Source organism: Paramormyrops kingsleyae, chromosome 7 (assembly GCF_048594095.1).
Source record: "Paramormyrops kingsleyae isolate MSU_618 chromosome 7, PKINGS_0.4, whole genome shotgun sequence".
NCBI classification, from domain to species: domain Eukaryota; kingdom Metazoa; phylum Chordata; class Actinopteri; order Osteoglossiformes; family Mormyridae; genus Paramormyrops; species Paramormyrops kingsleyae.
In genome coordinates, this window is record NC_132803.1 from 34509327 (window position 1) to 34647420 (window position 138094).

The following is a 138094-nucleotide window of genomic DNA, read 5'->3' on the forward strand; positions in this document are numbered from 1 at the left end:
GATACCCAGCCCTACTCACAACAGACATCAAACATGGCTAGCTGGTTATGGGGAACAGTTTAATTTATTACTTTTTTATATTGATCAGCATTATTTTGGCAAAAAAAAATCTGTGAATAATACAATTACTTAAAATTGTGCACTTGGAATAGGGGAGGAAACTGGAATGAACACATTTAATGAAAGGAAACAAAAATTACACACCACACAGGAAGACCTGGATCTGGCCTTGAATATACAGCCAGCTGTACCTCCTTAATCATAATTTCACAGAGTGTATGGTAATCAAACTTAATTATCCAGAACCGTGTGGTTTTCCAAGTTGAACTGATCCAAAACCCAAGAAGTTCAGCTTTCCAGAAAAGCAACGCAGACAACCCAGCCAAACAAACATCCGTTGATTAAAAAGGCAACAAGAAAAACGTGCTACACATGTACGTCGATATCATGAAAATGACATTTCCTTTTGTAAAGCAATATGAAGGAAATCAGCTGCAACACTGACCAGGGATCCTTTGGCTGTGGGAAGCAGGCAGGAGTGGCCAGACAGAATGGACCTGATCCATCATTACTTACACCGCCATTTTGTGAATGTTTTACAAATGTAGTTATTGGGGGCACTAATTAGGCTACAGATATAAATTATGATGTCTATCATTTTAGGAGTGTCTCAAGATTTGGTTGTGTGTGGAAATGTATCTGTATAACTACTGTACTGTACATGAATAATAATAACTGATACTTTATTGATCACTCCCGGGAAATTCTCTTTTTGCCTCCCCCATCTTGCTATCTGTAGGTGAGAGTAAGCTGGCCATGAAGAGCAGCCGCCTGTAGTGACACCCAGGGAGCTGGGGGTTAAGGGCCTTACTCGAGGACCTGCAGACATGCTGAGGCTCAAACCAGCGACCTACTCACAGGCATAGAGGTTTAGCCCACTGAGCCACATGCTGTATATAGACATACACGTGGTCTGTGTATTTATATATACCTACAGTATATAGTACATATTTATAGAAACAGGTATAATATCAGAACAAAAGAAGAACATGAATAAACCAAACAACTGAAAAGAAATTAAAAGAACAGAATCCCCCCCCCCCCCCTTTTGTTTTTTCTTTTGGACAATTCTTCCCTCCAAGCTCATCAGGGCAATTTTCAGTTCAATTTCACCCCCATACTTTCAGTACAAGCTGTATAAAATGTATAAGGGTGGGTTTGGGATTCTGGTTTATAACCCTTAATAACTGAGAGGAATTTAAAAATGGATTAAAAAGGGGGACAAAGTGATTTAATGGCAGGCCCCAATGAAATGAGTTAGATCCTGAGACACAAGCAGTTCCCGTTGCCTTGCTGTTGCTAAGCAGTGAAGTCACACTTTCCCAGCTTTTTAAAAGTGGATTTAATGTAGATTTACCACCAGTTCAGACCCTGGAGAACTATGTCCATTCTGAATGGTGGGTAAAACAAACTATGTTTTACTGTGGCTGGTTTACAGCGGGTAAGCCAAACTCCATTAAAGGCACACAAGAGGCTGGATCCACCTTCTTCCTTTAATTACTTAATCGCCGCTACCGTTTTCATGAGTTTGTCTCAAGTTTCAAAATTATGAAGTATAAAAGCTCAATACAGAATGCAGGCATTTTGCAAAGAAATTGTTGCTTTTGTAAAATGTACAGGTATAAATAGTGGATAAATTAATTAATAACAAAAATTATAACATGACAGAGAAACTCAATTTTCCTTCTCAGAAAAGCAGTTTAATGGCACGCAAATGATGGCCCACAGGCCCTCCTCTGGCCTAATGACAACGCCATGAAAGGTAAAGCAGCAAAATTTCTTCCGTCAAGGCACGCTTTATCAAAACACTGAAAAGGTGTGGAGTAGGACTGTTTCTCAGTCAAGGTCCTGGAAGGCTTCTGCTGATGCAAGGTCCTGGAAGGCTCCATTGCTAGCTACTATGATAATTACCATTCCAGACTGGTATTTCTGCTACAGAACACAAATACACGTGACATTGCCTTCAGTCACACTCTGGGCACTGAATGTGGGCTGGGTTTTAACGGAAATGAGCCCCGTGGAGACCAAAGCAGGGCCTAGCCGTGATCCCACAGGAAATGGCCCATTTCAGCAAAGGGAGGAGCCCAGACAAGATGGTAAAGAAGACTGACGCCCTGTTAGTAGTCTCAAACAAGGCTAAAACTGCATCTATAATAAGGACCTTTAATTTGAAAGTAATGCCATTGGACCACTTCACCACTATAAGACTCTCTTATTAACTGTTATTGGTATCAACCTTCCATATTTTCTTCTGTTGGTATATTTTTTTAATATTTTAATGTTTAATCTGAATTATACTGCTTCTGGCCCTGGAAGCGGTTTTCCAACTTGCAGGGAAGAATTTGAGGGTTGGTGGCGGGATTGGCACTCCAGCCACCTTAAAAACTTCACACAGCTCTGACAAAGCAGACAGGATTCTTTTCTGCTCTCCACAGGAGTAGCTGTGCTGCAGCCGCCCAGAGGAAGACTGCACACACGATGAAGAGGATGGGGGAAAGCCCTCGGGAACCTCATCCCTGGAAGAGACTAAACTGCCAGAGAGCCAACGAGGTCAGGCCTGTTGGGGATCGGGATTGTTGTGGTGCTGAGTCGTCTCCCACTGCACAGACAGCACTCGGTTTGTAATCTGAGGCAGCCTATCTGGGTAGGAACATGGAACGTCTTGTCTCTTCAGCATGATGACATATCCCCTGCAGTCGGATGAGCTTCGTAAACTTCGCATTTCAGTGGCAGCACTCTCTGAGGTAGGCAGTCCGGGGAATGGCCAGATCTCTGTAGGTGGATACACCTGTCATTGGTCTGCTCACCCTGATGGCTGCCATACTCAGGCAGTAGCTGTTGCTGTGGTGGGTCAGCTTCTCCTGATGGTGTCTGATGTCGCTTCTTTCAACAAGCATATTATGAGGCTCAGGCTAAAGCACTCTCTGGGTGTCTTGTCTGTTGTCCATGTTCCTTGGCGTTGCAAAAGGTCAGAGGCTATGGATCGCTGGATCCTGGTTCCAGCACCCTGAGCCGCATCGTTGGACTTGGTGCTGGAACCAGGATCCAGCGATCCATAGCCTCTGACCTTTTGGGTAGGAACGCAAATGATGGCAATTCTAATGTGATGTGAAAGACCTTCCTTCTCAAGAACTTGAAGGCTGCTAAAGGTTGTGTTGGGTTTGCCAGAAGGATTTGGTGTTGCCCTGGATATTATCAAAAGGATTCACAGTGCACAGCTTAATGGCAACTCTGGTCTGTACCAGGAACTGAGAGGAATGGCAGATGAGGAGATGTTTGTTGAGGAATCTGTGAGCAAGTGACACACCATCTAGTCTAGAGACCCAAGTCTTGCTTACAGAGGAATTGAAGCATTACACACATCTGAATCTGTTCCTTGGAGAGTTGCAGTCAGGGTGGGTGATGGAGCGGTTGTGATCTGCTGGGCTGGCTACATTGAGCAACAGTCTCAAGCTGATCCTCCAGCTAGGACGTTGGACATCTCTGAGTCCAAAATTCTTGAGGCCGATCCCCCGATTTCCTGTGAAGCACACAATCTCACTGACATTGTGCAGGTGGTGAACCAGCTGAGTGTAGGGAAGGCTGCAGGAATCTGTGGTATCCAGGGTGAACTTCTCTAGGTTGGTGGTAAGGTTGTCCTCCTGCCATTACAAGTAATCTTTGCTTCCTTTTGGGAGACAGGTGTCATCCCAACTGACTGGAAAACGGGACTTGTTGTCCCTATATGGAAAAGGAAGGGTGATCGCCTGGATTGCAGCAACTACAGGGGAATAACATTACTCTCAGTGCTGGGTAAGGTCCTTTCAAGGGTCATTCTCAACAGGATCCATGATCACTTGCTCGCCTACCAGTGACCAGAGCAGAGTGGATTTAAGTCTACCATTGACCGCATCCTGATACTGAGGAGAACACAAACAGGAGTTTCTTTGCAGCTTTTGTCGATTTTCATAAAGCGTTCAACTCAGTTGATCGAGCTGTCCTGTTGGACATCCTGAAACTATGTTGGATCCCCAAAGTTGCTGGACGTCATGGCCGAACTGTACACTGGTACTGTGAGTGCTGTGCAGAGTAGAGGCCGGACCTCTGCGTTCTTCCTAGTCGATTCCAGAGTTTGTCAGGGTTTGTTCTTGCTTCTACTCTGTTCAGTGCTTGCATGGACTGAGTATTGGGCAGGTCTGTGCGGCCCAGTGGCTGTGGGCCATCTGCTGGTGAAGAAAGATTCACTGATCTTGACTTTGTCCATGAAGCTGTGATCTTCATGGAGTCAATGAAGGCTCTGATTGAGGGTCTCCAGAGACTGAGCAAGGAGTCTGAGTGTCTGAAATTGTGAGTATCCTCTCAGGGTTGGTGCTCATCTGTCCCTGTCCCATGTGTTTTGTCCCTGTGTGGCCAGCAGGTGTCACTGGCCATCCTGGTCCATTCTCTGTCTTGTAAGCCCTAAGCCCCTAGTGTGTTTCCCAGGTCCCTGTGCTGCCATGTAGCTCAATAGGTTAAGGGCATAGCTTAGACATTAACTCCCCACCAATCATGGGTTCAAGGCTGGGTTGAAGCCTGTTCCAACCTATGTTGAATTCAGTGGGTTTTATTTTATGCTTAGCTTTTGGTATTGTTTACCTTTGTCTTTGCTTTGTGTTCCTGTTTATAGTCTGTCCTGCCTGTGCCTTGTTGAATTATGTTCTGCTTATGTTCCTTGTCTCTCCTTCTTTAGTTAGTCTTTAGTGTTTGTTCATATTTTCTAGTTTCTTGTGCTTCTAAATTGTAACTTATTCCACCTGTTCCTTGTTGTCCTGTGCCTGTCCTGATTGGTTGATTTGGTTATGGTACACACCTTCCCCTTGTTTGCCTTGTTGTCTATGTATCTGTTGTCTATGCAAGTGCCTGGCCTCATCCAGTTCTTCAGTTAGTCATTATGCTTAAGATGTGTACTTGTTACTGTGTGTTTGTGGCTTTGGTTGTTCCTGATATCAGTTTGCATGTTTATTTTGTGGTTCATTTTAGTTCTTATTTCTCCATCTTAGTCCTTGACCCCTTGTGGCCCTTTTGTTTTGCAGTTCATCCTTTTGTGTTCAGTTTTTGTTAATAAATCCCCTTTTCTTGGAGCCACTTCTTGGATATTCCTGTCCCGGGAGGTCACCAACTGGGATCCCAAAGTGTTTTGTCGTGTAGTGGGTGTGGCAAAGTGCTGTACCAGCGCATGCTCCCCAACCTGACATGACTTGATCAGTTTGGTGTTAAACTGCTGTTAACCTTCACAGCACATTTACATCCCTCTATTAATATTAGGTACTGAAATGTTTGTGGATGGCTGGTTTGCGCATGGTCCATTCGTATTCATATATATTGTTCATATTCATCTTTCCCTTTTTCATTTTCACAAGATATTTATGTGCTTCTAGAAAGTGGTAGGAAGAACAAATTTGTCTAAAGGCCTTTAATGCTTTGATTTAGCAGTCATGACAACTGTACTTACTGTACAAACTGAAATATCTTGGAAATTCCAGTACTGATAAGGACACCCTGACTCTTAAGCATCTCCATAATTCCAGTATGTATGGAATGCTGCTCTATACACAACACACCACATGGCAAAAAGAGTAAGAATGGGAGTTAAGAAGGACAAACTTTGTATATCAACATGCTTCATACCCTAATTGTTTCACTAACACAAGCAAGACAATCTTACAAAGTTTCAAGCAATTGCACTGCCAAGTTTCCCATACAGCTACAGCATTGCTCTGTGTGATTATTGGCAGTCTCTCTGTCTGTCGTAATGTTAGACAACCACCTCTTAAGATCTTACAGCTATTTCTCAAGATCCTCCAATTTATTCTGTTATTGGTTCGGGCTTTCACAATGTGTCAATACTGAAGAGCACCACATTTACGCCATAGGGATACCTATGGACAGCTTAAACCGACTGTGTTCATATACTCCATTTAATTTAACTGTTTAAGAATGAATATATCAAGGTCTTACAAGAAATGGTCCATGAGATAGAAAGAAACATCAGGAGAGAAGGAAAAAGACCTTTAACACCAAATGGTATTTACAGGATTTAATTCAGTGCAATAGTTATCTTGTCTAAGATGACCTGGTCAGAATTTCTTTTTATTTCAGGTCCAGGATTTTGGATGCAATGGATTTTATAGTAATAAAGTACATAAATAATTATTTTGGATTTTGTTGTTGTTGTTGGAACATGCATGACAGCAAGAAACTTAAAAAAAAAAAGTTCTTCATTTTACGGTTACTAATTGTATAGTTAAAATACCTAAAACACTGCAAATTTATATATGGTCCTAGGGAAATTATAGATAAACACCTACTTTTTCTTTTCAACAAAGTTCACAGCCTACTATGTTTACCATTTTGTAAAGGGTAAGTATCAGGTTTCCAGTGAAGAAGAATTTATAGGTCAGGGAACTGTAGAAGAACGTTTCAAGGTTCTTGGGGGGGGGGGGGGAGGGTTAGATTTATGCAATGTTCAAACCATGTAAAATAGAAAAAAAATATTTTAGTTAATTGTAGTTAATTTTAAGTTTAAAATACATTTCATGTTCTTCATGCTATGTAAAGTAAATGTAAAGTATAGGCAGTTGTGGGGTATATGAACGTTAAAGCTGATCGATCACAGACAGCATATATACCTTCGAAGCTTTTGCTACCTATTTGCCTATATTCACTAGACACTTGATGGAAAGCGACGTGCAGTATTGCTCTCGCTAGACTGACGTGTTTGCCGGAGCCGTACTTTTACGATACAATGAGTGACGCCCAGAGCTGCCCTCTAGCCTGAAACACAACACCTGCTCTTCGTTTATGGGATGTTGATGAATAACTGCAGAATCAGGTTCCCACACCAGACAAAAAAAGGCTTTTATTTATGCAGCTGTGTGGCGAGCTCGCGGCCTGGGTGAATGTTAAAACAGCAAAACAATATGCATATTCATATTTTTATGCCATTCGATTTCAGAAAGCAAATGGGTTGGTTGAGGCTGTGGTGAGAAGTCGAGTTTTTTTGTTATGCGATTTTTAATTTACTGCGAAGGTTCAGCAGCATTTGTCAACACAGGATGAGGGGGAGTGCTGTGACATTTGGAGTGAGCTAACATGTTTTTACACATTCTGTTTAGTCCAAATCATTTTCTTAAGGATCGGGAGCAGCATAATGTACAGTAGCCAAGGGCATCACTTTGGGTTGAGCATTGAGGGGGGTTGGGGTTTCCCCCCCATTTATGGGGGTGCAGGGGGTTGTATTGGTTGCTTCTGATTATTAGGGGGTTACAACCCCCACCTCCCATAGTACGCCCATGGCAGTAGCATATCATCATACATATACAAATTATTCCCTGATTCATTGTTCTCCACTCATTAGCTTCTCTCCTACATCTCCAGGAAAGGGCTTACCCAAAATACGTAGTGCAATTCCTAAAACAACAATAATAAAAGTGGTTGGAAATAAGATTTAGAGAAATCAGCAATCTGAGCTAATCTGGCCCTTTTTCTTGGTACTGTAAATAAGTTCTCATCATTTTCCTGTAGTTCTTCAGTGGTGAGACAATACAGTTTAGATAAGGCAGTGCCAGACTCCTTAATGATGAAACTGCACTCCCAAGATAACTTTATACTGTATGTTTATGATAGTGAGCTTAATTTACAGTCAAGGACAGCTTTGAAGGGGGAGAATTGGGGGATATAGTATTAAAACTTTTTTGTTACATAGTTCACACAACCAAATAGCCAAACACGAATGTTACACTTTACATAGCTATATTTTACTGGCAAGCCTCTCAGCCAAACAGTGCTAAAAGTGCTACTTTCAATGACATTATAATAATTTATATTACGTGCTAAAATGGGTGCATGTAAACATGCAGTTAAAACTCAGAAGGACAGTTTAGAGTCATAGCTATCCAATATCCCATTTCGACATCTTTTCTGTGCACATCTGTTTACTTTGGCTATATATTTTTATTTTCGCAACCCTTTTCCCAAACACTGTGCTTTCATTGTGACGAGTATGGAAATTTAAGGTCGATCTTGTTTCCTCCTGTACTGTTAATCTGCTGATGCACGTGCCCTGCTACCAAATAAATCAGAAAGAAATAACAGGCAGAATGATAGCAAACGTGGAAACTTCACTAAGGGGTCTTAGCCTGTCGATGCTGTAGTTACAGTTGCTGATTGTGGTGGGTCTGCATTGATGTCAGTAGTGGGATATAGACTGTCATTAGTTAACCCTGATATAATATAGTGCCGTTGATATGAGGGTATGAAGAAATTCCATCCTAAGACTCACTAAGGGGTGTTGGACTGTGTTGTTGTGTCTCTGCCTTCATTGTGGGAGACTCACTGGGGTTGGACTGGAGGACATATAGCAAGTAATAAGATACAGAGTATAGATAGTAATAGATAGGTACTGCAACATAACAGAAAGCATTACATTTTATTTATTTAGCAAATGCTTTCATCCAAAGCAGATTTTTTTTTTTGAGAAAGCAGGTCAGGTAGCCCCTGGAGCGAATGGGCATTAATGGACTTGCTCAAGAGCTGAACAGTGAACTCTCTCTGCTGTAGAGTGGTGTGTGACTCAGTAAGTTAACACACTACGCTGCCGATCGAAAGGTCCCCACTTCAAAATCTGTGATCGGCAAGGTAATTTAACCATTGGGCCCTTGAGCGAGGCCTTTATCGTCAGTTACTCCAGCGACTGTCAGCCTACTTTCAAAAGAGCACTTTGATACAGCCTGTAGTTCACAACTATAAATAGAATTTGCAAGGCAGTACTGTAATGCTCCGGAAGACAAAACTTCAGGAGAATGTATAATACAAGCTGCTAAAAACAGAAATATGTGATATATCTGAGAATTTATGTGGCATCATGTAACAGTGAGGTGCTGCCCCACATATGTTTTTATGTAAATACAGCTTCTGGAACTTTAAATAGGATAAAGAATAAAAGATGTGAATCCAAAAATGTAAAAATATACACTTTAAGAGAACATACAACAAAACACAGTATAAAGTTAGGTCAGTGGGATAGAACACTGTTCCTGTGATTGGAAGGTCATCGGTTCAAAATCTAGTGGTGAAAACTCTGATTCTACCTTCGTAAATCACATGCAAATGAGGTGGTTTTTCACCTGCTGGTCCCTTGAGCAAGGCCCTGAACCACCGATTGTTCTAGGTACTATCCGATCATACTTTCTCAAAAACAAAAAAAAAAACTTTGAATAAAAGCATCTGCTAAATAAATAGAATGTGTTGCTTCTTCTCACGTTGCAGTGTCTGTTTATTAAGTTGCACATATACTACCACATCGTGGCAAGACCGCAGTGTTCACAGGAAATTAGCCACGCATGAGACTCACTTGTCCTTCAGGTCTGCTTGCTTCCTGGTCTGTAGACATTGTAGACTGGGTCACGCCCAGTAGGTCTTATTGTGATCATTATGTCTGACTTGACGCCTTCCCATGCATGTCTGTCCACAGGGTCCCGAGTATAAATTTGTCATGCTTGTAGTTAGCTGTAAAGAGATGGATAGCTAGACAGCTGCCCGAAGTTTATTGCAATATTGCTAATTTTTTCTGACTTATTTACAGTTAAGCCTTTTGTAACAATAACAAAAAAAAACAAAAAAACAAAATTCCACAATAACAATGTTCACAAGAGCCTGCGTAAACACCAGATGTGTTTCACCCTATCAATTCAATTTATTTTTATATAGCGCCTTTCACAACAGAGCTGTCCCAAAGCACTTTACAAAGTTGTGTTGTGATACATGAAACAGAAGTAGAGGGAGATACAGAACGGGGAAAAATAGGAAGGAAAGAAATTGAATAAAGAAAGCCAGAAGACAACAGAAGACTATCGGTATATAAATTCAGGAAATGGACTCTAGTCATTTTAGCACAGAGGCATTAACCAGCTGCTAATATGGAGTCAAGCTCCAGCTTTGGGTGGAGGGATTACCCAGTCAGGACACATGTTCACTCCAAGTAACTGGTCTGGGTGTCCCCAGAGAGAGAGAGGGCCTGCTGTCAAACCTGCATACGCTGTCTTCCTTCCAGGCTATTTCAAGACGTTGGTGGGTGATCAGGAAACAATCAACACACCCTAGAGAGGGTTGGTTAAGTTCACAAAGAAAGTATGGACCTTTCTGAGGGCATCTGGCTTAGAGACCCCAAACTACTGTACGGGCACCTCACAGAAGCACCAATGCAGATTCTGTTTTAGTCCCTTTTGAAATACCAGCCTCCCGTGTTCCACGAAAGGAGCACTGTTTATGGAATTTAAGTATTAATTCTGGCTCTTTCCCCCAACACGAGTCTTATCATTGGTGTGAGGGCAGTGCTTTGGTCTGAAGCGTGGATTACATTCGGGTCACCTTCAGAAAGGCAGCCTTTGCATCCTCCCGCCCGCGTAGCGCCCCCATGCCCTTCGGCACTGCACCCACCCCGCTCGCTGCCCGCTTTGTTCTCTCCCGGTTGCCTTTGTCTGGCCCTCCGCTGACTGCGAATCATCCCACAGCCGGCAAACTTTACAGCGGGTGGGGAGGGGGCCTCCTTTCAAAGCCTCCTTTTGTATTTTCCTTTCTTCCTTCTCCTCCACGCCTACCCCACACTCCCTCCTCTTTTTTTTCCCTCCTCCCATTTTTTTCTTACTGGCTTGCTCTGGCACACAAATCCAAAAAAAAAAAACATGTAAAATGAGCGTACATCAGTTTTCTCTTTGTTTTCTGCAGGGAATACGCAAAGGCTGGGGTACGGCTGCATTCGGGAGACAGTTATCCCTCAAATTGCCAGGGGGTGTTGGCTCTAAACACGGTGACTAGCACTGTCAACCTTTACTGACCTGCTGGCTGAAGTGAACTGAAGGAATTGAGGATATTTCATATTTGTTTTGGGCTGCATCTTTCCTCTCCTCTACAAGATCATTATCCCCTCCCACCCTAGTTTTCATTACTCCATGATAAAGCTCAAGATTTAGATTTATTTAGTGACCCCCCCCCCCCCCCCATTCACAGGGAATGTACTAAACAGAGTTTTACCAAACTTGGAGAGAGTGCTGTTTATTTGTCGCTCACGGCTCCCCAAAATGCCCAGGCCTGTTCGCCGCTTCTAGAACACAGATGCCCTTGTCTTCACAGGTATCGCTTTCAAAACACTCCTCAGCTTTGCTTACAGTAAACTCAGTAAGTCAACCCTTAGTTCTTGGTCTGTTTTTTTTCTCAGCCAGTAATCAAAACCTGTTCGATCATTTCTCTGGCATTTTGAAGTGGTTTTCCGACACAATTGCATTGTCAAGTTGAGCGCAGCCAGTGGTGATTCTGGCATTACATGAATCTATAACGCAGCCTAACCTTGTTATAATTATTATTTTTTGCTATTGTAGTATTATCTGATAAAGCGCCAGCTTGACAGCTCGTCTCCCAGGACCATGTACTCACTTGGGTTTTCTTTTCTCTGATCCTGCCCTGCCCCCCACATCCAACAGTCTGCTCAGGTCATATGTTGTCCTTTCCAGAATGGAGTCAAGGTCACCACAACCCTGATTGCAATTCTACGTATTATAAATAATTACCAAGCCGATATTCAATTTGAGCCGATCACACAAGAGTAGTGAACATGAACATACTGCAGATCTTCATGATCAGGTGAAATATACTCTGTGACTGTGAATCGGAGTGTTTGAGAACATGCCTGATGTATCAAATGGACAGCAGGACACATTCACCGAAATAATCTAATAACCCTAAAAATTTATATAATAAGGTACAAAGCTGACCATGTTACTGACTCCATTGAGAACCATTAACGGTATAAAGAGCTGTGATAATCCATCAGTCTGCTAATTACCCGGGAGCGAGTGTACAGGTAAAGAGGTCACTGACACAGCATGGAAGGGTTCAGGGAATGAAAAAAGGAGAAAGAGAGAGAGGGAGAAAAAAAACAAACACTCCTTTAATTTGTTTGCCAGCGGGTTCAGCCAAAACCTTAGTAATTCCATTAACTTGAGTCTTGGCTTGTCTCTGCCTCAAAATACACAGTTAGGGGGTGAATCTGAAGGACAGGCAGAAGTATATGGGCTCCTGAGTGGGGGGGCTGGGGGGGGATGTCTATGAGGTTTAATGACCCCCCACTCCCCAGCACTACCAAAATCCCATAGACCTAGCCCCCCGCCTCTCCTGAACACTGAGGACAATTCTGCCCTTGCCGAAAGCCACAGGTCCGGCGGTCTGTGACATTGGGGGGGGGGGGGGGGGGGGCAGCCTGTTTAATTCTGGAGGGAGAGTTAACATAAAACCACAGTCTGGGTCACAGCAGGTTTATGGTCCGAAAACTTCATGGCTTTGTTGAGTTTGACCTAAATTCACTTAAAAAGCACATGGTGTTGTAGAAGTTCCCAGGACTAACACTTTTGGATCAGAGGCAAAGACAGTTTTGCTGTAAGCAGGATCAATAAAAATAAACAATATAAACTGATTAAGCTCCTAAGCAGATACACTATTGCAGAAAAATGTTAGAATGTACATTTAAAGAGTTAACACAGTTTGGCTTTCCCGGGAATTTTGCTTCTAGAGGGCGTAGTGGTACGACCATGCATAGCTCAGAAATGGACAGAGATTCTTTGTAAAGCAGAATAGCCAAATTAACCATTGAAATCAGCATTTGTGTCCACCCAGTCATCGATGGGGACCAGCCTTTTTAGAAATGGATGGTTTAACCCCTAGCTAAACCTAACCTTAACCATAAGTAACCAAACAAAATACAAGATTTTTGGCATTTGTGGTTCCATTCACAGATTTTTATAAAATAAATTGAGTTTCCCCTTGTGGAGACTATAAAAATATCCCCACAAGGTCAAAATATCAGGTTGTTATTAACATTGTGGAGGACATTTGGTCCCCACAATGTAATATATACATATACAACTCCAATTAACCTTAGCATGTTTTTGGACTATGGAAGGAAACCGGCGAACCTGGAGGAAACCCCATAATGACACGGGGAGACGATGCAAACTCCACACACGGAGCCGTGGAGACTCAAACCTTGGTGTTAACCACTGTGCCACCGCAAAAAGCATCATATTCATTATTGTATTTTTTTTGTGTGTATGTGAGTTTGCACCTGAATTTAAACCCCAAAACAAAATGCATGTGTGCGCTTTTTGGGTGGAGAATATTGAATTCCTGTATTTTAAGGTTGTTATTGCTGGGATATGGGTTATATAATGCCCATATTCAAAAAAGGGGATAGAAGTAATCCAGCAAACTCTAGGCCAATCAGTTTAACTAGCATTACTGGAAAAATAATGGAAGCTATAATCCAAAAATGGAAAATGGTAGATTACCTGGATGCAAATAACATTCTGAGGAATAGCCAGCATGGATTTAGGAGAGGTAGATCCTATTTAACAAATTTACTTGAGTTCTTTGAGGAAGCTACAAGAGAAATTGATCACAAAAAGGCCTACGATGTGATCTACAGTAGTTAGATTCCCAGAAGGCCTTTGATGTTGTCCCCCACAAACGACTCTTGCTAAAGCTCAAAGCTGCAGGGATTTTAGGAACTGTGGCAGCTTGGATCAAAAACTGGTTAACTGACAGGAAGCAGCGAGTAGTTATTAGAGGCACAATGTCACAGTGGGCCTGCGTTCATAGTGGGGTACCGCAGGGTTCAATTTTAGGACCACTATTGTTCCTAATTTACATTAATGATATTGACACCAATACATACAGTTAACTGGTTAAATTTGCAGACGACACCAAGGTGGATGGTGTAGCAGATACTGATCTAGCAGCAGAGAGGCTACAACGGGATCTGGATTTAATTAGCGACTGGGCTGATACCTGGCAGATGAAATTAAACATAGATAAATGTAAGGTACTCCATGCAGGGAGCAGAAATATAAAGTACAGATATTTTATGAGTTCCACTGAAATAAAGGTAGCTGATTATGAGAAAGATCTCGGTGTGTATGTTGATGCTTCCATGTCCCACTCTCGCCAGTGTGGGGAAGCAATAAATAAGGCCAATAGAATGTTCGGTTATATCTCTAGGTGTGTGGAGTTTAAGACAAGGGAGGTGATGTTACATTTATATAATTCCTTGGTAAGACCCCACCTAGAATATTGTGTGCAGGTTTGGTCACCATACCTTAAGAAGGACATTGCTGCCTTAGAAAAGGTGCAGCGTAGGGCTACGAGAATGATTCCTGGTCTTGGAGGAATGTCTTATGAGGAGAGGTTAGCTGAGCTGAATCTGTTTAGCCTCGAGCAAAGGAGACTAAGGGGGGACATGATCCAGGTATATAAGATTCTAACAGGTCTGGATGCTGTTCAGCCAAATGGCTATTTCAATATTAGTTTAAATTAGGGCTGTCAAAATTAACGGGTTAACGCGGATTAATCCATCATCATGATTAATCTGATTAAAATTTTTAACGCAATTAACCCATCTGCAGCGCAGAATGACTCAAAATCCCTGAAATGTCTCTGTCAACCCTTTTCGAGCAGTTTTGGTGCTTTCCATTTGCCCTGGGAACTCGTATTTCGAGTCGGATTCCGAGTTTTGAAGCCGGAAATGATGACATGCATGCTCCCATTTCTCAGAGATCCGACAAATATCTCGGAGCAGCACAGAGGATCCCGAGTTCAGAATCCAAGATGGCTGCGCCTTTTATCAACAGAAGTGAAAGTTGTTGTTTTATACTGTTTAAGAACTACTTCTCATTTGTGGCTCATTAAATCGATTGCACACACTATACCGTCCAACTTATCTGTGGACATGCTGCTACGGAGTTTTATACGTAAAGCACTGCGTGTAATATGTTATCAACTGATATTGCTAACAATGGCAATTAACCGGGATAGAGTTGGATTTCATGATTATTCTGATTATTTGTCGGATTTACGGTAGTTCGAGCTAATTGTAAATGAACGAAGATAAAGACCATTTAAACTGAGGTACTTTAAATCCGACAAGTTGTCCGGCTAAGCAAAAAATCTTGCTTTTTGATATGGGTCCATGGTATTGCACTTCTGTGGCAAATGGAATGCATCCAACTCGTGTTCAAGATGTTCAATAAACATGTTAAGTGCATATATATTCCCTTTTTTCTTGAGTCTGTTTTCTCATGCAAAATAAAATTGTAAATTTCTTATGTTCTTGTACCCATAGAAATGAATGGATGGTTCCCACAAAGATATGAATGCAATCCTGTGAGTTGGCACCCAGTCCTGGGTTATTCCCTACATTGTGCCTGTAGCTTCCAGGATAGTCTCCAGATCCCTGCAACCCTGCATAGGGCAAGTGGTATGGAAAATACTCAACAATGCTACTTCAGTGGGTTATTGTGGCTGGGCATTTTGGGTGACATAAAAACTGAAGCTGAAAACATTTATATTCCTCTTTTCAAAGGCCGAGCTCTAGAAAGTTCTGCAGCTGTAGTAGATAAAGCTTCTGTAGCTACTGCGCCATAGCTACTCAAATTCACCTTCATCACATAATATGAAAAGATCTATGTGAACTGCAGCACAATAAATCTCCCTGCGGATAATTTCATGTGGGCCTGTACTCGTTTTAAACTCTCAGTCAGAAGACTGATTGAACCACAGTGGAGACATGGATCCCTTCAAGTTCAAATGTGCTTGGTTAGGAAAATAACCATGAAGCAATATATGTTATTGTAACACTTAACCTTGGGATGTTTCTACTTTCAACTAGTTCATGATGAAGACGGGTCTTGTCTTCAAAATTTCAGCAGTAATTTGGACAGCCAGTCTTTCTTTGGTCGTTATCTCTTCGCTCCGTCACACTCATAACTTTCTCCATTAGATCAGCTTTTCCCAGGCTTCAGATTCCCAAACGTTAAGCCTTATCACATCTAGCTGAGGCTCCAGAGCCCTTCTGGATGCGTCAGCTTCCCTGACAGATAGCACATTAGAGACTTTAGGGAGTACGGCTGTAGTTGGGCCAGGAACACTGTGAACCAATAGCACTCCCTCCATTGTGGTGAACTTGAGGGGGGGGGGGCTTTACAGGGGTGAGGAAAGCCAAGGTGGTACACGGAGGTCTCAGGTCCAATCCGCAGCACACCCATCTGGTGCCACTAAGACCTTCCCCTCTCCACCCCGAAACGAGGCAGGAATCTCCCATACGACTGACTTTCCAATTCAGAATTCCTCGGCACAAAGGAGGCTGCCCACGGGGTACAGCAGACAAACAAGCAGCCTACAGTGTTTCGGCGGGCTGGAGGTCCTTGGCAGAAATCCACGCACTGTTAAAAAAAAAAAGAGAGAGAAAAGAAACGGCTCCATTTTAGTGAAGTCCTGGGCGGCTCCCACCCACACCTCTTGAATGGAATGTGTTAATAATTCACTTCATGGAGATGAAAGGTCCTTTGATACGGGCAGAAAAAAAAAATTGCATAAACACAGCGAGCTGGCTAAGAGGTCTCCCCCCTCAATACAAGCTCCATTCCCCCGAGCAGGAGTGGAAACGGTGGAGCTGGAGCTGTTGGGTCCACGTCTATCCCCATCCCTCTTCAAAGGTGGGGGGCCCATTTTGCCTTCCACAAAAACAGACACTCGAGGACAAAGTCACAGAACCAGGCCGCATCCTGCACAAATCCTGTGCCGCCAAACAACTCAAGGCATTGCTGTATTTTTATAACACGAAACTGAGATGAATGACACCATGCATCATGGGTGACGGACATCCAAGTGTCACAGCTGATTGTATGCTCAGGGACTCGACCCCAGCCCCAGGTCAGCATTGTGGGACATCTATTTGCAGCCAGGCACTAAAGCCCCGGACACTTGGTCTTTCCTTCAGCTCTAGTTTTTAAATAGTTCCCTTTGTCTGAGAGTCCTGCCAAAATTGCGCTAGGCCGCTATTTTAGGGACAATTCTCACCGGCCTTCATTTATACAGCAGCACCTGCTTAGCTCTTTCTGAGGAGCTGGGAGACTCTGCCTACTTGGCAGCTTTTAGGGGACAAGACCTGAACATTACATGTAGGAATGAATGCAAGATTATAGGGTAACATCAATGAAGTCAGCTGATGGAGGTTACAGCTGATGGGGGTTACAGCTGATGGGGGCTACAGCTGATGGGGGTTACAGCTGATGGGGGCTGCAGCTGATGGGGGCTACAGCTGATGGGGGCTGCAGCTGATGGGGGCTGCAGCTGATGGGGGCTACAGCTGATGGGGGCTGCAGCTGATGGGGGCTGCAGCTGATGGGGGCTACAGCTGATGGAGGTTACAGCTGATGGGGGCTACAGCTGGTGGGGGTTACAGCTGATGGGGGCTACAGCTGATGGGGGCTGCAGCTGATGGGGGCTACAGCTGATGGGGGCTGCAGCTGATGGAGGTTACAGCTGATGGGGGCTGCAGCTGATGGGGGCTACAGCTGATGGAGGTTACAGCTGATGGGGGCTGCAGCTGATGGGGGCTACAGCTGATGGGGGCTGCAGCTGATGGAGGTTACAGCTGATGGGGGCTGCAGCTGATGGGGGCTACAGCTGATGGAGGTTACAGCTGATGGGGGCTACAGCTGGTGGGGGCTACAGTGATTAATGATAGAAGGTATTCATGAATGTGTCAGTAAATTATGTGCCTTTCCTGCACTGTCACAATTATTTTTACTGCACCATTAGCATATTTGGTCCCCCAGAATCAGTAAAGTTTTTATGTAGACTGCAAATGCACAGATTTAAATGTACAAAATTTCTAAAGATTTTTTATTTTAAAAGATCCACGTCTTGGGGTTGGGTTTTGCATTATTAGTTCACTATAATCCGTCTGGGAAAAAATAAATTTGGTGAAGATTTTGCACAAAGGGTGATATCAGTAGTGGAAGGCATTCATTGTACATATGATGCTTTGAGGCTCAGGTTAAACACTGATCCATTTACCAATCATCAACCCATGATATGAGGTGGGAGGCCTAGGACACCAGCTTCTGAGGGGTGCTGACTTAGCAAGTCAATTCCAGTTAGTCCATGTTCCTTAAGGCCCTAGAAATACTCACGGTGTTGGGGGGCACTGGCATCGATGCTTGCTGTGGGGGGGGCTGAGGTTGCTGATGGTATCTAGGGATCCACACGGCCCCTCCCCTACCGCGTGTGAGCAAGACACCCACAATAGTTGAACATATCCGGTGTCACTCTCTCATCGAGACCGCAGCGGCATTACAGCAAGGACTGTCCTAAACGCCACGTGACTGTCCTGAGGTGGATTAGTGTGACGCTCAGTGTGACAACATGACTCACCATGAAAACCCTCGACTGGCTGCCGCCAAGAATTCCTGCTCGTCCATATTCCTCATCTGAAGGCGATGGCAAACTATATAGAAAATGTGTTTTTTAGGAATCCCCGGCAGGATCCCATTATGGAATGAAAACACATGCAAGCAAATTAATAAAGGAAAAGAAACAATCTGTCCTGCTGTGAGTGTCCTTTCAATATCAGGCCATTTCATCTATGTTTATTCTCGTATATGGGGTAATTTCTCTGAGGAATTACATACATTGTCATTTGCAGTGATGTCCAGTATCAGTGATTAGGTATCAGTAATGGAATCACAGCACATCAGCTGCTTCCCTGAACTGCAGGGCTGGGCATCAGTTCTGAACGAAATTAAGGATTTTGGACGGCTGAATTTACAATTAAGGGTATGATGAAGAGCTATAACAATATTAAAGAAAAGGCTTTTGAGTGGAAGAGAAATTACATTATAAAACATTTTGCTTTAGCATTTTGGTGTCCCCCCTTTACTGTAGAGAGGTACAGTAATTGGAATTCAGTTGACTGAAAAATTAAGGTAGCACTATTCACCAAATAAAACGGTGGGTGTCGCTAAGGAGCAAATATGAGGTAGGGTTCATCTGTTTCAAAAACAGGGCGAAGCGGATAACCAGCCATTTGTTGCATGAGCCGAATCGAACCCAGCTCCACACTGATAGTTGCCGTTTCCTTTTGTTAAGTATCCTATTAAATCGAACTTCTACATTATATTACTCGAGTTGGTCAGTCGTATTTGTATGACGAAATTTTATTTTAGTAAAAAAATAATAATTTAAGAATAATTATACAAAACAATTTAATAATGATATAAATTGTTTGAGATCTTTTTTGTTCGGTCGTTTTACTCCGCGTCATTCGAAGAGATAATGACAACAATTTGGTAAGGAGTGATATAGCCCGTCTCAAGTTGTGGAACAGTGCCACCCAATGGACAAAAACAGCGGTGCATCAAAATAAAAATAAAATGGGCCGTAGATTATTCTTGGACTGATAGTGTTAGTGAGCCCTTGCGGTGACATGGAAGCAGCGAGGAAGGGAACCGTACGCTGTGATATTCACCATGACTGAGTCTATGGAATGGTAATTAACTATAAAGTAATACATAATTCAGACCACTCTTTGGAATATAACACCTTTTTAAACTGCCGCCTGGTATTCCTTTTTACTTTTAGGATGTATTTTTCACGTCTAATTTACAGTGGGTATTTCCGTCTAAGAGCACCACATTGGATATGTGATTTCTGCTTTCACATTAAACTCTGGTTTGATGCCATTCCACAGTGAATCTCTGATTGTTATTTTTCATAATGAAATAATGTCCTACAGAGTTACCATGGCAACAAGGCACATCATAATAGAAAACACTATTGGGTAGTCTTTTCCGTTTTTTCAACACAGCTACGATTCCTTCTTGCAAATCAATGTGTGCTGAGCAGTCCACACACCCCAAATAAACACACATTCCCCTTGGAAATTATTAAAAACGTGTCTATGAAAATAATAATAATAAAGTCATAATCAACCGGTTGCTTATTCATGTTATTGGGTCTCTGGGCATAATATTATGTCATCAGAATCACAAAATGGTCTGGTATTAAAATGGCCACATTAAGACCATCTTCAACTTGTGGGTAAGCACTGCTTTTCTGGATTTGCCTCCTGTACCCAGACTGGGACAGAAGCATGAATGAACCTTTCTAGGGGCTTGACGTTTAGCAGGCTGACAGTGGAAAAAGCATGATTAACAGCACTGGCTCCAGCATGAACAGCGACCTTAAAATAGCCACTTCAAAAGAGCATGAAGTGACTAAGGCGCATACTAATTCGCTTGACTCCTCCCCCCGCCCGTGCAGCAGGCTGCGTCGTAGTGCCGCGCATGCTCAGTGGAGTCGCAGACAGTCCATTCATACAGCACATCAGCCAGGCAGACCGAGTCGCACTGGTCCCTGCGGCTTCCCTGTGCTGGCCCCGCGAGCAGATGCTGACAGCTGGAGGGGCACACCGCGCCGTCGATGCCATCCCTCCCATTCTCTGCTGAGCTTTGCTCAAGCCTGCTGGTCGCCTGTTTATTTCAAGAGCGGATGCCTTTTCCCCATCCTTTCCTCTCCTTGCCTTCAACTAGATGCATTGAATGTAAGCCTCGGAACGGCGGACAGGAGTGATCGGTGCACGTATGTGTGTTCGGGATGAAGGCTGCTCTCCGTCTTTGAGGCTGCGCTTATCTATGGCTAGAAGTGCACAGTCTCACCATGGAATTCAGCTCGTCGTCCGTTTTCGATCAGCACAAAGGTAAGGCGCCCTGCTAAGCAGAAATCACAGACGCAGGGGAGGCACCGCGGAGGAGTGTCAGTGGCGACCGTCGCCATGGAAACGCTGACTGTTATTCCGTGATGCAGCACGCAATTGCTCAAAACTGATGCACTGGAAATAGACTGAATACATATTTTTCTTAAATAATTGTGTGCTGCTTTTACAGTTAAGTATGTCAGCCCACTGAGTACTAACAGACTGTAACATTTAAACACAATCTATGACAGGCCTGTTTGTGAGCAGCCTGTCCATACATAGGGCTGGATGTGGCCAGAGGCATATTAACATCAGGGTTAGCCAACTCAGATGCATCTGGCCGGACACCCACACTTTTACACTCTCATGCTCATGTAAGTAATCTTATGGCAAATGCATATTATTCCATTGTAAACCTAAAATTAGCTACACCAAAAGCATTGGGGCAGTTTGCAAACCCTACGGACCATTTACACAGTAATAAAACTGTTACATACAGTATGTACATTTGTGGGCAGACTCCAGGTGAAAATCTAACACAACCAGCTGACCAAAGTAGAGGTGGAAAGTTCAGGTCCAGAAAGTACAAATCCTGACCAAGGTTTTGTTTCAGCCAGCAGGTAGAGCATAAAGAGTCACACTCACAGAGTATTCAGCTGGTTGGTTGAAACAAAACCCCGGTCTGGCTGTTTACTTTCTGCACCTGAACTTTCCACCTCTGGACCAAAGTTGGCAGCCCTGTAACATGGTCAGAGGACCCTGGGCCAGGAAATCCGTTAGTGCTGTAAATCTGCCCCCTCACGACAGACATTACAGCCCATGTAAGAGAAAGCTGGCGTCGCACGCAGATTTATCAGCTCAGTGACTGATCCTGTCCGACAATTTCATTATAACAGCTGCTGCTGAGATTGTAGGAGTCCTACTTGACTCTTACAACCAGATTCATTTAAAACTGTGTAACTAAGACAGGCAAACCTACAATTACCTGTTAAGACCACAGACAATTACTTTCCTCACTTGTATCCCCAGGTAAATCCCTAGATCAACCCCACAATCATCTTCAGATTAACTTCGCACCATGGGAAATTTTAAAACGTATAATTTTGTCCCCATATATGGATTAGAGTGAGCTAAATAAACTTTTACTCCTCTAGCTATAATCTTCTTGACTAGGAAAGATCATGTAGGATGCCAAATCCAAATTTAAAATATCTGCCCCCTCCAAAAATTGAAATACGCTTTGATCCTTGTTCATTTATATTTACATGCAAGCAGGGGATGTCGTAAACTGGTAATTTTTTCGCTTACAGGTTTTAAAAGTTTATTTCAAAGCTACACTCTGTGGGTGTATGGAAGCATATGTGCTATGACTCGTAATTAGATCGTGTAAGTAGACCTGTGACTCTATGCGTCTGTGCCCAAGACGCGGCGGAGGAGGTTGACCTCAACGTGGTCTATCAGGCGGCCGCCAACGGAGACGTCAACACTTTGACGGCTGTCATCCGCGAGGACCCCTCCATTTTGGAATGCTGTGATGGCGAAGGTAAATTGGCAGCAGCTTGGATGTAGGTGGATGTTAGAAGCGTGAATCAGAAGCAAAGTCAGGGCCAGACTGCTGGAGATCTAGGCCTCACGCTAAGAATAATTCCCCAAGACGTACCTGAGCATGACAGCAAGGGACTTTCGACATACAGTCAGATAGATACCTAGCCAAGTACTATACCAGCTTAAGACCGTATCCATAAGGGGTTAAAGTACACCTAGCAGGGGACTGCAAATTTACACTACACAAACAAAATCAACTCTTATGTGCAGGTCTGTAAACAGATATCACAACTGATTTTAGAAAACACAGCAGTGGAAATCTAACTAGCTAGAATCGAGTGCATTTAACCAGTTGAAGTGATTTTTTAATGGCAGAACTTGTTTCCACAAATTAGTAATAAATTCAATGTCTTAATGTGTATCATTGCATAAGCGTTGGTTACATAGTGTTTATCATAGCTGCCTAGCAAGTAGCTGACCTGGGATTGATTGCTAGCCAGCACAACCCAGCTTATACAGAATCCCAGAATTAATCAATAATGTATATTTGTCTAACATTCATCTGTGACCACTATTCAAACAATAATAACGGCCAGAGGTGTATCTAGGAATTATGAGGCCAATGACAGGCAGTGGTTCCTAAGCCACAACCCAAAATGGTAAACATCTGCTTTCCTAGAATTTGTACTTTTGCTAACTACATTTTTTTGGGAATGGACTTTGTTCACATAGCTACAGTATATAACTAGATGACAACCACTGATTTATATAGCTAACTGCTTAATGGCTGATTTGCGGTGGTACATTCAGGGCAAAAGCTTGTTGAACTTGTTGCTTTTTTGTCATTCTTAGGAATTACTTCAAATACAAAGTGTACCATCTGGGATGGTCACACAGAGATCGATAACGGAGTAATTAATGCCGATTGCTATTTCAATTATTAGCGTCAACTAAGCCAAAACAAGCCCTATAAATTCAATTTAGAACAATAATAACTTGCAATAACTCAACGTTCAGAGGTTGTCCTCATTCTCGGCCCTGGTTCATCATTCCTCTTTGCACCCGCTAAAGACTGACCACTAATTAATTCTGCCATCTCGTCCATGGTATCTCCTGCTTTCTGCCTTGTGTATCCAGAGACCAGTCGCAGACTAACAGTGACCCTGTACTGGATAAGCGGAAGTTGGGGGAAGGGATGGACCATTACCCAGTATTCTTGGCTAGTTGAACCTTACTAAATAACTAACATTTTAGACCTATTTCCTGCACCATGTCCCCCATGTCTGAATTTGCTTTTGATCCGCAGGCTCCACGCCACTGATGCACGCAGTCTCAGGCCGGCAGGTGGACACGGTGAAACTCTTACTGAAGATGGGAGCATCCATTAACACTCAGGACGCGTGCGGAAGGACCTCCCTCTCTCTGGCAACATACTTGGTACAGCCTGAGTACACTCTGTCTAGAGACTCTAGACCCATCCTGTCCATTACTAAAAAACGTGTATAAATTACAGCAGGGCCAGTTGTTGTGTTTTTGAATCCCATGAGTAGATCTGTGTGTGTGTGTGTGTGTGTGTGTGTGTTGGAGGGGAAGGGGGGAGGTCTTCACACTTCCCAGTGAAATCATTGCATGCTGACTGTGATAGGGGGTGGGGGCTTGGGGGGTGACATACTGTATAACAAATGTGTTTAATGGCAGTAATGATTCAGTATGTCTGCCAAAAGCATTAAAGGCTTCCATCATCAGTAAATCAATATTAGTTTAGTTTAATAATTTAGTTTTATTATGCAACAGCTGCCACATTATGCTTTGTTCGGCAATGCAAATAATGTTGCTTAATGAAACTGGACATATTTTTAGAATATGTGAAACTAAATGTAGTGTATTACCTAATACTGGAAAATATGTGCAAAACTCAATTGTATGCAGCATCATTTTGACAGTATTTTTGCATTTATACCGTGACACTGACCAGGATAATTGGTTATAAGATGGGTGGATGATTAGAAAAGGAGATGTGAGTGACTGATTCCATGAGGTGGATGTGCACCCTTCTGGGAACACCTTCCCATGTCGATTAAATAAGCGCAGATATGCCCCTGTGTTATCCTCCGTTAACAGGGGTGGCTTGAGGGCTGTGTTTGCCTTCTCCGGAACGGTGCGAAGCAAAACATCCCCGACAAAAACGGACGGCTTCCCCTCCATGCTGCCACCGCTGAGACCGACCTCAGGTACGCAGCCTATCCTACCTGTCCTACAGTGACCTCTGACCCTTATTTTGAGACTAGGGAGCAAGTGTGTCAAATCAGTTATTGTTGTCAGGAATGACTTTGTTATGAAGACCAGGAGTAAAGCAGAAAAGGTGGAGCATTATTTAAAAAAAGATGAAAGCAGTTGAAAATATATAGGCAGGGTAAACTGGCACTGGCCGGGAAGCACTTATCTCCTGAGAATATGTTGGGGAGTAATTTTCCGGCAACTGACCTGGCCATTATAGGGGTGTTTCTGTTCTGGATCTGCCTTGGGAATGAACACACATTTGATAGCTGCTGCCCATGTTGCAGAGCTCTGCTGGCTGTGTGGATTCTAATGATCCAGATCACTAGGAGAAGTGTGCGATCCCCATGACAACCAGAGACCTTTGCTCTAATCTGAACCCTGGCAGCTGTTACTGGGCATTTCCTCTTCTTTTCGTGGAAAGTGCAAGGCGGCATCATCGCATTCTGATTAAAATGCAGAATAGTACTTTGTGAAACTTGCTGTTGAACGTTTCTGTGGAAGAATAAGACTGCAAGTATGCAAGCAGTTACTGAACTGTTAACTTTCTGTTTCAGGCTCATGGCTGTTCTACTACAGCAATCAACACTGTGCGAAATAAACCACCAGGACAATGAGGTAATAAAAAATAATAAATGCTATGAACTGGTAACAGGAAATCTGTTTTTGGATAATGCTGTCAAGACACGGAATAATAAACCTCATTGAGAGCACAGTGACAGAATTATTGTGAATAATCATCATATATGCTAATCACACTATGATTCACAAACCTGTCTATGAAATTATAATTAGTGCTAAAGTGAATTCAAATGTGAGAAAAGCAGAATCCTTTCGATCTGATGCCCATGAACTTGATCTAGTATAGAACTTTAGAAATTTCCAAGATTTGGCTAATTAAGCATGCTAGCTAGCTAAGTCCCTTAATTATGTACACACAGCTAGCTTTCTGTTTTTAAGCTAAAATGTTTTTGTCCCAAGTAAATGACTTAATTATTATGAGACAGCTATTATGCTACAGCTAGCTATTTCAAATAAAAAAAACAAGTATCCATAAAAAAACAAGTTGGCCTGTATATGAAATGAAACTACTGGGATTAGTTATTTTGCTTTTTGGGGTAGAATGAAATGGTGAATGAACCTCAATATTTACACTTTTGTTCATTGCATTTAGCTGATAGATTGATGTTGTATTTGCTTCCACTATTTGGTCAAGACAAATATGGCTAAAGATAACTATATGCATCCATCTGTCCACCTCCCTTAACTGCTTGTCCATTGGCGCAGGGGCGTAGGTTTCATATCATATCGGTTTCATATCGGGGGGGATGGGTATTTCGGAGGTGTGATGTCGCATCACCTTATAAGGCGATACTGTAGTCGCGCTGTATACAAGTTCATTTTTTTCCCCCGTAAACTATTGCTGTTATAGTTACAATATATAAAGTGAAAATTTTCTTTCCATTTTACTGTTATTCATCTTCACTAATATGGTAGTTTAAGTGTGTAAAGTCCTGCGTTACATATGCTGAATTTTCGGCAATTAATAAAATTAAGCACAATTTGTGAGATTTCGCTACGAATGTCAGGCCATTCATTGTGGATTAATGACCTCACCCCAGGGTCCACTATCATGCCCCTGTCACTCTCCTGCACCCTATCTCTCTCACAAACACAGCACTATTTGTGAACTAAATGATTCTGAGTTTCTGGTAACTGAGTTACTGACTTTATGGCATTTTCTAAATAAATGGCAGATCTGGCCCCGTTTTTTGACAGACTTCTTGCTCATTGTTTTGCCCTCACAGCAGACAGAGTGGGATGAGAATTATGACTGACACTGCTATTTGTGCTGTGCTGTCAACTAACCAAGCTAGTTGCAGTTTGCACGATCAAATAAGATAATCTTTGTGAAACTGAATCAACATGAGACAATTAAATTCCACCATTTCACATAGCCTTTTATTGAGTAACTGTTGGTTATGATACTTACGAGGTCTTCAATGAGTTAAGTTTACAGACATAGCCATACTGCGCTTCTGTACTCACCGCGTCTCTTTACTCGTGGGTCTGGAAGTGAGTGTCTGCCTGCCGGAGCTGGCATTGAGGATAAACCGTTTTAACGGAGGGTAAGGCTTCTCCAAATAAAAACTGTAAGAAAAATATTTTAAATTATGTAATGGGATATGTCAATCATATGTGTTTTTTGTAAACAAGGCATTACATGTGATATTATTATATTATATCTCCCCCCCAAATCTTTGCCTATGCATTGGAGGGTACAGAGATCCTAAACCTGGAGAGATCCTGGACAGGACATGGAGATACACTGGATGGGATTCCATCTGACATGAATACAGTATATTATATTGCATATGAGAAGTTGATTATCATAGCTAGAAATGTTTGTGGCTTTTGTGTGGCCACAATCAGATGAGGAAATTGTGTCATAAGTCATAAGAGTTGCTGAAGTTTAGCAGGTCTGAGATTCCCACGCATAATGAAATGCACTGTTGACGTGGTTTGGTAATTATCATTGGGAATGCAGGGAATGACGGCTCTGCACTGGGCGTCCTTCCACAATCGGCCCCAACATGTACAGGCCCTCTTACAGAAGGGTGCAGACCCCACGCTTGTGGACAAAGACTTCAAGACTGCCCTGCACTGGGCTGTCCAGGTAAGAGACTGCCTTATACCGAAGACTGCCAGTTCTTTGTACTCAACTGTGTATGGTTAAAAATGACATTAAAGACCTAACTGACTTGACTCGATTTTCCTTGTCTGTGCTGCCAGTTAATCTTTTAGAAAACAGTCGAGTAACAGGTCACTGGTCCTGCTGTAGGCCCATACAGCATCCATCTATTACTTACTGGTTATCAAAACTGACCAAAATGGCAAATCAAGCACTGAGAAGCGATACCTTGGCCCTGAGTGTTTGAGGTTGTTGATTCTCCCCCCATCTGCAGAGTGGGAGCAGGTACATGTGCTCGTTGATCCTGGATCTCCACCTGGGGGCATCAGTCATCAACTACGACGACGAGAACGGCAAGACCTGCATGCATATCGCCGCCGCTGCCGGCTTCAGTGACATCATCTATGAGCTGGCCGCCGTCCCCGACACCAACCTGCAGGCTCTCGACGTCGATGAGAGGTTAACCACTAGCTTTCCATGTTTGGTTACTCTGCTTACCAGCAGGGGATCTGAAAGGGCAGGGATACCCTGGTGGGTGCAGGGGGCAGGTGGATGAGTGTGTATAATTTGCCTATAGTATGTAACTGTGCCCTGTGATTGATTGGCATCCCATGCAGGGGTATCCCCTACCCTGTACCATGTGCTGCTTGGGATAGAGTCCAGGTCATCATGAACCTGTACTGGATAAGCAGTTATGTGATATGGATGAAAAATTGTGGAATTACGGTGATTATTTACAATATGTATGTCATTGACAGAGGCTGCTACCAAAATGAGTTGTATTTTCATTACCCATTTACACAATGACATAAAAAACCTGAAATCATTGATCTGTGACAATGTTCCCATGGGGGTGATAATGGAACCCAAAATAGTTTGCCATTCATTATGTCGATTTCAGATCCCATTTTTGCACCTTCACTTTCAGTTATTTGAATGTGGGCGGAGTGATTTTAGTTTTCCCATTATCTGTTAACGGGAATAGGAAGTAAATATTACAGGATGTCGGACAAAATAATATGCTTTAAAACAAAGTCCCTCAAAGGAACCACAGAAACCTATACTGGTATCACTTTAATACTTATAATACTATAATGCATTATAAGTATTATTATAAGTATTATAAACATGGCTATAACTGTTTATAAAAAGGCATAACACATTATAGCCATTTGTATAATCCATTATGAATGCTCTGTGAAGCTCTCATCTATAATGCACTATAAATACGTACATAAATATGTATTATACATTCATAGATTCATACCTTCAATGTATTATAATGGTTAGTATAAGCATTAACGATGCTTTGTACTGCATTATGAAAGTATTTGTAGTGCATTATAGATGAGAGCTTCATAAGGCAGTAATAATGCATAATAAACATGGCTATAATGTTATGCCTTTTTAAAAATATAGCCGTGTTTATAACACTTTATGAATCATTATAATGCATTATGAGGGTATCTATAATGCATTTATATGACTGCTTTCAGTAAAGTGTTACCCCTTAATCTAACTGGTCTAGATTATGTGTAGCCTGGTACACCCCCTGCCCCCCTCCCGCACCCAATGCTTCCTGCCTCTTGCCCTTCCTCCAGAACCCCCCTGCACTGGGCCGCTGCAGCAGGGAAGGCTGACTGTGTCCAGGCTCTGCTACAGCTGGGCGTGGAGCCTGACCCCCGGGACATAAACGAGAACACCCCCCTTACGTACGCTATGTACTGTGGACACACGGCATGCATCAAGCTCCTCACAGCTGACAGCAGGTTTGAAGCGCTTCATGCTGATGTTTTCCCTAATAAACAAAGAAAATGCAGTGAATTGTGTCATTCCTCCTTGCAATTTGCTTTATTAGTAAAGTTTTGTGGCGCAGCGCAAGTCCAACATTCTTATTTTAAGCATAAACATGACGCGATGAAAAGTACAGAATGCGTAGTCGTTTACTGCAACTGGCATCCAAAGTATCATATTAGAAATGGCTGTTTGTGTCTGAAGAGATATTTGGAAAAGACATAATTTTCACGTATTATGAAAATGCTGTTTGTGCGCAGATCTGAGGCAGCCAGAAAGTTGCACCCCCTGAAGAGCGACCAGTGTCAGAAGAAGGAAGGGAAATTCAGCATGTTCAACCAGATTTTCTCCTGCAAGAAGCGGAAGGAGCCTCAACTAGGGAGGCAGAGGGAGAAGAACAGAGATCACTGCATGAAAGAGGAAACCTCGGAGGTGGATGACATCATCACCATGTTCGACTCCATCATGGACTCATCTGCGAAGGAGCAGCCAGAGACAAGCTCAGATGCCAGAAAAAGATCCAGTGACACTCACAAGCTTCATCTTTTGGAGGATCGAATGGGGAAGGAGTACAAGGGCCTTCCTCCAATAAGAACTCAAAGTCTTCCACCCATCACTCTGGGAAACTCTTTGTTGGCCGGCTCCAAGAGCGCTGTAGAAGGCAGCCGAGCAGGGCAGATGGCTCACCACTTTGCCCACAGGTCTCAAAAAAGCAGAAGTGAGCATGACCTCTTTGACAACAGGCCAAAAGGACAGGCACGGCCCAGTGATTCATGGAAATCGGAGTCCAGTCAGATACTGTCACACAAAGCATGGACTGCCCCGCCTTCAGATAAGCTGCTGGCTGGATTACTACAGGAGAAGCCCAGTGGCCTGGATGTGCACAAATGCTGCAACCAAATGCCATATGTGCAGAAAAATGAACAAGGTGAGATGGGTTTGCTCCTAGTTGCTCTATTATTTTACTTTCCTTCTGTGCCTTCACTTTCAACTGCATATGTCAAATAAATCTATTTTATGTAATGAAATAAATCCATCCATCCATCCTCCAACCACTGATCCTGGAAAGGGTTTTGAGTGGGGCTGGAGCCTAGCCCAGGCAGCAGGGGCGCAAGGCTGGGGTCACCCTGGGCGGGACTCACACACACACAGTCACACACAGTCATAAATTGCAGGCGTCTTTGGACTGCGGGAGGAAACCTAGGTAACCAGAGGAAATCCACATGACACGTGGAGATCACAAAACCCCCAGCCACACAGAGCAGTGGTATACAAGAGACATTATACTTTAGGAATCTGGGTAAGAAACCCATCGGAGCAAGAACATTTAGGACAACAATAAAACATAAACAGCAAAGTCATACTTCAGAGTAGACTTGGCGTCCTGTTAGCGGTAACCATTGTTTTTTAGCGGGTGGCTGGAAAGTATGTTACTGTGTGTTTTCCCTTCACTCTCTGCTTCCTGTTATAAGTGGCGGTATGAAAACCACAGTTAAGCAGATGGCAGGGTGGACCCCTTTGCTGACAAATATGGTTCCTTTCCATTGAAAAAAAAAAAAACATCGGCTAATGGCACTGAGAATCCGTCAGAGATTGACAAGGGGACATATCATTAACATAGCAGACCAGATATTTATCCATAATACGCAATAAGCTGTAATGTTAAGTTTAATTGTACATCGACAGCTGGTGATTTAATTTAATTCGATTGGCAAATTTACAAATGTATAAAATATTAAAACTGCTACAATTGTATGTCTATACAACCGAAATCCAGATCAAATGCACACTGCTGTTTGTGTTCTAGATGCATTTTGTTTAAACCTTAAAACCTTAAGAGAACTTGAAAGGTGTTCTCAGGAAACCAGTTGGTGATATCTGAAAGTGTTATGCATCACTACAGGAAGTTTAATAACAGAAGAATAAAGAACCACACCACAGCTCTGTATGTCAGTACATAAAATAAATCTCGAGTCTGAGGTGGTAGACTTTGATCCCACACTGAGCCTCAATCCACTAAGCTTCAGATGCTGCCTTTGACAAATATTTGTGCCAATTAGACAAACAAACTGTGGACTGAAGCGATGATGGTATCCAAGGTTTTGCAGAATGGTATAAACGTGCTGCTTGTCTAGTAGCTGTGAGCGTGAACGGAATATGCTCTGCCAGCGTACCGGCCTTCCTCGAACTTCCTCACAAATGTCGAGAGGTTCTGCGCACCTGTGAATTTCCCTCCAAAAGGTCGCGCACAAAAATCAACTTAACACCTCGGCCCACAATTGACAGTCGCTTGTGTCTGGGGCTCTCACGTATGTCATTTGACGGGAGCTTTCGGCTTCTGAGAAGCTATAGTGCACAGGGTGACAATTACACAGAAGCGTAGGATCTCGTGCAGCGTGCAAAGGCCTGCAGCATGATGGAGCCCACATGTGGTTGTCGTGAAGCAGCAGAAACTGCACGTATGTGTGTATCTGCTAACTCTGCTGCAGCCACATTGGCTTTGGGTTTTTTTTTTTAACACCTGTGATGCAAGCATCTCTTCACAGTGAGTTTTCATCTAGCATGCTCTGTTTCTTCCATGGTGGGGATGGCGGGGGTGGGTTATTTGAACCATGAACCTCTTCTTCTCACCCTTCTGCAGACCCTCAGTGGTCCTGCATGGTTGACTTGGTAGTATGTGGAAGCAGCACATGTCTTACGCAGCGATGAAGAACGTGGGGACAGTGTTGTCATGCTAGCACTTAGAATTAGCATCACGCTTATTGGTTTCTCAGCCTCGAATAACTACAAAAGCAAATATTTACAGTGACAGTGTTCATTGTTTATTACTGCTCAATTCCACGACTGTGACACATCATTCCAAGATGTGTCACATAGAGTATCCTCATTTAAATGTCAAATAAATCTGCAAAATGTTCATTAATGAACAAGATCAGACAGGTAGTCATTTTCACTTATAGGATGTGTCTCTGTACTTCTTTCTGTCTATGATAAGAAGGGCTTATGTTTGTCTTAAGGTTGAGAAACCTGTATTTTGCTTCCTTTATTTATTTATATTTCAGACAGTCCCCAGGTTAAAAAAAATGTCCAATTTTTGGGCTCGTACTTACGGATGGACTGCCATAAAGCCTATTATTTAAAAATTTCAGGCTCCATACAGCAGTTTGTGATAATGAACACACATACTACTTTGTGATGCTCGTGCAAACATTGTGTGCCTTCAGTGATTTGTTGATTAGTGGTACAGTACCGTATGTAGGCCTAATTACTTTTATTATTGCTGTATCATTATTATAATTATTATTACTATGTTATTTTTCCAACTTGCCTACAGACCAACTTAAAGGCACATTTAGGGAATGGATGTTGTTTGTAACCTAGGGATGTATGAATACACTACTGGACAAAAAAATGGGCCAAAGCCTAATGTTGTGCAATTTGCGTTTGGCCCATTTGGGTCAGAGTTGCTCTAGGTTGTGGTTTAGAGTCCCACCTTGGTTCTATAATGTGTGGGGTAACATATTCTCCCCAAGTTCATGTTGTTTCCTCCCTCAGTACAAAGACATGCAGTTCAGGTTAGGGTATGTGTGAATCTTGTGAGAGACATTGAAGCAGTGTCTGGTTCTGTGGAATAGGGTCCTGTACTTGTGATTGCAAGGTCAAATCTTAGAGGCAGCAGAGTGATTTCACTCTTGAGCAACTTGAGGCCCATATCCCCCACTTGCTCCAGGGACTGTCTGACCCTGCTTTCTCAAAAATGTATGTTGCTTCAGATAAAACCATCCATTTTCTGAAACCACTTGTCCTAATGAGGGTTGCAGGGGGTCCAGAACCTATAGGCACAAGGCAGGATGGGACACCAACCCATTGCTGGGCATACTCAAAGACCAATCACACTGATGAACAATTTGGTAACTCCAATCAACTCTAGTATGTTTTAGGTCTGTAGGGGGAAACTTAAGTACTCAAAGTACAACATAGGCAGAATATGCAAACTCTACACACATGGAGTCACAGCAGAGACTTGAACACAGATCCCAGAAGTGTGAGGCAACCATGCTAACCACTGCACCACCATACAACCACATAAAAAAAAAAACTACTTAAATAAGTAAATCATTCTGTCGTGGGTGAACTTGCTTTAATCACTGTGCGCAACATCCCCCAGCCCTAGAGAGACATATAATAGATGAACACAGTGTACTGTATGGATACATTCCGAGTGTTTCTTTATGTTCCTCTTTCTTAGCTCCGAATATGCACTTACTTCCCCTGGATAGGCTGAAGCTGAGGGACACAGCTGTCACACGGAACAGCCTGGCTCCCATACGCGACCACTGCACGCACAGGTGTAAGTCTGCCTCCGTCCCGGCCGGGTTTCCCATTATGTCTGCTGCTAAAGTAAGACGGTCGCCCCATTCATGCCTGCAGTTTCCCTGCCTCCTGACCAAGTGTCCCAGGGTGTGAAGAAATCCAGATCCATGCCTCTGAATTCCCTGAGCCGGAGCACAGCTGCCCCCCCCGTCCCCGCGGCTGGAAGGTCCCTCCGGATCGGCATGCCTCAGAGCCAGTCACTCTGCTCCTTCTTGCCCATCCAGACAGGAGACCTCCTACGCAGCGTCCACGTCTTGCCTGCCATCCCGTCCCGGAGGAAACGCACCTCATCCCCTTCTGAACCCCAAAGAGTGGACAAAACCTGAAGCCTCTCCGCCGCCTCGGGCTGGCGGTGGTGTGAGGGCTGATGGGTAATTAATCAGACCCACGGCTGTGTCTCCTATCAATGCAATGCAGGATTTAAAGATATGCTGCACACAAGCCATGAGCATCATAGTAAGAAGCTGTTCCCCTGCACACCCACGTTCCTTCACTGTCATTTATATATTAACTAGATTTTATTGACTCAGAAAGGGTTTCTGTCTTTGAATATTCCAGTCTTTACTAATTATGCCAAATTTCCCGCTGCAAAACTTATCTTAGTTTATTTAAATATCCTATTTTTGCAGATTTTTAACATGGTGATATTCCATGTCCAAAGGCACGTACTGTTTACAGTTTAATTTCTTTCACTTCCTGTATTTAAGTTTCTTTAAGGTGTTTTGTGGATTTTATGTAAGAATCAATAAAATGTAAAACATTTTAGAATCTGAATTTTCACACCTCAAAAAAAAAATCACTTTTTTAGCACAAAAATGTGAAATTTGACTACAAAGACACTGGACTATAAAAGTCCCACTGGCAGTCAAATTCAGTAGATGATCAAAGTTAAACTTGAATTAGATGTTTCTTGTTAAATAAACCAAGTGAAAAGGTTCTTTAAAAAACTTAAAAGCTATATGTAAGTTTTTCTATGTTAAACACAAAAAGTTCATTCATTAAAGAAAAAATTAAATGATTTTTTTTAAAAATGCATCTCTGTTGGTTGTTATAAATGCCCCAAATATTTACATTATACTAAAAAACGTCCATCCCCTGATGCAGGAAAATAATTTGCTACAAATAATCTCCCTCGTGCGTTATGCTGCCAGATCCAAGCTCCCGGCGACACTCGTGGTTCAGGAGTTGGACGTTGGGCGGATGGTTGTTTTAGTTTGAAGAGATTAATGGCACTGCGCACATTCTCATCCCAGCATTTTTAGGCTTAACGGGTATCCTCTCCTTTGTAGCTGGCTAAAGGAACTGGGTATTACCGCAAGCTTCTAAACAGCAGTAATAAATATTAGTATTAAAGCTGTAAAAATGGCTGAAAGACTTCCAAAGATGACCATAATATGTTGTTTTTCCCTTCCCAGGATTAAGAGTAAGTCAAAAATCCACTTATAGTCCTCAGTCTTTCGTTCCGAACACTGATGTATTTTATATAAAACCTTACTGGTTTCTACTGAAAATAAATTGAAACAAATGTTAGTTTGTGATGTGATTTTTTTTACTACTTTAAAGTTAATATGAATTCATTAAGATCTCCTATAAAACGGAAATATTTAAAACAACATTAGAAAATAGAATAATTATATTTCCTTACGACCATACAAAAATCAAGTGTTATCCACAGAATTCAAATTTCCAGGACGACTTCCATTTATTTCGCGTTTAAAGGAAAGCGGTGACCGGAATGCCAGGAAATTGATTTTGTGCCAAGACGCAGTATTCCAGTAACTCATCGTCAGTTTCGTTTCAGGATTTCAAGTGGGATTTTCCTTCTTTGCTATATAGCCTACCGGGATTTATTTCTGTGACATGAAATAAAGAACGATGTTTTCAGCGTCAAAAATCTATATCAGTTAACCAAGTGCATGGGACAACCGCTTGCTTGCTACGAGCAAACTGCAACCTCCAATCTTATTATTGGCAAATAAAGCTTTGCTATTAGTTTTCACCATGTATGTTAACTGTACACTGTACCGAAAATGTCTTCAGATTACGTACGTCTTTGTGTTTAACGCGAGACGGCACTGCTGTGTAAAACAAGTGGCAAAACTTCACTGAAATGCATATGGAGTATATTTGCGCATGTTATGAAAATATATAACTTTTCTGCTTTAATCCGGCTTTACAATACGACTACGACCTGTGCTCCAAATTACTCACGCATTGAACGCAGATTTTTTTTCTTTACATTTTTTATGAACGGGGCGGAGACTTACGGGAACAATCGCGTGCAGCCTCTGCAACGTCACCGGATGTCTTGACTAACAGCCGAAGCAACCAATCGCTCACCGCCGGGTCCCATGACTCACACACAACCCACTGGGCCGAAGGCGCTCGAACATGTTAGCGAAGTGTCTACGATAAGAAATAATAGAAACAAAAATGGAATAATGTAATCGGCCAGTATAAGCGTCGGATTTATGTGTAAAGCTACGTCATATTCGTGCAAGTAACGCGGAAAGGTGAGCCTTTACCTTTTCATGACTTGTTAGGCGTCCGCGGGGACGGGCTGCGTGCGCCTTGTTACTGTTAGCGATGTGTATGGATGTTATAAATTGCTAGTTAAAGTGTTTAACTATCACCAGTAGTGTCATGTCAACCTGACTAAATGATAGGCCTTCTTGAGGATCTAGGCGTGTAAAACCCTCTGGCAGCTGCTGATGTAGTTGCGTAGCACTGGTCGCTGGCTTCAGATCTAGTAACGATAATCAGCAAAGAGTAACTAATAACTAGTCTCACCACTTAACTCAATCGTGGTCTGTTCTCTCTGCATTAGAAAAAGTAAGGAAAAAATATATTTTGTTTGTTGTGGTTAGTAAGTTACATCAAAGTAGCTGGCTAGCTTACCTGGCTTTACCTACCTAGCCTATTGTTTTTTTAAAAAAAGTCATTTTGGTTAATAATTAGTGGCACAAGTCTGAGCTGGGATACACACGAATGTGTCTAAAATAAAATTAATGCTTTACAGTAAACAAATGTACTGTAAATTGTTTTGCGCTACCTGGGGATTTATTTATCATAATGGAGGTTAGTTATAAATAAATAAAATGTCTGTCTGGCTGGGACAATAACTGGGGGTAGTTACTTAACATGTTACCTTTCTTTTCAATTCGGATAATACGATGATCAAGGCCGGGAGGTCTGTGATTTCACCGTTCATCTGGGCTTAGTGCCTCAGACCGTCTAGATTATGTGTTATGCTTCACACGGGCGACAGCGACCAGTCCTGAATCTTACAGCAAACTAATATTGCTGTACCTTGACAATCACATGTGCTAATCGAGCGCTGTGGTTTTATCTTTATCTGGAAATTTGATTTAGCACTTTTCACTATGTGTGTGAGAGAGAGAGCGCGCGCGCGCGCGCGTGTGTGCGCTGAAATAGATTTAAATAATTGCAAACAACTTAAAGTTTCCCTTTCATCTTCTACATCAAGTAACAGAAGATGAACCTGCCTTGAAGTTGTGCTTACGAGATTATTAAAATCTGAACACTTTCACCTTTAATTCTGTTCTGCTTTGTATTGTCAGGAAAACACTGCTTCGATTTTTTTGCTTGACTGATAAATTTGTTGTATTGCTTGTCCCGGAAGTGGGTCTTGCTGGCTTAGTTCAAGGACTGCAGACCAATTGTGTATGTGTATGCATGTGTGTGCATGTATCTTCCAGAAAGACGACACCCCATAACATCCTATTCTCTGGATTTCCTGCCACCCGCCCGCCTGCTGTTTTTCGGCTACAGCATTGCATAAAAATGTCTATCTGAACAGTTTTTTTAAATGTACTTTTTCAGAATCATGCGGCACAACTCCAAAATATCCATGTGTCAATGGGAATCTGGATTTAAAAATAGCAGACCTGACGCTGACAGATATCTCTCAGTGGGTTTCCATTGCCCTGGGCAGCCAGTCATACATTTCTGTTTCCTTTAGATATACTGTTGCAGTGCAGTGACTCCAGCCCCTAAAACCTGTGTGAAAATGCACCAGCCATATATTGCTAGGAAGTGAGCATGAAACTGTACTGGGCAAGTGGCAAGAGCTTTTTCAGTTTGTGCCACGCCGAGAACAGCGAAACAGATACTTGTAAACTGCAGACTGTGTGTGTGGATTATGTTTATATTACTTTGTGGGGACCAAGTGTTCTCCACAATGTCATAAAAACCTGTTATTTTGACATTATGGGGACCATTTTTCAGGTCCCTACAAATATCTGTGAATGCAATCAAAAAACAAAAAAAAAAGCCAAAAGTCTTGTATTTGGTTACTTATTGGTATGGTTACTTATTGGTAAGGTTAGGTCTGGGTATGGATTAAGGTCATCGTGTTGGGATTACTGTTTTCCCCATAGAAATTAATGGAGAGTCCCCACAAAGATATAATTACAAACATGTGTGTGTATGAGAATGTGTGTGTGGATTATGTTTATAGTACATTGTGGAGACCAAGTGTTGCCCACAGTGTGATAACCTGTTACCTGATGTTGTGGGGACTATTTTTCAGGTCCCCGCAAAGTTCTGTGAATGCAATCAAAAAACTAAAAAAGCCAAAAGTCTCTTATTTTGTTTGGTTACTTATTGGTAAGGTTAGGGCTGGGTAGGGGTTAAGGTCGTCATGTTGGGATTAGTGTTTTCCCCATAGAAATGAATGGAGAGAGAATTACAAACCTGTGTGCGTGTGTGTGCGTGTGTGTGCGTGTGTGTGCGTGTGTGTGCGTATGTGTGTGTGTGTGTGTGTGTGTGTGTGTGTGCGCGTGTTGTGAATATGGGGGCTGGGTGTGAATAGTGACCGTTTTGTCACATTGTCATGCATTATTTCAGAACAATCACATGATGCAATGCCATCTTTGATAAAAAGCTCACCCACATTAGCAGAAGCCTGTGTTTTGTTGTTGATTTTATGCTTTTGCCTTTGCAAGGAGGGTCTTACTCCTCCATGTAAGTAATGCTGATAATTGTTTTATTGCAGCATGCTGTTAGTTTCACACAGACACCTGGAAGTTTCTGCAAGAATCATGTCATGTAGTATTATAATTGGTTATTGACAGGCTTGTAACATCTTAAAGTGATTTGGTCCAGATTCAAACAAAAGTGTCAAAACAAGAACTTATCCAATTTAACCATATTTAAAAACTTTTTAAAAATGAGTATTGGGAGCAACCACAGACAGATTTTAAAAGAAATAAAAATGAGAAAGCTGTAAGTAATTTTCAGTTAAGTATCTTTAAAAATATGCTGTGACATTTATATTGCTTATGCTATACAGGTTATATGTTGTGATGATATTTTTAGGTGACCTGTATAGTATATGAATGTAAACTGAGCTTCCTCTCTTGCTAAAATAATATAATATTTCTGCAGGCTATGCATGCTTTGCTCCACATATGTGTTGGAATGTGAGGTTTGCATTAGTATAAAAAAATGGTTTGTTGTGCTGGTGCAGAAGACACGGCATGATGGTGATAAAACATTAGGAAATGCGATACGATGGTGTTTAAAGATGCATAGCTTGCAGATCAACTGAGTCGCGTTAAATTATGGCAGCTTTCAGTGTATATTAAACATCTCATTTACCCAAGCTGGGTATCACTTGATCAATATCATATTTAACATATTTAAGTTTCATTTTAGTTTAATTTCCATTTCATAAGTTTCATCTTAAGGAGTGACTCACTGGAAAATAATTTGAGCACAGCTCCCTGTGGATCTGTTCTGATATTTTTCTTCATTATAATATCATTAAGACACTTGATTTAATGCTAATATGTAACTGAGTAGTATGGAGTCATCAGCACTGTGTTTGGTTCAGTGTAACCAGTTTAATTAATGTAGTGTGTATATTTGGAATCTTGTTTACCATATTCTGTGCGTTTCTAAGGGTGTTTTCACATGAACCAAACTCATCGAACAGAAAGTGGACCAAGAGAAAAAGACCTCTGTTCTCTTTGGATTCACATTGCCTGTTTGCTTTTTGAGGGTCTGAGTTCTTTTGGAGCGTTCACATATGGCTCATTTTGCATAGGAAACGCATCAAGTCAGCTTCTATCAGCTTTAAAGTGTGAAAACACCCTAAGATGTTGCTTCAGACAGTTGGAGATTCCTTTTCTTTTCTTTTTTTTCTATCTGTTAGAAGTAGCAGTGATTCAGTTTTGGCATGACAAGCTTACTATGTGTGTTGAGTTTTATGATTTATTCTTTTCTTCTTGTGGAGCAAAGAATAACTTAAGAGTCATAGTTTCTGGCTTAAATGTATAAAACATTTTTCCCATGGCTTATTATGGAATAATTCTGTTATTTAATAAATGCCATTGTGAAGTGAAAGTCTGATTTGGGAAGTGGTAAGACTAGATTTTGAAATCAAGTACATGTATTGAAAGACTGAGTCAGACAGGAAAACGAGCTCATTTACTAAAAGCAAGCACAGATTCTTTTAATAATTGTAATACTCAGGTTGTGATTTTGTACTTAGTCATTTTTTTGTACATAGAATGTTAAAAAACAACAACAGATTTAAAGGAACATGCTTATTGTTTGATTGTTTGGCAGTTTTTGTGTTGTCCTGTTTGTCTAGAGAGGCTTGACAGAGCAGTGGGCTTTCAGCCAACTTGAATGATAGCCAGCACTTGATTAACACAGTGGGGATCTCAAACTGAAGGTGCTCCACATTTCTTTAGTAGTTTTTCCAGGGAAGCCCTTAGTCACAGTAATGGCGGCTGCCTGCCATCTCTGATCTCTGCTTTATTTGTCTAGGGAAAGCAGCTGAGAGCTTGTCAGGGCTGAGGTTGGGAGCTAGAGTGGTCTGTGTGTTTTGACTTGATTCAATGTTTGATGTCTTGTAGATGGTGATCCCAAGCAGGATGGACCGCCATTATGCAGTATTGCTGCTTTTCTCCATTTTTTGTGCAGCCTGTTGTCATGCATGTAAGTTATTTAAAAGTAATTTACTGTGAACTGCTGTAATCTTATTGTAAACCAGGGACTTACTCATTCTCGTATGCATGTTTGGATTTAATATGAATTTTCTCGATTTTTGGATTTTTTATTTTTTTTATATTATTGAAAGTGTCACAAACCGCTCCTGTCAGATTGTGTATGAATATTTCTCTTCCCTTCAATCCAATAAACATTTTTAGCTTCCTCTGACTTCCACCTTGGCACAATTGTACCTGAGTCCCCCGGGCTAGAAATCGGCAAAGAATTCACTGCCACCTGTGTCCTGTATGAATCTGGCCTTGCCCAAGCTACTGCCGATGACATCTACTGGCAGTTCGGGAACGAGACTGTGGACAAAAAGTATTACACCAAAATTAACAATTCGGCCGTCAGCCTCATGGTGACCGTCACCAAGGACCTGAAGCAGCCATTGAAATGCAACATCTATACTCAACTGCTGTCATACAAACATCCCAAAAATGTGCATGGAATATTCTTCAAAGTGGGTTGTAAGTTTGTGTCCCAAGTTCTCACTTTCACTTGAGTTTTTATTTATTTTTTGGCTGTCACTGGGGGAAAAAAACAGTAGTACAAGGATAGTGTGTATCAGAATAGTGTGTTCAGTTTCTCGTCATTTACCTGGAGGGGCAGAATGATGCAAACACGTGTCTGTATTAGCAGTTTTCAGACTGTCTGTTTAGGATAGGGGTGCAACATCCCGCTTCTGTGTGATCAGGGTATGTTTCATTAATTTTATTTCAGTCTATTCCTATTAGCTGTGAACCATTTTGCATTAACAGTGTCATTTTGCTTTAGATCCCCCCAAGAAACCTGAAAATCTATCATGTATCTTGAGCCAAGATGTCAACAAAGAGTTGTCTGTTATGACTTGCACGTGGGACCCCGGTGCAGCCAGTTATCTTCTACAAACAACTTATCAATTATGCTACATAAAGTAAGTTCTCGGTCTATGTAGAGTCATTAGTAACTCTAAAGCTAATCTTCATTCTGTACTGACTATGTTCATACTTCTGCTTTGCTTTTCTCTACCGTGTATAATCTTATTCTCCTTTTATTTGCTGCAAGTTGTTATCCATTCATATATCATACTGCACTTATCTACTGCACATTTACTAACTGGATCCTATTGTACATCTGCTTTTGTTTTAATCTTGTTTAATCATATTATCTTTTATATCTTTTTTGTACTACTATTTTATTCTCTGATTATTCATTTACTTTTTGATGTAGGTATTCCTCTTGTTACATTTCATTTCTTTTGTCTCGTTATCTTAAACCAATTTTATCATTTCTATAAAGCACTTTGGGCTACATGTATGTGTGAAAGCTGCTGTACAAATATGTTATTATTATTATTATTATTATTATTATAATTAATAATAATAATATACCAGTACTGTGGAACTGTGACAATTTACAATTATTCTAAAAACATGCAAATGGAGTATATTTTAGCATTTCTTCCACTTCCACAGAGATTTTTTTTATTACTTTCTTCAAAGTCAAAAGTTTACATACACTAAGGTTACTATGCCTTTTGGGAAAGCCCAGATGATGATGTCATGGCTTTGGAAGCGTCTGATAGGTTAACTGACACCACTTGAGTTGATTGGAGGCACACCTGTGGATGTATTTAAAGGCACACCTCAACACACTGCTTCCTTTTGTGACAACATGGGAAAGTCTAAAGAAATCAGCCAAGACATCAGGAAGAGAATTGTGGACCTCCACAAGACTGGTTCATCCTTGGGAGCAATTTCCAGATGCCTGAAGGTGCCACGTTCATCTGTTCAAACAATTATACGCAAGTATAAACAACATGGGAATGTCCAACCATCATACCGCTCAGGAAGGAGACGGCTCCTGAATTCAAGAGATGAACGTGTTTTGGTGTGGAATGTGCGTATCAATCCCAGAACAAAAGCAAAAGACCTTGTGACGATGCTGGCTGAAGCTGGTAAGAGTGTATCACTATCCACAGTGAAGCGAGTCCTGTACCGACATGCGCTGAAAGGCTACTCCATTACTCCAAAAGCGACATAAAAAAGCCAGATTACACTTTGCAAATACACACAGGGACAAAGACCCTAATTTCTGGAGACATGTCCTGTGGTCTGACGAAACAAAAATTGAACTGTTTGGCCATAATGACTATCGTCATATTTGGAGGAAAAAGGGGGAAGCCTTCAAGCCTGAGAACACCATCCCAACTGTGAAGTACGGAGGTGGCAGCATCATGTTGTGGGGGTGTTTTGCTGCAGGAGGGACTGGTGCACTTCACAAAATAGATGGCATCATGAAGAAAGAACAGTATGTTGAAATATTGAAGCAGCATCTCAAGACATCAGCCAGGAAGTTAAAGCTTGGGCGCAAATGGGTCTTCCAAATGGACAATGACCCTAAGCATACTGCAAAATTGGTTATAGAGTGGCTTAAGGACAACAAAGTCAATGTTTTGGAGTGGCCATCACAAAGCCCTGATCTTAATTCCATAGAAAATTTGTGGTCAGAGCTGAAAAGACGTGTGAGAGCAAGGCGGCCTACAAACCTGACTCAATTACACCAGTTCTGTCAGGAGGAATTGGCCAAAATTCCATTAAACTGTTGTGAGAAGCTTGTGGAAGGGTACCCATAGCGTTTGCGTCAAGTCATTCAGTTTAAAGGCAATTCTACCTAATACTAAGCAAATGCATGCAAACTTTTGACTTTGAAGAAAGTAATAAAAAAATCTCTAAAAAATTCTCTCACACATTATTTTGACATTTAGCAAATAGAAATTATTTTGGGAATCCGAACGGACCTAAAACTGAAAGGGTTTTGTATGATTTAATATGAGACAGTAAGGAAAAAAAAAAAGTTATATGTCTTTTTATACAGTGTATGTAAACTTTTCGTTTCAACTGTACATGTCGATCCAGAATGGTTAACCTGAGAAACGTGCTCCAAGGTTGCCCTTAAAAAATGTGCCTAAGGCTGTTCAGTTTGCCAGGGAAATGTACTGTATATTCTTAATAGAGAAGGTGATACTCAAAATCAGTTTTCAAAGTCTCTAACCATGTAACCATAAGCTCATCGGTGCCATAGGAAAAAATGTTGTTTTAGCTGAGATCCAAGAATTTCTTAGTACATCGTAGTTCATCTGACACATTTGACTTAATAACAAGCTTCTTGCCAACCATTATTCTGACGTGTGGTGGTTTTGCAGGAGAATGGTGAAGTTGAAATTTCTCCCATTTCTGATTTCAGACTTGATAATCCTGAGCGTTGTGCCACAGCTGGTGAAAGGAACGGAACTATACGTTTCGAAAGCACCCCATTTTATCTGACGGTTACTATATGGGTCAGAGTAAATAATCTCCTGAGAACAGTCAACTCAGACACGTTGAAGCTGGATGTGGTAGATATCAGTAAGTAGTTAAGATTATGATACAACTTTGAGCTGCGCTGTGTGTGAAAGTTGTGCTGAGTGTGTTTGTTCTGTTTTACAGTCAAACCGAGCCCCCCGGAAAATATCAGATTGACACCAGAGAAGAATCTTCCAAATACGATGATGGTTCAATGGAAATCCCCCATACGTCAGTCTTTTGGCCACGATTACTTCGCAGCCTTGCACTACATCATTCGTTATTGTGTTAATGGATCCACTAGATGGAACGAGGTAACAAGTTCAGCATATATGAAAGATGTGTATATTTGTCATTTTAGGCTAACTTGAATCAAAATTGTTACAGTATATAGTCATACTTTAATCATTTTTTCTTAATACTTTGAATGTCCGATATGTATTTTAGGTCCCATCGAGCGAAATTGCTGGAAATGCAAACTCTTTTAGGCTTCAGGGTCTCATGCCCTTCACTGACTACGTTGTTCAGATGTACTGCAAGAAATCTGAGGACAACAGACTTTGGAGTGAATGGAGTGGCAATGTTACAGCCAAGACCCCCGAAGCTAGTCAGTAACCTCTGTGAAAGTCCTATTATATCACGTCACACTATACTAACCCTAACCCTGTGGACAGTCAGTAACATCTCTGAAAGCCTAAATTATATTGAGCCTCATAATATACCAGCAAAGCAAGGCTGTTTTTAATTATTGTAAAATGTATCCATTCCTCTGTATGTGTTTTGCTTCTGAATGTAATATGCCTGCTTTTCGTACAGTATATATACTTCTTTCAAATCTCCAAATCTATTTATTACTTAGCACCCTCAAATGAACCAAATTTGTGGAAAGTGTTAACTCCATCTGAAGGCGATGCCCCGGCGCTTGTGAAACTGCTATGGAAGGTAAGGCAACAGGAAACACACAAACACTCATACCTGGTTAGTTACTTTTATGACCTTTTTGCTGTTTAAACTGGAATTTGCTATTAAGTGTGATTTCCCCCTGTTTCACAACCCCAGGAACCCAGCCAGTCAAATGGAGTGATACTGACATATAACGTCACAATTGAAAAAGCTGACTTCAGACAAGAAACATTTGAAACAGTGGGACACGAGTACTTGTTGCCAAAAGACGCCATCAGAGTAACCATGACTGCTTATAACTCAGTGGGAGTCTCTCCTAAGGCAACGTTAACAGTGAACAAGGGTGTGTAGTACCACATATTTCATGTTTAAAAAAGTAATTCATGATAATATATAACTTGAGTGACTTGTAGCAGATCAGTATCTTCTTTGTATACAGTTTGGGTGAATGGGTGGATTTGGGCCAGTGACATGCTCATGAACGGTTTGATCTGAGGATTATCACTCTTTGGTGTCTTAGAGTATAAACAACCCGTCGAGAGTGTGGACTGCGTGCCTGTGGATGGTAAGCTGATGGTAAAATGGAAGATTAGCAAAAACGTGAAACGGAGACCTAGCAGGTTCATGATCGAGTGGGTGTCCATCAGCGATGGAAAGGGCGACTGGCAGCAAGAACCAAGGGAAGCAAGAAATACGACCCTCAAAGGTGGGGGTGGGTGCTTTGCCCTTTTGTGGATGGAATGTCTGCTTGTTGGGCTTGTTTAGATGTAATACCTGGCTATGATTATTTAAAAATGTAATGCCAATACATTTGAAAGCAAATTTAAGCATTTTTAAACTTACTACTTTATTTATTATAACTATATATTGTGTTGTAGCCAAAATGTAACTTTTAGCTTTCTTTCCTTTTCAAGGAGACATTCAGCCATTCAAACGTTACAGTGTCTCTGTTTATCCAATATATGATTCAGTTCCTGGGACACCCCGCACTATACAAGCATACCTCAAGCAGAAAGGTACGAGTGACCTGCTTTCCTTCTTCAGCGCCCCCAGGATTACTGCCTTAATGGTTTCAAATGACACCTGTGCTTATTGCTGTGTACACTCTGTTTTAGATGCACGAGAAAGCAATTGGGTTAGCGTTTAATGTAGAAATTGAAATCACTCCATGTATCTGATATTCAGATGTTGAAAGGACCACATGGAATCCACCTATAAGATATGGATCTTAGTTACATCACATTTTTGAAATTGCATTGTCAGTTTCTTCTTTCCTGACATAAATGGTTAGGGCTGCCATGGGCTGGTAAAGCTTCCCTTAGTGATGGCCAATTGAAGCTTCATGAACCACTTGCTGTATTTTCTGACCCCACTAGATGGTGCTCTTTGTTCAAAAAAAGGCTCAAAGCATGCCCCGAAGCGTGCCCTGAAGCAATCCAAGATCACCATCTACTGGGGTCAAAAAATAGCTCATGAAGCTTCATTTAGCCATCACTAACTTCTACTGGTGCAGAGAGCACATCCACACAGGGTTAGTCATGAGTTTTCCTCACCCTGATTTCTCTCACTCAGCTCCATCACATGGCCCTGTGATCAAAGTGAAAAGCACAGGGAAACATGAAGTTCAGCTCGAGTGGCCAGAAATCCCACTGGACCACCAGAATGGGTTTATCACAGGCTACACGGTATTTTACAAAGAGCTGAATGACGACGGTGTTGAAAAGTGTAAGTCAACATTTCTTGGATATTGTTAGTTTTCAAGTTTTTGTTTTGCCAAATGCCCTGACTAAATTGCCCTGACTAAATTCTGAAATGGTCTTGTTGGCCCACATGGCTTCCATAATATACTTGTCTACTTTTAAGTAACTCATGTAAAGGATTAATACAGGATTAATACAGGACATAGGAATGGAAATGCCTGTAATATTAGATGTTTGATATTTATACTAAGGAGCAGGGCCAACCATGGAATGGAAGCCTTGACCTTTGTGTTAGAGATATTGGACCATTCTCCAAGAAAAGCCTCAAGTTCTTTTGAGGGATGGAGGAGATGAAAATTTACTTCACACTCTGTGCTCCAGAACTTCCAATTAAAGTCCAGTGATTGTTTAGAGCTGATTAATAGCGAGGTCACGGAAAGCGTTTGAGCTCCTCCTGGTGTTCATGAAACCTGTCGAAGTTTTTTGTAATGTGAATGGAGACATTATTATCTTGGAATATGGGGGAGTCATTAGGGACCTGTGTTTGCAGTGTAGGGTAGCCATGGTCCTGTAGATGGTCCCATATTTCTTGGCCATTATGTGACCTTGCAGAGCAATCATCAGACCTAATGACAGATAAAGTCATTGTGGGATTTCTTCAAACATAAACCCATCCTGCTGTCACCCCATGTTACCCTTCCTTTTGTTCAGAAGTCCAGATTTTGGCCTTGGATACGAGTACTTTCTGAATGAAACCTTGCCATAAATTCCAGCTTTGTGAAGCTCACAGTGTATGGTTTTTTGTCAAGAATGGGTCATCTCTGTTCAGTTTTCCAGTTATGACCAGTGTAATATAAGCACCGACTTGAAACATTGTTAAACTTTGAACCTATATTTGTAATTGTGATTTAGTTACACCACGTAAAAGACTAAAATGTTAAAATATGTTAAAGTCCATCCCCTCTGTCCTTGTAATGTAATATACTTCTAACTTTCATCGATTTTTAAATGTCTGGTTTTCAACCTTAAAAATAGTAAGTGTAATAAGATGCATTTATTTTCCAGCTGTATCCCTTGGGCCTGAAATACATTCATACGAACTGGGCTCTCTCAAGAAAAACAGCAAATATGTTCTGTGTATCATGGCATCGACGGTCATGGGGTCTACAAATGGCTCTGACTTTACATTTGGCACTTCATTGTATGGTGAGTGCCGTTATAAAAACACCATTTCTCCAGCAGTGTTGACGTTACCAAGTATCAAGGTCTTTTGGTCATTGGCCTGTCCAGTTTCTGTTCCTCTCCTCTAAGGAGGTGCTGTAGTCGCCACGTGAACTAACGCATGTCCTGTCGTTTCAGGGCGAGGGGAAGTGGAAGCCATTGTTGTGAGTGTTTGCATTGGCTTTCTGTTTTTGACCGTGATTATCGTGGCCATCTGCATCAACAAGCATACAGTGTGAGTCCACGCTACTTAGTGACCTCTGTGCACGACATCGAGTTCGAGTGAATTTTCACTGAGGATCATATTTTGCTTTCACAGTACATGTATTCAGATAATTAAGCAAATCCTTCTGTTATCTGATGTGCCATGTATGCAGTTCATTCATGCTTATTACATAACTTCTTATTCAGTAGAGGGTTGCAATGATGTACAGATTTACTAAGGCTAGAGCAGATGCGGTCTGTCAATTAGCTTCTTATCTAGAGCTCACAGCTGCAGGATTTGCGTTAGAGGGCTAGAGTCTTCCTTGGTTGGACAGGTAGCATAATGTTTGTCACTGTCACCCTTTGTGTAAAGGATCAAGAAGCGTATCTGGCCCCAGGTTCCTGACCCTTCCAACAGCACCATTGCCAACTGGACACCTGATTTTCCAACTAAAGTAAGTGATTGAAATCTATTATACTTGCGGCCTGTACAGTGACAATAAAGGCATTCTGTTATATATTCTGTTCTGTTCTGATATTTGTTATCTGATTATTATTGTTATCCAATTATGCTATTGATATCTGATGTTTTGTTGAGGATGCTGGTGTGCCGGTGTACCATGGAGATGACATTCCATATCCCATCATAAATCAAATATCTCTCATTTAAAGTTAGTGGGGTACTAGGGGTGCTTTCGTGTAAGTAGCTGATGCTTGAGAAGTTGGAAGTGTCTGTGAATTGACACCCCCGCCCCCTACCCCACTTGGGTTCTTACCTCAGCCGGATACTCCGAAGGAAGGCAGCATGACAGATGTGAGCGTGGTCGAGGTTGACGTGTTCGACAAGCCGGTGGCCGAGGAGGACAAGGCCTCACTGCACCTGAAGAAGGACAAGTACATGTCGGACGAGCACAGCAGCGGCATCGGTGGCTCCTCCTGCATGTCGTCCCCCAGGCAGAGCGTGTCAGACTGCGACGAGGGTGACTCTGGCCAGACAACCGCCAGCACCGTGCAGTACTCCTCCGTGTTGGTCAGCGGCTACAAGGGCCAGACCCCCTCTGCCCCACCCCCAGCCTTCGCCCGCTCCGAGTCCACCCAGCCACTCCTGGAGAGTGAGGAGCGGCCGGATGACCCCTCCGGGCAGGATGGCTGCGGGCATCTGTTTGGCCACAGGCGTTCCAGCAACCTTTACTTCAGGCGGCCGTGGGCAGTGGATGAGGACAGCCCAACAGAGACTGTGGAGGGGGGCTCCCTGGACTTCTGCTCTGTGGAGGACACGTCCCAGTCCAATGGGCCAGTCACGGAGAATCTGCTCCCCAATGAGACTATGATCCCTACCAGATCCTATATGGCGCAGGTCAGTGGCTACAGGCCTCAGTGAGAGGCGAGAGGCGCCCCCTGCAGTAAAATCTAAGCATCTTCAGCAAAAATTCACAATCCCTACAGTGCCTTTGCTGGATGCAATGTAGCCCCTCTTTGATCTGGAAGAATCAGAAGGTGTTTCTCTACCACCCCTGTGCTGTTACACTTCACAGTATTTTTGGACTGGTATCTAAAGTGCCCTCTTGCTAATAGAGGGGACATTGTGCAGTATCAGTTAAATGCCCTTATTCTCCCTGTCTGTTACATAGTTTTTTTTTTTTTTTGGCTAAAACTTAGTGTTTCACTAAATTTCTGCCTAGAGTCTGCACTTTTGTTTTGCTTATACTGCAATGAACATTTCAGTTCCGGGATATCTTACTAGCATAAAGCTATTCACACTGACCTGTTGGAGATAATGCAAGATATGCACCATTAAAGACGTGTAGACACATGTTAGCAAGGTGTATCGCTGCAAATCCCAGTTTTTGTCACACACAGTTGCTTTGTAGCAAGCATATACTCGTTCACACTAAAAATGTATGTCTTTTAAATATCACTTTTGTAACTCAGAAAGCATTGACTTGTATTTTTAATTTTGGGTTTAAATAAAGAGTTCATTTATCCATCAACTAACAATTAACATTTCTTTATACAGTGTTAGACAATTAAAAAACACAAAAAAACCTGCTCTTCCTGTTAGTGATCCAATGCTAGTATGCTTTGATAATGAACATGTATGGACAGGCATTCATATTTCCTTGTAAAATGTGAACGTCAATATTGCAGTGTAAATGATTACTGATGCCCTGACTTCATGCTGACAGCTGCTACTCTTAGGGTTGCCGCTCCAGCTTCAATCAACACTACCTTTCAACTCAAACCAAAGTACTTGCATGTCTGCTGCCTTTTCCCCAGAATGCCCTCTCATAACGCTTATGAATTACTAATGCATGATTGTAAATATTTTTACTGTTTTTTATTAATTGATTTGTATAAAAGTGTGTATATAAATAAATCATTTAATTAGCATCTGAAGCTGTGGATCAGCGCTCGCACGCCTGTGTTCATAATCTCTTAATAGCAAGCAGACTCAGTAGATGTTCCCATAACTCTCACGCAAAGCATTTCTGGCAAAATACCAGTGAATTACACTCACTGTTGTGGAATTCTGGGTTTACTCTGAAAGCGTGATCCTCTTTCCTGCTTAGGGTCCCTTTACTTCATTTGCCATGTGCTTCCTAGGGCATCTTAATCAAATCTGTGAGCTATAGTGATTTAGGTTTTTAGTACCCCTCAATGCTTTCAGTGACTTAACCTATACTTTCCCCTTTTACTTTACCACAGTTTCTCAAGAAAAAAATAAGGAAGTGGTTATTAGATAGATGGAAAATAGGGATGAATATGTGAGAAATAATCAGGCCTACAATACTTCGATCTCTTTTAATCTGCATACAGGTCATCACCTGCTGGACAGGTTGAACAACTGCGCTGGCTGCCTTTCACAATGGCTGTGGAAAACCTACTTGCTGTAGCACCTTTTTTCAGTCTTTAATAAGCTTCACTCTCAGCGCTGCAGGACTATGCTGGCTGTTTAAGATGACCCAGATGTCATTCCTCAGATCTCAAGACCCAACACAGTATTTTTGAAATTAAACTTCTTGATCTCCAATGTTTTTGATAGTGATCCAGTTCAGTTATAGTTGTAATCCCTGTGTTTGTAGGACTACACAATTTGTTTTTGTCCCATTGCTCATAAAATAGCCAGGAACTCTCTTGGATAAATAGTATTTGAGCTGCTATTAAGACGTGGCAGTTTCTAGTCAGACTACAGCGCATCTGTAAAGCCCCAAGACTGCTGTCACAGTGGTCAGTGCAGCTGTAGCATGTGACACAGCTATTGAAAATGCCAGCAGTGTCACCGAGTGTCACAGTCGCACCCATCTACATCTGTGCTGCAGAAACATGCTCTCAAAAAGTCAAAACCCCAGATGGAGAATCTCTCTGCAGCCCTGATGAGGCCACACAAGATTAAAATCACATGCAGAATCTCGTTGGGTTGGAAGTAATAAGAATTTGTATCTTTTAAGCTTTGTTTGAAGGTTCGACAATGGTACACTCATAGTATGATGGCTTTATAAATGAAATTGTGGGGATATCTGAGAAAATGAAAGAAAACAGCTGTCGAAGTGGAATGGAGGGATTCATTGCATATTTTTATGTCGCTATCATTATTGGTATTATTAATTGTAAATATACATATATGAGTGCATAAGTGTACTTGATTTATTATGTATTAATGCCTGTAGATTTTGTCATTTTTTGGCACTACTTTACAATAAGGTTCTCTTTCGTCACATAAATTATAGTAATTTATTAATGAAAAAATTGCATTATAATTCTATTATAATTGTCTATTGATTTACAAAGCGTTACAAATTAATAATGTGATTTTAAACTATTCATAACCCTTTTAAGTGTAGTTATTGTAAACTGGTACCAATATTATTATGGTTAGTAAAACCAGTGGGGGCAGTCTATGCCTTAGCAAGTTAGGTGTGCCTGAGAAGGTAAGAAGGTCACTGGTCAGAAGTTGTGATCAGAAGGTTGGCGGTTCAGATCCCAGGAGTGGCAGAATGATTTCTCTGGTGGGCCCTTGAGCAAGGCCCTTAACCTTCAATTGCTCCAGGGACTGTCTGACCATAAAAAATATACTTCACTTAGAATAAATATCCAATAATGTAATGAAAGGCAACTTTTCAATGCGCTACAAAATGGGTCTTCACTTACTAAACACTGACGTATGATGAGATCAGATCTTAAGCAACAGCTTCGTTTCGGCAACAAAATCATCACCAAGTTCTGTCATCATGCAACGGAAATCGTAAGGAGTGAGTTTACCGTGCCTTGGGAAGAGGAAGCAGGAGCAGGGTCACTGTACGGTGAGGTGAGAGGGAGTTAGGACAATTCCAATGGCCCCTGATTCATAGAGGACCTAAATATTTTCAAATATAATTGGATTGTTCTGGGTTGAGGGCCCAAAAAGATACACTTTCATGGGGCCCAAAATCTATAGTAGCACCCCTGAGCAGGAGTATGTGGACAGCAGGGCAAGAAATCGAAGGGTGGGTGGGCCGTCAGAAAATCAGGTGGGCCAGTCCCATGACAATTAACTTGACTATAAAATCGCACTACAGATTCAGCTAAGTACTTATCAGTTTTTAAATGGCATTACTAAGCCCGAATGAACCAAGAGAAAGAAAAATCTATTTGCATCATAACACATTTCCTCCCATTGATATGACCACATACACATACCTGTTGGAAACAATCATTGGATCATACTGTATCGCTTGCTGTGAACGCTGAATGGGCCGGCTGAATGGGCCGGCCCTGGAGCACGCGGGCCCAGCACGCTCCCACGGCAGAGGAAGGTGGTTGTCAACGCTTTGTGGGAAAATCTACTCAGTCTATTGAAGGATCTTAGACTGTCAGGATGCTGTAGAAGCCTCTGAAGGAGCTGACCAAGAAGGCAGAGAAGGGCAGCTTCTGGCAAAGAAGGAGGCAAAAAAGCTGGGAGCGTGAAACATCAAGTAGGGAGCAGAAGAATGGTGGGGGGGGGTTCATTTGAGGAGGTAAGGAAGAGGCTTTGAAGAGCTGCTGATGGTTTGGTAGGAAATTGATGCTGTGGGTTTGAATGGATCCTGTGTCCAGCTGCAAGGCATGGCAGGAAGGCGTCTCTGACCTCTGCCCCAGCTGCAGGGCGTGGCAGGAAGGCGTCTCTGACCTCTGCCCCAGCTGCAGGGCGTGGCAGGAAGGAGTCTCTGACCTCTGCCCCAGCTGCAGGGCGTGGCAGGAAGGCGTCTCTGACCTCTGCCCCAGCTGCAGGGCGTGGCAGGAAGGAGTCTCTGACCTCTGCCCCAGCTGCAGGGCGTGGCAGGAAGGCGTCTCTGACCTCTGCCCCAGCTGCAGGGCGTGGCAGGAAGGCGTCTCTGACCTCTGCCCCAGCTTCAGGGCGTGGCAGGAAGGCGTCTCTGACCTCTGCCTCAGCTTCAGGGCGTGGCAGGAAGGCGTCTCTGACCTCTGCCTCAGCTGCAGGGCGTGGCAGGAAGGCGTCTCTGACCTCTGCCTCAGGGCGTGGCAGGAAGGCGTCTCTGACCTCTGCCCCAGCTTCAGGGCGTGGCAGGAAGGCGTCTCTGACCTCTGCCTCAGCTTCAGGGCGTGGCAGGAAGGCGTCTCTGACCTCTGCCTCAGCTGCAGGGCGTGGCAGGAAGGCGTCTCTGACCTCTGCCCCAGCTTCAGGGCGTGGCAGGAAGGCGTCTCTGACCTCTGCCCCAGCTTCAGGGCGTGGCAGGAAGGCGTCTCTGACCTCTGCCCCAGCTTCAGGGCGTGGCAGGAAGGCGTCTCTGACCTCTGCCCCAGCTGCAGGGCGTGGCAGGAAGGCATCTCTGACCTCTGCCCCAGCTTCAGGGCGTGGCAGGAAGGCGTCTCTGACCTCTGCCCCAGCTGCAGGAGATATTCTGGGAACCAAGGTTTGAAATATAAAGAGGGGGAGGCTACGGACTGCTGGGGGAGTGACAAGCAGACGTGGAAAGACCATCAACATTTAATACGACAGAATAAAGGTCACAAACATGGACAGATGAGAATCACTCCAACTTACAGGGTGGCCATTTTTATACCAGACGTAGCATGTCTTCAAACTGACTCCTACAAGGACTACATTCCTGTATACATGCGTACAATAATAGCATTTTTTTCCCACAGAACACAGCATAGTCCAATGCAAGTTCTCAAAGCAGAAAGTCATAGCTGGAGTTCCTGTTTCACTTTCACAAAATGTCAGTAAGGCAGGGAACCTTGGTCAAAGTCATGAAAAAAGACACACACACACACAAAAAAAAAAGACAGGATGGATATTTACTGGTAGATTAAGGCTTAAATGTGAATTTCACTTTCTAAACCTGTCTCAGCTTGAGCAGGGACAAACGGAACTTGTGAAACACTAATCTGCACTGAATGTATCGTTTGAAAATGTACTGCAGAGTGCTTTTATACGTTTATATGCTAAAATGGGTAATTGTATAACAGTATAGCTGCTTGATCTCCTGAATAAAGCTTAATGAAAAGTTGAAAATAAAACTTGCACCGTGAACATGTATCCAGAAAATGGATAGATCATGACATTTTAATATTACATGTTCACACTGAAGCTACTGAAATAAGCACAATAAATATGTTTAAAATGAGCCATATATCATATAGGTAGCTAATACAATATTTTATCTAATCTGTATTCCACCTTACGATTAACACAGACACCTATGGAAGAAACAAAACAAGCACCAAGGCTGCACCAAGACGATGCTGCAGTATTTTCCCAGACAAATCTACATATTTGCCCATTTGTCTTCTGTTCTGAACTGCAAGGCTTCTGCACATTTTCAGGGCTTTTTGACAGATTATGAACACAGATATAGATACAGTGTTTTTATTTAATATATTTTATTTATTCCTCCCCTGAGTTTGCGTTTTCCCTCTCTCTTTCACCAAGATCCTTTGAGTTCCCACAGGTTCCTCCCATGGCCCACAGGAGTCAGAGAATCTACCTCCAAACTCCCCATGGTGCAAGACCACGTGCCCAGCTGTGGAGGAGCGTGTCCCCTACCTTCTCTCCCAACCCTAACCAGGATCCTGCACTAGAAAAGCAGTTATGAAAGATGGATGGATTTCTCCTCCATACTTGAAGGTAGATCATGCAAATTCTGCCCAAGGGGTCACTTATTCAACCCCAAGACGAGCTGCTGCTTTACTCCTGAACAGACTCATAAACCACTGTGATTGACCCATCTAACAGTACAGTAATACTGTCCTACACTAAGCAACTATATTAACAGTGTATTTACCATATATGACAAAATTACATGGAACGTATACTAGTTGTCAAAGCAATGTGCACCTGCGTATGCACTTGCTGTCTGTGTCTTTACGTGTTAATAATAATTATATTCATCCATTGGCCGACTGCCCAAATAAATCCAATGTGACATAGGCCTGTGGTGTATTTTTAGGTGGTTCCAGAAATGGTTGTGTCTCCTTAGTAGGCAGTGATTCTTCTCCAACATATCCATTTTTCCCTAAAAAGTTTCCCCAACAGGGTCTAGTGGAATTACAGTCCCTTGGTTCCTGGCTGGCTGGTGTGTTGCCGGCAGTCTTTCGGTCGTCACTCTCAGCAGAGGCCGCACAGGCCTGGGATGGACCGACAAACATGGAGGGCACCATGCTGGCTCTCACTGGGGCGACGAGGCCGGCTTTCATGTGTTCAAAGACAGGGTGCGGCTGCTCATTCTGGCCAGCAGGGGTCTCCGGAGGTGAGGGACTGATGTCCATAATCGTGGAATCAAAGCTGTATGGATGGATCTCCAGTTTGTGGAAGTAGCTCTCAGCAGAGGGTGTACAGATGCTGCGCTGCATCTCGTCCTGTGAGCGACCACAAAGATGAGGAATCAACTAAATGGACGCACAGAGGACATTTCTGTCATTACGGCAGAACCCTGTGGTTTACAGAGAGGGTCTAGAGCAGGGGTCTCAAACTGAAATAACTGGGGGACACTGATTAGGTGGTCTTCAGCTGATATGGGGGCGGTGAGAAAATCAGTCAACCAGGGTGGGGGGCAGCAGTAACATTAATTGAGCTCGGATCTTTATTTTCTGTGGAGACCGATCAATCCAATGGCAAGCCCGATTTAAAAATTAATAAACACATCACGAGCTGGACAGAACTGGATGTGACCCATGGTACCCCAGGTCTAGAGAGAAACGTGTACAGATGCTCACAAACCTTGAGAGGCTCATTGAACCACAGAATCAGAGTGCTGAACTTTGGACTGGGCACATTCGTGAAGTACTTATTCATCCTGTGAATTAAAGATAATGTCTTTAGGTACAAATGTGTAAGCCAAATATGTAGTAACTGCAGTATAAGCAGGTTAATGCACTGCAAGCTGATTATTATACATTGTATTCTTTTATTCTTTTATGCTTGCATAAAAGAATACAAATCTCTTAAGTACTAACTGCTATGCTCACTGACCTTAAAAATTACATTATTGTAAGGTATACATAATAAGCCACAGGGTTTTGTACAGGTTGGTTAACTAACACCAGTAATTAAAAATACATAAGTGATAATTCAGACAGTAATGTAATCAAAAATGGGGAGCTTACAGGACAACGCAACACAGACAAACTGCTATGACCAATATCAGTCCAAATCCTCCTAAAACACCAAGCATCTTGAGGAAGGTGGTTCCTGAAAGGACAGGCAGGTGGAGACTGTGTGAGAATCTGCAGGGCGACGCAACAAACACACGCGGTACATGTGCTCCGTGCGCAAGTCAGGTAGCACAATGAGAACAACATCTCACATGCAACAACTCAATGTCAAAGCAAGGATAGGGGCTATTCTGTTTTTTTTGTGGAGGGCATAATTGAAAGAAGGGCCAATCTTATTATTACCAATCGTATGTTTTGAATCAATGAGTGACAGGGAAGGGGGCACTCTGGGCACCAATCAGCTTTCAGCTGGGACCAGTGACCCTGTGGCTCCGCCCCCTGTTTAAAACCCATTAGGAGGACATGCCAACCTTGTGAGTAAAACAAGGACGTTTAGCGTATCTGTAAGGACGTTTACCGTATCTGTGCGTGGTGAAGATGTTGAGGGTGCTGTTGGTGGTGCCACCAGCTGAGCTGGCCATGACATGAACTTTGTAGTTCTTGCTTGGGTCCAGGTCCTCCAAAACGACTTCCTCGACACTGCTGTTCACGGTGACACCTGAATGTTAAAACACATGAGCATAAATAAAGAATCACGCCGTTCTGCCGGGCTCGAGGGCACAAAATGATAAAGACAATTAGGATCTTCGCAGACTTGCCAAACTCGGGCCCAGTCTTGGACTTGCAGAACACGGTGTAGTTCTGGACAAACCCACAACAGTGGCTTCGTGGGACAGAGGTCCAGCTGACGCGGGCTCTCCTGTCCTGGATGTCAGTCACTTTCACTGAAATGTTCCCCGGCGCTGAAAAAAAAGAAGAGGCACATGTGTAAGAAGGGAAGGTCCCCACAACATGAGCTACATGTCTGTGAGACTCTGAAAACCAGCACAGCCATAACTCTTATGATACAGTATGATGCAGCTCCACAATCACACGCCAGCGGGACTGTGGTACTCTGCTGATGGTACAGTATCATGCAGCTCCACAATCACACGCCAACGGGACTGTGGTACTCTGATGATGGTACAGTATGATGCAGCTTCACAATCACACGCCAGCGGGACTGTGGTACTCTGCTGATGGTACAGTATCATGCAGCTTCACAATCACACGCCAGCGGGACTGTGGTACTCTGCTGATGGTACAGTATCATGCAGCTTCACAATCACACGCCAGCGGGACTGTGGTACTCTGCTGATGGTACAGTATCATGCAGCTCCACAATCACACTGTGGTACACACCCACTCTGCTCATTAAGTTTCTTCAGTACGTTTCATTTGGTCTTTCTGAACTGTTCTAAAAGTTGATTTAACATGAGGAAAATTGTTTTAGTTATATTGTTGCCATGATGATTATTATTATTACATTAATAATAATAATAATAATAATAATAAAACAACTACTACAACCACAACAATAATAGAACAACAACAATAATAAAATAAAAACAATAACAACAATAATAATAATAATAATAATAATTGTTCTTCTTGTTCTTGTTGTAGTATTAAAATAATAATCATCATCATCATCATCATCATCAATTTTCCACATCCGCATATCCAATACATCATGTAGGTGATTCTGGAGTGTATTCCAGGAAGCAGAGGGTATTTATAAGGAAGAGGACACTATGGACAGTCCATTGTGCTAGACACATATACCACGCTATGTTCTCAGGCGGAGCATGTAGACTTGACCCACACTATGGCAAATTCTCACATCCTGACTTCTGCACACACAGAGTGGTCCGTCTTGTTCCACACAATGTCTTAAGGCCAAGGTATTGCTTTAATCACTCACTGACACGTACCTCCTTCTTTGAAGTAAGCAAGCAGAGTGGCCTCCTGTCCAGGCCAGGTGTCATAGATTGGAGACACTGTGATCCTATACAATTTAAATGGCTGGCCTAGCAAAAATAAGGCAAGGGAAACCTACTGTTAGAGCAAGGTGGGATAGGCTGAGACAATATTGCCGTGGCGAAAAAAGGATCATTATTACAATCCCTGAATGCTGTTTCATTGCATTAAAAGCTGGCCCTAGTGTTGTTTGGATGTATGGTATACAATAACAATGCAGAATGCCACTTTATTAATATTTAATTTACATGACTTATTTATTACCATTTTTTGTTTCCAGACAAATAACAAAAATGTGTATGTGCATGTGCTTTGAAAAAATCCAGTCAATTATTTATGAGCTAAAAAAAAGAATAATGATGCTAGTTTAGAGTGTAAGAAACAGGCGATATCGGCCGTGGAAGAAAATAACCTTCCTACACGACAAATATATTGCAAGTATAAAACATTTAGTAAGGAAAAACTATAACTAACATTCCATCCATCCATTTTCCAAACCACTTATCCTTCTGGGTCATGGGGGGTCCAGAGCCTATCCTGGAAGCTACAGGCACAAGCTGGGGAACAACTCAGGACACAGGGTTGCCACACACACACACCAGGTACAGGTACAGCCACACTCAAACATCATTCACTGACACACCATTCACACCTATAGGCAATTTAGTAACTCCAATGAGCCTCAGCATGTCTTTGGACTCCACACACATGTAACCCAGGCGGAGACTCGAACCCGGGTCCCAGAGGTGTGAGGCGACAGTGAATTCCCACAGTGAATTTTGCTGAGCCAAGCAATAATTATATAATTGTGAGGAAAGTGCGTAAATGTTTTGTACCCATGTCTGAAAACACCTCAGACTTATAAAACATTATTTTAATATGCTGTATTCAAACTTCCAGCTATTAGTAGAATTTTTTTGCCATCAATGGAAAAGACCAGATTTAAGACACCAATCTCGATTTAAACCAACACTATATATTATAGCTCACCTATCAGTGAGGTGCTTGTGCTTTGACTTTCAAGCCACCCGATGTCATCATCACCACTCGACCATTCCACCATGTAATGGTTCACTGGCGATTGGGGAGGGGCCCACGTGACATATAATTGGCTGTTTTCGGGAAACGCCTGGAGCTCTTTCACTGGAGGACGCTCTGAAATTCATGAAGAACCAAAGCTCGAATACAAACGCAGAAGAAAATAAACAATAAAAAACATGCACCAGTGCCATTTTCAGAACAGGGTAGTAATGACATAATAGAAGGATGCATACAGAAAAACCACTGCAGCTACAAGGCGCACTGTACCTTCTCCTATGGCAGGTACAGTGATGAACACTTCTGGAGACGTGCTGTCATTTTTATACACAGCTATGCTGATTCGATACATTTCCCCATCGAGGACCAAAGACGTATTTGAGTCCAGTATATTGAACCAAAGCACAGAGAATTCCCCTCTGCGCAGGTTCCCCACAGTCACTTTGTAGCCGTCTATATTGCAGGATGGCTGGACTCCCTGAAGGAAAAGCAGCATTGAACAATTACTGAATGTGCGGGAAAAATAAAATCTTTACATACAATTATTCAATTTAACCAAAGTCCATTAGACATTAATCTGGTGTGTCTTAACTTGGAATGTTAATATAAGAACAAACAAGAATTGTTCCTTAAAAGTCAATTCTTACGTAAGTCTGGTTTCACTTGGTTTTTTATTGCCTTTAATCCAAAAAAATATTTTTTAACAGCGGAGGAGCCAGGGGGTGGAATGGCACCACCCCCTTTCAAACTGGTCCCATCTCTCAGGTACCCCACCCCTCGCAAAGTACCCCCACTGTGATTGATATCAATCATAGAATAGGAGGATGCCATTCTGCAAGCACCTGTTTTTGCTGTTGACCGCGCTTGCCACCTAAAACAATCTGGGGCCTCCACTATCAAGGTATACAGTCGTTGCCACAAATATTAATTTTTACAAAGTCTGCTGCCTCAGTTTTTATGATGGCCAGAATGTTATGAAGAGTGATCAGATGAATTGCAATTAATTGCAAAGTCATTTTCTCTGAAGAATCCCCTCTCCGATTGCTTGGGGCATCCGGAAAAGATTTTCGGGAGAAGAAGAGGTGAGCACTACCATCAGTCCTGTGTCATGCCAACAGTAAAGCATCCTGAGACCATTCATGCATGGGGTTGCTTCTCAGCCAAGGGAGTGGGCTCACTCACAATTTTGCCTAAGAACACAGCTATGAATAAAGAATGTTACCAAAATATCCACCAAGAGCAACTTATCTGAACCATCCAAGAACAGTTTGGTGATGAACAATGCCTTTTCCAGTATGATGGGGCATCATGCCATAGGGCAAAGTGATAACTAAGTGGCCCGGGGAACAAAACATCGACATTTTGGGTCCATGGCCAGGAAATTCCCCTGACCTTAATCCCATTGAGAACTTGTGGTCAGTCCTCAAGAGGTGGGTGGACAAACAAAAACCCACAAATTCTGACAAACTCCAAGCATTGATTATGCAAGAATGTGCTGCTATTAGTCAGGATTTGACCCAGAAGTTGATTGACAGCATGCCAGGGCGAATTGCAGAAGGGCCAGCACTGCTAATATGGACTCTCTGCATAAACTTAATGTAATTGTCAATAAAAGCCTTTGACACTTATGAAATGCTTCTTATTATACTTCAGTACACCATAGAAACATCTGACAAAAAATCTACAAACACTGAAGCAGCAAACTTTGCGAAAACCAATAGTTCATTCTCAAAACCTTTGGCCACGACTATACACATCATCCATTAGTTCCTCAGCATTCATTAGATGCCCCATTCACATCCTTCCACATCATCAACAGCTTCCATATTACCTTCCACATCAGCATTACCCTTCTGTATCCTCTCCCATCTGGTGCATCTATTTTCCTCCAAAGGTGGATCTTAACAGCTTTCACTGTGAAAACAAAGAGCCAGAAACCCATCCACCGTGAGCAAACCCACCTCTGACCACGGTGACCCAGACATTTCTCGCGCTCCACAAAACCAGCGGTTCTTCTTAGATTTACGGATTCACTTATGAGCGGATTCAACAGGACGTAAAAATAGCTTTCGTACTTTTACCGATCTCATACATCTTTCCCTCCACTCATTGTTGCATTATGTCCAACCTGGGTTTGTGCCATACAGTCTCCTTACCATCCAGAAGTGAGAGAACAGTAATGTTGCGACTCCAATCACTCCAATACTCTTTCTTCACCACAGTGTCTGGTGCACAGCGGACTGATACGGTGTAATTAACGCAAGGTCGCTCCACAACGATTTCAGCATCTCCCAGTTTGGCCCCCTATTAAATAAACAATCAGATCTCAACATAACACGCAAAGAGAGAGAGAGAGAGAATTCAGATGAGTACAGCATCTTGCTCAATAATAAAAAAAAACACACATCATCTAAACTGGAAAAAATAAAACTCTCCGAAAATGTTACCTTTGATTCTGAAATGTTTTCATACTGGTACAACAGTTCACAGTTTATAGCTGAATCGGGAAATAAGTCTTCTTCTTGTATTTCCCAATGCACTTGAAGCTTGTGCAGCAATGGCTTCACTGTAATATTCGGTGTCCCTATTTTCCCTAGGGTGCAGAAATAAATTAAGCTGCTGTTACTTAGAGCAATGTTTTGGCCACAACATTTCAAATGAAATAAAAGTTATAATATTAATACTGTAAGGAATTGCTTCTCCATCCATTGCATACATTTTGCATGGTTTCAATAACAGAAAAAGTCAAAAGAATGCAAGATAGCCTTATATAACCAGGTGATGTAATTAAAACACTTGTTTTGTTTTGTTTGTCTCTCCATGGCCAGGCTGATATACTGGACACACATCCCTTATTCTGGAAGCTGACTTCTTACACAGGTAGTCAGAAAGGTAGGACACCTGAAAACAATATGAAGTGTCCAACCAAGTTTCCTCACGCAGAACATACTTACATATGCTCAAAGTATCGATTCTCACAATGTCAGACTCCACTGATCCAACTGCATTTTGGGCCTTCACTGTGATGTTGACTGTATCTAGTATTACAGATTTAATTGTGCAGTGATCCGTCTTAGACGTGCAGCTGTACATCATTCTGAAGAGTAATACAAAAATTGACTTGAATAGTGAGCACGTTAAAGCCCAAAGCACGCAACAAGTCTCTATTACCATGAGCATGTAGGTACTTTTTGCTCTCTGTATAAAAAATCCAGTTTTCTGGAATCGAAGTATAGTATCATCATAAACTTTTTCCAAAATGTAAGCATATTCCAGTCTAAATGAGAAACATCAGAGTGCCATCTGTTCATCTTACCCACTGCATGAAGTAAATGTCACGTATACAGTATACTCCGTGCCCGAAACTGTATTTTCGCCACTGTTCCAGTGGCATGTAAATTTTTCGAAGGCAAATAAAATGCAGTGTATTTTGGTTGGTTTCACTGGTGGGACTGGGGAAAAAAAAAAAATCTTCATACAGATTTGTAAGTGTGGCAAATATGCATATTTTTTTGTGTCATTGACCGATGACAAGCGTTAAATGTTTTATATTTAATTCAGCAATTTAGGGGGAATTTCCCAAGGAGACTGAGAAAAACAACACTCACGTAAGACAGTGATGTTAGTGCCTCCCAAAATGACATTCACTCCGTGTAGATGCATGTAACATGTCACCATGCCGCTACTCTGAACGGTGACAGCCGACATGGTCGAATTTACAATGTAGAAGTCTTCAGCAATCTTCTTATCGTTTAATTTCCAGATTAGTTTGTGTGGACTGTAAAAAGGAACACTGCCACAAAAACTGCCCTGTGGAGAACCGAACATGATTTGGATTTCAGAACCCATCTTAATAACGGGGTCTTTTGGGAAAACTCCACAGGTTTCATGTTCAGCTGTTCAGAACAGAAAAGAAATTATGAATGTCACAACAATGATCAATAGGTTCCAACAAAGCATAAAATTATACAGTTATTCAATTTACAAAAGTATTGAATAAACTGAATACTGAATTGTGAGTCAATAAATATCAAACTTGTGAATCGTTTGAAAAAGAGGGAAATTATATGAACTTACCCTGGCACACCACGATAACAATCAAAAACTGAGAGAACACAAATAGAGACATTCTGCCTTTTGCTTCCCACTGAAAATAAACACAACATATATCATTACACGTTTGAGTTTTATGTATTGGAATTTTTCATTCCAAATCCAACTGAAGCAGCATATATGCCACTTTGGCCCCTCATAATTAATTTTGATTGATTGAGTCATTAGCAATCAATTAGCTTGATTGAGTTATTAGCTAACTGACAAATGATTGCAGTTAAACCAAACAGCTTAGCTGAAGATTTAAATTGCGTTACACTACACTGTCATTAGGAATAATCTTGTCTTGCAGTCTGAGAAGTAAACATGGACTGTTTTCAAAACAGTTCATTTACAAATGAGTATTATATCGATATTAAACAATTGCCTCTGTGAAACTATAAGAAGTGTGTGACAGAGCAGCACCAGTAGCAAATATTACTGTATGTAAGAAATTCATCATGAATTTGTAAGCATGGAATAATTACACTCTTACCTACAGTGGGAGTTTTTGGCAATTACATGCAATTTGCAAGATTTCCTGATGAAGCACATTCAGATAACTTCGTATCTGGAAAAGACTCTGCATAAAATCAGCAGGGGAAAAAAATTAATAATTTGAAAAGTTGTGTCCCATCAGTTAACATTACAAAGTAATAAAACGACAGCTTATAAAGTCTGATGTTCTATTGTATTCAGAAATACGCATTAAACCAGCCACACTTTATGACACAAAGTGCTATTTCCACTAACATAAATTTTTAAGAACCGTCACAATAAGCCACACAATGTGTTCTGGGCAGATGTAAGCCAACACCCTCTATCACTCAACAAAGAGAAGTTAATTGTTTGGAAGCATCTGGACTCATTTACCGCCCCCCGCCCGCCCAGTGCCTTTCCCATGCACATGTAAACACACAGGCCTGAACAAACAAGAGAGGACCATCTAAAGTTACATAATCAGACCTAACCTCATATATGCGCTTACAAGGTATATAGATGATAGATGGCTGACTAGGTTAGTTCTGATTGTCCTGTTTTATATATCAAACATGCAAATACTTCAATGCTCTCGTGATGTGGTTTTTTTAATTGTACGGATCAAATTTCTGAGCGGAATCCATTTTAGGTACTTTTCCGATTCAAGGAAGACAATTAACAAAACCATTATCATTTCAAAGCCATCTGCATAAGAACAGATCGATAACCAGAACGCAGCATCATTCCGTCAGGCACTGCCTGGAAAGGTCTGAAATCATGTGGAAAGAATCAGACTGTTATATGGGATGGTGTGTAGGCTGGCGTGACACACCAGGCCCATGCAAAAATGGGTGGTTAGAGGTCATCACCCTTCTATAGACAAATGAGACAGAGGGAGATTTCTGGCCACAAACAGAAATGCAAAAAAAAAAATCCTTATACCTTTAAGAAATACATGACTATAATGACACACTCAACTGTAATGACCTGGAGTGTTTCTGCTAAGAGATGAACAACACTCATTCCAAACCAAAAAGCTATTATGAATTTATCAGGGCAGTGGTGGCTTGATGGTTAAGGAAGTGTACTTGTAATTGAAAGAGTGCAGGCTCAAATCCCCGACCAGCAAAGCACCACTGAGGTACCCTGAGCAAGGTACTGCTCCCCGGGTGCTGAATTAGCTGCCCCCTGCTATGTCACAAAAGTCACACATGGGTTAAATGCAGAGGACACATTTCATTGTGGTGTGTTGACAATGACCACTGATCACCTAATTCTAATCATGTGCAATGCTATTTTTGCAAGAAATGAGCCCACTGGAGATGACATGGGAAGCGTCAAGAAATTCTACTGATCAGGGTTCAGAAAGCCTGTACTGCTGCTCTTTGGGTGCGTTTCTCATGAGAATACGACAGGGAAACAAAGCAATTGTTGGAGTCACAACTCCGCCGGGTCCGTTGATGAGAATGATTAACCCTTCACAACCCTCATGCAATTGTTACTATACAACAGTGCCATCAAGGAACGCCACAGAACTTAGGGTGATCAGATAATCCATGTGAGGGAGGGGACACTTTCAGCTAGTACAGCTTTCACAAGCTGCTTTAAACTGAAAGGCTCCTATGCTTGACTAAAGAGTTCAATTCTTCTTTTGCTTTGCCTGGTTTGTTTCCCTGATTGAAAGACTCATCCAGCTGTTTCACATTAATATTAGTGATACATGCATGATTATGGGATTAATCAGCACACAGCAAGATCGCAGTGCTTAAGTGAAATCTGGGTCTTTCTTAAAATGGTAGTTTACAAATCCTGCCTACTTGAAAGTGTACTCCCTGACTGCATTCTCAGGTCACCCTACCTAATTAGCAAAGCTTTACGCAAGCAATCTGTCACACCCCGATCGTGCCGATCCTCCTGTGCCACGCCCCCTCGTTAACCTCATGTGGATTCCCAGTGTTTAACAGCTGTTTCTGATTGTTATCATTAGTCCAGTGTATTTAGTCCGCGTTTCCGTTCGTTTCCCCAGTCCGGTCATTGACGTTACGTGTGTTTTGGAGTCTGTTACCCCAGCAATAAAGCCCTTTTTGTTCATATTCACGGCTTCCGAACAGCGATAGTCCGGCCAACTGAGTCTGATGGGTCAGACTGACAGATAAAATTAATTCATGATGTACCGAAAGCGCCAAAATTAAATAAATAGTGAAATAATTATATATCACATTAAATGAATAAGTATTGTTTTTATTTCACATTTTAAATAATTCATGACAATTTAATTAATGGTGTTTTATTCCAAATTTTATATAATTCATGACACATTTATTTAATCTACTCACCCCTGTTCTCTGGAGGTCATCTGGTAGTAAAACAATATATATTTACTTGAGGTTCTGATGTGTAGGAGTTCATAGCTGCAATTTATGCAAATGGTTAATGATTTGTTTAATAAAATGTTTCGAAATGTAGTTCTCAATCTTCCATTTCTTAACTGAATATCCCCCATTCCTGTGTGGGATTGTTTTTTCTGAGCAGTCTTCGCTATATCGTATCAGTTCAGACTGTATGAGAACCATAGCAAACTTCAAAATCATGAAGATCTCCCAACCATCTGTTCATTGGCAACAAATTACACATACACAGCTGCACTTCCTGCCGAATGTATGCATGATCCAGGGCCCGGAACCTGGGTGTTCTGGCGCCCTCGGCGGACACAGGGAATCTGGTTGCTAACTAGCACGTTTCATGAGAAAAACAGGGAAACATTAAAACTAGTGTAAGTAACTGTAATATCACGGAATACAACCAGGTGTACTTCATCTTAGTTTTTCATTCTCTCTTTTGCGCCCCTCAATTAAATGGCGCTCTAGGCGATCGCCTATGTCGGCTATAGGGCGCACTGACCTTTGCATGATCACTGACGACCATACCAAGGGCATAGTTTCAAAGAGCCGATCCAAACCATCTAATACTCTGTTGTAGGGTCAATTAAATCTAAAAAGTTGTTAAATATTAATGACAATATCGCAAAAACAGAAGACGTGCAATAAAATCCCAAATGCAAATTGTTTCAGCTGTAATATCTAAAATATATACGACGCCCCACATAGCAGTGAATCGTCCAGCAAGCGTCCAATTGCTCTACGAAGAAACATGTCATTTTGGAGACGTGGGTCACTGAGACCAACGAAATTTATCAGGCACGTTATAAAGACGCACATAATTTATCAAAGAATACTCCGCATTATATACACGTGTAATAATTCAAATGTGACGATTAACGCCTAACTAAAACGTCCAATGTCTGAAATTAATCTAAGAGTATCGTTAATGTTCAAAACTTCCTTTCATGTAATGAACATGATTCCTCAGTCACTGAACATTCCAAAAACAGCCATATTTAGTTTTAATAGCAACTAATATAAGTAAATAACAAATAATCAATATACATCGGTAAATTGCGATTTCCAGAACTTACTGGAATCCGGTCCGGCAACGATCACCCTGCGTAAGCGGACATGTAGGATCAGAAGCGAAATCGGTCAACAAGCATGAAGTGAGGGAGTCTCGGTGAGCGAGGCATGTGAGCGCTAACGGTAAGGAGCATTTAAGGAAGTTTCGAAAGCCAGTGTTTTTTTTTCTTCAAGATATATTCGAGGAAGTTGCTCAGCTCACCATCAACACCACTGGAACAATCCTCCTTCTGAAGAGCCGCGCCTTTGCATGACCCTTTTAGTATTTGCGTTCATCATATATAAACCTCGTTTTTAATTAATTGGAAAGTGGCGGAGCAAATGCCATTAAAAATATAAATGCCAGGCTTTTCAAAATTTACAATGAAACAATTTACAGGATGCTAACTTGCATATGACATTCAACTGAAAGTCATATAAACATCCCGCGATGTTATCGCCTACTTTGGTATATTATATAGAGAAAATAGGACGTTATAGCTGGGGGAAATGTATTTGATTCATCTTTGTTTAGTGCATTGTTGTTTAGTTGTTTCGGCAACTCCCTTATGAAAACAGCATTCCATGCACAGAGCGTCAGTTTAGCTTAAAAACGATAGTGCACAACAATAAGCACTTTCTGCCAGCTGGAGATTTCGGAGAATGACGCGTGTGCCCTTAGGAATACCCGCCGGAGAGTTACCAGCGAAATACGTGCAAACAGATTTTATACCTGTGAGGGCATGTTATGTTGCCGTTGAAGGCATTCATTAAATAAAAAGCCTTCAGGCATAAATGTGTAAACAGTGCCAGACACGAAACTATAAGAGACAGAACTAAACTACAAACTAAACTACATATTTTGCTAATTTTTAAATAACCCGTGACACTACTAAGACCAAATTAACAAAACTCTCAGCAGCACGTTTCCTCCTATTTTAGTGAGGAAGCATCCACATCCTCCACGACTTATCAGCCCCAGGTTATAAGTTGTAAAGTCTGTCAAGCTCTTGGGGAAAACAATCAGCTGAGACTTGGGATGGGAGACTCACAACACCGCCACCATCAAAGGAACTCATCAGAGAATATTTTTCCTCGGGCTGCCGCGAAAAATTTACATCCAGGGTTGCCAACTCTGGTCAGCTGGCTGGCGTGAGATTTTCCATTCGAGACAAATCCGCGCATACATAGGCCTTTACGTGTAACAGTTTTATTACTTTGTACATAATCTGTAGGGTTTCCATACTACCCCAACGCTTTTGATCCATATTTATCATCCAATTTTAGGTTTATAATAGAAAACAGATTTGCCGTACGATTTTTTATTTTTTTTTTGCGTGAGCGTGAGAATAGCGCCAGATGCGCTACCTACAGAGCCACTATTATAAGCGTCCTCATCTCATTTATCACTGTATGGTACCATCACCCGATGCTGCAATAAAACACAGGCTGAAACGTACCGTGTGATCAGCTAGGAGGCTGGCAGGCTAGGAGCATGTGCCTGCGGGGGTCCAGCACGACGCGAGAGCCGGGAAGCCTGCCAAAAACGTTGAGTCGGACTCACACCATCTCGCCCACTTCCTCTTCAGTCGGCACCACACTGTTCACAGGTTCCGCTCATTCAGCTCCAGGACCACCAGACACCTTAACTATTTTCTGAAAGCCGTAAACATCCTTAATAATCTTATACACAAGTCAGTGTTATACTTATACCGTTAACTCAATTTTCCGTTTTTCATTTTATTGCTGCTGCTGTCCAGTTGTACCATTTTTAATTCTTAATCTCAAATTTTACTGTGTTGCATCACCAGGTCAAATTCCTGTGTACTTGTACATTTGGCGAATATACTGATTCTGAACCAGACACGCACGCGCACACACATACACACCTAGCAGACAATTGTTTATCGTACTGTATCGCTTGCTGTGAACAATGAGTGGGTTGGCCCTGTAGCACCGGGGGACAACCATGCTGCCACAGTAAGCAAGACATGCGGTAGACAAACATTTAAATCTAACCTCTATTTATTCTAAGCAAACTCATTATTTTAAAATGTTTAATAAAACTAGTGAGGGCTTTGCAACTCCGCACAGAACAGAGGTGATATCTTCTTGTAGCTCAGGTCTCCACTGGGTGTGTCCTGTCACATTCCAAAGACGTGGGTAATTGGTATCTTTCAATTGCCTTGTGTAGGATTGGGCACTTGCACATGGTGCACCCTGTGGGTGACTGATAATCATCCAGGATACAACGCTGCCTCATTCCCTATAGCAGGGGTCTCCATCTCCAGTCCTGGAGAGCTACTATCCAGAAGTTTTCTATCCTACTTGCTTCTGATGAGTTGACACCTGTTCCTGGTATTTATCCAAAAGCAGGTGTGGCTCATCAGAAGTCAGGTTGGATAGAAAACCTACTGGATAGTAGCCCTCCAGGACCGGAGTTGGAGACCTCTGCCCTATACTATCTGCGCTATAGAATAAGCAACTTAAGACAAATATGAGTCGGTCACTGAACCTTAAACAATCACAGACATATAAAAAGGGTGGACTCCTTCCAGAAATAAGTACAATACCATCACCTTAAACTGACTCGCACAGTATCCGACTACCCCCATTCCCCATGGCCCTAAGCAATCCTAAAGCAAACCGTACAAGAAAAATCACAAGCTGCAATACAAGAAAATTCAAAATTCAAAAACTTAATTTTATTGCTGTCAGGACACTCTTACCCTAGGAAATGAGGCACATGCATCAAATTGCCACAGCAAAGTAAACATTCTGCCAAAACTACAAAAGAAAAAATCTAGGTAATATAAAGGCAGCTATGATCTCAAGTCTATGCAGTAATTTAAACATCCTAAAGTCTGCATTGCTATCTTGAAATCACAGCAATGATAAACATTACTAATAAACTGTGCTGGTAGTAGGGTCTTGAACAAAAGCACATCTACTTAATCAACACTTGTAACATCAGTTTGAAACCAAACTTTGGCAAATGGCCAGAGATACCCAAGTGCACTGAGTCAAGGTCAATATTGTCCAGCAACTGTGCACATAAGTTACATTTCTGAAAAATATGCTGTCCTGCATATTTTAAAGACAGGAATGAAAATAAGGGCGCAACTGCAAAAGCTGTCCCACAAAGCAAAGGGGACTCATTCCCATTCTTCGTCGTCGTCATTGGCAGTGGCTGCTGGGCTCTGGGTGATGGACTGCAGCTTCTCCTCCTTCTGAAACGAACCTCCCTAAAAGACAACAGCCAGTCAGGGCAGGGACTACAGTAGGATTAAGCAGAAAATACTTCACCAGCAGACCATTATAGCCTCTTCCCCACTTGTGTCTCAAACTCACAACACTTACCGGAATCTGAACAAGCATGGAAAGTGCTTAGCATACGTTTCCAGTTCTTATACAGTAACATTATGACACTTGCACGCAGTGTGCATAGTTAAGGACTTTTATTTGGCGGCGAGGACCTTTTCTGAAAAAGGGACCCCAGAAACGACAGGGTAGCCAAAAACAACAGATGGAAAATGTTGGAAAAAATGTTTCCAAAAAGACAATTGTTTTTACAGCAAACAAACCAGTGTACGATTCCAAAAATAAACTCCAGCATAAACACTCCCCCCACAAATTACAATGACTCCCAAACTGAAGTCTAATGTTCAGAAAAGTGTCTGTGAGGGATCAGCTGCCACCATTCAAGTACAAAGAGAAAAAGGTAACATACTTTGCGTGTATCGACAGAAGCGAAGACCTTCCCACGTGGATTAAAGCCAGTTGTCCCATGTGCGCTGAATGCTACGTCTTCCAGCCAAGATGGTACTTCCTGCTGGGCCTTAAACAGAAACATGCTCCATCCAATCATGTTGCAGCGGAACGTAAAACTGCCTGGGCCCAAAATTTAGAATGCATCTCTGGATAGGACAAGGTCCCACTTACCCCGGAGAGGACCTTCACCAGGGAGCGAGCCAGTGGGGTGTCGCACTCGGGGTCGAAGAATGACACCGCTCTGCCCGTGTTCCCACAGCGGCCTGTCCGGCCAATGCGGTGCACGTACTCGTCGATGTTAGTCGGGAGGTCAAAGTTGACCACGTGCTGGACGTGCTCAATGTCCAGACCCCGTGCGGCGACCGAAGTGGCCACCAGGACAGGACATTTCCCGGAGCGGAAGTCACCCAGGGCTTGTTCCCGCTCTCTCTGCTCCCGGTCACTGCGACAAAGACGTGACCAGCAGAGTAAGCACATACTAAGCTCTATGGCCACCGTCACATTAGGGGGTTTTGTGACCTGCTGATTTTTTAATCAGTCACCAACTCTGGCAATTTAGTAAACTGCTGATTGCGTAATTATGACACGACACAAAAAGTTTTCTGCCTCTGCTCTGTCTGGTTAGTGCTACTGAGGCTGAGTACTTGGCAGCAGGTGTTTCATTTTTAGGTAGTAAGCATGGTAGTAAGCATGCATGGTCAAAGCAGAATCTGGGAGGGAGCCCTGTCAGCTTCAGAGAAGGGGTCCTGTACATTCGCTATATGCATTTATGATGCAGTATGTTAATTTGTTGGGATGCGTTACCACTTTAAAACAATACGAAAAAATTATGGGTATTGCCCATCTCATGGTGAAGAAGTACTTCAGTAATAAAATGCATCAATGACATCACTACAAGTTATATTCTTGCTTTTTCATTAGTAATATCCCTGCGAAAATGCATAAAAATATATTCACCACTTGCTTCTTACACACGACTGACCTCCACCAGTCTAGTCAGGAAGTGATGTTTTGGCAAAAGAAAGATCAGCAAAATAAGTCAACACACAAAAACACAAGACAGAAAACGTGTCATGTAGGAATATCTCATCCACTAAGAAATGTCTGGTCAGAGCTACTAATGAAAATTCAATTCAAAGCTGAGGATTTAACTTTTTGGTTTTAGACAAATACTTTGAATCTTTCAATAAAATTTTGGGACATGATGAAAGGAACCGGAGCCGGGTTCGTCTATATTTGAGCCCTGCTTTTGTGGTACTTCAGGGCAGCATAATTTGCAGGTAACACTAGAACGGATATCTTTTGTAAAAGCATTTCCGTACTGCTTAGTCTGTTTATCATCTTCAAACACGGCTGCTTCCTCTGGATGCCCTGTTGCATTGTAAATGGCACACAGACACATCCAGGCATCAGATACGTTTTTAAAAATGCCACTAATTTAAAATATACATTCTTCAAAGCCAAACAAAAGATAGGCAAAGAAATCTAATAGTCAAAGATGGTTTACAGACTTACTATTGAAAATCTGGTACACATTCTGAAACCAAATTGCCAGCGACTAGTCCAGTATGACCAAAAGCATCAACTAGTAAAGCTATTAGTTGACTAGTCGATTGGGAAGCAAAATTCAAGAAACACGCCCAGTTGGAACCATGAGAAAACCCTGGTGTTTGAGAAATCTGCCAACTGCCAGAACTGCACACATGCCAGTCTGACGGATGACAGTAGAATGACTCGGACCATATCAGATTACTTTCTCCCATGAAGCGTTACTAATGTCAGGGATATGTTAAAACCTGTCAACCATGCTTGCATAGCAAGGGCGTTCCAGAGTTGTCAGTTTAAACTGACAGTGTCTGCAGCTGAATTCTGTAGCTCATCCACCTTTATTCGTGGCAGGTAGAGGTGGATGGTATAAACTATTTCTATACATACAGTATCTCACTCACTCACACACACACACACACACACACACACACACACACACACACACACACACACACACACACACACACACACACACACACACACACACACACACACACACACACACACACACACACAGCTGAACAGTCATGCAGGCTCAGGCTTTGTCACCACCAGCCTGCACCAGCATAATCCAGAAAATGTCAGAGTCCATGCTGCTTAAATGAAGTATTGGCTGACAGTGCTGGGCACATTTAAGAGGACTTGGTTTAAAATAAAATTAAAAAAAAATGGAACTTCCATCATAGGGAATTTGTTGATTTAAAAACAGACAAGCAGAAAAAGATAATCTGCAAATTATGTTGGGCAACAGTGGTTGCAACTTTTTCTATAACCTCAGAACAAAACATCCTGCTGTACTTGGTCAATTATTTGCAGTTTGCAGCTTGAATTTATCGATTTCATCATTTTTCAGAGATGGAACTTACTTAAGAACAGGTTTTGTATCATTTCTATTATTGCAGTTTGCGTTTCCACAATAAAGGTTCTTAAAATACCAGTGTACTGTGAAATATGTCCGGGTAATAGTTAAGAGTACAGTAACTGCTATGCAGTTCACAAACCAGTGCATTGCCCCTTCAGAAACACATTGTTGAAATTAAGAAAAACAAATATACAGCAATATATACACCGTTACCAGCAGTGCTGCAAATTATACAGTGATATAAATTTTGGGTTAAACTGCCCAGCCCTAATGGCAGGCATCCAATTTTGTCCTCAGAAACCCCCCCCCCCGACACCCTCCCCATGATTTCCCAGGGGAGAGCCCACTGCTCACAGATCTTTCTGCAGTTTCTACTGGATTTAAAACGCCAATTTTAAACATTCACTGTCTGATACATCTAGGAGTCCTGTACAGCACGGTGCTCATAAAACTTTCGTGTGGGGCGCTGTGTTAATGCCAGTAGGACAGGGGACCATGCCAGTGGCAGCCAGAAGCCTGGCACGATACACTTACCCATGAATGCTTGTAGTTGATATGTTCTCCTGACACAGAAATGTTGCGATAAAATCCGCTTTTCTCTTCGTCTCTACAAACACCATTGTGCGCTCTGTGCCTAATTTAAAAAAAACACATTTTTGCCACAACAGAAACCCAAGGCAACCCCACAGCAGTAAGGAATACACCCTCTCTCTTCATAACTAGACCTAACAAAGCAAATAATGGATTTTACCATTTTAGCACCAGAGATATGGTTGCTTGAAGTTATGACTTCAGTCCACGGCTGCGAGACATTTTCAAAGTACTGACAGAATTTTCATCTTATATCCTTATTTTGGGTGTTAAAATTAGGACTGCCAAAGTCTTCTAATGAACACAGTGGAGTGAAAAGCTTGTCATGGCTGCTTTATCTGATCCATAGAACACTGATATAGGTGTAATTTTCTTTTCATTTTTAGACTGATGTATGGAAAAATTACATTTCTATACTGAATAGTAGTACATTTGCCAACAGGGAAGGAAACATAATACTTGCACTTCACTTTGACCATAATGTTTCAATAGAAGTGTTTGCGAAACCTGAAATGCTTCCAACTTAGAACTAAACATTTCACTCACTACTGCCCAACACTACCAGCTGCTGTTTTATCAGAGGAGCAAAAGAATTTCTGAGAGCTTGGTCTTTTTAATCCAGGGGGCGTTATTTTTCAGACACACGTAAGGACAGAAGCCTATGGAGAGGAATGAGTACCGGTTGTGTTCAGCAGCTCCACAAGCTGATCCCTCTTAGAGAATTGGGAGACCTGAATTAGGTTCTGCTCCACATCACTGCAGGCACCACCGACTTGCCCAACGGCCAGGAAGAGGTAGTCAACCTTAAGGAAGTCGGCAGCAAGCCTACAGGAGAAGAAACAGTCTTGAGGGCATTCCTTTCCCCTGCCGGGAGTAACCCCCCCCACCCCCGATGCAGGAACTCAAGCACTGCTGAACACGATATTGTACACGCAAGTCTGGGATATCATGTTAAGTTGTATGTTAATTCCCTTCCCCCTCCCCCCCACGGCCACAATTGTACTTCTGGATGTCATCAGGAAAGGTGGCGCTGAACATGAGGGTCTGCCGCTGCTCTTTGGGGGGCATGCCAGGGGAGGACACCAGCCGGCGCATGTCTGGCTCGAATCCCATGTCCAGCATGCGATCGGCCTCATCCAGCACCAAGTAGCGAATCTTGCTCAGTCCCACCTGAGAAGGTCACATCCCCAGAAGCTCAAATCACTATTACTCACAAAGGCAAAATGCATAAAGCCGATCATATTTCCAACAAGCTTGTCTTTAAAACTGGATCTCTGTTTATATGGATCCTTCCGGAGCTGACAACTGCATAAAACTGCATCAAAAACCTATGCTGTACTATTCAGGAACAAAAAGAGGGATTGGATCTACCAAGCTGCTATCCAATTATTTGGTTCATCCATCAGTTTAGTACCTTTCCTTTGCCAATAATGTCCAGCAAGCGGCCAGGAGTGCCACACAGCACATTGCAGCCACGGAGAACCTCGCGTATGGTGTAGCCTGTGCTGATGCCCCCATAGACGACGACAGGCCGCACGCATGTCCTGTGATGAAATCAGCGCAAAACACAGCAACTTCTGCTTAAGAAACAGGCTTGCTTCAGACGTCCTCTCAGGACAGTCGGCACCAAAAAATGCTTAACAGACTGAAATCAGGCTCAACTATATCTAGGACTTTAAAATGAAAAGATGATTTATGTAGCTGTGGAGGGGGCAGTTGAAGAAATACCCATAGGCAAACTTTCTAGCCTCCAAATAGATCTGGTTGATGAGCTCTCTGGTTGGGGCCACGATGATGACCTCAGGCTCCTGGATCTCGCTGAAGCGGCTGGCTGCCACCCCGTCTGTCATCAGCTGCTGGAGTATGGGCAGCAGGAAGGCAGCCTAGTGTGGAGAAGGTGTTTAGAAGGTTCCAGATGCATCGGGACCAGATCAGGACCTGGGGGCCCACTCTTCCCTGTCCAAGCCGTTACGACAGAAATCCATGCAATACTCCGCCTGATATTCCTTACAATGTTACCATTTAATGTTGCTCATTATTTGTTACAATTTAAGTGTGTATATATATATCTAATCTAAATGTCTGTTCAACTACTGCAAACCTGCAATCTCCTTTCAGGATTAACAAAGGATCTATGCACCCAAGCAAGGCTCTTTAAGCTCCTGTCAAAAACAGCTCTCATGTGGGTGAGAGCAAGATACCTTAAGCTTGCACTTCCCGAGTTACGGTATATCACTTTCACAACCAATGATTAAGAGCATCTGCAACATTTCTGAATATATATTTATCATCATCAGGGTAGGGAGCATTCCCTCCCACTTTAGGGAGGCAGCCCGTCAATGTTCATCCAGAACGCCAAGTCACTGGAAAACAATGGAGCGCAGCCATAATGGTCCCAAGTGGGGGCAGTGACCAACCCAAGCCTGGACACACTGAATTCTTCCTCTAACTCACCGTCTTCCCAGAACCGGTTTGCGCACATGCCATTAAGTCACGTCCCGCCTTGGCGATAGGGATGCCGTACTTCTGGACCGGCGTGGGCTTCACGTAGCCCGATTTCATGACGTTCCTGCTCAATGACTCGCAGAGCGCGGCCTCTTCAAATGACTGTCACAGTGATTCAAGCACAAGTTTCAAGCGGAGCAACTGCACTCAAAACAAGCCACAAAATTTACTGGTACAGAAATGAACGTAATAAACAGAAAAAAGTCATTCCAAAGTAATTCAGTGGTCAAACTGTAAATTATGCAATTCAAGTCATATCAGTGACCAAATGCCTGTGGTCTGGACCAGGGTGAGTAATTGGAAGACAAATGGCAATATATTATTGGAAAAAAGCCGCATTTAAAGGTAAGGTAATAACATTTTAAAAGGCTGCCCAACCTCCACAAGAGCACTTACCACAATGGCCGGTGGTGGGTTGTGCCCGCTGACCTCCACCAGGATGTCATCATACTTGTCAAAGTTGATACCCGTTTCATAGTGGGCAAAAATAGAGCTCTCCTCTTCAGGAGGGGGAGGAGGTACATAAATAACCTTTGGACCTGATAGACAAGGTGAGTCGACAAAACTGGATTAGGAGAGACAGCATATAATTTATCCCAAGAAACAGAGTTCCAGCAATCAAACCACAGTTAGTGGCCTAATGGTTAGGGAGGTGCACTTGTAATTGAAAGATTGCCAATTCGAATCCCCGAACCAGCAAAGTAACACTGCGGTACCCTGAGCAAGGTACCGTCCCCAAGCACTGCTCCCCGGGCGCTGAATTAGCTGCCTCCTATGTCACTATATCACATATGGGTTAAATGTACATTTCATTGTTGTGCACTGTGTGCTGTGGTGTGTCAACAATGACCACCGATCACCAAAATACACTGGCATACGAAATCCATCCATAATTCCAAACCACTTATGACCAGCAGGATCATGGGAAGAATGCAGCAGGCCTGGAACCTATGCCAGGCAGCACAGGGAGGGCAGGGAGTTTACAGGCCCATTCAGATGCCAGTCCATGGCACACACACTTGCATGCACACACAAAGTTAGCTTAAACAAAGTTAGCTTAAATGCAAATATTTGCACCATGGCTCCACCCAACATGGGGAGAAAGCTTCACAGCCCAGACAGTGGGGGAGCAGGATTTAAGCTCCTAACACCAGAGGGATAAGCAAACAGTGCTACCCACTGAGTGACCTTATCACCGCCTATATCCCAATCCACTTCCAGAAAACAGTACTTGTTACGCACCTGCATTTTCCCCATCCTGTGGGCCTTTACTTTCTGAGGAATCTACATGGGGAGGGTGAGGGGATGTTAGGTAAAAAAGCAAATATTAAAAATATTTTTTTAAAAAAGACCAATGACAAACCAAACAGAACCTTTTGCATCAGAAAACACTTCCTCATCTCTTCCTCGATATCCTAGATGGGAAGGGAAAAAAAAAAGTTGTGGTAAAGGAAGTTGGGGAGAGAGAACAGAGGGTGAGTGCGAAAGAGAGAAAGAGACTGACCTCCCCCTCCAGATCTCCCTCTACTGCCTCTTCCTCCACCCTCAAAGGAGCCCCCTGTGATGAGCAACATTTCCCGTCAGCATCCCTTCCAAGTAAAGCAGCCTGCACAAGCTCAGCGCGTGACATATGGTGAAGCACGGCCCTCACAACCGTGAGCAGAGTTCCCAGGAATTTGGATTGTGCTAATTTTGAAATGAAACCAATTTTGCAGTTCGCTTAAGTATAGGTACATTACAATGCTTTCATTTTCACGTGTCCCATCTTGCCACCTTTGAGGAAAACAGAGAAGCTTGTGATTCAAACACAGTGTTGGCCATTTATCCAGTACCTGGGGCATTTCTCGGGCAATTAAGGGCCAAACAGAGATGTGACCGAAACTGGCGACGTTCCAATTACAGGGCCCGACTTAAAACTGCGTAAACATTTGAAACGAAGTACAGTGCTGGTCAATGGTTCATGCATATATTCTAAGGTTAGCCAACACATGGGGAGGGCAGTGTGTTACAAATACAAACCCTGACGGAAACCGCCCCGACCTCTGCCACCGCGCCCTCCAGAGTCACTTCTGAACCCTGTGCATGATAAAAGCAAACAAATGAAATGTTTGTCTCCAATACAAGTAGGTTCTTTGGCCAGAAATCATAAAATGCACGATTTGTAATAGTAGCGAAAGCAACACATACCATCTTCATTCCCAAAATCCCCCGTTCCTGTTTAGAAACACAAACAGATAAATGTAGCAATATTCAACCCAGACTATCCTTTGCCTTTCACAAGACTAAAAGCTTTGATAGCTTTTGAAACTGTACTTCCTGTACAAAATTATACAATAACCCTAGGGTTTAATTTTACAATTTTATATTTAGACAATCACAAATAATATGACAGCAAACGTTAAAAAATAGTCTAAATTTGATTAAAACTGAAGGACACACAGCAGTACCCTGGTTATGAACGAGATTCGTTCTCTATGCATCTTTAAGCTGAATTTGTAGGCAAGTCGGAATAAAGTACAATTATACAGTGATAATCGTAACTACATAGAGTACTATACAGGGTTCCCCCTGGAGTTTGATTTCAATTCTTCACTTTTCTTTGTATTTTTGCTTCTACTAATCAAATTCTTCACTTTTTTTCAGCATCTGTTTTTTTTTGTCACTCTCTCGCCGCTTCTTAATAAATTAATCATTAAACTCACTGAATATACATCTCTTCTGACAATCACAGTGTGATTGGTCAACTAACGGCATGGGCGAGTGACGAGTCTACTTGATAAGGTTGGGAGAATCGTGAATACTGTGTAAAAATTTGCGTGCCGGCGTGCTGAAAACATGTTGTATAGTACGCATTTCGGAAATTATGTTCCAATCATTCATTCATTCATTCATTCATTCATACATATATAAAAGGTAAGCTAATACTTTCCCAGTGTTTCATAGTACCTTTGAGAGGGACATTCTAAAACGCTTAATGTGAAAACGCTTCATGTGGTTTAATGTACCAAAATAGCGACCAATAATCACCAAATTTCGCACACACACATCCGGTCGTCATAAAGACTTTCACCTGACAAAAAATCAAAACCGAAATACAAGGAATATGGATTTTATTTTACGTTAAGCGTTTTCCCCTCCATTGACGCCCATTATAAGGAAAAGGCTTAATGTAACTTAAAGTACCAAGACAGCCAACAAAAATCACCAAATTTCTCACACATATATCTGGTCATAAACACTTTCACCTGTCAAAAAAATATAAACCGAAATACAAGGAATATGGACTTTATTTTACATTAAGCCTTTTCCTTATAATGGGTGTCAATGGAGGGGAAAACGCTTAACGTAGTGTAAAGTCCTTATTCTTAGCATTTCGGTTTAGATTTCTTGTCAGGTGAAAGTGTTTATGACCAGATATATGTGTGAGAAATATAGTAATTTTTGGTGGCTGTCTTGGTACTTTTCCTTATAATGGGTGTCAATGGAGGGGAAAACGCTTAACGTAAAATAAAGTCCATATTCCTTGTATTTCGGTTTAGATTTTTTGTCAGGTGAAAGTCTTTATGACCAGATGTGTGTGTGCGAAATTTGGTGATTATTGGTCGCTATTTTGGTACATTAAACCACATTACGCGTTTTCACATTAAGCGTTTTAGAATGTCCCCACACCGATCGATAACATTTGCTACTTTTAGAACGGCCCATGCTCATTTGACATGGATGATCGACGATCGTGTGTCCGGGGCACCGGGACAGTTTTGATTAGGCGCTACGGGTGCTACGGTTGAAAATTGGGGAAAAATTAAATTCGACTTTTCAAAAATTCAAAATTCGTCATTTGAAAATTGAATTCGCCAGAGTAACGATTTGATGCCGTTTTTCTTCGCCACCATGGGTTCCGTTTTCGTCAATGACGAGAGTGACGAGCGGCAGCGGGAACCCTGACTATACCACAGGCTGACAAGCCACTGAAGCTCCTTCATGCAATATTTTCACAAGTGACAGAGAAATGTGTGATTTCGTTATTACAAACCAATGCATTTCACCCATTTCACAGTTCTACCAAATGACAAGGTTTTGAGCACGTACAGCACAAAGTCAGGCATGCAGCCGTATAGACAAGTAAGCTTAAGTGCCCATTTCTGCATTGCATGACATCCTATTTGAGGCTTCAGGTGGGAAGCCTCTGGCCAGTCAGAAATCGGTAATTATTTAACTGCCTGGGAGAGCTGAAAACAAGGCCTGGATTTGGAACCAAGTGCCAGATTTGAAGAGCCCTGCTGTATATCGCATCGACTTCACGTGCAACCTCAAAATTACCTGAGGGGGCGCTGCTGAACCCTCCTCTGCTGAACCCTCCTCTGCTGCCACCACGTGACCCCCCACCTCCGGCAGAGCACAACAACAAAACACACAGATGACTAAGGCTTCCATCAATTTACTACACTGCAGGCTCATTTTACAAGTTGAAAGCTATGCATTAGGACTTAATTGATGCCAGTAAAAACCATCGCTGCCTACGAAAGGAGGAAGACGAAAATTAAACTGGGGCTGGAGAACTTGCCTCGACCTCTGGCTCTTCCCCCATATCCACCTGGAGCACCACCCCAGGAGCTGTCCTCATTACCTGAGGAGCGACACTGAGGTTCACATCAGAAGCCAAAAGGAGCAAAATAACATGAAAGAGGCACGCTTGTCATTTCGCCACAACAATCATCTGGCCCTGGATCCTAGTAGCATTCCTGCCACGCACCAATAAACATTTGAGAGGCTGATTACAGGAAACCACGTGACCTGCACCAGACAGGTTACGCTGGCTGACTCATTATTCCATATCTACATCACCATCTTTTTAACAGGAACCCAATTACAGGAATAGCACCATTATTAGGTTCCAGCACTTCAACTCCCTTAAGACGGCAAAGCCAGGTCACAGTAAACTGGATGTCTGGGAAATTGGGGTGTGTGTTTAAGTGCTTACTGCTGGTGTAAATTCCTACCTTTATGTTTTGGCACCTGGTTTGAAATCATTTCATATGCCACTAGTCAACTAACAGACTTTCAGTTTGCAAAAGTAGAAATCCCACAAATCTTTCCATAAAAATACATCTATGAACTATTATAGCTACTTAAAAAGTAACCCTTAATGTTAGCACATGACTGCAAATTTAATCATTTAAAACACACTGGATGCAGAGTGTATAATACAACATGCGTGAATCTGCTGCAATAAGCGAATAAAACTATTACTGCACTTACTATTATTTTCACCATCTCCATCACAACTGTCCTCATTGTACACTTGAGGTCCTTTTCCTCCAAAAGATTTAGCATTATCTGAATCCAAATATTCCAGAAATGTAGGTTACCCATTACATTCATAGGTTAGCTCAGAGATAGACAGGAAAGCAAGATGAACATATGATCATAAACTCTAGGCTTTGTACACTGGCAGTTTTAAATCAATAATCAGTATAGAGAGAGAAGAGAAAGAGCCAGTAAAAATCCCAAAATGTATTAGTCCAATCAAGAAATAAAGCTTATTTCCACAATGGGAAAACATCATGTATACATAAGTTTAACACTTCAATTGCTTACATAACGAAGATTTTTTTATTATTATTTGGCTATGGGTACATCAGAAACAAATCCCTTTAATCAACTGAAAATCGTCCCAAAAACACTCAAATGTTAACTTTAACTAATGTTTCTTAGCAGTTATATTAAAAAAATTGAGAGACAACCTGAGGCACTGGAGCCCCTGTACCCTCCACCTCCTCCCCTCGAACCCCTACCTGTAAAAAAACAAAAGGGGGGGGGGGGGGAGGCTTTCAGCAAGTGATTCTGTACTTCTGAAATCCAGGGGCAACATGCTGTAAATAAAATATAATCCCCAGTTCATCCTAAAAGACCCTCACCACTGCCCCTTCCACTCCCGCCAAAGCTGCCTCCAGAACTGTTCCAAGAACTGCTTTCACTGTCTGAACACACAAGAGCAACATGTAAGAAAAAGAACAAACAACAACCTTGAGTGGAAGGTCTTACATTAAATAACCACACATTATAGAAAAACAGCAATGCCCGAGTAAGCACTTTGCCATTGGAACGCAAGTTTGTACATGATTCTTTTCAAAAGTCAAAATCCATGTTATCCACACGGGTTGTAGAGTTTGCATTCATCCACCAACAGCTGTACATCATCTCTTTGAAAATAAAGTATTCCACCGATACTGCAGACATGGATACACAAAAAGCACAATGACCCACCGTTAAGGCTCCCATGACTTTTACTCTGGTAATCACCACTGTTCCATGAGCTTATGGGAGCTGCAAGGGAATACGAAAGGGAAAAACATAAGGATCAGCTTTTAGGCAAACTCAGCTCACCTGCATCGCATTAAGTACTGAACTCTTGGCACTCCCAACCCAGTAACCTTAATAGGACAAGGTCTCAAATAAAGAGTCATAAGGGACATACGCTTGGATCCCAAATAAGATGAGCACCCAAGGTGGTACCATTCAATTAAAGTGCAGATCTTCATTGAAAAGTCTTCACACTCACATAGAGCAGGAGCCCTACAGATCACACAACGTCAGCTGTGTGTATTTACTTGCAAGCACCAAGCAGGTCCATGGTGCCCAATCCTTCATTTCACACCAAATGCTGCAAGCCCCCTTAACCCTCTGGAGTCAGCGATCCCGCTGGCGGGATCTGACAGAAATTTCGCCAAACCGTTTAAATAACACAGCGAGTTTTTGTCATATACACATTTAAAAAACACCCTCAGAAACCTTGGATGGTCTACTTTTCAAATATATATAGGCAGAAACTAAATATATTTGTACAGCTTCGTGATACGAACAGAAAGAACAAGAGTGACTGACTTAAGCGTCTGCGTCTCAAAGCAGCTCTGATCGGCCACCCACTTGCAAATCGCGCTATTCGCATGATAACATGATAAATCGACACTTAGTATTGGGTAAACAAATATGTGAATACGCCCATTGTGATTGAAATAAACAAGAGCACATGTCTGGGTAGTGTTTACACTGATCGGCTACAATATAGCACACGGATACGTCGCTGCCGCTGAAGCTTTGCGCCAGTGTTGCCACTTTCATCAGCGAAGCTCATACCTGTGTTCATGGCTCAGTGGGCTAAGCTTGTATGCCTGTAATTATACGGTCGCCAGTTCAAACCCAGCCTATTGAGAAAGTGAATAGCGATCTGCAGCTAAGAGCAGTACTATACGCCCCCGATGCAGGTAAAACAAAGAAAGGTGACATGGTTTACTTTTTTGGTGATTTAACCTAATTTTAAAAACTTTAATACTTCTGACAATGGAACTTTTGAAAAGAAGACAGATTATGGATTTAGTCAGTGTTTTTTTCATGATTCTACATAATGATTTCAGCGAGATATAAACTGAAATACACAAGAAAGATACGTGGTTGACAATGCCCTCGTCCCCAAAGCGTTAATAATAGTGAATTATTTTATTTCTGTTAACTCTGCATAGGCACTGCATCTTATTTATATGGTAACAATTTTTCATTTTTCATTCCATCTATCAATAAACTGTGAAAAGGATCTTATTGTTGCTACTTTTCTTGCATTTCAAACTACCTTTCCGAGGTTATGGGTGTGGGGTGCAGTGACATTCCAGACTGATGGGCCATTAACAGTATGCAAACTACTACAGGTGTGGGGACAACTATCTCATCAATATTCATTGTGCAGGCCACTGACTTTGAGGAAAAAGTGTGTCACTAAAGTAATCAAACCACATAAAATTTCAAAATATCTCTTACACCTATGTGTAGCCAACCCCTGTGTCTATAAGCTTCAGAGCTCAAAATTCTTGGCTAGAAATGACTATAATGTGATTTTTTACAATTTCTCAGCATGTCTGAAAACAGGTTTTTGGAAAGCATATGTTTAAAGTTGATTTTAACAAAAAATAGAATAAATATTCTAAGTGGTCTCAGATTATTGGTGCCGAGTTTGTGCTGAATAAAAGCAAATGTAACACTTTGGTATAAATGTTTTTTAGATAGGTGAAATATTTAAAATTGTCAAGGCATGTCAGACTACCCCGAAAGTGGCTGAGAGGCCTCAGACCCCAGGGGGTTAAAGTTTCCGAACAAGCACCCATGACAACCTGACTGGTGAAATAGGTGGGCAGTGAACTGCCTGATAGCAGCACTGGCTTCATTCAGACCTGACCTGAAGAGTCAAGGAATGGGAACGACTTAACTCTGCACCTACCATTATTTACAATGTTGCCTCCAGAAGTGTCCTGCAAGGAAAACAGGATCAAAGCATAAGAACTATGCATTTTCAATACAGTTGCGAACGTTTTGTTTTTTACAATATATATCAACGAGCTCAGACGCCTTTGCACACCTGGTTGTCTTCTTCCCAATCCTCCATGGTTTCACCAACTGTGCTGTGGGAAACAAGGATGAGTGTTAAGAGAAATATGTAATCTAAGATATCTAGAGGCTTTTTACAACCTCAAACAAACCTATTTAAATTTTGCTTAGCGGACAAAAATTCACACACGGAGCGGTTAAACCCACATCCATCACTCTAAATTAAAAAATGTTATACTAACTGTTAATAAATGTGAAACGTACTCGATTTACACGATGCCCGAGGCGCTGGTTTAGATAAAACCTTTGCACACCAAAATATCTAACCAGCACAAAGCGCAGAAACGCCGTGGTTCCGCTAACCTCCTCAAGGTCTGTTTTATAACTGGCAGCTATCTTGCAAAATTAAGCTTCCACCCACGGCCTGAACTCAAAGGAGTCCGGTAAATCAGCCAACGACCCACGGGACACTAGTTAGCCAAGCCGGCGCCTGGCCTGGTCCAACCACACCTCGGTAACAAACTAGGGCGAAAAGGAGGTATTTGAGCGGTAGGGCAACAAAAAGCAACTCAGACAAAAAGTGCACTCAGATCCAGTCTATATTACATTTATCAGCGGAAGGAGTTAGCGCAATTGCTTAGGAAGAAAGGCTACCAAGTGCTACATAGCAAGTATTCTGTTGTTAGTCAGTTGCTTTGACATACACAGAAACAAATTTTACATTGCTAATAAACTGACTTAATTGTTTCGTGAACAGCAGGCCCCTATTGGAGCACCAAAAATAACCATTAAGTAGTTACTGCTTAAATTTGAACATACGAGCAGATGCTACAGGAGTCCGAGCGGCAAGCAGTCCCCGTTAAGCAGACAGCTTCTGATGGCGGGCGCCTACACACTGACCGCACCCGGAAGCGCGAAAATCCTGCTTAGCGATTGGCGGGAACAAATGGCGGGAAGGGCGCCCGCGCCATGTTGGGGTGCAGACAAGCCGTCGCTATTTACTTTAGCTCGCCTTGGTGCGCATTTCCTGGCCATTTTATATTCAGAAATTATAACCACCTACTTAGTCATATACAGAGATCCCTACAAGGTTTGGTCTATGTCCACTAAAGCATACTCAGCAAGCTAATAACTAAATTATTAATGGAAAACCACAAAAATCTGAATCTACTCACATATCTGATGTGCGATCTGAAATAATACAATAGTAATTAAAGTAGTAATAATATAAAAACAAGCAAAAATAGCGGTTGCTACCATGCAGGGGTTTTATCAACTCAAGCCTGAAACCACAGCTCCTGAAAAACACGGCGCAGGCACACGGAAAGAAATGCCTCCAGAGAAATGACGCTGGGGGGCGCTTGTGAGCTCGATCATACTGGTTAACCGAGTCTTTACCAGAGTTTAGGCCACTTAAAATTAATAAATTGTTTTACATGACTCAAACTTCTAAAATATTGGTGAGTAGGGGATTTTATATTTAATATTTTTAGCAAAAAGACCATCGGCAACAGAGATATACTAAAACTAGAAAATTAAACTTTAATTTGTCAGTATCTCAACATTTTAAACTCTCAACAGTTCAAACAATTAAAAGAAAAGAGAAACCTTCAAAACAAATGCCTAGTCTAAGTGTTTAATGGTCTTGCCACAGAATGGCCCAATAAAAGCGTCCTCCTGACAATAGCAAAACAACAGCACTTCCATTGTTTCAAACAATAGAAGTGCTGTTGTTTGACCTCAATGAGGGTCACTATTATTGGACCACCCTACAAGAGACTACTTGCTCACAGTGCACAGGATATCAGGATTTGGCACATTGACGATATCTGACAGTTTTTGAGGTGAAAAAAACGGATTTTTTGAAAAATATTAAATATAAAAAAAATCGAAGCGGCACCAAAAAATTGAGGCGGGCGGCCATGTAAAACAATTTATTAATTTTAAGTGGCCTTAGCGAACGTTATAAATCACTGTTGGCGTTTAAACCATGAAACATAATACGCCAAATACTGCATTTTCCCCTTTATACATCTCCACACGGATTTTTTGTCTAGACACGGTAAAAATGTGTTTAGGTGGCATAAAAATACGCTTTTAAAAATCCGATACAGACATGCATTTTCATGCCGCCTCAACAGGGTACAAATGTACTTATTAAAAAGTCCTTTCACTTTAACATATACTTTTATATTTATATTCAAGAGCTAAGTGTTCAGTCAGCAATGCATATATTGGTTGCTACAAATGATATTTCAGCTTTTAATCAACCACTGAAGCTCAAAATTTATGAAAATTTCGACGTGGAGGTTAATTGCCTTGTATAATATGACAAAATTTTATGTCTGACTTGGAGCAAGTGAAGTAAAATGAGCAAAGTAGTCAGGGCCGAAGTGAGACTGAATTTCCGACCAGGGGATCATCAGAGCCCGGGATAGCCCCGTATAAAACCACGAACAATTGCACCATTATTATAGGTTTCATTAACATATCTGTTATCTAATGAACAGACGTCTTCAGTTACATGCTTTAATTTTGCTTTCGTATAATTCTTATCGGCACCTTTCACCGACATCATTAAAGCGTAGAACGGCTTTGACATTCATAAACGAATAATGAAGTTTCATTAAAGTGCGCATTAAATATACACTATATTGCCAAAAGAATTACGACACCCCTCCAAATCACTGAATGCAGGTGTTCAAATCGCTTCCATAGCCACAGGCGTACAAAAGCAAACACCTAGGCATGCAGACTGCTTCTACAAACATTTCCGAAAGAATGGGTCGCTCTCAGGAGCTCAGTAAAATTCAAGCGTGGTATTGTGATAGGTAGAGATGGCAATTTCGAGTCATCAAAACAATTTCGAAACATTCGAAACAAACAATGTTTCGAAACATTATAGTTGTGCACAGTCTGCTATAGCAAATACGGCAGAATAATCAGAATCGAGATAATTGCCAAGTACGTTCACACATACAAGGAATTTGCTTTGGTGGTTGGTGCCAGACATCGAGAGATGAGGTGGTTAATATATAAATATATATACATAGACTATGTACAGGTACTAATATAAATAGTGAATATGGAATATGATACAGCAGTGGAAATATATACATATTTAAGAGAATGCATGCTTGTTAGGGTGGGGTGAAAAAAATCAAAATTTCCAATAGCAATTTCCAATAGTGCGGAAAAGTTGTCACTCGACCTCGTTATTAAACGTGCAAAATATCTTCTTCAGGAGAGTCCGAAGGAGTTCGTGACCAAGGTGAGAGGAATCAGCCATAATCCTTCCTGCTCTTTTCAAAGACCTGGAGTAATACAGGTCCTGTAAAGGTGGAAGGTTGCAGCCGATTGTCTTCTCAGCAGAGTGGATGATGCGCTGTAGTCTGCTCTTGTCCTTAGCAGTGGCAGCAGGGTACCAGACGGTGATGGAGGTGGTGAGGATGGACTCAATGATGTCAGTGTAGAAGTGCACCATCATAGTCTTTGGCAGACTGAACTTCTTCAGCTGCCTCAGGAAGAACATTCTCTGTTGAGCTTTTTTGGTGAGAGAACAGATGTTCATCTCCCACTTGAGGTCCTTGCTGATCGTGGTGCCCAGGAAGCAGAAGTACTCCACAGCAGTGACTGGTGAGCCGAGCAGGAAAACGGGTAGAGGTGGGGCAGAGCTTTTCCTGAAGTCCACAGTCATCTCCACTGTCTTCAGGGCGTTGAGCTCAAGGTTATTCCCATTGCACCAGGACACCAGGTGATCAATCTCCTGTCTGTAGGCAGACTCGTCCCCATCAGAGATGAGTCCAATGAGGGTGGTGTCATCTGCAAATTTCAGGAGCTTGACAGATGAGTGGGTGGAGGTGCAGCTGTTTGGGTAGAGGGACGAATAGGAGGGGAGAAAGGACGCAGCCTTGCGGAGATCCGGTGCTGATGGTCTGGGAGATAGAAATATATTTCCCCATGTTCACATGTTGCTTCCTGTTCGTCAGGAAGTCTGTGATCCATCTGCAGGTGCAGTCAGGTTCGCGCAGGTAGTAGAGCTTGTCGTGCAGGAGGGCAATAAAAACCTAAAAATGTGCATAATACAATATAATTTCTTTTTGATTATTTTTATATTATGTCATAGGTATCCTATATCTGCAATTAGCATGTGATAACATTTTGCCAACCGTAAATCAACTACTACGAATCATAAAAACGTTAGATTATTAATGTCTCTTGTGTATAGTCGCGAAACCTCTCTTGCACTAATATCAGAAGCAGAGAAGAGGATGTTAGCAATATTATGAACAAGTCTGCACTTCTACTTCAGTGGCATCTATAATGTAGCATATTTAGCCACCAGCTCATTCCACCATGCAGTGCTAAAAATGCTACTGGGGATTATCGCTGCCCGAAGCTGTCAGACAACTGGTGACCGACATCACACTTTCTCCAGACATTACACTCCCCACCCATAGCCATAATACGTCAGGAAGCATCCTCTCTTTTTATAATACAATCCGGTGCCTTGTGTTCTAACTGCACATAATTTATTTGCAGATGATTATTATTCTCATCTTTAAATATTCACATTTAGTCTCACATTCTGCTCCTCAAAATTTTACATCCATTTGTGTACTATTTACTTTTAAAATCTGCTGCAGTTTACTTTGCTCACACCATGTGTAGTCTTTGTACCTTGGCTGTTTGGCATTATCTGCATTATTTGCATGTTTAATTTATATGCACCAGAATTTCCCCCAGTCTCTTGACAATCAAAACCTAAATTGGGTTTTATATCATTTATAGAGATTATTTGTTCCCATGGTTGTGTATTGTTAAAACATAATTTCTGTATTTACATATCATCAGAGTATTGACTGTGCATAGCAATTAATTAGCTAATTAGCTACTTAATCAGAATACTCATCATATCTAGGTTTGTGTATGTTGAGCAGGTTATAGGAATGGTTTAGTTTTAATTAACTTGTATAGCATAGAACAATGCAAAAACCCAGTTTCAGACAACAGTCTTTGTCTATGTTAGCCATGTTAATATATGTATATGTAATCTATGTGTCTATGCGAACTCTAGCTTTTTGATTTATGTTTCTAACTGAATCCAAGCAAAACCTTGATATTACACCTAGTATAACTATATGTCCCTCACTATTCTTATGCCTGAATCACACTAACTGCTAACCTGTTTCACTAATACAATTGGATTTTAAATAATAATAATCGCCTAACTACTCGCTCAAACCACCGATTTTTTCCAAGGTTTTTTATAGGTTTTTTCTCTCTCTTTTGATTCGTCCCTTCAGGGACGAATCAAAATCACCTATATTTTGGGATGTCCCGGACAATTCGGGACGGTTGGCAACCCTACCTGTGCAATAAGTCCATTCGTGAAATTTCCTCGCTACTAAATATAAAAGCACGCTGCCACTGGACTCTAGAGCAATGGAGATGTGTAATCTGGAGTGACGAATCACGCTTCTCTGTCTGGAAATCCGATGGACGAGTCTCGGTTTGGCGGTTGCCAGGAGAACAGTACTTGCCTGACTGCATTGTGCCAAGTGAAAAGTTTGGTGGAGGGGGGGTTATGGTGTGGGGTTGTTTTTCAGGGGTTGGGCTTGGCCCCTTAGTTCCAGTCAAAGGAATTCTTAATACTGCAGCATTCAAAGCAATTTTGGACAACTTTGTGTTAACAGTTTGGGGATGGCCCCTTCCTGTTCCAACATGACTGTGCCCCAGTGCACAAAGCGAGGTCCATAAGGGCATGGATGTGTGAGCCTGATGTGGAGGAACTTGACTGGCCTGTTAACCCGATAGAACACCTTTGGGATGAATTAAAATGGAGATTGTGAGCCAGGCCGTCTTGTCCAACATCAGTGCCTGACCTCACAAATGCTCTCCTGGAAGAATGGTCAAAAATTCCCATAAATAAATTAATAAAATAAAGGGAATGATTCTATAATGCTGTAACTAATCAAAACGAGAACTGACTGGCGCGCCGGCAAGGCAAGGCTACCTAATCGGAACAGATAGGGGGGCGACAGAGAATATCAGCGGCCCCTACTTATCTTTTAGCCTTCCAGAAGGACAATTACGAGCCGGCTAGAATCACACATGTGGTTGTCACATACACGGAAGGTACCGAGAAAGGGGGGGGATGCCCAAAGGGCTTTAAAAGGGATACAGCTGATACATATGGCAGAGCCTCCTCCTGTACATGCTGAATGTATGTCAGACGGCCGCTCCCGGATTGCAATCTGTCAGACAATAAACCGGTGATTTGCAACTTCTCCCCGTGTCAGCTGTGAATCTCTTCTCATCCATGGACCCGGTGGAGACGCCGTGCTCCAACAACTCCTAAACCTTGTGGACAGCCTTCCCAGAAGAGCTGTAGCTGTTATAGCTGCAAAGGGTGGATCAACTAATATAATAAGCTTATGCATTAAGAATGGGATGTCATTAAATTTCTTGTGTGTGTAAAGGCAGGTGTTCCAATACTTTTGCCAATATAGTGTATGACTTGTGCAAATTTTAAAACATCTTTATTGAATCACTTCTTACGCAATTTATTTTTCCTTCATTTGTGCAGAACATTAATAATGCACTCATTGACAGCACTTCCATGTGAATGTGTCGTAAATGTCCGTTATGAAACCAGCTTCCCAGCGATTCTAACACTAACCTGAGATTTAACTACCAGGTGGTTCTCAGGATTCAAACTGATTATTTGGTTTTGTAGGGAGAAAGATGCTTTGTTCACAATGCAGTTTACTACACAGTGACCACATAATCTATATGCACAAAAGTATTGGGATGAACCTCTTTATCATTGAATTCAGGTGTTTCATTCAGATCCATTGCCACAGGTGTATAAAATCAAGCACATAGCCTTGCAGTCAGGTTTACAAACATTTGTAAAGAATTGGTTGTTTGGAAGAGCTGAGTGAATTCAAGTGTGCTATTATGCCACCTTTGCAATAAGTAAGTTTGTGAACTTTCTTCCCTGCTAGATATTCCACGGTCAACCATAAGTGGTATTATTGCAAAGTGGAAGCATTTAGGAACAAGTCATATAAAGTAACAGAGTGGAGTCACCAAGTGCTGAGGTGCATAGTGCCTAAAAGTTGCCAAGACTCTGCTTGCTTTTTTGAAACTGCTTGTCCTATTTAGGGGGGAGGGGTTCTAGAGCCTTTCCTGGAAGCTATGGGCACAAGGCAAGGAATAACCCAGGATGAGATGCCAACCCATTACAGGGCACACTCACACACCATTCACATCTATAAGCCTCAGCCTGGGGGAACTGGGAATACCTGGAAGAAACCCCATGAAATTTCTGATGTAGCAAATTTTAGGTTTATAATGGAATAATATAAACCTTTTGCCGTAAGATTTCTTGTGTGAGCACAAAAGTCTGAAGCCATGAGTGTGAAGCCAGATGCGTGAGAGTTGGCAACCATGTTGTCCATTGCTACATAAAATGTGAATCGTTTGTGTTTGGTATTGTTTGTATTTGCTCAAGAGCCCATTGTCTATGGGCCCTTGAGCAAGTCCCATAACCTCCAGCTCCATGGCCACCACTGCGGGTGGCTGCCCTTCACTGCCAAGCTTGCTCTCTCCTACATATGTATCAGTGTGTCATGGATGTAGGGAAAATTAGACTCAAATGATTTATCTCCACCAAACTATAATTAAGGAATTCCCAATTGATTAATTATTGAGAGATGAATTGAATCCACTAATTACTGTCACTGCGTAACCTGGGTCAAAATGTTCATCCAGTGAAAGTAATTTCCCAGGTAATGTAGCAATTCTATGACTAGATCCTTCTTATGGCCGTTAAGAGAGTCTCATAATAATTTAAGACAAGCTTGGGACTTCAAAAGCTTAGAGCGGTTTGCACCAGTGAAGGGACTTATTATTAGGCAATCACTCAAATGATGATTTAGGATATAAAAAGACATACATTTATTACAACTAACAACGTGACAGACATTACACTAAACATCAAACATAAACATAAAATAACACAAGATGAGACAATGACAGAATGATATACGGGCTTTCTTAGGCTTTTCTTTGCAGATGGTGAGGCTCTTGGTCTTGCGGCTGTTTTCTGTCTTGAGCTCCTGCATTTCTCTGTGGCTTCCCTCAACTCTGGGTTTGCAGTTGAGATACTGAATTTTATGGTCTAAAGTCCATGAATATTGATGATTCGGAACTCAACACTTGGGCCAATTGCCTGCGACATCTTGCCGGAGTCCTGATCGAGAGGTGTGTGTAGCAGGGTTGTGGGTTTATGACCACAGACTGGTGCAAATTTGGAGCTTATTTTGATTAAAGGCATTTACCTTTAGATACATACAATTTTATGGCAAACCATGATGACATTCGACGTTTATGAATTTTCTCATTATTTTGATACTAAACATGACATATCAATCTGGAGGCACACACATTGCACAACCTTCATTAATTATTTCTTAATTAAAATTACGTGGTATGTGTTGGTTACTCAATCAATACGTTGTATGAATGGTTATGTTATACACTGACAGATATTAACACATTTAGGTAATTCAGAAATTCCATTACAAATTACAAATCCAGACAGTCCATCTTAATACTTGGTCGGTTTATGAAGTGCCATTATTTTCTAGAGTAGTGGTCCTGATTAAACATTTGTATGTTACAATTTATGGTTTACATGGGATTGTTACAACTGTTTGATATCAATGTTTTAGCGATCCATATATCCAGCAATCCAGCAAGCGATCCAGCAAGAATAAATCTAGGAAAAAGCAACCTAGGTGGTTTACTAGGGAAATTAAGTATAAAGTAAGGAGGAAAAGGGCTTTGTTCCAGAAATGGAAAATAACTGATGATGACAGAATAAAGCAAGAGTATCTAAATCTGCAGGCTGAGTTTGTCATGGATACGGGCAGCTCGGGTGCAAGAACGTGGCATTGGGCACAAAAAGGGTGGACGACCCACTGGCGGCTCCGAGACAGATGGGGTTTATTTAAACAAAACAGAAAACACTACAAACACAAAACCAAAAGGACCACGAGGTCCTAAAAGGGGATTAACAAACACTAAATAACAAAACCTAAATACACATCTACTGTAATACTGGGAATCTCTGACATAACAACCATCAAACGCAATCAATACAAACCAACAACAATAATGAACCACTGGGGAACTGAACAGAAGCAGGAAATAAAATACTAAGGGGTAATGAGACTAACACAGGACAGGTGAGACTAATTAACAAAGACCAGGGAAACAGGGCACAGGTGAAACTAATAAACTCAAAGGAACTAAAAACAAGGAAACTAAGAACAAACCAAGGACACAGGGAAACAGAAACCAACACTAGGGAATTAAACAGGTAAAGACACAAGCAGGAGCACAAGGAACAAAACCAAAATCAACTACAAAATCAGACACAAAAACTAAAGAAACTCAAATGAAACACTAGGGAGCAAAATACAAAAACAGAGGAGGCGGGATTCAAACACAGGACAGAAGGGTACACAGATAACCACATGCTCAACACATTGAGCCACATGACCAGACAGGTAACAGGGGAGAACAAAGACCAACATACAGAACGGGATGACCAGCAACACCTGCTGGCCAGACGGGGAAGGGACACGGTAGGACCACAGGAGCTGACACTGAAAATGACAGTTAAAAAATGACATTAGACGAGCTAAAAGGAATGTCGAAAGGAAGATCGAATTGGAGGATGACGTTAAAAGTTTCTTCCAGTATTTTAACTCTAAAAGAGCTCTAAAAGCTGAAATTACTAATCTGCAGGATAGTAAGGGTCTTATAATTGAAAACGACATTGATATAGTAAATGAGTTCAATGATAGTTTTGCATTGGTATTCACTGTTGAGGACACTAGTAACTTACCAGTTCTTATTACTAATCCAGTATCGTCTATAACTAATATATATACAGTGCCTGACAAAAGTCTTGTCACTTAACCAAGTTGTTGGAACAACAAATAATAACTTGACCTGTAGTTAATCAGTTGGAATCAGAAATGGCTTATAAGAAAGGCAAAGCCCTCTAGATTATGCTTATTATACCAAAATAAAGTTTTTCATCATTCATTGAGTTTTGTCATGTAATTAGGACAGAAAGGTCAACTTTTGCCTGGACAAAAGTCTTGTCATATACAAAAATAATGTAGAAATTATACATATACTTTATTTAGAATACACAAACATGCTACAATAACATCAGAACATAAAGTCATGGTGCTTTGGAAGAAAGAATTAATAACATGTATGACTTCCATGAGCTTGGAGGACCGCATCCATACGTCTTGGCAATGACTGAAATAACTTGTTGATGAAGTCATCTGGAATGGCAAAGAAAGCAGTCTTGCAGGACTCCCAGAGTTCGTCTAGATTCTTTGGTTTCATCTTCCAAGCCTCCTCCTTCATCCTACCCCAGACATGCTCAATAATGTTCATGTCTGGTGACTGGGCTGGCCAATCCTGGAGCACCTTGATCCTTGTCAGTTTCAGGAACTTCAATGTGGAGGCTGAAGTATGACAAGGAGCGCCATCCTGCTGCAGAATTTGCCCCCTCTTATAGTTTGGAATGTAATGGGCAGCAAGACTGTCTTGATACTTTAGGCTGTTGATGCTGCCATCCATTCTGCAGATCTCTCGAACACCCCCATACTGGATGTAACCCCAAACCATGATTTTTCCTCCACCAAACTTGACTGTTTTCTGGGTGAATCCTGGGTCCATGCGGGTTCCAACAGGTCTCCTGCAGTATTTGCAGCATTTGGTATGCAGTTCAATGAATGATTTGTCAGAAAAATCAACCTTCTGCCACTTTGCCATTGTCCATCCTTGCTGCAAGCTGTGAGCCTTGGCAAATTCAACACCCTTTTTTTGTTGTGTTCTCATTAATGCTGGTTTTTGAGCACTAATTCGGCCATGGAGACCACTGCGTGCGAGAATTCGAGAAACTGTTCTTGTAGACACAGCAGTTTCTGGTGACCAGTTCTGATGTCGCTCTGCTGCAGTTGAAAAAGGGTTGGCCCTGGACTTTCAAAGCAACAAATGGTCCTCTTGAAGAGTTGTCTTACGTGGTCTGCCTGACCTGGGCTTGTCATGAACATCACCAGTTTCTTCATATATTTTTTTAATCCTCTCCACTTGACATTTGGATACATTAACGATGTCTGATGCCTCAGCAGACTTGGTCTGTGGTTGAATCTTTGGCATGTTGTCAGAAGTCAGGTTTGGATGCTGTTCAACCGAATAGTTACTTCAGCATTAGTTCAAATACAAGAACTCGTGGCCATAGGTGGAAATTAGCAGGAGAACATTTCAAACTGGATTTAAGGAAGCACTTCTTTACACAGCGTGTAGTCAGAATATGGAATAGTCTTCCTGATAACATAGTGCAAGCTGAATCCTTGGGTTCCTTTAAATCAGAGCTAGATAAGATTTTAACAACTTTGAGCTATTAAGTTCTCCCCAAGCGAGCTCGATGGGCCGAATGGCCTCCTCTCGTTTGTATAGTTCTTATGTTCTTATGTAAATTCATTCCTTTGTTGTGAGAGGTGGATGAGCGTGAGGAAGAAGGGCCCTTTGGCTTATTTATGAGATCTTGATAAGCCAGGAGACTCCAGGAATGTGAAGGGGGAGACATCGCTGAATAGTGTTAACCAAGGAGGTGCTCTGTTCCTACACACAGGGTCAATAATGTACATGGTACTAACAAAGACATATGGTTACATTCCTTTAAATGTTTCCTAAGTTCTCTACACTACACAAAACAATATTTGTGGGAGATAGGAAAGATACAAAGAATTACAGCCTCAGGTCTTTTTGAATGTGATGCCACAAGCTTGGCACACCTATCCTTGGGCAGTTTGGCCCATTCCTCTTTGCAGCACCTCTCAAGCTCCATCAGGTTGGATGGGAAGCGTCGGTGCACAGCCATTTTAAGATATCTCCAGGGATGTTCAATCGGATTCAAGTCTGTAGATGCTACACACAATGTGTAACCTTTAAAAAGATTCTTCTCTCTCTCAGGTATGAGAGAGAAAGGGTGTGTGTGGCTTTGGAATCAGCAGCACTCTTTGTCCACTCTCTTGTCCGTACTGTTCAGGGCTGCACGCCAGCACAGCCCAGACCACCAGGGGCCCCCAGCTTGCACCAGGTTTGGACCTTTATCTACAGGCTGGGTGGTGGTACATCCCTTACCTTCCAGAGGTCCCCAGATTTCCAAGACGTAAAACTTGGAATGTTAGTCTTCCCTTGTCTTCTTATCTGGATGGTCTTTGCTGGGGGTGTGTGTATGATCCTGCACAAAGAGCAGGATAGGATAGGCGGAAAGAGAATTTCCACACTGAGATCAATAAAATATTATCTATATTATTATTATTATTATTATTATTAAAAATATAATACAGTGCTACGTCAGAACTCGAACTTAATATGTTCAGAACTCCGGATTGAATCCTAAAAAGTTCGAGTTCTGATCGAATTTTCCCCATAATAAATAGTGGAAAACCAATTAAGTGGTTCCTGGCCCCAAAAAATTACACTTAAATGTTTTTTTTGAGCATTTAAATACAAAATGAACAAGAATAAAACAAGAAGAGCATATACTGCACTAAACACATCTAAGCACATTTATCAAAACAGTAATTTTTAAAGTAAGAAAATAAATGTATCCAAACAATGTGTCCTGCCCCAATCGTCCGCTCCTTCCGTGTACCACGCCCCCTCATTAACCCTGGCCGTGTGTAATCCCCGTGTGATCAGCTGTTTCTGGTTGTTGTCATTAGTCCTTAGTCTGCGTTTCACTTTGTTTCCTCAGTCAGGTCATTGTATTGTCAGACTGCGTTTTGCCTGCCTTACCTGTAATTAAACCCCGTATTCCGCGATACACTGACGTCTGCGCCTTTGTCTCCGTTTCATCCCTGCTAGGCATGACAATATTATTATAATTAAATGTATTAATGGTTTATTATTAATATTAAAATAATTAAGAATTTTTTTTTAAAATGTATTTTATTATATAATAATTGTCACGCCCGGCTCGTCCGATCCTCGTGTGTGCCACGCCCCCCTCGTTACCTCGTGTTACTTCCTGATTGTGATCACCTGTTGCTTGTTCAGTTCAGCTTGTCTTGAGTATTTAGTCCGTGTTTCAGTCAGTATTCCCCAGTTCTGTCATTGTATTGTCATGTTTGATGTTCGATGTCTGCCTGGATCCCTTAATAAACCCCGTTTGTGTGTATTACCGGCTCTACTCGCCTGCTTCCCCGCTCGCCTGCCTGCATGCACGTGACAATTATAATTACTGTTACTGTCTATCATTGTCTAAATGTATTTTTACTATCTAAATATATGTATTCAGCTAGTGTAAACATGCAGGATGCTATCACAGCAAATGCGAGGCTGAGGCTGAAGCTTTACATGCGGCGTGACTCATTTCCCCGCACGTACAAGTTATCTTAGGTCGGCGTTCACGGTTCGACTTCTGAGATTCAGATCGAGTTATAGGTATTTTTTTTTTTAACTGGTTGGTTCGACTTTTAAGAAATTTGAGTTCTAATGAGCTCGAGAACTGATGTACCACTGTACAGTACTACTACGAATAATAATAATTATTTTCCAAAATCTGTGTTGAATTCTTTTGACAACAAAAAGGTAATAAATATTGCATATATAAATTACAAATCTATTCTTATTGCGTATGGTTGTTCAAGATAAAACTGTACGTTTTTTAGGTATTTGGCATAGGCTCCAGGTTCACAGTCACCGTTTACTGGATAATTCGTTTTTGAAATATGGATAGTCATATACTATGGCCAATTTAGAGACATCGCTTAGCCTAACGACGTCTTCGTAATAGGGGAGTGAACCCACGTTACACTCTCACACAGTGAGAGCATGCGAACTCCACACAAAGTACAAACCCCAAACCACCGGGCCAATGACGCCGCCTTACGTTAGCAACAGTAAACCCAACAGGCGTGAATTACCGTCATTGCTTCTGCAATCTGCAATCCTGGCTAGGGGGCGAAAGCGCACCGAGACACCCATCAAACGCAATTTCCCCCCTCACTCTACCAACGAGTAACGCGTGTTTTTCTGAAGGATCTTAATAAGTTATTAAAAGCGCGATTCGATGTTATTTCCCCAAGTTTTATTAAAGTTATTTCTTTACTAACAACGCCCTGGTGATGAGTTTCCCCAGCATAACTAATAATAAAACCAAACGAGTTTTAACCGGCCTACAAAATAACATCTGTCCAAGTGACCGGTACAGAGGAGTTATGGGTTTGGTAGTTTTATCTGTACGGATGTCAGAGAGCCGGTATTGCATACGAACTACCGATCCCAAGAGTCACAGCGTTTTCCAAGCATGTGCAAGAAGCTTCCGTTCCTTTTTCAAAACACTTGCCAGGAGCAGTTGCGGGTAAAGGCTGTGTCTTGCTGGTAAGTGTGCTCTTCCTACAGCTGACTGTTATCCATAGCATACCCTGTGTGAATACGGGGAAAATGTTTAGAAATTGAATTTCATACAAAACTTTTTATCAAAGGTGTCACAGGAATCCCAGTAATTTATATAAAACGATCCGTTGTTCGGAATGGCACAGGCTACGAATTAACTGCAGACATTATTTGAGGAAATCGTATTTTTTTCGTGGTTAGTGAAGGTTCCTGGTTTGCTAGGTGCGCTGTAGGTACTGTAGCCAGTCTTCGCGGGAAGCTTTTCGGCTTATTGACCGAAGAAGTTGGTTGACTGGTAGTGACACTTTCATTAGTCACAAAATTGGGAGTCATAGTTGTATTCGTCATATGAATTAGTAGGATTAAAATAGTTTGGAGTACAGTAATTCCATTTGAAACAGGTCATTAAGCACATGCGTCGACGTTGAACAGTCAATACGGTAAATAGTCTATGTTGCATAAGTGTTTGTTTGTAATTTATTTCCACCAAATGATCTAAGGAATTGGACATAGTTATTAAAATCATCCGTAGTGACACTGGGTTGTAGTCATTGCTAACTTTTTTTCTTATTTAAATTAAACCTGGCAGATTTGGGATGTCGACACTTGTTACTTTGAAACCAATTTCATGTCACCGAACGGAAGTCTTTAAGTTCCAAATACTGATGTTTTAAACGTTTATAGATCCAAATTGAGGATTTTTTTGGGACAGATTTTAGCATTCTTGTCGTCATTTCATGCTTTTTGTTCCGGTGGACCTCCGTGTGTAGTAGGACTACCTCTTGCACCCTGATTTGTGAACTGCTTCTTGTGCACCCAGATTGGTATTTGACTGATTTTTGTTTGGTTTGTTCAACAGATTTTTTTTATTCCCTACCCTTTGAGTACTGTGTTTTGCGGATGGGTTGTTTGCTTGCAGCATGATGCGCTTTCTTGGCCAAAAATAAAATCAAGCAAAATTGCAATGGCATCAGTCCCGTGTTTTTCAAAATATTTAATATGTATTTGTTGCATTCTGCTTTTAAGGCAACAGGTATTGTAGTTTTTATAGATGTGACATCAGTGTTGGTTTGCTGTACTACTGTTATTGTACTTTTGTGTTTAGGGTATTCCATTTTAATTCAACAAATGGCCTTTGTAGTTCAGAAATTCCTCAAAATAATAAAAATGCTGATGCGGAAACCTTTTTTGGAACTTTGATTAATTGAAATTGCTTCATCCTTTATTGTATCATATCAGTGGGGGCCTTCAGATCAACTCAAGAACATGTGATCCAAAATCGTTTTGTTTGTTTTTTATGGGTTTGTATGCTGAAAAGCACCTGGGGAAGTTCGCAGTCCAAAGTGGAACTGCATTATTGTTTCAAGGGGACTCTTGTAGATTTATGTAAAAAATATTTAGGGTCATTGTAATATGAATAATAATTAATGAAAAATATTTAGTTAATTGTCAGTTATTTTTTATATTTAAGAAGGTATAATGGATTTTAAAAAATTGTATTTCAGGGTATGCAAAATCAAACTGTAAATGTATTTTAAGCTTTTTTGAGCGACTTGATAAGTTGGTATTGATTAATATTCCTCATTAGCAGTCAAGTGGTTACACTGGGTTTTACTGCTTGAATTTTATAAAAGAATTCTCAGTGAGACTTTAAATGAATTGCATTTTAAATTAAATAATTTATTGTTTGTGTTATATGGTCATGTCAAAAGTCCAGATATTTAATGGGAAGTTTTGTGTCAGAAAGCATCCTCCTAAAATCCTCAACACTTGATATGTGTTACCATGTCATCAGATTCTTTTTTTTTTCTCTCTCTAACCCAAAAGAATCTTCCAGTCAGTCCGTACACCCTGCAGCCTTTAAGACTGTAATTCCCTGAGGTTTAGTAGTAGCATTTGCTGCTCTCATCAGGAAATGCGGGTTAAGGAGATGCTTCCTCTCACAATCCATTACCCATTCCTCCATCTCCCTACCCCTTTCCCTGGCCAGGGCAGTGGGGAGCCTATAGCCCATCCTGGCAGCATAGGTCACACGGCCAAGTCACACCTTTGGTGGGATGACAGTCCCTTGCAGCGTTAAGGGCATTTTTGAGATGCTATTTAATGTAACTGCTAGTCTTTGGACTGTCCAGTTTTTATATATTTGCATATATTGACTCTGGGTTTTCTTTTTTCACAGGTGATGACTTGTAAATAACAAACGTGCCGTGACACTGACAATATGGAGGATGACTGGAGGCCGTTGCTGGGCCCTGATTGGTCCGGGGAGAGCTACGCTACCCAGAGTGTCACCGACTCACTGGACTCAAAGACCAGGAGGTATTGAGCCCCGCCATTTAATGGGTTATTGGTTACTCATGATGCTGCGGGCGTTGATTGGTCTTCATTGACTGTGGCCCTAGCACGGCATCACCTTGTTATGACAGGGGATGCAGAGGTCAGCATAGAAAAAGAATTAACTGGTCTTTTGTAATAATACACGATGTGTTTGTGCCATTGGTCTCTTGGAGGAAGTCACACTAGTCTTTTTTTTTTTAATCTGTGAAAATGTGACAACGAAATGAGTAGCCCTGAATGTGTATGACAAAGCAGATAATTAGCAAAGTCGTGCTACTTGGTTTCGTGCAGATACTGCAGATTTAGGACTTATTCCTATGGCGATCAGTGTCTCAGGCTTTGTCTTGTAAAAAAAATGTACAGATCACCCCTTGGGGGTTTCCTACAATTTCCAGTTTTACACCTTCATCTATTACTCGTATTGATACTGCTACTGGTGAATGAAGTTGCAGTCCCTGTGTGAATAAAGTTGGTAACCCAGCTGTCTTTGTCTGAGGGTGGGAAAACTGGTTATTTTTCTGGCAGAAAGAAAAAAAGCTGGAAAGATAGCAAATGATTAATCGACACAGCAATTGGTGGTGAGCTGCTCGCTGGAGTATAGAAAGTGTGGGGTGGGTCTTGGGGCCCCAAGCGGGAGGTACTCATGGTCGGCTGTCATCTGTAAGCTGTCAGTCTCCCTTTTGACACTAGGCTGTAAAAATGCACCTTGGATCAGGCGCAGGGGGAATGCTGCCCCAGATGGTGCTGCTAGGTGCTGTCTACAAAGGGGGGAAAAGACCATAAAAATAATGGGTGGATGGGTGACCACCACTGCCTCAGCATTAACAAAGTATTGGCAAGAAGAGTTGGCTTCACCTTCACCCTCCACACAGCTGTTTGTCATCTGAAAATGATGCAGCAGTTGGCCTGTTATGGAAGATTGTCAGCTCCTTCCGAGTGCCCTTTGCCCCTAGTGTCACGCATTCTTTGTCGCTACTTGTCACAAACCAATCATGCTTGGTATTTTGCAGATTCCATGCAGGAGCCTCGGACTGTGAGCGTATGGTTATGAGTGTGCGTGTACGCTGTCCTCTTTCCTATGCTCTTTGTGCTTTGTTTTTATTCCTCAGAGGCTTTTTACGAAGAAATGCAGATGATGCAGACAGCCACTTTGATTTCTTACATGTTCTTCATATCGCTGTGAACCCTTAATGGTTATGAACATAGAGCTCTCGGCTGAAACTGCAGTATGTATATACCATGGGGTTATTGCTAGGTGGTATCAAAGCTAAGAGCTAAATGGTTGGCAAGGCCTGCTGTTGGCTTGTCATGGTGGCTCTGTCTGCTGGCTGTGATGTGGTAAGGTGCTAAGACGAGCGGTAACACTCCCTTTCCATTTCTTCCTGGGCTTGTGGTTGTGTGTCAGACTTTGCAAGCTAGCAGAGCAAGTCACTGATACCATGAAAATAATACTCATGGTGACTGTGAGGTAACTGCCTTGAAACATCGCTATGGACATTTGGCTTTTTCTGACTGTCTTGTTTGAGGTTGGGGACTGAGATGCTCCCCTTTAATAAACAGACCTCTGAGTGATTCCGGAAGTACTTGTCATCATTTGTAGCTAACGGTAAAAACAAAAACAATGTTACGCATATGTGTATCACAGTTATCCTGCAATGTTATGGGGGTTGTATATGGGGCGGGCGATCTGATGATTTTATATCGTTATTGATCTTGAAGACATCCATGATCTACTTTGCGATTCATACAGATCGTGATCATTTATGTCCTCCTACTAATATTTCCAATCTTGACATAAAACCTGATGTCCTGTAATAACGCGTGTCACTTTCCGCTCCACATCTCCTCACTTGCCATGCTGATAGCTCACATTTAAATGCTTTCCAAATATGTTGCACGCAAAAGTAACCCTGTGATAGAGACGCATCACTTGGTGAATCTGCAAAACCGTCTAATAGGAAGTCATTGATTAGCAGATAGTGTTATTATACAGGTATTTTATGTATTTTGTTTTAAATTCATTTATGTAGAAATTTTTTATTTTAACATTTTATTTATATTTAGTTGTATTGATATATGTTTATTGTGTATAGTCTTGTCTGTATTGTGTGCTTACGTCACTGTTAAAGATGAATTTCCATCTGATGTAAATTTGATGGACATTAAAGGAATATTCTATTCTATTCTATTCTATTCTATTCTATTCTATTCTGTTGTTTTGTGCATGAAACATGGATACAAGGTGTAACACCCCGATTTGTACCACCTACCCAATTCGTACCTCACACCTCTGCACCACATTATATTTTCTGGCACTGCTCGATGTTTGTCCTGCAATTTTTCCGGCAAATTGTATTGTCTATATTTACAGCAAACTACAGGTTTAGCGAAACCTGTTGTTAATGATTCCTCTGACTGTAAAAAAAAAAAAAAAATCTGCGTTCTTCGCATGTTATTTTAAGTGTTCCCTCCGATTGTCTGTTTCCAGGTTTTTGCATCAACACTATTACCTAAATATCCCATAACTGTATCCCATAACTGAATCAGTTGAAATTGCTGCTATCTAGCAGCATGGTATTTTGATATACTTAAAGCTTTGGTTTACTTTGACCTAAGGGACGTATACGGTCACCTCACTCTGACTGGGGTAACCTAATGAGACCCATAATCACACACTTGGACACAAGTGCAGGTACAGAGAACACAAAGAATCCAAGATCGGAATATCTGGCTTAATATCCCATTCTGGGCTGGTGGAGATCGCTCACAAGCAGCCCGTAAGGTGAACCTAGTGCAAAGCGAAGTGGTAAAAGCAGGCATTGTTGTAGAAAATGCTGTAAGTGCAGTGCTGTGCATACACTGGGGTGCGAGGTGCAAATCCGGCATGTAGTCATATTTCACAAAGCAAAGTTATCTGTAAACTTTGCTGGGCCACAGTCGGCACTTCCAGAAGTAATACGACAAATGTATTCATTCGCCTTAAAGGGAATACAATGCAATAAACTTTATTTTACATATTAAAGTTGTAACTCAGGGTTTAATTACTCTTGAAAACAGTGTCTTTAATGCAATATTGTATTTTAAATGGTGCTAATTACTCGTTCAAGTCTGGGATTTCTTAACAGTACACTTTAAAACTGGGAAGAAAGATCGCAGTTCAGATTGTGGATCGCGATTGTGTGTTGTGAAGTTTGTAATATGATTTTTTTTGGGAAGATCGCCCACCCCAGGTTGTATCTGTGTCCTTCAGGCCGTTTCATGTGGAGCCTCGGAATATTGTCGAGGAGGATCCTCTGGAGCGGGTCTCCGCGGAGGCCTCCATCATGAGCAGCAGGATGAACTACTACAGTCGCCTGACTGGCTCTTCAGACAGACTGCTGGTAGGTTCTCCCCAGGGGGGATGAAAAGCAAACCACGACGTGGGAGGAGACGTTACTCAGAGGGTAGCAAGGACATTGTCTATTGTGGCCTGCTATACCCTTGGTGTGTCCGGTTTACTCTGTTGCCCTGCTTTTCTTTTCAAGTTATTTTGTTGGTACAGTTGAGCATGCAATTACAGTTGAACATTTTCATGTATTATTTGTCTTATCAGGTTCCACCAGACCATGTGATCCCAGCTCCAGAGGAGATTTATGTTTACAGCCCTTTAGGGACCGCGTTTAAAGTGCACGGAGGTGACGGCTCAGCCAGAAACCCCAGCATCATCACCATGTGGGTGGTGCAACCCCTTACAAGGACATAGATCCATTTTGACTTTAGTGTTTGGTTTCCAGTCTTCCCTGGTGAAATTCAATTCAGCCCTTTTTCTCAAATGTTCTGTCTCTATAGCTTCGCTATATGGAACGCTATGATGGGGACTTCGATACTGAGCATACCCTGGGGCATTAAGCAGGTAAAGTGTGTCACCAACAGCCCATCCACCATTTCCTGGTGTTAAACATTGTCCTTGCAGTTTGGGACCTTTAACTGTGTCATTACAGTTTCACCGAAGCAATTCACATGACAGTCAGACACGTGACAATTTAAAACCTTTGGTCAAAACCACAGCTTGCTTTCCTGGACACTTCTGTAGGCCTCTCTGCCACTATATTGTAGGCCGTATACCAATAAAGACATGTGATGTGTAGCACTTTATTGTGTTTTTCCAGGCTGGCTTCACGTTTGGGATCCTTATTATCATCTCTGTGGGCCTGATGACCTTGTACTGCTGTTACAGAGTTCTAAAATCATCCAAATCCATACGTAAGCAAATATTCTTTGTGCCGTTTTTTTTTTTTCTTTTTATCACAGTCTTTGTGGCTCATAACTCGTGATGAGGAAAGTGTGTGTGGATATTTGTAAACCTTGTTGTTCTGGTTTGGACTGATAAGGTTTGCTCTGTATCCCTGTGCCGTATGACATGTTATTGGTTGTTGCTTCTTAAAAATCTGACCACAACCCAGTCTTGATTTTATGCAAATAAGTTTTTTCTCCTTTCTCTTCCCTCCCTTTCAGCATATATCGATACCTCAGACTGGGAGTTCCACGATGTCTGTAAATATTACCTCGGGGCTCCTGGCCAGTGGTCTAGCCTTATCTTTTCCATGGTGTCATTGATTGGTGCAATGGTCGTCTATTGGGTCCTTATGTCCAACTTCCTGTTCAATACGGGCGAATTCATATACAGTGAGTTATTACAATCGATAGATATATTTTGGATTTGGATTTTTCTTTTTACTTTTTTACTGGATGAATGATTTTTGTTTTTGTTGTAGATTATGTCCACAATATCAGTATGGCTGATGCTGATTTTGGAACTAATGGGACTGACAGAGGTAAATTCCAAACCGTTGCTAACGCTTTAGTGGTTGTCTTTACATTTGTGGCATTTTTAGGGTAGGGCATGATTACATCACACCTCTGGGTCTGGGGGTTGGAGTTCTGTCCCTGTGCTGTGGGTGCATGTTCTCCCAATTTTGCATGGGTCTCCTCCAGGTGCTCCAATTTTCTCACACAGTCCAAAGATATGCAGCTAGGCTAAGGTGCCTCTATGTTGCATGTAATGTGTGAGTTGTGCCCTGTGGTGGGCTGGCATTCTACTGATACCCCAATTTCATGCACTTTTTAACTTAATACTTGATAGAGGGTTGGATGATGTATTACATTTAGGTCACATTCTCTTTGTGTTCCCTGGGATTCAAACTCACGAGCTTTGTGTTGTTAGTGCAGTGCTCTACTTGTTGTACTACAGGATTTCTGTTCTAAAACTTACTGCATAAAAAGTTCAGTAGCTAACTGTGTTACTGATGTTCAGTTTCACCGAGTCAGTGGGAAATCAAAATCCCATACTGGAGAGAAGGGGTCACCAGGAACCTTATAACTTATACTAGGAACCTTATAACTTATACCAGGAACCTTATAACTTATACCAGGAACCTTATAACTTATACCAGGAACCTTTACTCTATAACTTAACTTCTATAATCTCTATAACCTGAGCCTTGTTCCCCTCAGTGATCTGTCCGTTCCCGGGTACTCAGCCGGAGCGGAACGGCAGCCTCACCCTGTTTGCCCTGAGTGATAACAGTACGGAGGCACCGCTCTTCGAACACTTGTGGAGCAAGACGAACACAGTCCCTTTCTACCTCATCATCTTGCTCCTCCCACTTCTCAACTTCCGCTCTGCCTCCTTCTTTGCGAGGTTCACCTTCCTAGGTGAGAATAAGGATTTTCATCTATACAGCCCAGCGCTCTGATTGGCAGAATTACACAGGACTATGAAATATAGCTTTGTATCAAGACTGTAATGTGTGTGTTTTATCATTTGTCCTTAACTTTTTTACAATAACACTTATTTGTAATGGAATTTTGAGAAAGCTAGTGTATTCTTTTGGAATGATGCATCAAACGTGTGCACTATAATTAAAACATTTTAGCTAGCTTGTGAACCAATAACTTTTTCTAGAGTACTGAAAAAAATATGAAGTTATGTCAGATAATGTGGTTACTTAACACCAGTTTATCCAGGGTAATCCTTATTTGTTGAACATGGCGTATGTGTGGGCATCATTGTGTATTTCACTTTCAGTGGTCATTAAGAGTGTACGTGTAAGCTTTGTATCGTTGCATGCCTTTTACATTTGTTGTGTTGACATTGCCCATCTAGGCCATTGTCTGGATGCAAGCATGTTCGGTATAAGCTAGCGTCATACCTGATGTGACAATTCTTGATCAGCTTCTGCTCTATCTTCCTCACAGGCACCATTTCTGTGATGTACCTGATTTTCCTGGTCACGCTAAAAGCATTTCGGTTGGGGTTCCACCTTGAATTCCACTGGTTTCACCACACAGAATTCTTTGTCCCAGGTATTTTGCTAAAACAACCTGTTGCCCTTCAGAAATATGTGCCACTTCTGACTTCTTGCCTTCATAACTGAAATTGGCACCAACTAAAAATGCAGAAAATAAAACTAACTCCAACTCCTTAGGAAGCCAGTTTGCATCACATCCAAGAATTAATACTGCAGAAAAAAGATTTGTGCACTTCTATAAATTGGTGATAGTCAAGACTACTCAATGCCCATCTCAGGAACATTGACTTTATGGTACTAACATGGTTCTAGCGATGAGTGTGTTCATACAACAACTATCCAGTTGTTTACACTCAATTGAAGCATTGAATGTTGGATTATGTCTGATGTATTTCTAATTTTCAGTCTTTTTTCATTCATTCAGTGACAGTCAGCCCTCAGTGTAATGACTATTTGCATAGCATTTACAGTGGGGGACTTTGGTATCCACAGGGTATCGTGGAACCAATTCGCTGTGGATACCAAAATCCACGGATACTCAAGTCCCGCAATGTACATGTTATGTAAATAGTTGTTATGCTGTATAGTCTTGCATTGTGTTATGCCTGATTGAGTCACATTTGACTGCATTCACGTCCGAGGCCCATAGTGAATAATATACAATGATCAACAGACACCTGAAAGCAGACATATAGCAGGAAGTTAGTGGGTTTGTTGCTTTTTATTATAAAGTGCTGTGATTTTATATTTACATTATTATTTGCTCTAGAGTACTGTGTGTATATTACAGTTATGTAATTAATGCCTTACCTCTCCTCTACAACTATTGAGAAAACATCCAAATTGACTCGCGTCTGATGGTCACAGCCCTAAATGCGAACACAAGTTGCCACAAGGTTGTTTATTACCTACATAGGACACGTCAGCAACAACGTAACATATTCTTTCTTCCAACACTTACATATTGCTGTTGTTTAATGATCTGAAAGAGAAATGCATAGAATACGGCACAGAATATTTAAAATGCAAGTACAAGTAGAAAATATAATTATAAATGGAAAGAACTTTCTGGAATTCCCCCCCCCCCAAATATTTTCAATTCCTGGTTGGATAAATCTGCAAATGCAGAACCTGCGGATACGGAGGGCCAACTGTATGTGATTGTGCCAAAAGTTCAACAAATAAAGTAGTAATTGTAGTAAAAAAAAAAAAGTTTTACAGTGGGCTTCAGCTCTTTAAACAGGACTGATAGTCCTGTCATGGAGTTGTGGTTTGTGTGCGCTGTTATAATACAAACACAAAATGTGTTGTACGCCTATGAATTAATTTTACATTAATTCCTCTTCTGATTTAGCAGTAAAATCTTGTGCTGCTCTGCTCGGGAAGGCAGTTGTTAACATGCACAAAACCGCTGAACGCTGATCTTCATAAATACTGTCACTCCAGCTGTTTGTGTTGAGGTTCTTGGTCTCTGCCCCTCCCCACAGAATTCAGAGTGCTGTTCCCACAGCTGACGGGAGTTCTCACTCTGGCCTTTTTCATCCATAACTGTGTTATCACCTTGATGAAGAGCAATCAACACCAGCAAAACAACGTAAGTGTAGCCGATGTGGGGTTTCTCCAGTATTCTCACCAGTTTAAGAAAATATATAAAAAAAAATCCCGAAGAATGTACACATGAAGTAATTTCCCCTCTAAAAAGACAAAGATCTATTGGCAACATGAGTCACAGCCACCTGTAAAACAAAAATGGGTATTTTTCTCTTTCTGATGTCAGGTGAAGTTTCTGTTCCAGTTTCGTTTCGATTTAGGGTCACAGTTAGTTTCTTTCTCACTCCACATGCCTCTCAGATCGTCTCCTAATTAGAAGAAGCATGTGAGTTTGGGAAAGGTTAAAGGAGAGGTTCAGCTACATTAAAGGGAAGTATTTAAGATTTGTCCGACTGATAGTTATGAGGGGCATGTTTATTTAATCCACTATCTACTTTCGGTACATAATTGTAATTGAACAGAACTGTATTTTTTTGAAGACAGATTAAAGATAGTATGTTTTATTTCGTCTTTGTGCTAAGCTGAGCACTAACGAAAGATAACAGTAGGTGGAATGCTGATGTCAGGATTTTCACTGAAGAATGTTGCAATTCGTTTTGCCTGCGAAGCATTTTTTCTGGAGGCTTTGTCTACAGCAGGCATGCCCCCCCTCAGCTGTCTGAAGCACTTTTTAACTTCCGTTTGTTCCTCCCTTACAGCCGCTGATAGTCACAATAGAAAGTACAGCTTGTAGCTATCAAAGCCTGGCGTGTCAACAGACTAAACTAGTCATGTGATGACCTTTTGGTCATACTGCATATTTGTAGTATGTGTAGTTAATGAAATAAAAACAGGCAAAGCCATTATATTTGCTTGAGCAGGTGCACGTGTGACATTTATTTTCGTAAATGTTAAGAATTGATTTGGTAAATTAATGCTGTGGTGACCAGCCATCGTACATGTTAATTGTAAAGGTTAAAGATTCCGATTCTGAAATGTGAATTTACGCTAATACGGGGGCTTTTCTGGGTCCTCTTTTTTAGGGGTCTCCTCTGGGCAGTCCAGTTTCCTCCCGTAGTCCAAAGACTGTTGGAATTTTTTTTATTTCGGAAAGTCTGCAGTGCGTGTTTGTGTCCTGTAGCGGTCTGGCATGGGTTAAAAAAAAATTAAAGTAACAAATGACAACAGTCTTGCGTACCTCCTGGGGGTGCTCTGAGTACCACTGGTGCTACACATATTGCTGATCTAGGATGTGTAGAATATGCCTACAGAGGGCTCTGGAGCCTACAATTAATAAGCAGTTAGATGGATGAATGCATACAGTGGAGGAAATAATTATTTGACCCCTCGCTGATTTTGTAAGTTTGTCCAATGACAAAGAAATGAAAAGTCTCAGAACAGTATCATTTCAATGGTAGGTTTATTTTAACAGTGACAGATAGCACATCGAAAGGAAAATTGAAAAAATAACTCTAAATAAAAGATAGAAACTGATTTGCATTTCATTAAGTGAAATAAGTATTTGAACCCTCTAACAAAAAAGACTTAATACTTAGTGGCAAAACCCTTGTTTGCAAGCACAGAGGTCAAACGTTTCTTGTAATTGATGACCAAGTTTGCGCACATTTTAGGAGGAATTTTGGTCCACTCCTCTTTGCAGATCATCTCTAAATCACTAAGGTTTCAAGGCTGTCTCTGTGCAACTTTGAGCTTAAGCTCCCACCATAGGTTTTCTATTGAATTAAGGTCCGGAGACTGACTAGACCACTCCATGACCTTAATGTGCTTCTTCTTGAGCCACTCCTTTGTTGCCTTTGCTGTATGTTTTGGGGGTCATTGTCGTGCTGCAACACCCATCCACGACCCATTTTCAGTTTCCTGGCAGAGGGAAGGAGGTTGTTGCTCAGGATTTCACGATACATGGCTCCGTCCATTTTCCCGTTCATGCGGTGAAGTTGTCCTGTGCCCTTAGCAGAAAAACACCCCCAAAGCAAAATGTTTCCACCTCCATGCTTGATGGTGGGGACGGTGTTTTGGGGGTCATAGGCAGCATTTTTCTTCCTCCAAACACGGCGAGTTGAGTTAATGCCAAAGAGCTCAATTTTGGTCTCATCTGACCACAGCACCTTCTCCCAGTCACTCTCTGAATCTTTCAGGTGTTCATTGGCAAACTTCAGACGGGCCTGCATATGTGCCTTCTTGAGCAGGGGGACCTTGCGAGCACTGCAGGATTTTAATCCATTGCAGTGTAATGTGTTTCCAATGGTTTTCTTGGTGACTGTGGTCCCAGCTACTTTGAGGTCATTAACTAACTCCTCCCGTGTAGTTCTAGGACGATTTCTCACCTTTCTCAGAATCATTGACACCCCACGAGGTGAGATCTTGCGTGGAGCCCCAGACCGAGGTCGATTGATGGTCATTTTGTGCTCCTTCCATTTTCGAACAATTGCACCAACAGTTGTCACCTTCTCTCCCAGCTTCTTGCTAATGGTTTTGTAGCCCATTCCAGCCTTGTGCAGGTCTACAATTTTGTCTCTTACATCCTTGGACAGCTCTTTGGTCTTTCCCATGTTGGAGAGTTTGCAGTCTGCTTGATTGATTGATTCTGTGAACAGGTGTCTTTTATACAGGTGACTTGTTAAGACAGGTGTCTTTAATGAGGGTGACTAATTGAGTAGGAGTGTCTAACCACATGAGTCAGGCCAGAATAGGTCCATATTCTAGAAAATATGCGCTCGAACACTGATACAACTCCGTGAGTCGTTGGCGAAGGTGAGGAATCCCACAAGCCAGGCGATGCGTACATCTCAGCATCCCAACGTATCATACCTCATACGCTGCTATGCTTGCCTGCCAGCTATGCCTGCCCGTGAATCTTAAGATGTATTCCAATTTTTAGCGTATCGGAATCATCATCGTAAGATTGAAAAATCGTAACTCGTGGACCATCTGTTTTCTCTTACAGGTTCGGGACTTATCCGTGGCATACGTGCTGGTTGGAGTAACCTACCTATATGTGGGGGTTTTGGTCTTCGCTGTCTTCCCATCCCCGCCGCTGTCTAAGGAGTGCATCGAGCCGGTACGGGTGTCCCATTTGACCCTGCTCACCTGAATGGTGGGGACCACGGAAATCACGAGCCAACCCATCTCTCCCCCTTCCCTCCTGCAGAACTTCCTGGACAATTTCCCCAGTAGCGACATCTGGGTGTTCGTTGCACGGATGTGCCTGTTCTTCCAGATGACCACAGTCTACCCATTGCTCGGCTACCTCGTACGGGTGCAGATCATGGGCCAGATTTTTGGCAAACACTACCCAGGGTATGCAAACTCTGCTTTTGAAGGGGCAGGCTTGTCTGGGGTCCAGAATGACCTGTGTTTCTCAAACACTCTTGACACTGGCAGATATGGAGATTGCTATGTGACATGTCATTTAAGCAGCTTAATTGCATGGTTTTTACATTTGTGAGAGTAGCTAGAATGCTTGAAGTCACCAGGCAGAGGGTCATTGAACGAAGTTTAAGGTGACTTGTTTGACCCATTGTAATGCTGTTATGTTTTTTTCCCTTCTTCCATCCAGATTCTTTCATGTGCTGTTTCTGAATGTCGTCATCGTGGCAGCTGGCGTGCTTATGGCAAGGTTTTATCCCAACATCGGCTCCATAATCAGGTAGGACCGGCCCCGTTGGCATGGGAAAAGACATTTAGCTAGTAGATAGGTGTGACATTCTTTCAGACTGAGGGTGGTGCTGTTTTGTCATAGAGGTCAGTTGTGTTAAATTTGGCAGTAGAAGCATGAATATTAGTATTGATCGTAGGATGATCTATGGGATAAGCTGAGATAGAAATTGCCCATCTGATTACCTAGCTTTAACTCCCAACGTTTTTCTTTTGTAGATATGCGGGGGCATTTTGCGGCCTCGCCCTGGTGTTTGTGCTGCCCTCTGTGGTCCACATGATCTCCCTTCACCGAATCGGAAAGCTCCGCTGGCCCTCTGCCACCTTTCACAGTCTTCTGATAGCACTGGGGTTCGCCAATCTGCTGGGACAGTTCTTTATGTGATGCCACCTGGTGGACTGCACATGCAATGGCAATAGTCTGCGCAACAGTTGCTCTCTCGCGAACAGGGCCGTCCAAGACAACTGTGTGTCTCGGTTAAAGCAGTGACTAGTTGGCGGTTGGCATGGAAGGGAATATTAATGTAAATTGAATCAAACTCAAACATCAGTTTGGTCTTGAAGCTGGTTATAAGACCGTGGGTTCCTTAAACAGTAAAAGCATCCCTCTCAATACACTGTTTTAAATGTTAATTGCACTTGTGTTACTGATATTTTGGTATCCAAATACAAATTCAGCAGCCTCATGATTGACAGCATTTGAACTCTGACCCCCCCCCCCCACCATTTGCTATTGTTGCTGATGTGATTGACCCCAAATAACCCACTTCAGTGTTCTATATAATCTAAATAAAGTTCATGGAGGTTAGGGGGCACAACTGCCTGTTTCAGGTGATTTGGATCAATGTGATATTTATAAATATATAGAAAAGTAATATTTTTTTACCATGTCTTGCCTAGTAACAGAGAGATGTTTCTTACTAATGTGAACTTAATGGTGGAAGATTCCAGAATCTCTAAGGATCTTGTTGCCAGGATGCAGGGGATTTGAAGAGGCTCTTTCTAAATGCGTGGAGACCGAGTGGTTTAAAAGTCCCGGGTTCGTCGTGCTGATGGCAGTGTCAGTAATTATGTATTTCGGGACGCCCTCCTCGTGCCACACTTCTGCTCATACAGAATGAGGTGCTTTTTCTGTAACTCTCCCATGGTGCAGGTCGGTCTACAGTATGGTAACAGGTGACCCACTAGAATATGGACCTATTCTGGCCTGACTCATCTCTGCTTTTTTCCCCCCAGTTTTTTTAATTTATTTTTTTTTTGTCTCCCACCCCCCCTCACCCTCTTGGGGTTGTTCCTTCATGTGGACCATGCAGCTTTTCTTGTCTCTCTTTGTCTTAGCACGGGGGGGGGCTTGGTCCACGTGTCTGCAATTTACTCTGATCCTGTCTAGATTTAAAAGCTAAATTTAAGGTTGTGTCACTCTGATCTGACTCCAAACAGATCACAGTCAGTTCTGCGGGTAAAAATTTGCACCTTAATGTGGGATAAAAAGTTGTACTGATGAAAGTATATTTGGGTCTGATAACACCAGGTGGTTCTGCTAATATTGAATAATGATAAAAACAGAAGGAACTTGAATTATTTTGTATGCTTACTTACCTGAACTGTAGCTTCATCTAAAATGACTGATGACTGTTCTTCTATGTTAAATCAGTTCTGTGCATTGGTAAATGTAAATGTCTGCCTGCAAGCAGTGTGCTGGTTGCTTTTAATGTTGGAAGAAAGTGTTTTGCACTTCTTTAGACGTTTTCCATATACCAGCAGATGTATACCGTCATAGATAACCTGTAAGTTTGGTGTTCCCACATCCCTGTCTTATCCCCTCTGTGCAGCAGTCATACCATATGATGGTCTAATGACATGAGGCCTTTCTGTATTTACAGTGCATTTTGCTTGCCTTTTTAAATAGATTCTGTTCACTGTAAAAGCCGGTAATAAATGGTGGTTTTGAAATCACTTTCAAGGTTTTATTAAACTAAGTTCTCTTAACAGTACAGCCCTGATCACATTTAAAAGTTTGGTCCAGGTCTAGCAGTATCCTTGGTTTTCTATTGAATCTAAAAAAATGTATCCTAGTGAAATAAAGTTGTTATTGGTTTAATGATATGCCAAAAATTAATGTTATGGGTTAATCAAAATCTGAAAGGCTAGTTTATTATGTAAGTCACACTTGTTCACCCACTAGCAACCAATTAACTGGATACATTATGTTTAATAAAAGAGCCAAACAGCTGCTATGTACTGTTAATGGACTAGAGTTCCAAAAAAAAAAATATGATGGTAACTGAAGTCAAATAGAGATGGGAAGCTGTACTGAAAAGTTAGATGTCTTGCACATAAGTGAAACTATTTTACAGAAATGTGTGTTTTTATGACAAGACTGCCAGTTCAGTAGAAAAGCTCAGTGTAATCTGTGTGACCTGGGCTCTGACCACATGGATACAGCAGCTCTTCCCCTCCGGACATGGTAATGGGCTCCACCTAGTGGACAAGGAAAGATATGAATACAGATAAATTGCTAGCGCATTGCTGGGTAGGTACTGGGGGCGGTGGCACATTAAAGGAGAGCTATAAGCATGGAGTTAACTTTTGTTCATGGTGTTCGCAGTAATGTTTACCATGTGGTATTCGACCAGTTCGGTCAGCGTCGTGAATTTGATCTGGTCTCCCAGCAGCATGTAGCAGCTGTCCGTGGCGTCGATGAGGAAGTGCTTGAAGCCCTCTGGGTAGCGGTAGGAGAGGACGAAGCCCATGATTCTCTCGCTGACACGGATGAGGAAAGCCCCCGGCTTCTGGCCGCCGAGCAGGGCCTCGGCCTCCTGCCGCGTGATTATTCCTGAAGGGAAGGGAACCTGTCACCACTGGCGCGTACCTGACACCAAGAGTGCCAGTCAGGGTCAAGGTGAGACCGGAGCCCATCCCAGTAAATAAAGGGCATGTGGCAGGGGGACCAGGACGGGGGGAAACTGCAAACGTGCAGAGCCGGGCATCGAACCCACGGCCCAGGAGGTATGTCTCAGCTGTTAACCACTTTGCCGCCCTCTGACAACCGCATATGTTAAATATACTATCATGGCAGGTGAAAAAGGTGACAAAATCCCCCCCCCCCCCACTCAAGTGATTGTTGCCATTCTATCATTTACTCTTGCAACATAGTTGATTTAGAGATATTTTTGTAGTAATAAAATCAATGGGCCTCATTCACCAACCGTTCTTACGAACAAATGTTCTTAAACCCCACGTACGCACTTTTTTTACGAAGATTCTGACATTCACCAATGTTTTCTTATCTGAATTTGTTCTTAGCTAATAACAGAATCTACGCACACTCAAGACCATTCGTATGCACATTTGAGTAATTATAGTTTGTTCAAAATAATTGGTTATAGCAGTTTTGTTAATTCTACAGTTCATAAAATGAAAGTATTTGAATAATTTATAAAAGTAAAAAAAAAAAAGTAATTTTAAAGTGTAAAAATTATTTTCATGGTAGTAACGGCGATCATGCGGATTATAAATATGTCTGTTTCTGCGCATTGGCCTTGCTATCAAAATGCCATTTCTGTTACTTCTTGAAAAGCTTGCCAATCGTGCTCTGAGAAGGGAACACATGTTTGAAGATCATTTAGATTTATTTGGCACACAGCGTTCACAGAGAAGGTGGATCAGCTTTCTTTGGGGCTTTATATCCACTGGTTACGCTACTAAATAACATGTCTATTTGCATTTACCTCCTGTACAGTGAGATCCAGTTATAACGGACTTCAAGGGACCTGGCATAACAGTCCGTTATATCTAAAGTACGTTATATGCAGAGTTGCTGTATGCTCAGAACACAACTACAGGACACCATTCACTCATGCCACACCCCATTAAATTATTATAAATTATTATATTGTACATGTAGTAATCCAACTTTACCTCAGCAGATGCGTGACTATTAATAATCCCGATTACGTATCTGCGCTGGATATCACCGGCACGCCACGCGCCTTGTTGGCGGAGCCTGAATGCCCATTATAGCCGAACAAAACTACAGCTAAAAGCGGCGCTGGGGACTAAATTGTTTGTCTGTTACAAGCGAAATTCCGTTAAATGCGAGTCTGCTATATCCGATACTTTTTCTTCATTTTCTTAAAGGTGCACGGCCGGGACCAGCAGACCTCGTCCATTATAGATGAGATTGCGTTATAAGCGAGTCCACTATAACAGGATTTTACTGTATTAATACTCTACTTCAGCATTACTGAAGTTTTTTTTCCCTCTTAGTGCCAACCAGCTCACAACCATTGAGCTGGTCTCTTCGCCATTCCTTGCACACGGCGCTACAGTCTCATGCCCTTTTATGGGAAATTGCAGGGCATTTCCCTATGCTAATTAGGACAAACTGGCACGCGCTTTCAGTTACGAAGACGTTCTTAAGAACAAAGGTGTGAACAATTCTGCTACTTAAGAACACGTCATGAATCCGACGTAGGTTGTTCTTAACAAATTTTGCAGAAACAAATTTAAGAGAATCCTTAAGAAAATATTGGTGAATGAGGCCCAATGTGTTTGCGAAGTAGAACGGTATGACCTAGGGGCTGGTTCCCACACCTCTGGCTAGATACTTTCTACTAAATCGTATATTATATTTAACCTGCAGCACTGCAGTACTTGACAATGGCTTTGAAGATTAATTTACTGGTTGAATATCATTTCTGCTATAGAAACTGACCATGGTTATTTAAGGAGAGCTTTGGGAATCATGTCTTAACCTAATAGAACTGAGCAAATTTTTTGTTCTGAAAATGAATGTGAACAGATTGTACCTGTAGGGGGCAGTAAAAGCTCTCTGAAATATTATTGCTGACATTTCACTTGGCATACCATGAAACCAGACAGCGATGCCACTGTGGTCCACTCGGAATCCGGCTCGAAGGGGCAACTGCTCTTCCCGGAACCATCGTATGATATCTTCTCTGTTGGACGTGGATGGCATCCTGCGTATAGCTGGCTTCCTGTTGAAACGCACAAGCGTTACGCGTTGGAATGTCACGTTACAGTCCTGTGATTAAAACCACAGCCATGTTTCCAAAAAGATCCATTCAGCCAAATGTCGAAAATGGGCAATTCAGGGATGACAAACAGAACAAATGAAGAGTAAAGCCTGCACATGATTCAGACTTTAAAATGTTCTCTATTAAATATACACTCAGTAACAAAAACTGCTAAACACCCAGAAGTAATGGTACGATTTGGATGGGTATGTAAATGATTCGATTTACAAAGAGCTGGTACGTCTAGTCACCAGACACAGAGGACGCCTCATAGACGTGTTAGACAGCATTACCAGCTCTTGACGGAGTTTGATAGGGGTCACATTGTGGTTTTGCATGAAGCTGTGTGGTCGTATCGTGCAATTTCCTGGCAGTGGGGCATGCAGATGTCAGTCACCCGACGTTGGATCCAATGGGCACATGAGGGCACCCACACATGTCGGGAAGGTTCCGGTCACCCAGCACAGACCACACCAAAGGAGGGTCGTCATATTGTGCGTCAAGCATCACAGAACCCCATATCTGCGCCTGCCATCCGGACACAGATATTGGAGACTCTATAACACCCCATGTCATCCCGCACCATGTCTCGACGCCTGGCATCAGCCGGACTACAGGTTCACCGTCCCATATGTAGGCTGCCATTAACACCAATGCAGAGACAGCTGCGTTTGGAGTGGTGCCGTTACCGGGAGGCATGGACTGATGACGAGTGGCATCGTACCATGTTCAGTGATGAATCTTGGTTCTGCATTACCGCGGATGACCTTCGTGTGCGTGTATGGCGACACTGAGGGGAGAGGACCAATCCTGCCAACGTTGTTGAGAGAAGCACTAGTGTTACTCCTGGCATCCTTGTGTGGGAAGCCATAGGGTATGACTTCAGGTCATATCTGGTAGTGTTTTGGGGGACCCTGACGGCACAGCGCTACGTCAGTGACATCCTGCGTCCGCATGTCTTACCCCTCCTAGTACAGTACCCTGGTACAGTCTTTCAACAAGACAACGCCTGTCCACACATGGCACGTGTGTCTATGGACTGCCTGCATCATGTTGAGATCCTCCGGTGGCCAGCCAGGTCCCACAATCTTTCCCCAATCAATGTGTGGGATCAGCTCAGATGTCAAGTCAGACCCAGTGCCAATCTGCAGGATCTCGAGGGCCAGTTACAACAGCTGTGGGCCGACTTGCCGCAGGAGAGGATGCAATGGCTGTAGGACTCCCTTCCGCACCATATCACCATGTGTATCCAGGCCTGGGGGGGGTGGTGGTGCCACACCCTACTGACATGGGACCAGCAGTGTGCCCATACTGCCAACCCTGTAGTCCGTTTGATCTGGTATTATAATTATTGAGATAGTCACACAGATTGATTTAATTTCCACCACTCCGTCTGGCTGCTTAACTTTTTTTGTATTTCAGGTCTTATGTAGGTGTGTGTGTGTCTATTCTAAATGTGTGTCTCCGTGTAGTTATGCCGAACTCCCAAATCTGGGCTACATCCACGAATGATAAGTTCACTAGAATTTATTTACAGCTGATGCTAGAAATAGGAGTGGCCTCACAGCCCCAGGGTTGGGGTTCGAGTCCCACCCCCCACCTCTGTGTGCATGAAGTTTGCATGTTCTCCTTGTGTGGTGGGGGATTCCTTCAGGCACCTCAGTTTCCTTCTGAAGTCCAAAAATGTGGTTGGGGTGTCTAAATCGCCCGTAGTATTTTTCTGATGGTGTGTGTGTGTGTGTGTGAGTGTATGCACTGCATTGTAATGGCCTCCACTGCCCAGTCACTATGACCCTATATACCACAGAGGCTGTTGTGTGTGGAGGGATGAATTTCTTGTTCATAGTTTGAAGTAGTCATATTAGCACTACCCCTGTAATTAGTGCCATCTCTTGGATATATGACCTGTGAAGAAAATTTGTGTGACAGGGCACATTTTGGAATGTTTTGCACCCGCAGTGGTGTAGAAGGCAAATGCTTGATGTCAAACGCAGTGGCAGAAACTGCTAAAAATCACGGGTGGCTGTGTTGTGGGGGGGGGACTCACCGAGCCAACGGCTCGTTCTTGAGGGTCCTGGGTTTCGGTTTTGGTAGCAGGGCGGGCCTCTCCTCAGCTTGGTAAGCCTTGGTCATGGCTGCCACGCGGCCTCGCTCGAGGGCCTTCAGGGAGCGCCTCTGGTGGTCCTCTCGCGTCTGCTTGGCTAGCGAACGCCGGCGCGTGTCTGCCGCTTTGGACCTGCGCACTGCCGATAAACAGACACACGGGTCACTCCTCTCGCTTTCTCTTTCCTTCTGTGGCCTGTCCACACTGGTGCTGGGAAGGCAGAAGGAAGCGGATCTTGCTGAACGATCGGCTAAGCAAAGCAGGAAACTGCGCAACAATAACACCGAAACAATAAAAACAGGCTTCTCAATTTATTGGGCTCTTTGGTATAATAGCCGTAAATCACTGATTGGCATGTAGAGATCCCCATTGTAACCTGCATCTTATCACACTGCAATGGTACTGGACTTTGGGAAGATTTTATCAGTTGCCATGTCGGGGATTTAAATTTTCCTATTGAAGTTAGCACCCTGTGACCCAGCTTACTCTGCTACAGTTTAAACAATAATCAGTAAGGGGACTTTCCAAAAATGCAAGCCAGGCTGTCAAAACTGGTTTCTCTTCTGCTGCAGCAAACAGCCTGCGTTCTCACTAGCTCTTAATTCCGTTTTTAACTTTAGCCAAGAGGTACTACGTCCAGCATGTAAGGCCAGTAAAAGCTATGATCAGGTGTTCAACATGGGCTGGGTGACTCTGAGAATATGAATATTCAAAAAAAATATTTTTACTGAAGAGATTTCAAGATTGTGGGTTTGTTTTCAGTATTGGCATGGACCAAATCAGCCAACAGCCACCTATGCCTGTAAACACACAGCACTCCCACAATATTAGACATGTCCCTACCATCCATACCCAAATCTACGTCCTTGGGAGACTTAAAGGTACAGTGCCTCCCATAATGTTTGGGACAAAGACACATTTTTTCCCTTCATTTACCCCTCTGCTCCAGTTTAAAATTTCATTTCAAACAAGTCAAATAAGATTAAAGTGCACATTTATTTTATCATGCACTAGTAAAGCAATGAAAAACACCTGAGTAATCACAGGCAACCTATGAAGCCAAATATCCCAAACATTATGGTGCCCTGAAATGAGGGGGACTTTGTATAAAAACATGTTGTAATTTATACCTGGTGAAACCAAAATATATACCAATAACGTTGTATTAAAGTCTTGATTGTGTATGTGTCTGAATCATCTAATTTGAAATTTTAAACTGGAACCTAGGGGTAAATCAAGAAAAAACATTATGGAGGGTGCCGTCTATAGGATTATATCTAAAGTTATAGGATTATATCTGCAGTTACTGGCAATAGGAGGCTTGACTGAGAAGATGGAAGATGCAGACAGAGTTAATTAAATTCTGATATGTCAAGTTATTGGAATTTAAATGACAATGCCAGCAAAATGAAATGAGGAAGTGTCATTGTGTGTCCATTTTCAGCCTTTTTTGTTGGGTTGCCCAATAAATCACCAGCTCTCAAATTTCAATAGGTTCAGCATCTATGGTTCCCACCAGCTTTTTTGGGTCTGCAGTGCAAGAGTGTTATAAGCGGTTATTGAGCAACACAGCGGATGAATAACTAAATCATAAATCGCAGCTGCAAAGGTGAACCCTATTAGGTTAAATGCCAAAAAGTGGTATGTCGGTTGCGAAAAAGATCAAAGAATGAGCACTTTGATTCATGAGACTTCAAAGTGTCATAGGGTAGCTAGCAGAGTTACAAAGAGGCCAGTGAAGCAGTGCCTTAATTGCAGGTACATCGATCATAAGAACCGGAAAAATGGTTTCATGTGTCAAGGGAAAGCATCCCAAAAATCACAACAGCATACGCCTGACATTGACAAACCGCAACTATCAAAGAGGAAAAGCAGTCACAAATGAGAACACGCTGACCGGAACTGACGGGCACTTAAATAGGTAGCTACCAGACAGCACAAAAGTACAGCCTTAATATTGACCAGAGAACTGATTCAGCATCTTTGTTGCCCAGTCTCAAGAAGAACTTCACAAAGCTGGGATTTATGGCAGGGCTGCTTGTGTCGAAGGTCACTGCAAAAAGACATGAAACTTGCACCCCCGTGCAATGTAATATGGTCTGGTGAGTCATCTTTCAACCTCTCTCGCACATCTGGTCAGGTTTACGTATGGAGTAGGACAAAGGATGCCTTGATTTTTTTACCAACTGTTAAACACGGAACCGTAGTAGTGAGGGCAGCCATCTTGTGGAAGTCATTAGATCTGTTGATTGCTCTGCATGGTCACATGAAAGACAAATATTGGACCATCTACAGGACCATGGGTAGCCTACAGTGCAAACACAGGTCCCTAATGATTCCCCCATATTCCAAGATAATAATGCCCCCATTCACACTTCTAAACATTCAGGATTGTTTTCATGAACACCGAGATGAACTCAAATTCCTCATCAATCCACAGCTCTAAACATCATTGGGCGTTCATGTAAGTTCTGGAGCACAGAACTTGACCCTTCAAAGAACTGGAGGCTTTTCTCCTTGGGGAATGGCCTAACACCCCACTACACACGACTCGGCCCTTCTTCAGCTATTCTGAATCAAAGCATAGCCCTACCTATTATTATATCGCTGATATTGGTGTATTGTTAGGTGTTTATTTTGTGTACCCCACTCAACAGAATATATAAACTTGGATTCATTAAGTTAAAGAGGCCACTGCAGGAAACAAAATCTGATGACTCAGTACTTTTTTTGTGAAAATTGACTTTCACATACAGATTTACTGACCTCTAATGGCATAACTTCTCTGAGTACATAAAGGTCATGAACGGGCATCAACAAGTTTAGAAGGTTTCTTACAATTGGCCAGTGTTGATAATATGTGACTGTGTTATTATTTTGATAACGTGTTCCTGATAGGGGCCTGCACACTCACACGTCTCCTGCCACTCGCGGTCCTCCTTCTCCTGCCTTTCCCGGTTTTGATGGACCTCCTTCAGGTTCATGTAGATCTGCTCTGCTCTCTCCTTCGCCAGCCTCTGGACCTCCTCCTCAGCCTTCTGCCTCTCCTCTGCCTCCTTCCTCTGAAAGACAAGCGGGGGGTTTCACGATTGTGACCTGCCCTAGGTATAGTTTAGGTTTTAGACACTAATTGGTTCAAACCATGTTGTTTTTTTGACATTTTGGTGAGAATTAATTGAACTGTATCCAAGCTGGTTTTCAGTGAAATCTTACAGCTTTACTTTGGCCTTGGTTTGAGTCAAACATCCCAAAAATGTCTCTTGTGGGAAAAAGACCTTGGCTGCTCCAGCTTCTCCTTTGCATATTAGGTGGACAGGCCTTGGCTAGCAAACCATATTTATTCATTCTTTAAATGATTTTACCCAATATGAATAATGTTATTCTACTGTGCTTCAACAAAATGCATTTTGCTACGGATCTGTAGATGCGACCATACTGAGTAACACTGGAAGGCGAATGGACTGGTACCCCATCCAGGATGTACCCCAGCCTCGTGCCCTATGCTGCCTGGGGTACACTCTACTCCCCCATGACCCAGACTTGGATAAACGGTTGGAAGATGGATGGAGGGTTGGAAGGTGAATGAAGAGATGACATGAGAAATCTGTGAAAGCCCACCCCAGAATACCTTCAGTTCCTCCTCTATTTTCCTTTGCTCCTCTGCTGCTTCCTGCCTCATGTGCTCCTTCTGCTCCTCCTCCTGCCTGCAAAGCTCCACCTCTGGATCCATGTATATTTTGGAGAATCGCTTCACTAGCTCCTTCTCCTTCTGGGCCCTTGTACGCACACAGACACGCACACAGACACGCACACAGACACACAGATTCATCTTTCAAGCAAGAGCAGATTCAAACCCAAAATTCTTTACTGATCATTTTAAAACGACAGATTCAAAGTCGCTTGACAAAAACATCACAGACATACCCCTGGCGTGAAGCTGTAAGTAGAAAATTACAGAGACTTTTCACTGAAAACTCCCTTATGAATTTCTACATTTTTTGAAGATTAAATCCTTGTGAAAAATCTTACAGATTGATTTTCTTTCACAATTGCCAAAACCGTCTCACAGTGCAACGGGTAGCATTGAAGTGATCAACTGACTCCCTGATTAAATCCCACAAAGGGGCTTCTGTTTCTCAGTAAAAGGAAGCCTACTGCTTGAATAAATGTATATGTGCATTTACATTTATTTAGCAGATACATTTGTCCAAAGCAAAGTACAATTGAGAAAACAGGGCCACAGTACAGTGCCTGGGGCAACTGGGGATTAGAGGCCTTGCTCAAGGGCCCAATGGTGGAATTACTCTACTGACCACAGGATTTGAACCAGCAACCTTCTGCTGAACGGCACATCTTGTTATGTTATTGTTATGCAAATGAGAAGTAAAATACCTGAAAACATTTGTAGGTACAATAACTATCCTTCCCTCCACAGTCCGTAAACACGAACATCAAAAACCCACTCGACATAGAATAAATTAAGCAATAAATTATTTTCCATTAAGTTACATTTTTCTGTATCCTATATTTACTCTGCCAAAGAAGAAATTTAAGACTTCAGATCTTTTTATTACACTATATTTTTTGGGACAGTTCATATAATGTCCTGGGACATTTTGTTGTGGCCAAATTTATGTTATATTTCACAGAACTAGCATTTTGAGTGAGGATATACAATGAAGACTCGTACATCTTGAATTACTGGTTTCCAGCACTTTGCTCTTTCTTAGAGGGAAAATGCTTCAAAGAATATTTACAAGCCCGTCTTTGCGATAAAGCTAGTGAATGTTTTTTTCTTTAACAAAGGAGCTAATCTCACACTACAGGGAGTGCCTGGTGCAGATAGGAGGAGGAAATATTTAACCAAAGCACTTCCTGTCTGTGGGAGAAACACTGAGATTACCAGTGACTGTATAAGTAAGGTAAGATGGGTCAGCTGAGACGTTCACTCCACATGGTGGCAAACCCTGTGACTGCTGCAGCAGCTGAACAAGTCGTTTATTTGCATGGTGTATGCCGGATAAACGCATGACTGCCAGGTGCAAAGGTCAATGACCTTGTCATCACCTCACGCCCCAAACAAGCCTATTCCCCTACTTGCTTTCCGTTCTCTAGTCCAGCTCTGAAAAAAGAGCTTGTCTTTTCTGTAAGATGACACAAACACAGTTTTAAAAGCATGTAGGAAGATTCCTCATTAATTAACTCTATGAGGTGCTACTTTGGTGCGTTTAGGTGTACTCACTGTGAGCAGCTAATGGATGTGTGATATGTGACATGGGTAAATTTTTGAAAAAATGTGGACTGTGTGGTAGGGAGCTGGGAGTGTGCAAAAACATGGACCGACCTTAGGTCCCTGAGGACCGGGTCGGGAAACACTGCCCGAGACATTAGAGCAGAAGTCATCATCAAGATGAATTCTGATCGAAATTTTGATCAAAATGCAATTTTTACCACATATATAGTATTTAAAAAAACATAGTTTTTCCTCAATCGAAACTTTTGCCACAGACACTTTTGTCCATGTACGGACAAATTGACAATCTCTGCATTGGATGGATGGATGGATGGATAGATGAATGAACTGGTTAAATCATAATAAGCACTAGGAAAACTTAGCTAAAGTGATTCTTTGAGTGAAATGTATCATTATTCCATTACAGTGTGCCAAAATGATGAGCCAGTCAAAGTCTCAGCTGTGGCATAGGGGTGGTGTACCTGAGCTGCTCGGCCTCATCTTGCGCCTGCCGGGCCGCCCGCTCTGCCATGATGGCGTCACAGATCTGCTCGTAAGGCGTGTCAGTGGGGTGCTCGCCCATCACCCAGACCCAGACGTCATCATTCGAGCTGTGCAGCCAGGACACCTGCTTCCCTGCTGGGGGAAGAAGACCCTTAGTCCAGGTGCGTTGGTGACTGGGGGGAACAATGCACACTGACCGATCGGAAAACCCCAAGTCCAGGTGGTTGGGCGACTGGGGAGAACGATGTACACTGACCAATCAGAAAACCCCTAATCCAGGTGTGCTTGAGTGCCTGAGAGGAGCGATGCAGACTGACCAATCAGGAAACCCCTAGTCTAGATGCTTGGGTACCTGGGGGGAGCAATGCAGACTAACCAATTAGAAAACCCCTAGTCTAGGTGCTTGGGCGCCTGGGAGGAAGCGATGCAGACTGACCAACCAGCTTTATCAGCTGGGAATGATGCACTGATTTTATTCCCCATGGACTGATGCTAGGTTGCCACTTTAGGGGAACTCTGACTGGGATTAGAAATGTATGCTGCTTCAATTCAAACCGTGATCTGATTTGTTGAGCCGAGCCCGGCTTCAATAAAACCACAGAGAGGCTGTGAGATGGGCACCCATGCTGGGAAATGCACTGTATAGAAATGCATTAAAGTTATTTGGATAGTGGGTATTATTGGGGTGTGACTTGCATTCTGAAGTATATTTAAAGGTTATACTATTGTTTCCAGGCTCTCCCAGTGTAGGCTGGGTCAACAGAGGAATCTGTAACCTGGATCCTGCTTTCACACAGAAGGTAAATCATTTACAAGTGAAAAGAGGCTTTTGGTGAGCAGGTCCGTGATTCTTAACAGCAATATTACCTCTTCTGGAAGGTTTCTTTGCCTTGACCTCCTGCTTCTCCAGCTGAGCCTCCTTCTCCTTCCATCGCCGGATCTGCTCCCCCCTCATCTTAAAAAAGAGGGTCTGCTTCTGCTCTTCGTTCAGCTCCGCCAGCAGCTCGGGGTCTATGTACATGTCTGTGAGAATCTGCTGGAGCATGGTGCGGCTGCTACGGCTGGTGCGTCAGGCTTCTGCGGTTCGCGGGACTCCGGTCTTCACGGCCAGGTTTACAAAAAGCAAATGCGGAATCACTTAACAAAACATATCAAGTGCATTTATAACACAAGATTTACATTTTCCAACTAATCAAATCAGCTACTTCGCGTTTAACTTAAAACAGGCAGCGTTTAATTAATTTCACGAATTTATCACTACAGATAAGGTACATTTTAAAAAAATATTCTGACAGGCAGGATGCATAAAACCAAATGATAATACTTAGTAGACTAAAGTACTGTCTTTGCCTAGCTAGGTATAAAATAAGAATACTAGCCTAATTATTGCATAAATGATCAACACAAACAAACAAAAAATGAAATAGTTAAAACATGTTATTTAACTCCCATAAAACCTCTGGAATGACGGACTGACGTGATGTGTGATGTTATATATGAGAAATGAAACCACGTCACATACCATTCATGAGTCGCGCGAAACAAGCTTCGAAGTCCAACAATGAAATACCAAGGAAAAGCTAGCCTACTGTGTTTATCGGCAAACTGTTCCCTAATAAACGACCACGTACTATACTTGAAAGCGAATGCATATTCCCCAAATGCGTTTGAGATCAATACAAAAAGTATGCGTACTTGTGGTAAAATTACAAAAACCGTCTTTGGTGTAATATTTACTTTACAAATAAACCCTTGCATGAGTTTGCATTGTAAATAGGCGTGTGCGACAATGACAGTGCAATTCCCACACGAAAAACTGTAGTTTTTTATATTTCAGCCAAGTTCTGATGTCAAAATTCACTTCCCCAGTTTTTGAGAAATAGGTTAGTAACCTAAATCATTGTTTTAAAGGTCCGACAATTGTCCGAAGTGGTATTACACATAAATAAAATGTACTTACCTGTTGGTCTTTAGGTAAAACAGGTTACAGGTGAATAGCGTATAAACTAAACGAAGTTTTTAAGCGATCCCAATAAGAAAATGTGCTTCATTACAAAATAAGGCACACACCTGTCATCACTCTGTTACAATAACATCGGATTATCCGTATGAACCAGAAGTTCACCCGTATGACGTGAGGTATTAGAAATCTGTCACTTAACCGCGGACCTTAGAATGAATGCAGATCGGACAAAGTGTTTTTCATGATCCGTCTTTTCTGCCACTATTTTAAATGTTAATGGAACCTGAGTGAATTTTAAAATGACGTTTAGCGACGTGTTCCTACAGCTATCGCCGTATCTTTGCACGCCTTCAGTGTACACCTCTTATAGTTCCCCTGGCTCTCTACACGTAGGCTACGTGTAACTTTTGTCATTTGTCTGGGTCGTCGCTTTAGATCGAGTACATATGCGGTATATTGTTGATTATTGTAATATCTTGGCAAAATTAAACGTGTCGTCCGTCTGAATGCTGCTATCAACACATGGTAGGTATATAATGGCAGGAGTTCTGCTTTTCTAATGCAACCATCAGGCCTCGTAAAATATAATTATTAAAAATAAAATGTAGTTGTTAATGACAGCGTTAGCACGTCATGGGATAAGCGGTTAGGAAGGTGGATGGAAAGAGTTGGTATGCATTCCTTTGCATACGGAAATAAGTCGTTAATTTTAGTTTCGTCAATTTCATAAGGAAACAGAACTGGAATATTATAGAGGGAACTTTGCCTCCAAAGTTGAACATTAACTACCAGATTCCAGTTCCTGGTGCATTTTTTGGGCATAAAGCAGTGGAAATGGTACCTATCTTTAGGAAACAAGAACGATATATGATATGTCCTACAGTGATACGGACACATTTATATTTTTATTTTATTGTAGATTCCTGTTAGCACACACATATCTAAAGCTTAGTACAATTTGATCGTAAACATATTTGATGGGTAACATAACTTCTTCTCTCATGACAAAAAACACTCAGAATGGATCCACTGGCTGAGCAAGCAGGGTTTTATTAAAGCCAAAGCAGTCAAAAAGTAAAACAAGCAAGCAGACACTTGGTCGGGGTCACAGAGCTGGTCAGTCGGAAAGCCGGGGAGATCAGTCCTACGAAGAAAGTGCTGGACAGGGGCAGACACAAAGCGGGAATCCAGGGCAGATGGTCAGGAGCCGGAACACAAAGAGCTGGACGCGTCAGGGCTGCACGACAGACAAGTAGAGAGAGCTCTGTAAGTAGCTACATGGAGCAACAATACCTCGCACGGAGTGCAAGGTAACCCAGGATTATACAGGGAACTCCAACCAATTGAGCATGCACTCTCAAGAAGGGGGTGTGACAGAACCCCCCCCCCCCCCCGATGGCTGCCTCCTGGAGGCTAAGGACGGCGACAACGAGGCTGGTCCTGGGTTCGAGGAGCAAGTTTGTCGGGATCACAGTGGAATACAACCACCATTGCCCAGTTGAGGATGTCTGCTGTCATGACCCAGGCACATTTCTCTGAGCCATACCTCTCCCATTCCACTAATACTGCAGCTTCCTCCACCAATGTCCAGGAGACCAGGAGTGCCTGGACTGTGTAGGCATCATCCAGCAGCACGGGTGGAGGAAGGCAATCTGGATCCAACAGAGGATGTGCCACACTGTACCGGATGGGCTTCAGCAGTGACATGTGGAAGGTTCATGAAATCCTGTAGCAGGAGCTGCAGTTGATAGGTCACAGGTTTCACCTGATGGAGAACACAGAATGAGCCAGGGCCAATTTGTGGCAGCCAGGGAGATGGAGGTTCTTCGTGGACAGCCATACTCTCTGGTCAGGGTGGAGAACACAGAACGGTCTGCATGAACCTTTTGTCTGCAGGAGTGGTCCACCAGGCATTGCTGGGCACACCGCCACACGGCACAGCTCTTGCAGTACCAGTCCATGTCCACCGGGATTATGCTAGGCCAGGAGTTCCAGAGAAACAAAGGTGGTTGGTAATCCAAACCTGGAGGATATCAGCGTGTTCAGTGGCTGTCGGAAGCTTGGGTTGGGGGATTAGTTGACACATCTTTGAGAACAGGTCCACCAGGGTCAAGATGCAGAGTTACCCTTGGACGCAGGCAGGTTGCTAATGAAATCTAATGCTAGATGAGACTGGTCACCAAGGCCACCAGTACCGCCGGGCCAGAAGGCATGTGGTGTTGCTCATGCGAGGTTGTGTGGAGCTGAGGGAGGTGTGGACCCACCAGATGATGTCTGTGCAGAATGCAGAGAGCACATAAATCTTACCAGCGGGACATTGGGATGGGGCAGGTTTGTTTTGTATTTGTTTGTCATCTAGATCCCAGGTCACAGGATTTAGAAAGCAGGAAGGTGGCCTTCATATTCTTTACCCTGACTACAAAGGAGACTTTAAAATCAAAACGGTGAAGACAAGAGCCTACCTGGCTTGCTGGGGATTAAGCCGCTTGGCAGATCTGAGGTACTCCAGGTTGCGGCGGCTGGTAAGCACCTCAAACATGTGCACGGTGTCATCGAGCCAATGCCGACATTCCCCGAGGGTCAGCAGTTCCCGATTCCCAGTGTCATAATTGTGGTCTGCGGGACTCAGCTTTCTAGAAAAGAAAGCACAACAGTGCAAACTCCCACTCCCTACTTGGCACTGGGAAAGAATGACCCTGACCCTTACCTCCAAGACATCCACCTACATGAAGAAAGGTAGCTCCGGGTCTGGTTGTTGCAAAATGGGTGCCGAGCAAAACAGCTCCTTCAAATGCCGAAATGCTTCCTTAGCCTCCAGGTTCCAGTGACCTGCTGACCACACAGAAGCACAGTAAGCAGGGAAACAACCAAGTTGAAACCTATGATGAAGTTTTTGTAGAAGTTTGCAAATTCCAGGAGACGTTGGAGTTCCTACAGTATATGATGCGGTGATCACGGACATGTTCTCTTCGTCCATCCCTACATCCCCGGGCTGGATCTTGTAGCCGAGGAACTTGAGTATCGCTCGATGGAACTCACACTTCTCCCCCTTTATTTACAAGTGGTTCTCACGGAGACACTGCAGCACCTGGTGGACGTGGTGTATGTGTTCCTCGAAGGAGGAGGAGTAGAAGAGTATGTCGTCAATGTACATGATTACAAATCTGTTTAGCATATAACCCAGGACCCTACTCATAAATCAAGGGGCTGTTAGCCAATCCATAGGGCATCACAAGATACTTGTACTGACCTGTAGATGTAATAAAGGACATTTTCCACTCGTCACTCGCTTAAATCTGGATAAGGTTGTACACACTGCAATGATCCAACTTTATAAAAATCTGGGAAATTTGAAGTGAATCCAGGGCCATGGGGATCAAGGGAAGTGGTTCCTGGCACTTGCAGGTAATGGCATTCAGGGCCCGATAGTCTATGCATGGCCAGAGACTCCCATCCTTTTTCTTTACAAAAAAGAAACCTGAGAAGATGAGTGAGGTAGACGGACAAATGATACCTTGCTCCAAGGCCTCTTGGATGTAGGTCTTCATGGCTTCCTCAACAGGCTGGGACAGCATGAAATGACGTCCTTTAGGCATCAAAGCCCCCTCAACCAGCTCTGTCGCGCAGTGTGACTCCTGATGAGGCGGCAAGCCAAATGCCTGAGAATTGCTGAACACGTGAGCAGAGTCACTATAATCAGCAGCGGTCCGACGAGGCCAGCGGAGCTCGCCCAACTGCATGGGCTCTGGATCCGGTAGCAGGGGAGTTGGCAGATTCCAGGGGGCTTCGGACCACTGTCAGTATCGATGGCGCTCCCGAATGACATTGTCAGGAGTAATTGATAGCAGGTCGTACTCCACAAAGGTCTGTGCTGCCCCTCAACAAACCATTTCTGCTTGAAGGTCTGGGTGCAGAGGGTGCCGGTATAATACCTGGAGACAAGAGGGTGGCTAATCCAGTCCTGCGGCGAGTGTACAAAACTCGAATGCGAAGTTGGACACTGATCTGGTTCCTTGTCAATGGTCCACTAGACGATTGCCCAAACTATGTCCAATGCAGGATGATTGAACACCATGCAGAATGTGCCCTGGAAAGCCACTAACGATTCAAGTAGGGGGCTTTTCTCCAGTCACAGGACAGTTGCCCAATCAAGAGCTCTTATCAACAGGGAAATCACAAAAAATGTACATGATCTGGATCTCTTCATGGAACAGTTTGGAGTGATGGTCAATATAGAACCAATGGCAATGACCAAGAGCGAGGTAACTCAGGATTATAAAAGGGAACTCGTCAGGTGCAGCTCCTTTTCCTACTGAGCTGCATTCTCATGAGGGGGATGTGACATCTACAAGTATCGTGAATCGCAAAACATTTGGGGTCACAGTGACTTTTGCTGAACTGGTTGTATTTGCTGGCAGTTTCAGAACCCTTTCCAATGAATGTGCAAACCTGGTACTGCGACAGCATCTGAGGTCAGGGGTGGACTGGCAACAAACAGCAAAAAGCAATCCAGGAATTTCCCACTGACCATAGGGAAGGTTTGGTAGGTTTTGTTGCAGACCGGAGTGGGGGTGGGTGCAGTCAACTGGTCGGCCACCAGTGAAATAAATTAGACCTTAATCATCAACTGACTGGTTGGGCACCCATAGTATTTAGGCTATATAATGCCAGGGTTAGGGAAGAAAGACTGGCCCTCACCAGACTGACCCACTCAGAAAATTCCCTTCCTGATGGCCAGTCCACACCTGTCTGTGGTCTTACCTTTGCAGTACTGTGTATTTTTTGCACAGTTACACATCTTCATGTTGTGGACTGTCTTCCTTTTACAGTCTGTGTTCAACCTTGCCCAAATATAGGTCATGACGCAATTTTTCAACATCGTGGACTTTGGGCCCCCCTCATGGCCCAAATTGGGGGGGGGGGGGGGCGAGCAAAACCCATTATCACACTGGGAAATACCCGGTAGACGGCCAACCCAGCCCTGCCTAAGGCACAGTATATTTTCCATCAGAAACATCTCCTTAGCTAGACCTCGTGCTTGGTAGCTATTTCCAGAAAACTTTTGGTGTGTACATTATGGTTTGATGTTCTTCATCCTTTATTCTGGTTTTCTGAAGCCTCAAAGCGTTGGAAATAGATACCGAGCTTCCTCTTACTCATAAACATCAGGACTTCAAAAGAATTAAACATGCACTGCAGTAAGCATTGCTAGACCACTAGTAAGTGAATAGGAACCACTGCTTACGTCACCAAATTGCCAGTTTCTTAATATACAACATATGGGTGCTACAGCTGATAGAGTTTCAGATAGCAAGAAATGTAGTTTATGATCTCTAGTTTCAGAAGCTTAGCAAACGTTTATATGCAACAGCAGCTCAAAATGTAATGGCAGTTCACATAAAAAAGGGAAGCTTTGTATGTTCATTCACTATGTGTTTAGAAAACAGAGAACTGGAAGAAGCACTGCAGATTGACTCAAAGGCAATAACGATTTCCTGATACTTCTTTGAGTGGAACTCAGCAATTTGCCAGTGTTTATGCAACCATCGATGTTATCATGTGGGTGCGTGACACTATTTTATAGCTGTTATCGTAGCATAATTAGAAGTGACTTGGTACCGAACAGCGGCCCGTGTCTTTGATGTCGGGCTGTTGGGTGTAGACATGGTGAAGATGTCCTTTCACAGTGCCCTTAGGGATTCTAATTTTTTTAGGAGCCGGATGCATTTTACCACAAGGGAGAGAAGGGGTCAATTATCTAAAACAACACACATATGATGTGTGCTAACACACCGCCCGGGTGTTTAGGCCTACCATGCTGCATGGCGGAAGGGCAAAACATTACTCACTAAACAATTTGCAGTGTATATAAAATAATTATTCATAATCTAGATTGCATCCGTAGCCTGATGTCTGAAAAACATTCTAAAATGACATATTTGTGTTACAAACGTGAGTCTTATGTGTATAAATTAAATGTATATATATATATTGATGTGCATACATTTGTCCCAGGTGACATAGTGGCACTTGTCTCAGGTAGCTCTATAGCCTGACACCTGTATGGTTGAGGGTTCACGTCTCTCCTCCACGTTGTGTATTTGCATGATCCCCCTGTGTGGGATTCCTCCTGCCAGCCAAAGGCATGTCAGGCTAATTGGTCTTTCTAAATAGCCCGTAAAGTATGATTGAGTGTGTATGTGTTCTGTGTTGGGCTGACGTCCTTGTGCTGCATGGACGAGGCTCTAGGGGGCCCCGTGGCCCCAAACAGGATAAGTGGTTAGAAGATGGATATCAGATTCTACCACTGTACCTGATCAAAACAAGATTCATAAATATGACTGAAATCTGAAACAATGCACTATGCTGAGAGTGAGGAGCCAAGGAGATGATTTTCTTTGCTAATTTGTCACTCACCAGGGCAAGACTGCACCTTATATTTATAACACAACATGGCTTCTGTATGTTTTTTTTTCTTTTTTTGGACTCAGCTCTTCAACTGATTAGAAAATTAAAATGTTTAAAAGAGGCATTTTGCAGTATCCATTTATATTAACCATAGTCTGGCATTTAAACAATATGTATAAGATTTTTTTTAAATGATGACTGAATATTAATATTGTCAGTCATACAGCTGCAGTCATAGTCACACTCAAAGAGATGCATGTTGTTATGCTGAATGGAATGAGGGCGGCGAGCAAACAAGACTGCACAGATATTTTAACTTTGTCATATGCCTTAAGAGACACGGGGCCTTTCACTACATTGTAGGCGGAGCCTGGAAACATTTGTGTTGCCGTGGTGACGTCACAGTGTTCTCATGAATGGGAGGAAGTGAGATTGAGAAAAGCAGGGCGGCAGGTCATGGCCTTGGTGCTGAGCAAACCTCCTTCTTGGAGGCAGATTTAAATCACCTTTGAAAGTGCAGAGGTAGATTCAGAGAGGGAACTGAATGTCAGGCGGCTGCCTTCAGTGACCGTCTCAGCACTGCTTACCTGACATGTAAAACCTGACAGGGGCAGATTACAATTAACCATAGAATTAATGTCTCATTCTCCATTCCAGGTCAGGGTAGGACTCTAAATAACCCATCTTAAGTATGGAGAACAGAATTTCCTCGTTGGATTACATGAGGACTGAGTGAGTTTTGGAAATTTGTTTTTCAATTAGATTCAAACTCTATGACAAAATACATGACCACAGTGCAGCAAATTTATACAGGTCTTTCTAAACCCATTCACAAGAGCACAGTATCTTCCAGACATGTGCAGTATGGTTCAGGAGCATTGATTACAATTAGCATGACTTAAGGATGTGGTTTTATCTATTTAGTGGAATGTTTTCATGCATGAATGCTCAATTGCATCTGGTTGCTAAGCCAACACTATTAAGAACTGCCCTTACCATTCATCCCATTTATTCAGTATGTAAAGAGGTTTGGTTTATTAGCGTTGCTAAATTGCCTGTAGTGTGTGTCTGTTTGTGCAACGTGCTGCCCTGTCTTGTCCCCCCTGCTTCCTGGGACGGACTCCAGGCCGTCTGTGACCCAGTACAGGATAAGCGGTTGGAAGATGGATGGATGCTGTGCTATTTTTGGTATGTTGCAACTCATGCTTAGTGTGAATCCAGTGCAGTGATGCCAAAGTTTGAATCATCCATCCGTTTTCCGTAAGCGCTTACCCAATATGGGGGTCGTGGTGAGACTGTTCTAGGGCAAAATACAACTCGCACATGTTGCCATGGCATCACGGGGCACACTCTCACACTCTCCAGGAAATTCAGAGGCTGTCCATCTAATTCTAAAAACATGTAGAGTACCAGGAGGAAACCCACAGAAAGAGGGCAAGAGCCTGCCAACACGCACAGAGCCAAGGACAGGAGTTGACACCCCCACCCCGATTCCATCTACTCAACAGTCTCCCGGCTGCTTATCCAGTACACCAGTCTTTCCCAATCCGATCCTTGGGCCCCTCAGACAGTCCACGTTTTTACTCCCTCCCAGCTCCGGGTCGAATGTGGACTGACTGGTAGGGAACTGGGAGGGAGCAAAGACACGGACTGTCTGGGGGTCCCCAAGGATCGGATTTGGAAACACTGCAGTACAACGTCACGGTAAATTTGAAATGTATCCAGGGCCATCCATCCATCCATCCATCCATCCATCTTCCAACTGTTTATCCAGTACAGGGTTGTGGGATGGAGTCTGTCCTAGGCAGGGGACACCCTGGATTTCAGTATGAACTGGGCAATTTTGGAGCATATGATAATTTATTTATTTTGCCAAAATAAACTGAAATGGCACAGGGTCATGACAATTGGCAGGGATGAGGTTTTGACCCTCACACCAACAGGGCTGCCCCCACCCTGCGCCTGGAGCACTGTTTCCCCTCACTTAGGCACTGAATGGGGCCTCTGTTTCTCTCTGCCGTCATGAGACCCGGTGGCTCAGAGTTTCCCCTGTGTTGAGTCCCTACCTCCCCACGGTGACCTTTTTACTGTGGCCCCATAGCCTTCCAGGTTTTCCTGCTGTGGTTAAAAAGGCAGACCTGAAGCCCCAAGACACTGGAAGCGATGACTGAAGGAACGGCAGTCCTGCATGGGTCTGCTTTTTCTACTGTGCCGGTATAGAAGCGCAGCTTATTTATGGTCTGGGCCTCCTTTAGAGGAGGTCAAGTTACCTGGTTACATATAATATCCGCTCCTTTTCAGATTTCAGACTAGCTGCTGTCTCTATGACAGACTGGCATCCCATCTTCTCCATTCTCACTAGAATCTGGCAAAAAAATAGCATTTTGCACTTTACAGACAAACTGCATTTTGTTGTCGGAGTACTTGTACTTTGTGCAATGACAATACAGTTGAATATAGTATAATCTGCCACACAATTGACTGGCATCCCATCCTATGTCTTCCCCTACATTTTACCCTGTGGCCCCTCTGATAGGCTCAAGTCATTCTGCAGTGGGTCTGCAGGTTAGGCCTCATACCCCTGATTGGAAGGTCCCCGGTACGAGCTCTGGGGCTGGCAGACTGATGCCCCCCATTGGGCCCCTGGGGAAGGCCCATAACCCCCAGCTCCATGGGTGCTGCACCTTGCTCTTGCCTGTGTATGTGTCTCGTGGAGAGTAAGATGGGGTAGGCAAAGAGACGATTTCCACATGATGATCAACATAGTATCACTATTCTATACTCTAAATCAGGGGTGGGCAATCTTATCTGCAAGTGGCCGGTGTGTATGCGGGTTTTCGCTGCAACTCCCTAATTAGATTACTAATTAGAGGACTGATTGGCTGAAGAGTCCTCCCATCTGGGTTTGAACAGCTGACCTACAGGTTATCCCAAAAACCTGCATACACACCGGCCCTTTGCGGATAAGATTGCCCACCCCTGCTCTAAATGTAATATGTTACAGGTGAGTAGAGGGGATCATTCCCCACATCGGTCCTCCCCCAGAAACCTCTATGCCTTGCCCATGTCATAGTTGTACATGGTGGTGGTAGTTTCAGAAGGGAGAGTCAGGTGACTCAGGCCAGTGTTCTGATTAACTTTATTGGTCCTTGTTCCCTTGTGATGTATATAAATTGCTGTGTTTCCCACCTCGCCTGAAAAGGGCTCTGTCTCTGCTCATGAAGATCCTGCTCCTCGTTCATGTGACTCTGTTTGCTGGCTCCAACAAACAACACTTACACGCTCACTATTGAAGATTAGATTATTCTACTTTTTTAAACAGACATTCCATTAAATACTACAAATGCCATGGATACACACGTTTACACATGTGATTGGACACTGGGGTACCAGAGACATAAAACAGACTTTAAAATATGTTTTACATGCATAGACATCAAGAACTTAAAACCATGTGACATCTGGCCAACAACAGTTAGTAGAACTTTGCACTTTTGTTTTTGCCTTTGAAAGAAGGTCGGTGTGCTCACAGATTATAACAGTCTTTGCCATAGTCTCTCTGTGGAATTTCATGGGTCAAGA

The 138094-nt window shown here is 42.4% G+C and overlaps 6 protein-coding genes across 24 annotated transcripts; 3 read left to right on the forward strand and 3 right to left on the reverse strand.

The window, feature by feature from the left end:
• The first annotated feature begins 20272 nt into the window (after positions 1–20272).
• ankrd55 (ankyrin repeat domain 55) lies at positions 20273–34356 on the forward strand. Of its 3 annotated transcripts, none has more exons than XR_002836019.2 (11): positions 20273–20662; positions 22083–22202; positions 23511–23641; positions 24326–24435; positions 25039–25099; positions 27030–27158; positions 27448–27632; positions 28775–28942; positions 29228–29895; positions 33248–33318; positions 33399–33460. XR_002836019.2 is itself a non-coding variant. In XM_023793812.2 (11 exons), exons 1-11 carry the CDS (start codon positions 20623–20625, stop codon positions 33665–33667), a joined length of 1983 nt encoding a protein of 660 aa, XP_023649580.1. In that variant the 5' UTR covers positions 20273–20622; the 3' UTR covers positions 33668–34356. The 3 variants fall into 3 exon arrangements, 2 of the variants coding, with proteins under 2 accessions (XP_023649580.1, XP_023649581.1); XM_023793812.2 differs by having other exon boundaries at positions 33217–33318; positions 33399–34356; XM_023793813.2 differs by having other exon boundaries at positions 33217–33318; positions 33420–34356.
• Positions 34357–35674: 1318 nt separating this feature from the next.
• Positions 35675–50112, forward strand: il6st (interleukin 6 cytokine family signal transduce). Of its 3 annotated transcripts, none has more exons than XM_072714817.1 (16): positions 35675–35854; positions 40229–40310; positions 40523–40831; positions 41139–41277; positions 43590–43750; positions 43832–44001; positions 44135–44294; positions 44547–44629; positions 44747–44933; positions 45111–45302; positions 45505–45606; positions 46163–46315; positions 47356–47496; positions 47650–47746; positions 48089–48170; positions 48497–50112. In XM_072714817.1, the coding sequence occupies exons 2-16, from the start codon at positions 40229–40231 to the stop codon at positions 49094–49096; spliced, it is 2658 nt and encodes an 885-aa protein (XP_072570918.1). In that variant the 5' UTR covers positions 35675–35854; the 3' UTR covers positions 49097–50112. The 3 variants fall into 3 exon arrangements, with proteins under 3 accessions (XP_072570918.1, XP_023649577.2, XP_072570919.1); XM_023793809.2 differs by having other exon boundaries at positions 45111–45296; XM_072714818.1 differs by lacking the exon at positions 40523–40831.
• A 3550-nt stretch (positions 50113–53662) lies between these two features.
• Positions 53663–68873, reverse strand: LOC111834478 (interleukin-31 receptor subunit alpha-like). Of its 5 annotated transcripts, XM_072714819.1 has the most exons (18): positions 67295–67464; positions 66156–66230; positions 63836–63922; positions 63325–63394; positions 62856–63143; positions 62564–62699; positions 62202–62344; positions 61695–61840; positions 61404–61551; positions 61079–61161; positions 59518–59725; positions 59200–59364; positions 58164–58259; positions 57009–57152; positions 56768–56908; positions 56302–56386; positions 55916–55991; positions 53663–55554 (listed from the first exon to the last, which is right to left on the reverse strand). In XM_072714819.1, exons 4-18 carry the CDS (start codon positions 63374–63376, stop codon positions 55084–55086), a joined length of 2382 nt encoding a protein of 793 aa, XP_072570920.1. In that variant the 5' UTR covers positions 63377–63394; positions 63836–63922; positions 66156–66230; positions 67295–67464; the 3' UTR covers positions 53663–55083. The 5 variants fall into 5 exon arrangements, with proteins under 5 accessions (XP_072570920.1, XP_072570923.1, XP_072570924.1 ...); XM_072714822.1 differs by lacking the exons at positions 66156–66230; positions 67295–67464 and adding an exon at positions 68729–68873; XM_072714823.1 differs by lacking the exons at positions 66156–66230; positions 67295–67464 and adding an exon at positions 67492–67517.
• A 1078-nt stretch (positions 68874–69951) lies between these two features.
• ddx4 (DEAD (Asp-Glu-Ala-Asp) box polypeptide 4) lies at positions 69952–86258 on the reverse strand. Of its 8 annotated transcripts, none has more exons than XM_072714828.1 (24): positions 86179–86258; positions 84953–84995; positions 84815–84845; positions 82813–82872; positions 82464–82526; positions 82290–82340; positions 81805–81882; positions 81109–81172; positions 80866–80933; positions 78733–78759; positions 78565–78621; positions 78050–78103; positions 77919–77960; positions 77788–77829; positions 76942–77084; positions 76495–76647; positions 75769–75923; positions 75455–75584; positions 75044–75210; positions 74720–74865; positions 73984–74083; positions 71211–71481; positions 70999–71106; positions 69952–70513 (listed from the first exon to the last, which is right to left on the reverse strand). In XM_072714828.1, the coding sequence occupies exons 2-24, from the start codon at positions 84977–84979 to the stop codon at positions 70424–70426; spliced, it is 2127 nt and encodes a 708-aa protein (XP_072570929.1). In that variant the 5' UTR covers positions 84980–84995; positions 86179–86258; the 3' UTR covers positions 69952–70423. The 8 variants fall into 8 exon arrangements, with proteins under 8 accessions (XP_072570929.1, XP_072570928.1, XP_072570932.1 ...); XM_072714827.1 differs by having other exon boundaries at positions 86097–86249; XM_072714831.1 differs by lacking the exon at positions 86179–86258 and adding an exon at positions 85741–85888 and having other exon boundaries at positions 84953–84990.
• Positions 86259–99308: 13050 nt separating this feature from the next.
• On the forward strand, positions 99309–115217 carry slc38a9 (solute carrier family 38 member 9). Its single transcript, XM_023796981.2, has 15 exons — positions 99309–99414; positions 101609–101748; positions 105017–105146; positions 105359–105477; positions 105595–105658; positions 105915–106008; positions 106261–106431; positions 106521–106580; positions 107260–107460; positions 108004–108111; positions 109544–109650; positions 112552–112665; positions 112756–112904; positions 113164–113253; positions 113481–115217. The coding sequence occupies exons 2-15, from the start codon at positions 101651–101653 to the stop codon at positions 113644–113646; spliced, it is 1671 nt and encodes a 556-aa protein (XP_023652749.1). The 5' UTR covers positions 99309–99414; positions 101609–101650; the 3' UTR covers positions 113647–115217.
• On the reverse strand, positions 115215–128787 carry sh2d4a (SH2 domain containing 4A). Of its 4 annotated transcripts, none has more exons than XM_023797029.2 (9): positions 128102–128787; positions 127009–127240; positions 126120–126273; positions 124033–124180; positions 123319–123466; positions 120348–120543; positions 118131–118261; positions 115880–116097; positions 115215–115742 (listed from the first exon to the last, which is right to left on the reverse strand). In XM_023797029.2, the coding sequence occupies exons 2-9, from the start codon at positions 127184–127186 to the stop codon at positions 115650–115652; spliced, it is 1266 nt and encodes a 421-aa protein (XP_023652797.2). In that variant the 5' UTR covers positions 127187–127240; positions 128102–128787; the 3' UTR covers positions 115215–115649. The 4 variants fall into 4 exon arrangements, with proteins under 4 accessions (XP_023652797.2, XP_023652760.2, XP_023652780.2 ...); XM_023796992.2 differs by having other exon boundaries at positions 126120–126276; XM_023797012.2 differs by lacking the exon at positions 128102–128787 and adding an exon at positions 127664–127900 and having other exon boundaries at positions 126120–126276.
• Positions 128788–138094: the final 9307 nt, after the last annotated feature.

What these genes read in the sequence shown, in the direction of transcription:
- ankrd55 (XM_023793812.2), top strand. Translation starts at nt 20,623, where the DNA reads ATGGAATTCAGCTCGTCGTCCGTTTTCGATCAGCACAAAG. An exon ending in CTCCTCACAGCTGACAGCAG is followed by an intron (nt 28,943 to 29,227) that starts GTTTGAAGCGCT and finishes GTTTGTGCGCAG; the next exon opens with ATCTGAGGCAGCCAGAAAGT. An exon ending in TGTGCAGAAAAATGAACAAG is followed by an intron (nt 29,896 to 33,216) that starts GTGAGATGGGTT and finishes CCTCTTTCTTAG; the next exon opens with CTCCGAATATGCACTTACTT.
- il6st (XM_072714817.1), top strand. Translation starts at nt 40,229, where the DNA reads ATGGTGATCCCAAGCAGGATGGACCGCCATTATGCAGTATTGCTGCTT. An exon ending in TATCAATTATGCTACATAAA is followed by an intron (nt 41,278 to 43,589) that starts GTAAGTTCTCGG and finishes TTCTGATTTCAG; the next exon opens with ACTTGATAATCCTGAGCGTT. An exon ending in TGCATCAACAAGCATACAGT is followed by an intron (nt 47,747 to 48,088) that starts GTGAGTCCACGC and finishes CTTTGTGTAAAG; the next exon opens with GATCAAGAAGCGTATCTGGC.
- LOC111834478 (XM_072714822.1), bottom strand. Translation starts at nt 63,376, where the DNA reads ATGTCTCTATTTGTGTTCTCTCAGTTTTTGATTGTTATCGTGGTGTGC. An exon ending in TGTTATCGTGGTGTGCCAGG is followed by an intron (nt 63,144 to 63,324) that starts GTAAGTTCATAT and finishes TGTTCTGAACAG; the next exon opens with CTGAACATGAAACCTGTGGA. An exon ending in AAAACATTTCAGAATCAAAG is followed by an intron (nt 61,552 to 61,694) that starts GTAACATTTTCG and finishes TTTATTTAATAG; the next exon opens with GGGGCCAAACTGGGAGATGC.
- ddx4 (XM_072714828.1), bottom strand. Translation starts at nt 84,979, where the DNA reads ATGGAGGATTGGGAAGAAGACAACCAG. An exon ending in GTTCAGCAGCGCCCCCTCAG is followed by an intron (nt 78,760 to 80,865) that starts GTAATTTTGAGG and finishes GTTTCTAAACAG; the next exon opens with GAACGGGGGATTTTGGGAAT. An exon ending in ACCCACCACCGGCCATTGTG is followed by an intron (nt 76,648 to 76,941) that starts GTAAGTGCTCTT and finishes TCACTGTGACAG; the next exon opens with TCATTTGAAGAGGCCGCGCT.
- slc38a9 (XM_023796981.2), top strand. Translation starts at nt 101,651, where the DNA reads ATGGAGGATGACTGGAGGCCGTTGCTGGGCCCTGATTGGTCCGGGGAG. An exon ending in GCTCTTCAGACAGACTGCTG is followed by an intron (nt 105,147 to 105,358) that starts GTAGGTTCTCCC and finishes TTGTCTTATCAG; the next exon opens with GTTCCACCAGACCATGTGAT. An exon ending in AACATCGGCTCCATAATCAG is followed by an intron (nt 113,254 to 113,480) that starts GTAGGACCGGCC and finishes TTTCTTTTGTAG; the next exon opens with ATATGCGGGGGCATTTTGCG.
- sh2d4a (XM_023796992.2), bottom strand. Translation starts at nt 127,186, where the DNA reads ATGCTCCAGCAGATTCTCACAGACATGTACATAGACCCCGAGCTGCTG. An exon ending in GATGAGGCCGAGCAGCTCAG is followed by an intron (nt 124,181 to 126,119) that starts GTACACCACCCC and finishes TGTGCGTACAAG; the next exon opens with GGCCCAGAAGGAGAAGGAGC. An exon ending in AAGAACGAGCCGTTGGCTCG is followed by an intron (nt 118,262 to 120,347) that starts GTGAGTCCCCCC and finishes GCGTTTCAACAG; the next exon opens with GAAGCCAGCTATACGCAGGA.